Source organism: Camellia sinensis, chromosome 2 (assembly GCF_055761805.1).
Source record: "Camellia sinensis isolate YWXY chromosome 2, ASM5576180v1, whole genome shotgun sequence".
Classification (NCBI taxonomy): domain Eukaryota; kingdom Viridiplantae; phylum Streptophyta; class Magnoliopsida; order Ericales; family Theaceae; genus Camellia; species Camellia sinensis.
Window position 1 is genome coordinate 16,520,904 of NC_138962.1, and position 144,179 is coordinate 16,665,082.

General features: G+C 36.2%; 8 protein-coding genes, 1 long non-coding RNA gene and 4 pseudogenes across 16 annotated transcripts in view; 5 read left to right on the forward strand and 8 right to left on the reverse strand.

The window, feature by feature from the left end:
- LOC114290369 (uncharacterized) overlaps positions 1 to 4,663 on the forward strand; it is a 12,916-nt gene extending 8,253 nt beyond the window's left edge. For both annotated transcript variants that reach the window (XM_082913831.1, XM_082913830.1), the window contains 2 exons: positions 3,245 to 3,549; positions 4,179 to 4,663. In XM_082913831.1, the coding sequence (XP_082769957.1) occupies positions 3,245 to 3,549; positions 4,179 to 4,605 (732 nt within the window). In that variant the 3' untranslated portion in view covers positions 4,606 to 4,663. The remainder of the gene's footprint in view (positions 1 to 3,244; positions 3,550 to 4,178) is intronic.
- Positions 4,664 to 17,182: 12,519 nt separating this feature from the next.
- LOC145810565 (uncharacterized) lies at positions 17,183 to 20,662 on the reverse strand. Its single transcript, XM_082907538.1, has 4 exons — positions 20,657 to 20,662; positions 20,163 to 20,268; positions 20,017 to 20,052; positions 17,183 to 17,806 (listed from the first exon to the last, which is right to left on the reverse strand). Exons 1-4 carry the CDS (start codon positions 20,660 to 20,662, stop codon positions 17,259 to 17,261), a joined length of 696 nt encoding a protein of 231 aa, XP_082763664.1. The 3' UTR covers positions 17,183 to 17,258.
- Positions 20,663 to 20,815: 153 nt separating this feature from the next.
- Positions 20,816 to 23,869, reverse strand: LOC114290371 (uncharacterized). 2 transcript variants are annotated; one of them, XR_014360627.1, is made up of 5 exons: positions 23,422 to 23,869; positions 23,163 to 23,247; positions 22,926 to 23,033; positions 22,074 to 22,144; positions 20,816 to 21,258 (listed from the first exon to the last, which is right to left on the reverse strand). It is a non-coding gene; the product is annotated as an uncharacterized LOC114290371 (long non-coding RNA). The 2 variants fall into 2 exon arrangements; XR_003638982.2 differs by having other exon boundaries at positions 21,123 to 21,258; positions 23,668 to 23,869.
- A 13,873-nt stretch (positions 23,870 to 37,742) lies between these two features.
- LOC145819494 (uncharacterized) lies at positions 37,743 to 39,030 on the forward strand. The gene is made up of 2 exons (XM_082913485.1): positions 37,743 to 38,675; positions 38,783 to 39,030. The coding sequence occupies exons 1-2, from the start codon at positions 37,877 to 37,879 to the stop codon at positions 38,809 to 38,811; spliced, it is 828 nt and encodes a 275-aa protein (XP_082769611.1). The 5' UTR covers positions 37,743 to 37,876; the 3' UTR covers positions 38,812 to 39,030.
- A 13,077-nt stretch (positions 39,031 to 52,107) lies between these two features.
- Positions 52,108 to 53,555, reverse strand: LOC145810581 (protein FAR1-RELATED SEQUENCE 5-like). Its single transcript, XM_082907539.1, has 3 exons — positions 53,195 to 53,555; positions 52,689 to 53,033; positions 52,108 to 52,454 (listed from the first exon to the last, which is right to left on the reverse strand). Exons 1-3 carry the CDS (start codon positions 53,553 to 53,555, stop codon positions 52,108 to 52,110), a joined length of 1,053 nt encoding a protein of 350 aa, XP_082763665.1.
- Positions 53,556 to 55,063: 1,508 nt separating this feature from the next.
- LOC114290372 (serine/threonine-protein kinase ATR) lies at positions 55,064 to 76,337 on the forward strand. Of its 4 annotated transcripts, none has more exons than XM_082913832.1 (18): positions 55,064 to 55,274; positions 55,351 to 55,495; positions 60,258 to 60,370; positions 61,016 to 61,350; positions 61,531 to 61,655; positions 62,149 to 62,293; positions 62,405 to 62,959; positions 63,037 to 63,112; positions 63,655 to 63,970; positions 64,701 to 65,954; positions 66,356 to 69,755; positions 69,870 to 70,439; positions 71,089 to 71,712; positions 72,046 to 72,240; positions 73,070 to 73,281; positions 73,620 to 73,810; positions 74,255 to 74,445; positions 74,731 to 76,337. In XM_082913832.1, exons 1-15 carry the CDS (start codon positions 55,118 to 55,120, stop codon positions 73,235 to 73,237), a joined length of 8,178 nt encoding a protein of 2,725 aa, XP_082769958.1. In that variant the 5' UTR covers positions 55,064 to 55,117; the 3' UTR covers positions 73,238 to 73,281; positions 73,620 to 73,810; positions 74,255 to 74,445; positions 74,731 to 76,337. The 4 variants fall into 4 exon arrangements, with proteins under 4 accessions (XP_082769958.1, XP_028090055.2, XP_028090053.2 ...); XM_028234254.2 differs by having other exon boundaries at positions 74,669 to 76,323; XM_028234252.2 differs by lacking the exon at positions 74,731 to 76,337 and having other exon boundaries at positions 74,255 to 74,659.
- On the forward strand, positions 56,833 to 58,035 carry LOC145819881 (tubulin alpha chain pseudogene; annotated as a pseudogene). Its single transcript, XR_014360628.1, has one exon. The product of XR_014360628.1 is annotated as a tubulin alpha chain pseudogene (transcript).
- LOC114270564 (pentatricopeptide repeat-containing protein At2g17033-like) lies at positions 74,734 to 76,272 on the reverse strand. The gene is made up of 2 exons (XM_028212087.2): positions 75,964 to 76,272; positions 74,734 to 75,886 (listed from the first exon to the last, which is right to left on the reverse strand). Exons 1-2 carry the CDS (start codon positions 76,270 to 76,272, stop codon positions 74,825 to 74,827), a joined length of 1,371 nt encoding a protein of 456 aa, XP_028067888.2. The 3' UTR covers positions 74,734 to 74,824.
- A 5,701-nt stretch (positions 76,338 to 82,038) lies between the features above and the next one.
- On the forward strand, positions 82,039 to 97,146 carry LOC145819882 (uncharacterized). Its single transcript, XM_082913833.1, has 5 exons — positions 82,039 to 82,407; positions 93,504 to 93,755; positions 94,167 to 94,307; positions 94,607 to 95,350; positions 96,232 to 97,146. Exons 1-5 carry the CDS (start codon positions 82,297 to 82,299, stop codon positions 96,544 to 96,546), a joined length of 1,563 nt encoding a protein of 520 aa, XP_082769959.1. The 5' UTR covers positions 82,039 to 82,296; the 3' UTR covers positions 96,547 to 97,146.
- Positions 97,147 to 97,493: 347 nt separating this feature from the next.
- Positions 97,494 to 99,007, reverse strand: LOC145819883 (UDP-glycosyltransferase 92A1-like; annotated as a pseudogene).
- A 675-nt stretch (positions 99,008 to 99,682) lies between these two features.
- Positions 99,683 to 104,370, reverse strand: LOC145788661 (uncharacterized). 2 transcript variants are annotated; one of them, XM_082913835.1, is made up of 14 exons: positions 104,109 to 104,370; positions 103,783 to 103,911; positions 103,585 to 103,697; positions 103,255 to 103,380; positions 102,940 to 103,142; positions 102,385 to 102,460; positions 101,635 to 101,721; positions 101,449 to 101,529; positions 101,144 to 101,176; positions 100,974 to 101,027; positions 100,838 to 100,879; positions 100,437 to 100,515; positions 100,270 to 100,340; positions 99,683 to 100,162 (listed from the first exon to the last, which is right to left on the reverse strand). In XM_082913835.1, the coding sequence occupies exons 2-14, from the start codon at positions 103,868 to 103,870 to the stop codon at positions 100,070 to 100,072; spliced, it is 1,146 nt and encodes a 381-aa protein (XP_082769961.1). In that variant the 5' UTR covers positions 103,871 to 103,911; positions 104,109 to 104,370; the 3' UTR covers positions 99,683 to 100,069. The 2 variants fall into 2 exon arrangements, with proteins under 2 accessions (XP_082769961.1, XP_082769960.1); XM_082913834.1 differs by having other exon boundaries at positions 103,783 to 103,894; positions 104,109 to 104,364.
- Positions 104,371 to 113,252: 8,882 nt separating this feature from the next.
- On the reverse strand, positions 113,253 to 113,666 carry LOC145810595 (putative arabinosyltransferase ARAD1 pseudogene; annotated as a pseudogene).
- Positions 113,667 to 117,752: 4,086 nt separating this feature from the next.
- Positions 117,753 to 123,203, reverse strand: LOC114290358 (mannosyl-oligosaccharide glucosidase GCS1-like; annotated as a pseudogene).
- Positions 123,204 to 144,179: the final 20,976 nt, after the last annotated feature.

Below are 144,179 nucleotides of genomic sequence, written 5' to 3' on the forward strand. Positions count from 1 at the left end.
GATTTATGAGAATGAGTAGATTCCAAAAGATTAGGATTCTTTTTCAAAAAAGATTTTTTAAATTGTTTAACAAAAGCAGCCATAATCTTGGAATCTATATCACAATCCTCATCAGAATCCTCTCTAACTTTATGAGTACTACTAAAAGCAATATCTTTTTGTTTCTGTTTGAAATTCCTGTGTGCTTCATAAGTTTGGAGATTTCCAACCAACTGATCCAGCTTGAGGTTGTCAACATCTTGAGCCTCCTCAATAGCCGTAACTTTTGGTTGGAACCGATCGGGCAAGGATCTCAAAATTTTTCCCACAACTTTGGATTATGGAATTTTTTCACCTAAATTGAAGCTGGAATTTACAATGTCACTCAACTTCGCATAAAATTCATCAAAGGTCTCACTATCTTTCATTGAAAGGTTTTCGAAACTAGATGTGAGCCTTTGAAGTTTTGAGCGTTTAACAGAAGGAGTGCTCTCATAAATAGTTTGTAAGATATCCCAAGCCTCTTTTGCGACTTCACAATTACAAATACGACTAAATTCTTCAGGTGTGACAGCGCAAAAGAGAGAATTGATAGCTTTACTATTCCAGCTACTATTTTGGTAATCAGTTGTGTCCCACTGATCAATTGGTTTGGGGATTGTAACTCCATCAACAGTAATTGTTGGTTCAGTCCACCCATTCATGACGGATTGCCAAACTTTTTCATCAATAGATTTTAAAAAAGATCTCATCCGAGCTTTCCAAAAAGGATAATTGGATCCGTCAAGTAGGGGTGGTCGAACCATAGAATTTCCTTCACGAATTGTATCCATTATCACAAATCAAACAAGATCTCGTTCTAAAAGAAAATATTTTTTTTAAAAAAAAAATAGAACGACCTGCTCTGATACCAATTGAAAAATCTAGAAATCCCCTAGATGTTGATTTGTGATTATGTATCAATTTATAGCAGAATATAACAATCCCAATCAAACAATCAAACAATCAAGACAAAGAGACACAACAATTTTAACGTGGAAAAAACCACAATTGGACACCTCCAACTGTGATCAAAAAACCACGGGCAACAGCCACAAGAACAATCCACTAAGAAGATTTAAAGGAATTACACAGGTATACTCTCAATTACCTAGCGAATCCACGCCTAATTGAACCAACCTCTATGTGCCTCTTCCAACCCCATCTTCACCACGGAATTGTCTTTCTGATGAGCCACTCTGGATTCCACCACAGCTTCAGGCTCGAATTCTTCAGAATACACAACTGAAGAACAACACTCTCTTTTGTAGAACAAAACACAACCTTTGATGTACTCTCTTTAGAACATGAGTTGAATACTCAATAAAACATCAAAGAAAACTCACAAAGTATCCCCAGATATAAACCCTAGAAACCAAAAAGAAGATCTGGAGAAGTTATCCTAAAATCTGACCCAACACGCGAATTTATAGAATCTGTCCCGCGATCTCCGCTCGAGCGCCCAACAGCCCGCTCGAGCGGGCTTCAGCAAAATATGCGCGAAATATCACAGAGGTCCGCTCGAGCGCCAGAAAGCCCGCTCGAGCGCAAAATCACACATCTCAGTATTTTTGCAGGCGACCAAAACTGCTGGAACAAGGGATTCTCCGCTCGAGCGCGGGTATGTCCGCTCGAGCGGACAGGCAATTTTGAATGCATTTTTGCATTTTGCTTCGGGGGCGCTGCCCCGGACCCGCCAAGGGGCGCTGCCCCCTGGACCCCCGCGAGCTGACCGGGCAGCTCGATCCCCGTCATAATCAGCGAAGTGGCAATCTTGAAAGCTTTATCAACACAAACTTCTCTGAAAAGCACAATTCGGGTTGGATTCGCATCTAAACACTCATAGCCTCACTGAAATAAAAAGTGCGAATAAAATTACAACTCAAAGGAGTTTTGTCAAACGGGATTGCCAAGAAATAAAACCTAACAGTGGCTGTTTACTCAAATTTATGTATGAGTCAAGATTTGGGCAAGGGTTGGGGATGGGAAGTGGTTGTGGGTTGAGGAATGAACCAGATTAGAATCATTAGTAAGCAAGGTAGATGTATCTGGTATTGTTGTCATGTTTATTGACCCTTCTGCCATAGCACCTCCCCCCCGCCCCCTCTACCTAATTTGTTCATGGTTGGTGTGTGTGAAATGTAGCTTCTGTATGTGAATAAAGTTGTAAGTGGTAATTTTGATAATTTAAGCACATTCGTGTACAAGGAAAATAGAATGACATTTGGGTGTTCTAAAAGATCCATAGAAGTTTCAATGTCAACACATTTGGAAATTTGAAGCTTACGTTACATGTGGCATCGTTATTAGCGTCATTTGCAAAATGGACATCAAGGATTCGAAGCAAAAGGATTTGTGGGGAACAAATTCTCTCGTTAGACCACCATCTTAATAGTAAGAGCTCCCATATTTGAGTTTTTGGTTGGATGGATGCTTTATTTTGTTGATCTTTAGAAATGTAAAATGGTCTATTCTTGATTTTGAAACTTACAAAAATTATGATTTGTGACCTTAACCTTCACTTAATTAGGTAAAAATAGGCAACCATGGTTTACATTCAGTTAACCATTGAAATCCTTTGCCTTGTCTTATTCATCATACTCATATATGGGGTGAATGGTCTCATACAGTTTCTGGTATACGACCTTTGATGGTTTTAATTTGGGTATATTTTGGTTGGCATGATATGGTATGGTGAGAAAAATTGATGTATAAAGAGAGAGTTTCCATGACCAAGGTTGACCCGAAAATGGTTTTCTTAAATGGTAACTGCAACACTTCCCATCCCATCCCAGTGGCACGTTGCTTGCAAAATAAATGATGCTTCAACATGTAAATTGTGTGTTATGATAATTTGGTATATTTATCAATTTAATTTGTTATCATTCGAACCCAAGTGAACTTTTTCTTCTTATAGCCATACCTAGATCACTTGTAAACAAGTAGAGGAAACTAGTTCTACAATTTACAGAAGAAAACGATAGGAGTGCCAATCATATGTTGTTTACTTGTCATTGTCTTTTTTTGGCTGTAAAATGGAATATTTATATATCTTATTCATAATTGGTCTGGTCAAATATGTATATTTTGGATTTGCATTTTATGCTTGAAGTAGAGCACATAAGAGTATTTCACTTAAAACAAATGTCTTCTTTCTGCCTTTTATATGTTATAGTGCTAAAAAGTTGTTATTCATAATTGGAAATTTTGAGTATAAAGGCTTCAGTTATTGTCCAGAGAATCTGCAATTTCAAATCCTCGCTTGCCCTCGTTATGTTTTATAAAATCTACGGCTTGTAAAGTATCTTGCAGCCCAGTGGAAGTTGAAGATGGTATAAATGACGAGGCTTGTGAGCTAGTCAATGGAGTTGAGATTTCGATAGGGGAGGGACATGACAGTATCCTTGCTTATCATTTCACTGTAGTGAAGAACAACAATGTAACCGGCATCTTGCTCTTGTCCGATATCTTAGGATTTGAGGATTCATCCACTAGAGATTTTGCATATTGTGTTGCCTGCAACGGTTACAAGTATGTTTCCTGATTTTTAGACATCATGTGTGAAAATACATTTGTACTACACTACAACTACCAAAGACACTTGTATTAGATGATGTTTGATACACTGGAAATAGGGCATACATGCATCTAGTCAGAAGTGGCCTCAGTGCTAGGCAAATAAGATTTTTCATTTGTGATCACACTAACAACTAAAAAAGTAGGGAGAGCTATCTTAATCTCGAATTTTTTTTTTTATAAATATTATACTACTGTTCAATTTGTTTTGGGAATTGAAAGTTTTAAACTTGAATGTAATTAGTAATTTTGCATTTCAACATAAAAGAAAAATATATTTCAAATAAAATTTTAAAAATGCTTCATTATAGTTTTTTATGCCTGTGGCACCTAAACAAACTTGTTTTTCATTTCAACATAAAAGAAAAATATATTTCAAATAAATTTTTAAAAAGGCTTCATTTACGGTTTTATGCCTTTGGCACCCAAACAAACTTGAGCATTCTGTATCTAATGCTGCTGGTCTATGCATGGATATCCATGTTGTCTTGTCTTTCCATATCTTTGTCAACATTGTTAACGATTCTTAAAATGATCCTTTATATAATTTTTACCGGTGTTTTTCTTGAAATAAATATTGTTAGTGTACTAGTATCGGACTTGTTTCGTGGGGATCCATGGCCAAAGGACAGACCAAAGACTTTATTTGAAGAATGGTTGGCACAACAAACCCCGGAAAGGATTGCAAAAGACATTTCAACCTCTAAAAAATGGATGATGGATGAGTTTGTAGCTGTAGGAATCTCAAAGAAGCTTGGTATCATCGGATTCTGCTTTGGAGGTGGCCGAGTAATAAATGCGCTCGCCCAGGACGGGGGTGCCTGTTTTGGCATTGGGGTTTCATTCTATGGCACAAGAATTGACCCATCTGTCGTTGCTAATATAGAGGTGCCTGTATTGTTCATTGCGGGTGACAATGATCCGAGTTGTCCGGTCAGTGCCTCAGTATATGATTTTTTGAATGTGAATTTTGATGTAGATGTGGATGTATTGTATTTTAGAAAATATTAATAATTTGTACAGGGAATGAATTAATAGATGTGGATGTAGATGCGGATGTATTGTATTTTGATGTAGATGTGAATTTTATTTTTACAGATGGTTTTTGGCGTGGAAAAGTGGATATTCTTTATTTTTGTGCAGAGGACATTGTTTTTTTTAGAGGCATTTACATACAAGTCCCATTTTGTGAACTTATAATCCATTAAGTCCTAAATAAAATTATTTGCTCCTTCAAGTCCCATTAATTTTTAATAGCCCAATTTATCCTTCCAAGACCTCCTCATAGCTGCCAAACATCATTGCTGTCTTCATTCTCTCTCTCTTTACGGTTGCAATTTGAAGTTCTACGCAACTTCAGATGGGTAATAATTGAAAATTACAAATTGGAAAATGAACAACAAGAAAGAAGATAAAGATTTGAAAACCCATTATTTAACAATGAACTCAAACGAGCATCGTTGAAGGAAATATGCTATCTGTATCATAGAATCAACGCAGAGACAGGAAAAAGCAAGTGTTGATCAGATGTTCTTATTATTACCAGATTGAAGTGTACAAGAAACATTTGACACCAAGACTATATATTAGCCATCAAGTGACCCAAAAGAAAACATGAGTGTTAAGCCACATAATCACATTATTAAGCCAGAAACAAAAATTGCAGGATCATTAAAGTTCAAAAATTGAACCAAGAACAGGTCAAGAAGTACGCAGATCACACCAGGGCTTTGAATCGAACCCCAAATTGCAACCTTCCAAGTCAAAAAGTTCACCAGATCTGAAATTGTAACCCTATGTACTCGACTACATTGTTCTTCTGAATTCTAATTTGAAGTTGAGAACATTCTCAGTTTATAATATTCTCAATTTTAATCATGAAAAAAATTGAGAAATTTCTCAAAATTGATAATTATAAATTTCTTCGTTTTGATAATATTCTTAGTTCATACTAGAAAAAATTGAGAAATTTCTTAGTTTTGATAATTATAAATTGAGAACATTCTCAGTTTTAAAATTGAGAACATTCTCAGTTTTGGGATTAAAGGGCAAAATGTCTTTTTACCTATAAATGGAACTTAATGGTTCAAAAACTTTTTGACAGGACCTAAGCTACCACCAAACATGTAGATAGAACTTTTTGGTAATTAATCCTTTTTTTTATAATCCGTTATTATGTTGTCCTTTGTTTTGTTTTTTTTTTGGATTACTATTGTTCATACAGATAACTATTGGCATGGTACAAATTGCTTTTGGCATATAACATATTACTTTTGGCATGGTATAGATTACCATTTGACATGGTATTGTGGATATTTCTTTTTTTGTGTACGGCAGACATGATTTTTGTATAATCCTCTGTTTTGTATAGAATTATTATTTTAGGTTGGATTATGCTTGATTCGTATGGAATTTCTATTATATTTCGAATTTGACGTTAGAAGTTAAATTTTCTTTGATTGTTATTATTTTCTTTATATACAAGGTACAGGTTGCACAGAATAAATACAGATTGTGGCGAAATAAATATATATATATATATATATATATATATATGTATAAAAATAAAAATAAAAACTAAAGAAAGTTTTTTACGATTAAACATTTAGTAGATAAAAAGAAGTGAAGTTGTTGGCGACTAACCAATTCATAGCCAAAAGGAAATAAAGGCTTTTTCACGATTAAATATTTGGTAGCCAAAAGAAAGAAAATATTTTGGTGTCTAAATAATTTGTAGTAAAAAAAAAAAAAGATGAAAAATAAATTTTATTTGGTGACTAAATATTTGGTAACCCAAAAAATTTGAAGTTTTTGCCTACTAAAAATTTAGTCGTCAAAAAAGCTATCGATATTTTTTATGGCTAAACTGTAGTGACCCTCATTACTCACCTTAGCCTCGGGCATGAGCATTTGTATAATCTTGTTTTGCTAAGTTGCAGTAGTGAATTTTGTTGACTTGTCTTAACTAGAATGAGATTTTGTCTTGGTTTGTGCTTATGTGAAATTTACTTGTTGAGCCTTGTTCTCTTCTGGTGAGTCTAGCCAAGGTCACCTTAAAGCCAGAACCACCTTGAAACCACTTTGGTTGACCTCTACCTTCGTCCTGGCATATTGGCCGAGATGTCACCTTCTAGGCCGAGGTGTATCATCAAGGCCGAGAGGTGTACCATCTAGGTTGAGATGTTATCCTTGAACTCAAGTGATCTTGTTCCGGATTGGTGCGACCTAGACCGAGGTGTGGCACAGCTAGGCCAAGTGTTGTCCGTCCTAGCCGAGACCATAGATGCCTCACCTACCAGAGCCGATGTTTTCACCCGATGTCAGTACCTTGTCAGAGTGCCATGCCGCTTTACTTGTTAAACACCCTTCCGCCATACCTTGTCTGGTCTGTCAGCCACCTTTTCGGGGAGAACTAACCAACCGTTGCCACGTGTCCGAGCTGAATGTTAAATCAGCCAGCAGTGAGTAGAACCTATCATTGTGTATCATATCTTTGCCTTGAGAGAGAGAAGCTCTAGAAGGAGTTTTAGAGTGAAGGAGTGGATCTTGGAGCTTGATTCTTAGAGATCTAACCGTTAGATTCGTGTATTAAGGTTAGATTCTTGACCTACTCTTGTAGTTCTTGTTGATCATCTAGCTGCATTGCATGATCGAACCTGATTTGCAAGCCATGCATTGATTGAAAGTTTGGTTTTAGAAAGAGAAAGTAGTATTCATGTGTTCTTGAATAAAAACCTTGTTTGATCCGAAGGTTTGCATTAAGATTCATGCTTTTGTGTTTGTTTTCATAGGACCTTCAGGTATGGGTACCCAGGTCCATGTTTTTTTAAATTCATAGCATGAAGTCCTAGATTTCGTAGTGACAAGTTAAGATTGAGCATTCATGTGTTTCATGTTCTTCATGTTTTTCAGCTGAGGGAAACCCAGATTTTCCCGACTTCATTTCCTTGAGCGTGGCCACCGGGACCACACCTCGGCAAGAAGGTGTGGGACCTCGGCAATAGCCTGGTTGGTACCCAGCATGTTTTTCCCGAGAGGAGAAACAGTGTTTGGTCTTGGTTCGACTTAGTTTTGAAGGAATGCCGAGAACATTTGCATCCATGTAAAGCTTGTTTGAAAGTGCATTCAATAGACCTTGCCATGTGTTTGTAGGACTTGGACTCTCGCTTGACCCCGACGTTGAAGAACTAGGTGAGTGGTATTTTTAATAAAGTTATGTTATAACGTTTTGATAAAGCTTGCCTGGTTTGATAAAAGTATTTGTTAAGCATGAATGATATCCCTATTTTATGTACCAAGTATAAACTCTGTTTTGGAATGGTTGTATCAAGTAAGCTTTGTTTTGATGGCAATTCTTGAAAGTCCGTACGTGCTAGTGGACTATAAGCATTTGTAGCACAATTCTTGAAAGTTCGTACGTGCTAGGGGACTATAAGCATTTGTAGCACAATTCTTAAAAGTCCGTACGTGCTAGGGGACTATAAGCACTTGTAGCACAATCCTTGTGAATGTCACCCATGAAACTTGAAAGACTTTGATTGATGAGGTTCGACAGATTTGTTAGATGAATTCGATTTATCCCACATTTGTCATAAGCTATGATTATATATTGTTTTGTTAAAGATCTCGGATGTCATACATGCAAACCATTTATTTCTTGTACCATTCACTTAGTATCCAAGCTCACCCTCTCTATATATATGTAGGTGATGAGCAGGAAGGCGGTGGCGCCTAGGTGTGACTCGCAAGCTTGTTTTGGGTTTTGTTTTTGTCGGCCTAACTTGTATTCATGTCGGCAGCCTTGAAAATTATGCTTCTCGGCTTATAATGCTTGTAATTTACACATGTCGGCTGGAGAAGCCTTTTGATCAAGATGTAAAATGTATTTTGTACTTCATTTCTATTTGTATTCAAATTGTAAAGCTATGTAAAGATGTATGCCATTCCACTTGACTTATGCACCGCTCTTATGGATCACTTGTATTTTAGATTATTGCTTGCGCACTTGTGAGCCCTATATATTTATACTCTGATTGTGTGTGTGAATTTTGAAAGTTGGCCTTCGGTAAATCTCGGATTACTGGCCATCACAGCACCAAACTACTAGGGGCGGTTTGGGATCGTGACATAAACATTTAGTCATCAAAAAAGCTACAATCTTTTGCCTACAAAAAAATTTTGGTTGCTAGCTAAAGGAGTCAATTAGATGTTTGGCTACAAAATTAATTTGTCGCTGATAATGGAAAAAAGAATTGGCGACTATATATTTTAATCACTAAATAAAACATAGTAGTGATAAAATTTATCTACGACTAAAAATTTAGTTGATAAAAGTTCAAAATAAATTTATAAAAAAAATTATGGCGACTAAATTATTAGTCGACGAATGGTATTCTTTGGCTACTAAAATAATTTTAGTCGCCAATACTTTTCCCGACAATTAGTCAACGACCAATTGGGTAACTAAATAATTTAATTGGGAATTACATTCGTCGACTAAAAATGATTTTTAACGATTAAAAATTTAGTTTTCAAATGTGTAATTTCTTATGGTGTGTAACTAGTTTGAAGATAATTCATAGTGTCAAGATAATTCTAAATGATAATTTTTATACCCATGCTTCATAGTGTGAAGATAATTCTTAATGATAATTTTTATATTTTTTTGCAAAGTATATATTATTTAAAATTTATTATCATAATTTTGCGGTGTTGGTGTAAGAGGCGGTACCGTTTGTCTAATCCATTTGAATCCAATTATAATTGAGTTTGAGTTTGTAGGATAAAAGTCGTTTAAATTATGACAAAATTCTCACATAAAATTACATAATTATTTAATGCTAATTGAATTTGTAAATATTTATACACAAGCATCAACATACATCATTATAACCTCACAATTGCTACAATCATCACTAATATTGTTGCAACCATCATCACCGTCACTGTCATTGTCAGCACCACCACCACCACCATTATGAAGCCACCATTGTTATTACCACCACCTTTATTATCCTTGTCATCGTTATCATAAAACATACCATCATTTCAAGTAGTGAAATTTCATTATCTTTAATTAGTGAAATTTAACCTTAATACTTAGGTGAAATTATTAAAAAAGTGAAATTTCTACTAAAGAAATAAAAATTACAAAATTAAAGGCAAAGATGAACTAGCGAGTAAATGGAAAACTTATGAGTTAAAGAGAGATGTCATCATTGGATTCGTTGGAAAACAAGTGATTGTCACTATCATTTAAATTAGCTAACGATAATTTAATTTTCTTAATTAATTTGTTGTCTAATTAATCGTATAATGTGTGTAATTACCAAAATTTTATGTTAATTTGAAATTTCCTCTCAAAATTTAGGACCCTCCTAGTTTTGCCCCCAATCCCTCCTACGTTTCTCATGTCTCTTTCTCGTTCTCTCTCTCACACGACTACTTCTCATTCTTCCTCCCTCATGGACGATTTGTTGCTCCCATTCCACCGTTGTACCGCCCAAAATCCAAAGTCGACACTGCCGATTCACGAACTTAGAGTATTTCATTGTGACCAGGTAAGTTGATTTCTGTTTCTTTCTCTAAATCTTATTCTTTGCCCTAATTTCTCACAAATCGACTCCCTCTCTTAGCAATCTCTACCTCACACACCTTCACCGCCCTATAATCACTACGGCACCATGCCACCGTTGGCACCGTCTCTCTGAATACAGCGAAACCCCCTCCGTCGCCACAATGCCTACATTCGCACGACCCATCGCTACCACCAGCCAATCCTACCGGTAAGCCCGCTTTCCATTGCTTTTGTTGTACCTTTTCATCATTTCTTGCTTCCTGCCATCATGCCCTAATATCTTCCTCTCTCTCTCTTAGCCACCATATTTCGTTCTAGGCATATGTTAATTTCCAGATTTGATAATTCGAAGAGTATTTTGTGTTGGTACTTCATATTTATGTTTCTTTGATCAATTGCAAATATATGTTTCTGTGTTCGCCTTGCTCACTTTCTCCCTCCTCTCTTTTCTACTTACCGAGCTCCCTTTGGACTTATCGATCCACTACAAAAAAATACACTTTTAGCGACCACTTTGTCTCTCTCTCTCTCGCTTATCACTCTGTCTCTCTCTCTATCTCTGTCTCTTTTCTTTATCTGTCTCTCACTCATCTCTCTCTCTCACCACACATCTCCTCTACCACCTTCACCACCACTGCAAATGTCATTCCACTACCACCATTACTACCACTGTTACCACTTGACCTCTACGACTACCATTACTACCACCATCACCACCACTCCATTACCACCGCCACCACTACTGCCACTACTACTACTATTACCTCTCCTCCACCACCGCTACTCCATCTCATCTACCGCTACCACAACTTCACCACTAATCTCCGTCATTACCTCTTATCCACCACATCTCCTCTACCACCTTCATGGGTTGCAATTTTTTTTTTCCATTGACCACAAAAAAATTAACTTTATTTTAACAGAAAATATTTTTCATTAAAATATTACCTTTACTTCTGCCAAATAAAAAAAATAATTTTTTTTCAGTAAAATAAAAATAAAACAAATAAATTTTCAACCTTAGTAACCTAAAAAAAAAATTAAAATTAAAAAAAAAATTAACAAAAAAAAAAATTCTTTCTTTTTCCCGCCCCCCCCGGTTTCTGACGATCTCAAATCCTCAATCCCTAACCTAACACTCCCTCTCACTCTCCTCTCTCTTTTATCTCTTCCGTCTCCTACGCCGTCACTTCTGGTGCCGCCACCGGCGACCACCACTGCCACCGCCACACCTCCTCCCTCACCGCCCTCTCTCTCTTCTCCTATTCTCTTCACTGGTCGTCTACTTCATCTTCTCCACTCTCGTCGTCGGATCTAAAACCCTAACCCTACCTTCGATCTTCTCCAATCCCTCCACAAGCCATATGTTCAAATCCAGACCCTACACTCCCCTCAACTGTTTCAAAACCTTTGTCTACAAAGGACTATCGTCGAACTCGTCAGAACGGCGATCTCGAACGGGCTGATTGCGATGAGAAAGACCAGGCGGCGAGGCACATTAACGTGTCAGAAACAAAATTAGAAGTTGGACAGTTCATCTTTGGCCTAATTTTTCTCTCCATTTCTGCTCAAATGTAAGTATGATATAGTCGTCCTCAATGTGGGTTTCTTGGGTTACTGGTACTAGTCTTAACTGTGCACTTTATGTGTTTGTTTAATTGACTGAATAGTGTGTTTGTTGGAATTACAAAATAAATTTGTCATGTAGTGGTTTAAATGTATTATAATATATATTTAGCAAGAAATGCCTGCTTAAAATTAATTATCCAATGCATTGCATGAGTTCAACACTAGTTTTTAAGACTCTGCAAATTGTTTTGTTGATAAAATCTTTTGGTGTGTTCCATATAGATTTGTGATCAAATTAGGGGAAAACGAACATCTTTACACGTTTGTTTTGCATTTCTTAGTCGACCACCATGTGCAGCCGCACAATAATATTTGAGCATAGTCGAAGATACTATAACCTCTCCATATGCAGCAGCATAGTAATTTTCAGCATAGTACAATGAATTTGAGAAGCATATACTACAGGCCACATTATCTGCGGACCTACCTTCGTAAAAAAAACCTTGTTTATTTTAATTGTTGTTAAAATTATTATAATTTTATTTGGTAAGGTGATTGTTTTGTTGGAAAGAACATGCCTATGAGTTCTGCTCACATGGAACCCAACTTGCCTTTTTCTCCAGTTTTTGAGACCTACGGGATTTCATACTAATTATGTCAGACAAAGAATGCTCCAAGCTTTTGCAATATGAATACGAAAAGAAAAAAAAAAAAGTCATTTGCATGGAACTTAAAAACTTTAGGAAAGTAATAAATAATAATCATAGAAAACACGAACATAGAAAAAAAAAACTTGGGTTTTGGTTAAAGGCAAGAAAGGCTTTTGGAACATGTTATCGAATTTAACTTGAATTGAATTGGATGCACATGGCTGATATTAGATAATGATATGCCTAACATTTCCACCCCAGTAATTACAAGGCCCCCTTTTCGCTCCTCCTCTCTATTCCTTTTGTAATTTTCATTATCTATATAATTTTGAGTTCAAAATGGAATAGTTTTTTAACATCATTTGGTCATAATCGTTCCCATCTGCTAGCCATTCAGATATTAATTTCAATTTCTTCATTCGTGTATGAACAATTTCTTCAAGTACTTGTAGTTGTGAATATGCATGACACATAAACCTCAAACAATTTAAAGTTATGTGATTTACATTCACCCACAAATTCACAGTTTTCTGACTACTGTTACTTTTAATGAAATTCCCCACAATTACTTCTACATCTATGGACCATTAGTAACAACTTTTCCCTAGGGATCGTTTGATGCTACCATCTTATCTATATCCATAAAACTAAATCATCTTAGTTACCCTGGTGTCCTTTGATTTAAGTTTTTTTCCATCTAATTTAACTTGCACAATTTTTGGGAAGATTGCAAATAAGGAGTATTGACATTTTTGCTAGTTTATATTATACAAAAGTGAGGTTTTAACAATAAAGGTTGAGCTCTAAAGCGTTAACTAAATTTCTTAATTTTTTGGGCTAATTGAATTGGGGAATAAATGTTTGTAGACCTGGATAGCCTTCTACCACAGATAGAGAGAAAGAAATGACTAATTTTTCATGAAAAAAAGAGGAAACATGTGGATATTATTATTAAAGTAGTTATGGAAGATGTTAGAGCCAGAATGAGTTCATATAGAATGTAAAGAATGGTATTTGAAAACTGGCAAACTTGTATTCTTTTGAATGCAATATATTTATGACCCATATATACTGAAACATTAATTAGCTACTTATGTGTACTAATGATGCAGCCAAATTCTTGACGAGGAGAATGATTTTTCTACTATCTTGATTTGGGAGCCATGGGATTGTGAATTCTTGAAAGATTTCCTAATTCATTGGTTGCTGAATTGCTGAATTAAGCTAATTTGAGTGTACGTCCTGTTTACTTGATGTTATCATATCAGGCTTGGTTTTGAAAAACTCCTGAGCTTCTGGGGATGTCTGTAACATTTTATTTTCTTTTTTTTGTCAATTTTAAATTTGCATAATAATAGTAGTAATGTGTATTAAATATAAAACATAAAATATGTGCACCATTTATCATTTTTTGAAATCATGTGTTTTTTTGTTCAGCAACATTGAAGAGGTTATTACAAAATTCGCTCAACTAACACCACAAGAAAGGACAAAAAGGTCAGTACAGATATGCTTTAAATCTATGGGGATGAAGAGTTGTTTTTCTTTTCTTTTCTTTTTTTTTTTTTGGTTAAATTTGAATTGCATTTGTCACAATGTCACTGAATAATTTTTATTTGAATGACCAGGAAGTTGGAGAGCCTTGAAGTAAGATTAATACTGCCCGTTCTCTAGTACACCAATTCATTCTTTCTTTCTCTGCTTTCATTAAATATGAAACGATAAACATATCATATTCATTCAAGCCTTTTGGTGTTCTATTTGAGAATATAGGCACTAAAGAAAACCTTTAAGAAGTTGGACCATGATGTAAATATATAAGACTTTTTGGGTTCAAGGTTTGTGTTTATTTTGATGAATCTTTTAAATCTTAAAGGATTAACCCTCGTGAAAGAACTAAGGTTTTTTTTTTTTTCTTCCTCCTTTCACGGGACTCAATGAATTGAGGTTAACCCTTTGTCACTGTTGTCACCGTAATGTTTTGAATTTGAGTTCTTATGCATTGGTAGAATCCCAGTGAACTTCTTTTTTGACATATTTTATTGAAATTGTTATGGATAGGAATTATCCAACCAATTGAGGATGATGCGAGCTCAACTTACAGAAGCAAACAATAGACTGAGGTGCAACTTTGAAGCTCATATTTGTTAAAGAATTACCTTCCCTCCCCCTCCCTCCTTTTCTTTTTGGTCTTGTGAATCATAAAATTGGCATGATATAGTTATGCCCCGAAAAGCCTAATCAATTAAATTTTGCAATATAATTTTGTCTACATTGTTTTGTTCTAGGTTAAGATAAACTTAATACAATGTTTATAGATGTGGAGGCTTTGAACAATCGCCATTCTGTCTTTTACTTTTTTGTAGTCGGTAAATTAGTTCAAGTCAGTGATTTCCCCATTGTGGTATAACAGTTGCGGCTTTGTTTTGTTTTATTTTAGTCACATTTCATATAGTCCGTTTCACGGTTTGTACATGTGCATAATTGTTTCTCACATTTTGTATCTGTGTGCCTTTACACTCTTACCAAAAAATTTATATAAATTGATTTATGTGTGTGACGTTTGTGTTTATATTTTTTGTAATCACTGGATATTTCATGGATTGCTTACTACTCCAAATTATTTCATGGATTGCGTTTATATTTCTTAAAATATATGATTTGGCAGAAATTTAAAGATTGACTAAGAAAGAATAAACAACTTTAGAGTTGTTCATAATTGCTTTATGTTTTGTCTACAAAATCTACTTAGATTTAATGTTTAGTGGTGTTTTTTGTTTACATGTATTTCTTTAGTGTTCAAAAACTTGAAAACAAGTCACGATTCTATGGTAGAGACAACAATTTCTAGGGTTATTAAGAATTGATGAGATAGGAGAGTGTAATGAGGGAAGAGTGCAAAAAGAATGCTACTGATCTCTATTAATGAACTCATGATGAGTAGTTTTAGTTACTGAATGCTAAAGAATTGCAAGTACATAAGTTTATCAATTAATGTTTCATTATCTTTCCACCTACACTCTATGGGCAAACAAACAGACCTTGAATTTTAAATTTGTTTCAGTTTTTTTATTGAAGGACTTGGGCATTTTTGCAGTATTGTGCAACCAAAATTCAAATTATTGTCATGGTTTATCAAAAGAGATTACTTGAAATTGTACAACAGTGTGAAACAAAAGCTGAAATATCTATTGACTAGCAAATTTGTTGTAGTGAGGGGTGAGGGGAGGGGAGAAGGGGGAGGGGAAGGATTGTTTGGGTGACTTTTTTTGTCTCTTCATATGATTGTTTGTCCACAAATAGAACAGAGGCCAGAAATCAAGTACAAGAAATAAACTACTTCCTTACGTTCTATTCATATTAAGAATTTCAGACATTTATGGAAGAAAATGATTCTTTATTTCCCTTTCGCTTTTGAAATTTTTGCCTGAAGTCTATGTGATTGTGAGTTAGACAGTTTGACAATTCGACAACAAAAATAAGAGCAGTCCAAAAACAAAGCTGGAAACTGACAGCAAGCATATTTTGTTATTTGATTAAAAAGAGGTCAATTAATGGTGTTTGATTACAATTCTAGATTCTAGATTATTTGATTTTCTCAACTTTTTTAACCCAAAAAAAATTGAGATTACTTAACTTACAATTGAATTTTTTTTCAACTTAAGAATGTGCTTGATTCTTTTAAACATGAGCAGAATAAATTTGAAATTTCAATTTAGAAGCTAAATAGTATAATGATAGTAAAAAGAAATGAGAAAAAGAGACATTACCTTTTTTTTTTTTCTTTTTCTTTTTCTCGTTATGTTTTCTTCTACTCATTCTTCAATCATTGTTTCACTTAGATCTCTACTGTTTTTTTTTTCTTTTTTTTTGTCTTCATAAATGTAGGTTTGAAGTGATGTGGTAAGAGTTGCGGGCTTAGATAGTTGAGAACTATCGTATTGTGTGGCTCACAGGTAGAATTTTGTTCCTCTTCTCTTTCCTTCAATTATTTTTCTTCTTCATCGTCGCTTCTTTTTATCACCTTTACATTTACAGTTTTTTGTGCAAAATAGATCACTTCTTATTTTTAATCTCTATAGCAAAGGTTAGCAGCCAAGTGTGAAATCTAGCTTGTTTTATACGACTTTTATAAGGTCTGTTATGATTTATGGTACATAGTGTTGCGTGGTTAACATAGTAAAAAAATGCATATGCATCTAAATGCATCAAGTCGGTAACAGTAAATGCTGCAATTGATTGCTCATTGACTCAAGTCATGGAAAAAGTGTTACTTTTTCTTTTTGCAAATCCACATCATTCTATAGATCCAATTGGCACATAATGATGAGTGTGTTTGAACTTAACTCCCAGGCACATACTAAATCATTACCTACTAAATATGCCGGGTGTTTAGTCTGCTGTACTTATTCAGGATTGAAAACTAAGTAGCAGATTGAAGGTGAATAGATAGATTCAAACAGAAGTAAATTATATTGAAAACAAGACATGAGAGATCAATTAACTAACAATTGATATACCTTTGGAACAATACTCTTTTGCTTTGTCACTATCTGAACCTGCTGAACCGTGCCTCCAGCACCGGTGTTTGGTCTCTGACTCGTAACATTCTCTTTACCATTTCCAAGTCTATTATATTTGTTGACTCCCACTTTGTCATTTGCTTTTGTAGCACTAGTCATAGAATCTTGTGCATTGACTCTATGTAGCCTCGTGGCTTTAGAATGCACAACTTTGTTAACGTGAAAATTTTATGCATAATTCAGCTAACTAACCATGATTCTAGACTAAATATGCCAAGTGTTTAGTCTGTTGAACTTATTCAGGATTGAAAACTAAGTAGCAGATTGAAGGTGAATAGATGGATTTCAAACAGAAGTAAATATGCCAAGTTTGGTGTCATTAATCAAAATGTTGTAGCTTCTCACCTTTGATTTTGTAGTTTCTAGGTGGGCTGACTTTGCGGCAGCAATGATTATACTTCCACATCCAGATTTAAAAGTCAAATCCCGAGTCTTAGCAGTAGATTCCTTGGACATATTTGACTTTCTTACTTTGTTGCAATTTGCTTGAGGCGCTCTCATGGCATTTTGATTATTATCAGGTGTTACATCTTTGTTCAGTGATGCACGAAGTGTCGTGTTCTTAACATTATAACCAGGGTGTGAAGAGGAGCCCACACCGGATTTTCCCGAGAAAGATTTACGCCCTTCAAATTTTCTCCCACCAACTACTTCAACCCTCAATGCTTGTCTTGTAACACAACTTTTTCTAAGAGTAACCACCTTTAGAGATGACAAAAGCCCACTCGTGCGACTAACTGTTTGACTAGATACATTCAACAACTTCTGATGTTGTTGCTCACCACTTTCAGATGTAACTGTGCTTGCTGATTTGCTCTCAACTTCCTTAATTACTGCAGGACTCGAATTGAAGTTATTTGTAACACATTCGACATTGGACATTAATAACAGTGAATGAAATGAAAATTATAGGCAGATAGATCACTATATCTAGCTAAGCATATAGCGACAACGACCATGAAAAGCTTCATACACAGAATCACACAAAAAAAGTCAAAATAAATTTTATATATATACATACAATTTATCGTAGATGTATATGTACGTAAAAATGAAGAAAAGTCTTTTAAGTGATGTCATTTAAACCATAGTGATGTCACGGCCACATCCGTACGGTGGATTGGGGGCTGATTTGCATTTTCGCCCCCTTAACGCCATTTTTCGGTTAAGTTTAATGCGTTTTTGGCTCTAACTCCCAAATTGCGTGTGCTAATTACATTCCGTCTATTGTTACATGTTCTATTTGTGACAGGGAAGGTGGCCGTGACATCTGTATGGTGGTTCGGGGGCTGTTTTGCATTTTTGCCCTATTAACGCTATTTTTCAATTAAATTTAAGGCGTTTTCGGCTCTAACTCCCAACCTACACATGCTAATTACATTCTGTCTGTTGTCACAGGTCCTATTCATCACAGGGAATGTGGCCGTGACATCGGTACTGTGGTTCGGGGGCTGTTTCGCATTTTCGCCCCCTTATCGCCCTTTTTTAGTTAAGTTTAATGCGTTTTCGGTTGTAACTCCCAAATTACGTGTGCTAATGACATTCCGTCTATTGTGACAGGTCCTATTTGTCACGACGAAGGTGGCCGTGACATTCGTACGGTGGTTCGGGGGCTATTTCCCATTTTTGCCCCCTTATCGTCCTTTTTCGGGTAAGTTTAAGGTACGCTAATTAAGGTGTTTTGCCACAGGTCTTGTGTGTTTTTTTTTTTTTAGTTTAAGGATGCTAACTACCCATCTCTTCACCAACCTCATCATTGACCTAAGACTATCACACTCGCATAAATTTACTTAATTCTACATCTAGAATCTGACTTGAGACTGGTTTGCCCCTGGAAAGTCCTTTTTCTACTAAGTTTAGGGCGTATTCGGCTCTAATTGCCAACTTACGGGTCCGAATTACATTCCCTCAGTTGTCACAAGTCCTATTTTTCATGGGGAAGCTATCCGTGAGAGCCACACGGTAGTTCGGGGGCTGTTTTGAATTTTCGCCCCCGGAAAGCCCTTTTTCGACTAAGTTTAGGGCGTATTCGACTCTAACTCCCAACCTACAGGTCCGAATTACATTCCGTCAGTTGTCACAAGTCCTATTTGTCATGAGGAAACTGTCCGTGAGAACCACACGGTGGTTCGGGGGTTGTTTTGAATTTTTTCTCCCAATAGCCCTATTTCCACTAAGTTTAGGCCGTATTAGGCTATAACTATGGTAAAGCCATAAACATTCCTAGTGGGCTGATTGAGTGCCAAATGAGAAGTTAATGCATGTGAAATCTGATTCAGAATTTTTGAAAGAAAATTTTCATTCTCCAAGTTAAGGGAGCTCCTAGTTGGTAGTGAAAGCTATAGAGGAATAGCACCACATAAACATAAACAGACAGCTAAATGATTTCTTATCAGAAAGTTGGCTAACATAAAGTAAAAAGTGATTTTAGTTCGAATAAGAATCTTAAAGGAATTATAAAAATAACCAAAACTGACCCAAAAATGCTAAAGAAAGTTGTCAAAGTAAATAGATAAGTTTGAGTAAAAATGAACAAATGCACGTGCACACAGATTCTTTGACCTTATATTTATCTAAGGTTCATATGTTTCTTAAAATTTACAACAATTTTTTGCATATGATGGTTCAACTAGTTAACCCACCAGTCAAAACAATGACTAATGGGACTTGTTCCTTAATGGTTAATGTCAGGCCAAGTTTAAAAATTATTATTATTATTATTAATTTTTTTTAATGTCAGCAATACTCCATATTTTCAGATTTATTATTATTATTAATTTTGTTTAAAAAGGTCTAAAATCATATGAAATTATAGTAAATAATGATGAAGCTATTCTTCTTTGATTAATGTTGTATGTCAAAAGTGATCCTTAATAGAAACCTGTTGGAAATTCCACTAGAAATTTGTAAATAAAGTACACTGCAACAGAGCCAAACAATGACGCAATAAGAAAAAATAACCAATTTATAATCCACACAAAAAGAAAAAATAACCAAGTGATAATCCACCCAAAAGAGCCAAACCATGAGGCAACAGAATTACCTGAAATTGATTGACGATTTGATCCAGTTTGAATTCCTGATAACAAAATCGTGATACTTTACATCACAAAAGATATAGAAACAAAGAACGATGGATACAGGGAAAAGAAATTCAAAACACATAGTTTCAAAGATATGATAGCCAACCTGCTCCCGAAGAGCCTCTCAGATAAGACACAAGATTTTTTCTTGATGATTCAACTGCCGTTAGTTGTTCAATACAGTCTCTCAATATACTATGCTGCCCTTTAAGCTACTCCACAATGCCAAAGCCATTGAGTTTTCCTGCTCAAATGAACATAATAATAATAATAAAAAAAAATAGTTGAGAGAGAGAGATGCTACAGGATATAGCAACCAATGTATCATAAGTGAGATGCTAAACAAGAGAGAGAGAGAGAGATAAGAATAATACTGAACTGGCCCAAAAACCCTAGCCTCCTGCCACATTGCTACATTTTTCAACATAGCTTCAAGCAACAAATTAATAGTATTGTAAACTCAAGAATTCAATCTATACCAAATGACCAAAACCATGTTCCCATTCCCCAAGTATATCGTTTAGGCACCAAACAAGTGAGGACATTTAATAAGGTTCTATAGCTGCAGTTTTTATACCACTATTCTTTATATATTCTTACCTCCATTCCAACCGTCGCTATAGTTGTTAGATTCACACAGATTTATCACTTCCCTCAACTCTCACCCTTGACTTACATCACATTGAAACTCTCTTAGCCTCTCTAGTGACATCCTTGGTGTTGTCACCTTACCTTCACTCTCTAAAATGCTTAAAATACTTTCAATGTATATAGCCATATAATTTACTATAATCGTTTCTTATTTACATCCATCATTAAGATTCAATTTACATATCAGGATTTTAAATTTTGGTTATGGTTACTCGTGAATATATCAACTGATACTATTATTTAAATTCATGCAATTACATACACTACTCTTTTTTCTGTACACCACAATGTATATAATTGGGGGCTCAAACATCTATATTTTACTGGATTTTGATTCTTGAATCAAGATCACTGGTGAGGAAACCAGAGAGATGAACGCTTTGAGGGCCCGCAACTGAGAATGTTACTTCATCATTACTATTTAACTCCAAATTCAACTTGCATGAGCACTTGTTCCCTACCATTAGTGAACACAAGAACACTGCACACTTATCTTTTGGAGCACCTTTAAGTATGCTTCTCCTTGTAGATGAACCAAGGCCTAGTGTTGCCTGTTTGATCACATCAATCAAAACCAAATTTCAATAGATTGGTTTATTATTGTGAAAATTAGTGTTAAATTGTTTAGTGTAACTTTTACTTATAGTTTATCAAATATTAAATAATTTAAATAAGTTAAAAAAATTGATTATCTGAAAATTAGTGAAGGGATACTTTGACTTATATTTTTTTATTATAAACTGTTAACTTATAATAAACTACACCAAATAGACCCAATTAAACAGAGAAACCTTCTCGTTAGGTAAAGTTTTAGTTTTCTGTTTATGTTTTCATTTTGTTTGTAAATTATAAACAAAAAACTTAATTAGTATACTGTTTTTGCTTTTAAAAAAAATGAAACTGATGCTCAAATTTTCAAAAAATTTTGAAAGAAAAAAAAGTGTTCTACTTGTTTTCAAAATTAGTTTTCACTCTTTTCTCCCTCCATCCTTCCCTTACCACCACCTCTCTGAGTCAAAACGTACACAAAAGAGGCCAATTGAGCTAACTCACTTCTTGATCAAAAAAAAAAAAAAAAAGATAACTCAATTGATTATCTATTTTATTAACTATAACATCTAAGTTTTAAACTATTGGTTTTTTTTTTAGATAGTAAAACATTGATTTTTTTTTTTATAGGCCTTGTTTTTATATCAAAATTGGGTGTCTTTTACAAAACAAGAGATAAAATTGTAACATATATATACATAAATTTTTTTAAAATTAAATAAAACCTTGAGAAATTTGGGATCTAAAACCAGAGTTTTGTTGACTATATATGGTTGAATCCAGGAAAGAGGCGTTAGTTTGAGAAAGGAAACTAAACCTGAGATATGTGAAGCTTTACTCCCGGATCAAGTTGGCAAGTGTATGGTGAGCCAGGTTTGACTTCAATCCCTGTAAAATAAAACAAAATAAAATAAGAAAATGATATTAAAGATCATTTTCTAAACCCACTTTCTAGATGTGTAAGTAAGATAATTAGTTAATAATTAAAGAAGACATGAGAGACAGAGAGATTTGTCTTAAATATTCTAATAGACTGCCACATCATTAAGTTTGAAAAGTAAGTCTAATTTTTTTGACCTGAGTAACATTACCCAATAAAATAATATTGACTTGTAAATGAAAAAAATATATATCAAAAAGGTTTCAAGAGCTGTGTAGAATTAGTTGAAGTGCATAAATGTATGGTGCAGGCGTTAGGTTTGTTGGATCAATAAGACTACAATTATTAATGTTATGTTTGGATTATGATTTTTGATAAAAGTTTGGAATGAAAAGGCAAGCAAAATGGAGTAAAACATCAACTTATGTTTCAGTTGCAGTCAGGACAACCATCTACCCTGCATCTTTATCCAAGTATCAGCCAATTCTAATGTATATTTCCCAAATATGTACCATTATAAGCAGGGTGCACTTCATAAATAATCAGGTACAGTAATTCAAGTAAAAGCAGTGCCTCAAAACAATCATCTCAAGTACATGGCAACACCTCTATATATTGCATCACTAATCTATACACCATATTGCACAAATCCAAAAACTTAGCTTGTGAAAACATTAAATATCTTATCCAGTGATTCTCCCCAATAAAATAAACAAATAATACTAATAGTAACAGAAACAAGACTATGTAATAACTACAAATTTTAAACAGATGAAATTAAAAACTCACAATCAAAGTGTGGAAGTCATCCAACCTTTTTTGGATTAGCTATGGACAAATTTTGTTGCAACATTGAATACTGGATATCCACAACTGCCTTTGATGGTTTTCCTTGAACTGAAACAAACCAGAAAAGTTAAAATTAGTATATGGAGACAAGTATCTTCAATAGAAAACAAGAATGAATTCAGCAAAAACAACTGTTGAAGTCCAGAAAATACATCAGTGTACAGCTAAACAACTTACTAAAATATTATAGGCAAAATTATCAAGCAAATGAGGGAAGCCATGGTCACCAACAGTGAGCATCCCATTTCATGAATCCAATGACCTATAAAATGCAACAAAAAAAATGAAATGAATTAAATTTCATAAATACATAACTAGGCATCCAAAGACCTTTAATGTTTCAATCCAAACCCTAGAAGTAGATTCAGATCATAAAATAAGAAGAAACAAAGAGAGAGGAGATCCGAGAGAGAAAGGAAGAGAACGAAAAGATTACCAGATAAAGAAATTGAGGGAGTTTGTACCGTTGGAGGTCTCTTATTCAAACGACCATGGCAATTTATAGAGCGAGAAACAGAGCGAAATCGAGAGAGGAATATCGAGAGCAAAATCGAGACAGATTTAGGAAGTAAGAGTAAAAGGAGATAGGGCAAGTTTTATACCATTTGAGGATACAGCAAGCTCGAGAGCGAGAGCGAGAACGAGAGAGAGCACGAGACTGAGAGAAAGAGCGAGATATAACCTGGTATTGCGGCAGTAGCGGTGGTGATTTGCAACGGTGGCGATTTGTGACAGTGGCGGTGGCAATGTGCGACGTCGAATGCTTCCCGGTGGTAAGCGCTTGTGGTGAGGTGAGGTTAGATTTGGTGGTGACTGAGATTGTGTGTGTAAGAGGGGGAGAGAGAGAAAGAGAGAGAGTTTTGTATTCCTAAACTGAGGAGAATACTGGGAGGGCGCCAATAGGTTTTTATTTTAACACTAAAATTTTGGCACCTTTGGCGACTAATTTCAAATTTTGTCGGCAAAAATGTAAGTAATAACGACTAAATTATTTAGTAGCCAAATCAACTCAAACGGCAACTAAAATGTTAGTCGCCAAAACTCAATATACAGCGACTAAAATTCTTTTTGTCGCTGAAAATAAACTTTTACCGACCAAAATTTTAGTCGCCAAAGGTGAAAAAATAATTTTTTATTTTCTATTCGGCGACTAAATATTTTAGCCAAAACTCAACATACGGTGACTAAAATTCTTTTTGTCGCTGAAAATAAACTTTTGGTGACCAAAATTTTAGTCGCCAAAGGTAAAAAATAATTTTTTATTTTTTATTCAGCGACTAAATTGTTTAAGTAGCCAAACTCAATATACAGCGACTAAAATTCTTTTTTGTCGCCAATTCTGGCAATTTTTAGCGACTAAATTTTTTTTTAGTTGCCAATAACCAATATACCCCTGCTAAAAAAAATTAGTAGCTAAATATTGTATTTTTACCAACTAAAAAAATTTTTAGTTCGCCAATTCTATAACTTTTGGCGACTAAATTTTTTTTAGTTGCTAATTTCGCCAAAGATGCATTTTGTTGTAGTGGAAGTTGGCCCCTACCTGAGTGAACTAGGGCAATTCTATGTCAGGTTTGGAGGAGTAATGAGCATAATCTGCAACCTAGAAACCTCTTCCTCCTCCCAAGCAAGAAGTTGTCTTCTGGAATTGAAGTTGTAGTCCCCAGAAGTGCCCCTATTTTGCACAAACATCCTTAATGATCCCCTTTATCTATAGACAACCTGAAAAGTCTAGGAAATTCATCCACTCAAAAGAAAGATTTTGGAGGTAGAATAGAAAGCTGCACAGTTTTTCTCAGAGAATGAACTGTTGGTTGAGAGAAATACATAGCTTGAAAACAAGGTTAATGAACTTGAACAATTACTGAACTCAGCTCATACTGAAAAGGAAGCCACTTCTATGCAACTGATGTATCACATGAATACTATTACTGAATTAACTGATCAACACTCGAAAGCATCTGAACTTAATTTAGAAGCTGAAGCACGGGTTTTAGAGAATGAAAGAAAGTTACATGAAACCATTTAGAAATTTAGTCAAAGAGATCTAGAAGTGAAGGACTTAGCCGCAAAGCTAAATGAACTTCAAGGAAAGATAAAAATGTATGAAGAACAAGCTCATGAAACAATTGGTGTCACAGAAAATCAAAAAGTTGAGCTTGATAGACCCTCTTTAAATTGAAGGGTCTGAAAGGCATCATTGAAGAGCTGCAAAACATGCCGCGCCAATTTGAAAAAGAGAGGGTACAGCTAGCAGAGGTGAATTCAAAGCTTACTTAGGATCTGGCTACGCATGAGTCCAAACTAAATGATCTAAACCATTTGTCCAACCAAAATTGAACCCTGCAGCCATCCCTATTTTGAATTCTTATATTGGATACAAAGAAATCATTCAGTGCAGAATTGGAGTTTGGCAAAGACAAAACATCTCCCCAAACAAGTGACATGTTTCCTGAAGCCACCAATGATGGTAGCCATCCACCTCCCTCAGTACCATATTTGCGTCTAATAATCTGTTTCCACAGTGTTCTGTCCTCCACCCCAAAACTCCACCACCATTTCATTGATGATAAACCATAATTGCTCTAAACTTTGGAGAAATGTTGCTCCTCCAAAAGTGAAGTGTTTTTGTTGGGTGGCATTAAAAGAGAGAATTGCACGAAGAGATCTATTAGCTCAAAGGAGGATCCTTCCAATGGGGGCTGATTTGTGTTGTTTATTTTTTTTTGGCGAATGTAAGGTTGAGACAGATTCTCACATTTTGCTGCATTGCCATTGATCATGGTTGGTGTGGTTGGCCATTCTCAATTGGTGTGGTCTAGGTTGACACCAAAAAGGGAGCCAAATCATTTGCTAGCATAGCACAAGGTGAGAAACCAACAAACATGGACGACCAACAAACCTCACATCAAACAACTAAATATACGCACCAACAAACCTAAAAAACACTACAACATTCAATTCAATGGACTGACATCAAACAACTAAATCTACACACCATTTGCAAATGAGATCATTGTATCCAAAATGACCCCGCATAAAAGCTTGAACAGCAGTAGCATCAAGCAAAGCAATAGCAGAGAAACATAAAAAACCTCAAGCAATCGTATGCACAATGCGTTTGAAGCAACCTGGCCAAGAGTGCTGATCCCACAAGCATATCCAGATTCCAAACAGAAACAGTGATGGTGTATTCAGAAAATCATACAGCACCCCTTCCTCCTAAACACAATCTTACCTGATTTAAATTTGAAATGAAGTTGATTATGGAATAGTACATCTCTTGTGAATTACTTTTTGCCCAAAAAACAATCATTGTTTTGACAAGTTGACATAACTCCTCCATATCAAAATGAGATGTATTAAACATACAGTCATTCCTTTGCTTCCATATGGACCAAAGTACTGTGAGTAGGATGGCTCTCTAAATTTTCTTATTAAATTTCTTCCATCTATACCCTGCCCACCATTGTAGAACTCCCTCCATTGAGTTTGGCATTGCCGATTGAACTCCCCACCACTTTAACATTGCAGACCATAAACATCGTACAGGTTTACAACTCAAGAATAAGTGACTCACATCATCAGCCTAACCATTACATAAGACACAAGTAGTTTTAGCATTAATATTTAGAACCCCAATTTTTTGAAGAAATACCTTAGTTTTTACTCTCCCTTTCCAAGCAAACTAGCTTAGAAATTGAACTTTTGGATGACTAATGTTGTTCCAGAGCAGCTTAGGAGGTAACATGATTGGGCGTTGAGAATATTCACACCATTTACAAATTGAGTCAACATTGAATTCCCCTGAGGGTTCTGCTTTCCATCTTAATTTATCTTCAACACCTTCTCTAAGACGTGTTGCATCATTCAAAATAGTAATAAGCCTTGTTAATTCCTATTGTTTTGGGTTCAGGCTAGTAAACTTGTCTTGAACCCTAGACCCCAACCACTTTAATCACCCCTTATGTCCATAATCATTGTAAGAGACTCCATTTTATCTTAAGACCGCAAGAACAATCTAGGGAACACATCTGTAAGCCTTTGATTTCCAATCCAAATATCCAACTAAAAGAGGCATCTCTTGTCATTTCCAGGTACTATTGCTGTATTTGTCACAAAAAAAATTATGAAGATTTGGGTTGATCTCAGCAATTGGCACAACATTGAGCCAAATTATGAAGAATTTAGACTTCCCACCCAAAAATCATAAAAGCTTTGATTAATCATGTCCTTTGGTCCATTGAAACGCAACCGTCATCATCGTCTTAGACCACTATAATAGCATTGAAATAATGACGTCACCTATGAATCAGTTTGACACATTTATGACTTTAGCACATACCAGTATTAGCCCTTGCCTATTATCTCATAGACGGTCACTACCTTTTTACCGTCACTCATTTTTAAAAATAATAAATTGTATTTTCATTCGTAGATATATATTGTTTCTCACTATACCCACCCTAATCACTACATTATTTGTCTTTTCTTACTTTGGTCCAATTTCTAACTTCTGAGGGAAACTTTGGAATTTTTAAAATTAACTTTCCTACCTTGATCACTTGGAGACCTTTGTTTTCGAACTTTAAAATAGATGGGTCGTGGTAGGCGGTAAATGGAAGTGTTCTGTAATGGAGGGTTGCATGTGGAGGTGGTCTGTAGCGGAGGATTTGGTACAAATTTAGGTGAACTTGACCCATGGGGCAATTTCCGTCACAGAAGTATAACATTTGTTACAATTTGGACCAAAGTGAAAAGAATCTAATCAGTGTGTTTGGTTTCAATTTTTTGAATTCAATATTTTGAAAATTGAGTTTTTTGTTTTTAGTGAATATTTTAAAAATTTTAAGCAATTTTTATACTTTTTTAGATGCACCTTACTTAGATGTATCTAAATAGTAAAACATTTGTGAAAAAATATTTTAAAAATTAATAAATATGCAAAAATATGAGAAATGTACCAACTTTTCAAAAAAAAAAAATTGGAATTTAGTGTGTTTTGTAAAGCTTTTTTTTCACAAATATTATACTTTTGAAGTGTATTTATGTTAGGTGTGCCTAAAAATTTTTACAAAAAAAATGCTTAATGTCATTGAAAACATTAAAATACAAAAAATTAAAAAGTAGAATTTTCTGAAAACTGTTTTTCGAAAACCAGAACCAAACAAGCTGAATAGTGTCGAGAACAAAGTGAGAAACTGTGAATGTGTAATTAAGCATTTTAAAAAATACAAATCATGCCCTAATCTGTGAAGAAATTATTTATGTAAGTAATATCATAATAAATTATAATTATTATTTGAAAATAGGCTAACATAATTTAATATGAAGATTTAATTATTTTATTACAGGTAAAAGAGGAAATATCATTTTCCCATCAAAGAATCACTCAAAAATTAATTTAACCTATGTTATTTTAATAATATTAATTTTTACACGTAAATTATTTGATTTTGGATTAATTTTGGATTCGTTATCAGATCGATCTAATTTTTTTTTGTGAATAAAATACACAAAGCGCATGACAAAATAAAGGATTTTGTATTGAAATGGGATCCATGATGGCCCCCAAAAGGCCCAAACAACACGGTCTGGTCCATATTGTGGATTGGAGGCAATCCATCTCCACTACAATAATCATATACTTTGTTTCCAAAAAAAAAAATAAAATTAAAACTTCCTAAAAACTCAACCAATGCTTATTTGGGAACCCAAAAACTCCCACCCAAATAGAACCCTTGGAGTTTTGAAATAACACCCTGTCCCTCACGTTTGCTGCTGCTGCCACCACCATTACTAGCCAACACCTTCATGCTGTAGAGACGTATGGTATGTTTTCTTTGATTGTTGAAATTGTGTAAGTTTATTTTAGTGCCCTGCTTTAAAATTTTTTGGTGTGTTTGGATTTTTATGTGTTCATTCAGTTTTTTGGATTTTTATATGTGTTGTTCATGTGTTTAAAACCTAATATGATGTACTTAGTTGCTTTTGATGAGTTATATATGATGAAAATACTCATGTTTTTGTTCATATTGTATATACAATACCTATTCGAATAAGAAAACTTTGAACTTGAAAATCTTTTACTATCCCTTTATTGGTCTTCTGAATAATAGGTAGGTTATAGTTTTTAATTTCTCCCTCATTGAGAAGTGAAGGGAAGCACTATTTGCATGAGTTTGTAATTTCTCTCTCAATAATGTGATGTGATTTCTTCAAACTTTTTGTTTAGTTTCCTTCAACTACCACATATGTATCTGCAAACTATTTCATTTTTTATTTTTACTATCAAAGCTAAATCATGTACTGATTTTTTTTATATAATATTTTTAGTAAAATAAATGGTAAATTATATTTGTAGTCTCTATGTTCTGCTCCTTGTGTACTTTTGGTCCAAACACTTTCATGTGACTCAATTTTGACCCTTAACTATAGATTTTGTATCAGTTTAGTCCAATTGATAACACTGTTAATGTTTTTAATAGAAAACTATTACTCAATTGGTTGTGGAAGTTGAGCAATAAAACTAGAACAACGGTTGCCAAGAGGCCAACCGCAACAAGAGGAGAAAAAAGAATGAACCTATGTGAAATCACCTTGTTGTAAGACCATTTAAAACTCACCGTGTTATACCCAATTAGGTACATTTATCTTGATATTGCTCACAAGTCCAGTTGTGTGCATTATGTGTTCACGGTTACGTAATTTACTTAGTTAGAAAAAAACAAAGAGGAAGCAGTACATGCATTTGAATTGAAAACAAATTGACAAGCTAAAGAAACCTGGTGTTAAGATTCCTATTTTAAAACTAGTTTTTGGTTAAATGCTCCTTCATTGAATGTTAGTGTGACTTTGGAATAACTCTTTTGATTGCCTGATGCATTGCCCTATCACCATCTGTTACAACAGAGATGGGTCTTTGTCCATCCATGGCCTCCATTAACGTTTCCAACACCCACGTGTATGTCTCCATTGTCTCATCAGGCAACAAAGCACATCCAAATATGATTGTCATAAAATGGTTACTCATGCCATCTAGAATCACAAATGGCTTCTTATACTGATTTGTACGATAAGTTGTATCAAATACCAATACATCACCAAATACAGCATAGTCCATCCGAGACCTACCATCTGCCTAGAAAATCTTGTCCAACCGGTTATCATTATCGATGTTGTACTTGAAAAAAAATAATGGATCTACATCTAGTTTAGCTGATAAGTATCCGAAGGCACCCTCTGCATCCCCTTTTGCAAGTTGTACTTTGCGCTCAGCTTGGAATTGGTTGTGCAAATCTCTGTGAATGAAGCCCCTAATTGATGGACCATAAAATCCATGATTTGACTCGTTCCCATACCCACATTGCGCATGGCCTTTGCTTGAGCTTGGTCTGCACTTGTTACAAACCTATGTGACCAAAGAAAAGGGATGCAATGTGGTACTGCCAAGGGATGGTTGTGTTCCCCTACAAAGTGGGTCACAACGTATTTTTTAATTGTCTTGTCATAACGCACATGAAATGTGGCACTTCAAAAAAGTCCAGTTTCTTCCCTGGGAGTTCTTACCCATTCCACACGCTGTAAGTATTTCTTTTCCCTTACACCTTTCCTTGAACAAACCATTTCCCACTCTCTACAAATTTCTTGTCTCCACAAATTTGTTTCCTACTTTTTCATATGCTAAAACCGATGACCTTAGCGTATGCATTGTAGAAAGAATAAGCATCTTCCTCTGAATTGAATTTCATTTGCAAAACATCAACCTTAGTAAGCATTCGTAAACTATCATAGGTTTGGGAAGCTAACCCTTCTTCTTTCCCATCGACAACATCATCCTTGCCATCCAAAGCAACTTGATTGCCAATTTCACTATTGACCTCTTTCTGCCTACTACTTTCAGGTACATCCATCATATCTACGTAACAAATCACATAGACAACAGATGTGCACGTAGACAGCAGATGTGTAGATTTGGCATCAGTTAAATGCAAATAATAAAAAAGTGCACTCGTAAATATCATAATATAAATTAAAATCAAACAAATCAACAAAAAAGCATACCTGCCAGTGCCCTGCTATCAATTCAAAGCAAATAAATTTAAAAACACACCAGCAAGTACCCTACTATAAATTAAAATATAAAAAAGCACACTCGCTAGTGCTCTGCTTTCAATTATCAATTCTTAAAAGAAAACGAACAAATAAGCACACCCGCTAGTGCTTTGCTGTCAATTAAACGCAAATAATAAGAAAACACACCTGCAAGTACTCTACTATTAATTAAAATGAAACAAACAAATAAAAAAGCACACCCATCAGTGTCCTGCTATAAATTAAAATCAAACAAATAAATAAACACACCCGCTAGTGCTTTGCTATCAATTCAAAGCAAATAAAATCAAAAACACACTTGCAAGTACCCTACTATAAATTAAAATATAAAAAAACACACCCGCTAGTGCTCTACTTTCCATTATCAATTATTAAAACAAAATGAACAAATAAGCACATCCGCCAGTGCTTTGCTGTCAATTATTAATTGTTAAAAGAAAATAGAAAAAAAAAAAAAACTTGTCGGTGCTCTGCTTTCAATTATCAATTGTTAAAAGAAAATAGAGAAAAGCATACCCGCCAGTGCTCTGCTATAAATTATCAATTCTTAAAAGAAAATGAACAAATAAGCACACCCACTAGTGTTTTGATATCAATTGAACGCAAATAATAAAAAAAACATACCTACAAGTACTCTACTATCAATTAAAATGAAACAAATTAACAAAAAAACACACCCGCCAGTGCCTTACTATAAATTAATATCAAACAAATAAATAAGCACACCCGCCAGTGCCCTACTATCAAATATTAATTATCAAAATCAAATGAGTGAATAAGCACACCCGACAGTGCCCTGTTATTAATTGAAAGAAAATAAATAAATAAAGCACACTCGCAAGTATCCTATTATCAATTAAAATAAACAAATAAATAAAAAGCACACCTGCCAATGCAACTGCTGGGGAGGGAGGGTGTAACGCCCTCAAAATAATAACATTAAACCCAACAAATAAGACATGCATTTACATATAAACTAACCACATTCTTTTATTCATTAGAGTTCCATTACATAAGTATTACATGTTAACATCAAAACAAAATGCCCTACGGGCTTACAGCTTTCCAAGTTAACACTTGGTTACAACAAAAGAGTTCTAACTCATACACCTTAAGCCCTTGGCTTGTATTTACATGTAATACATCAAAAGTAACACGACAACATTATGTCCGCCTCAAGCCTCCCAAGCTATGTCCTTGGAGGTGGCATGCTTCCTGCACCTGAAAATGATATTCCCATATAGGGTGAGCCACAGCCCAGTAGAAATACACTAAACCAACTATGAACAATGACTAAAATATTAGCAATTGATAGATGGCCAACACTGATACAATCACATAAATCACATATTTATGTCATACGACTTATGAATCCAAGTTTCCTTTCATTTTCCCTTTTTCAACGGATAAACATATAAGTACTACCCACATTCTCAACAGATATGTATAACAACAATATCCACATTCTCAGATAAGCAAATAAGCTATATCCACATTCTACAACAGATATGTATAACAACAATATCCACAGATAAGCATAAAAGCTATATCCCCACATCACAAAGATAAGCATATAAGCTCTATCTTCACTTCTTTAGACAAGCATATGAGCTGTATCTACGGAGTTCATCCCCTATCTTCTCCCAATACTATCCGGTTTAGAGGTACATCCCCTATCTTCCCCTAAACCGCGGAGTACATCCCCCATCTCCTCCTCTACACATAACGTATATAAACTCATTGGTTCTATATACAATCACCCAATACATACAGTTAATGTATTCTATCAACCGTCAAGTTCCATGACACATTTCATTGATTAGTTTCAGTTTGCCTAATCATCATGCATTGTCTACAACAATCACGACTATCCTCCACCGATAGCCCAAAGCAGTTATTTCTAAACAGAAAATAAATGCACAAATGGATATTCAATCAACATTTCATTTCCTCATTCTTCTCAATTAATTATCCCAATTAATTAAACAATGTAATTAGGTTAATTCCCATAATTAACATTTCAACCCTTAGGTCCCATTTTCATCGATGATTTAACATTCATTCCATTTCTCTATGCCAAACATGCATCTAGGTTTATTATGAATAAAACCCCAACTTTTGTAAAATTGCACAAAAGCCCCAAACTTTTACCAAATTACCAAACCAAGCCCAACATCTCAAAATACCAAAATTTAAAGACAAAATCCATAGAGAGGAGTAGGATATCCCTACCTCGAAGTTTAAGCCAAAAAGGAGATGAAGACTCGAAGACCAACGTGCTCCAAATCCAAACTTTTTCAGATTAAATCAAAGCTCTCAACGCCCTCTATCTTTTTAACAAAGGCTCTAGGCTAGATTCACACTCTAAGGAGATCAAATCTTAGAGAGGGTGTAAGTTTAGAGAGAGAGAGTCTCGGATTTAGGGTTTGATCAAAAAAAGAAGTGAAAAACTGAAGTTCAAAATCGCTACTGTCCGCTGATATAAAACACGCTCGCTCGAGCGAAGCCTTGGTCGCTCGAGCGACCAGACACAGAAACTCTCGCTCGAGCCAAGAAAGGCAGCTCTCAGGTCCAGAACCAGACGCAACACTCGCTCGAGCGAAGCCACCCTGGCTCGACCCACCAGACACAACTCAACTCTCGCTCGAGCGACCAACTCCTCGCTCGAGCGAAGGGCCAAAAATCTGGGCAACAACACTAGGCTCCCAAACACAACCAACCTGAAACAAACCTGCCCAACACATCCCATAACTCAATATACAAAGTAAAAAGGATGCAAACAAGATAATAAACAACTACCAACATCCACGGACACATGTCTGGATCACTGTACAACAAGGGTAAACCCGGGATCGCTATAGAGGGAGGAGGTATAGCTTCACTTCTACACTAAGATGTATAAATTGAGAACCTGTGACAAACAACAACAGAACATCAAAACAGAGTTAGCAAAGAAGACAATACTTAAGGAGATTTATGATTATGGGGCGAAAAGAAAGAATCTATGTATGAAAAATATTATTTTGCACATCTTTTCACAGTAACAAACTGCATAACCAATAACAGAGATGAAACTGTACTACCTTTGTTCAAAGTATCAATAACTATTACATAAATAGTTAAACAAATGTACCAACACCAACCGATTGACCTCTTAAAAGATAAAAAAATAAAAGATCTAGAAAGAAAGAAAGAAAAAAAAAAGAGATTATTTGATTGGATAGACTATTGGATTATTTGACAGATCATAACTTCATTAATTTCGTAGTAGTTTAGCTTTTAATTAGATGGACTATTGGATTATTTTTTTGATAACTCGGTATCCGGCCTATTCATCTATTTGACTATTGGATTTGGATTATTGTTATTCGGTAAACTTATCTTCATAGAACCATTATGCTGTGTTTGGATCATGGATTTGAGTAGAGTAAAAGAAAAAAGAAAAATGTAGGTGAAATGTGAATTAAATATGATTGCATTCCACCACTTATTCCCTTTCCCTTTCCAAATCCTTAACTAAATCCATGATCCAAACATAACATTAAGGAAATATGTTGTTTTCAGCGTCATAAAAGCAAAGCACATTTCTTTCTTTCTTTTTTTCTTCTTTGTCTTATTTAATAGTACAAGTTGAAGTTTAGATTGTATAACCATATCTGCGAAAAATTTGTATTTTAATAGCTATTTATGTCAAAAATTGTATTTCTTTCTTTCAAGTTTGTGCCAGTGCATTATTTTCCAAACAAATTTGAAAGAAAATAAAATTGTGGGTGTATTTTCCAGATTATTTGAGCCAACATCAGTCTATATATCATAGTCACATGAAGTTATACATCATACAGTAAGTAACTATAAATGGCAGCAACTATGGCTTTGGTTATAATTTTTGCTTAACATAAATGATATGTATGTAGAAAAGTGCCTACAATTTGAATGTCTGATATAAATTTAACTTCATGTGATGTGGACCACACCTTATATCAATTTGATCCAACCATTTAACATTGTAGACATTTTTCCGAGTATTTTTCCTGATTATGTAGAATTGTTGTTTACTTAAAAATCAGAACTTAGTTTAATTCCTAGTACTTTTCTCGGTCAAAGAGGAAGATGAGTTGCTTTTAACTAGGCCGACTATTTGATTCTTGTTATTGGGTTTTCTGGTCTTGATAAAGCCTTCTTGAAAAGCTGATTTTTTCATTTGAACATCATAAAAATCATACTCTAATAAAATTCAAGATCATTCATGATGACAATAATGGCAGCTAATAAAATTGTTAAATTCTAATATTTTGCAAAATAGGTTCTGAAACAGATCCTAGTCAAGGATCCAACAGCTTATAAGGAAAACTAATTTTCCAGGTAAAACATTTAAATTGCCTTCTTATGCATTTGTTATTAAAAAGCATATGTTATACAAACATCATTACTTTAAATTCCAGTATCAAAAGATTACTGCAAACAATATAATTTCATAAATGTAGGAAGCCCTTAATAAAAGTAGTGTATACAAAGAATTGGAACACTTTTGTAAATGAAGAATGGACAAGAGCCATCCTGGACATGACTTCAAGTGTGTGCTAGATAAGCAACCGATCAAAATAAAGTGTATGCTTGAGAGGCAGGTAAATATATCACTAGGGGGAATATTTAGAATTAGTCCAGTTCCAAAATTTGACAATTATTTTTTCTAAAAATGTAAATTAATTAAATGCAAATTTAATTATCGCCAAAAACTCTCAATACTTTGAATCATCAAGTATTTCAACCACGTGTTGATCCTTCCACGTTATCTCACATCAAGTACGCTCTACGCATGAAGGCTTACAAAAATACAACTTCAAGCTCTTATTTTAGAGATTATTTTGAAATTTTGATTGAGATCAAGTTATTCAAGCCCTCAATAAATTCTCTTTTCCCTCAAGCTTCTCAGTTTGAACACTTAAAGAAATCCATCAATTGGTTTGATTTTATTTTGTTATCTGTTTAATTTTATTTTCTCCAGTAATGTGATTTGACATGTATCACTATTCTATAAATCCTTTATCTCTTACTCTTACTCTTACTCTTGGACAACATTAAGCCATTGGATTTTTTAATATTATACATTGGTTATGCTGGGCACTATTGGTATAATAAAGAATGAATTCTTTTCCCCTAAACTTATACAAAAAATCATTGGTTTCGCCATTCATTATGTATTACATTGAGTTGAATGTTAATAAGAACCTACTCAATCTGATGGAATTCCAAACAAATATAAAATTAATATGTGCATAGTGTTAGATAATGTCTCAATGGGACCACATAATTAAATGTGGTGTTATCATTTATAAGAAGCCTACAATTTAAGTGATTCAATTTAGTTAATAGGCTTAAGGGTATATGTGTTATGAACCTAATGTGTAGATACTAGTTGTATAATTTCTATTTCTATGAGGGGCAGAAATAGAAATTAAAACATATTGGTTAAAGTTAGTTTTCATTACCTTTCAGTTTTAAAACCAATAATAATAATGGTTAATTTATTAGTTTTTATTACCTTTAATAATGGTTAATTTATTGGTTTTTATTACCTTTCAGTTATGAAACTAATAATGGTTAATTTATTGGTTTTTATTACCTTTCAGTTATGAAACTAATAATGGTTAATTTATTGGTTTTTATTACCTTTCAGTTATGAAACCAATAATGGTTAATTTATTGGTTTTCATTACCTTTCAGTTATGAAAACCAATTACAACCTTTAAAAGGTTATGGTCCCTATTCCTTCCCAAGAGTGAAAAAACAAGAATACTATTTTGTTTTCTAAATCCTCTCAAGGAGAAACATAAGGCACATAAGGGAAAGGATTAGAAGGCTCTAACAAAGTCAATATTAAGGTTTTATTGACAATCAGACGCTTCCGTTTAACCGTTCATCAATGGATTCAGGTATGTCATTTTGTCTTGATCTCTTGATAATACACATGGTAAATGATCCAAAGTGTAAGGTTTATGTTCTGAAATTTTATGTTTACAAGTGGTATCAGAGCCAACATATCATGTGTCTTATCAGAATTGATATGCTTTATTCATTCTATTTAGTTTCCTGGAATCAGATTCTGAATTTTCTTATGGATGTAAATTCTTTTTTTTCCTGTTTTGTTCTGTGAAAATGGCAATCTATTTTCTGGCATTGTAAAATGATTCGGTGGGCAGTTTTTTTTGGACCCGTCAATTCTATTTATATATGTATATATATAATTGGAATTGCTTCAGATTATATAACATATACGGGGTCACAAATTTAGAAATCTTTAAATTTAATGTAATTTCATACAACGTCTACAGAAATTTAATTTTCTAACATTCTCAATATAAGTCAATTCAAACAAGATGTCACAAAAGTGATCTCTCTTGTCTAGATTGTTTTATATGGAATGTTTTGAAGTTCATGTCTGTGTATCTCATGCGGGTATTTATCGGTCCAAAGACATGATTAAAACTTGGCAGAATTACACACACATTTTGTGGTGATAAACATGTGCCAATTGTCAAGAAAACCTAATGTGAATAATAAATCTATCAAAAGATAGATTTGTTATTTGACATAACTTATTGTCAATGTTTGATCATTACAACAAGAATACCACTTACAGTTAATATCACTACCCAAAGGTTTGGTATTAATGTTGTGCTAGGTATCTTGAGATGTTGTTATTTTTTTATTTAGAGATTATCTGTTTGGTAACTTAATGTGAGCATTCCTTTTATTTTCTTGTCTATTCAGCTTTAATGTCGACTACTTCAATCTCTGCCAACATGAACAATGTTCCAATGTTAAATGGAACAAACTTTAAGGACTGGAAAGAGAACATATTGATTGTTCTCGGCTGCATGGACATAGACTTGGCATTAAGAATGCCAAAACCGAATGCTCTCACTGCACAAAGTACTCCTGAGGAAACTGTGTACTTTGAAAAGTGGGATCGTTCTAACAGGCTAAGTCTTATGATCATGAAGCGTGGGATTCCAGAAGTTTTTCGGGGTGCAATAACAGAGGATGTTACCGTTGCCGGTGAATTTCTTTCAGAAATTCAAAAGCGTTTTGCTAAAAACGATAAGGCTGAAACAAGCACGCTTTTAGCAAGCTTGATTTCAATAAAGTATAAAGGCAAGGGTAATGTTCGCGAGTACATCATGGAAATGTCTCATCTGGCTTCAAAACTTAAGGCACTAAAGCTCGACTTATCTGATGATTTGCTCGTGCATTTAGTTCTCATCTCTCTTCCTGCACAATTTAACCAATTTAAGGTCAGTTATAACTGCCAGAAGGAGAAATGGACTCTCAATGAGCTCATTTCATTTTGTGTGCAAGAGGAAGAGAGATTGAAGCAAGAAAGGACTGAAAGTGCTCATCTGGCAAGCACCTCCAAGCATATGGGCAAAAGAACGCATAAGGGAAAGGAAGTTGCTATTCCTCAGGGTCCGGAACCAAAGAAACAGAAAGTGCAGGATGGTTGTTTCTTTTGTGGCAAGCCCGGACACAGAAAGAAGGATTGTGCCAAATACGTCGCCTGGCGTGTAAAGAAAGGTACATTTCATGTTTTGGTCTGTTCTTAAATAAATTTAGCTTCCGTACCAAGAAACACTTGGTGGGTAGATTCTGGTGCTACTACTCACATATGTGTTTCTATGCAGGGTTGCCTGAACTACCGAAAGCCAACTGATGCTGAAAGATACATCTTTGTGGGTGATGGCAAGTCGATAGAAGTGCAGGCAATAGCGCACTTTAGATTATTACTGAAAACTGGTTATTATTTGGATTTATTAGACACTTTTGTTGTACCGTCCTTTAGACGGAATTTAATTTCTGTTTCTGTATTGGACAAATTGGGATATTATTGTTCTTTTGGAAATATGAAGTTTAGTATGTCTATTAATTCCAATGTTGTTGGTACTGGTTTACTTAATGTGTTTGATAATCTATATTTGCTTGAAACTATTGCATCTTATAATGCAACCTTGCACGTGGAATCACGAGGTACAAAGCGTAAATTAACTAAGGAAAATTCAGCCTCATTATGGCACAAACGCCTAGGTCACATCTCTAAATCTAGAGTTGAGCGCCTTGTGTCTAATGGAATTTTGGACTCTCTTGATTTTTCAGATTTTGATGTCTGTGTTGAGTGTATCAAGGGAAAACAGACCAAAATAAAGAAATATGGTGCCCATAGGACTACAGATGTCTTAGAACTAATTCATACGGACATTTGTGGCCCATTCCCTATGGCGTCTTGGAATGGTCAACATTATTTTATCACATTCATAGACGACTATTCCAGATATGGGTATCTATTTCTTATCCATGAGAAATCACAGTCTTTGGACGTATTCAAAAAATTTAAGGCCGAAGTTGAGTTACAACTCAACAAACGGATTAAAAGTGTCAGGTCTGACCGTGGTGGTGAATACTATGGTAGATATGATGGATCAGGTGAACAACGTCCAGGACCGTTTGCAAAATACCTGGAGGAATGTGGAATCGTCCCACAATACACCATGCCAGGATCACCTAGCATGAATGGTGTATCTGAGAGACGAAACCGGACTCTTAAGGATATGGTAAGAAGTATGATCAGTCATTCTACTTTACCAGAGTCCCTCTGGGGTGAGGCTCTAAAGACAGCAACTTATATCTTAAATCGGGTGCCAACTAAAGCAGCTGCAAAAACACCTTATGAGCTTTGGGTTGGGCGAAAGCCTAGTCTAAAACATTTGCATGTGTGGGGGTGTCCTGCTGAGGCGAGGCCTTATAAACCTCATGAACGAAAATTGGACTCTAAAACCATTAGCAGCTACTTTATTGGCTATGCCGAACGATCACGGGGTTACAAGTTTTATGATCCCACAAATAGGTCAATATTTGAGACGGGAATTGTAACATTTTTTGAGGATGTTGAGTTTGGGGGGAGAAATCCAGTTAGAGATATTGTCTTTGAGGAGGAAGCAGGAGTAATCCCACTTCCTACTACTACTTTTGACCAATCACAGGCTACAACCTCAACCTCAAGAATCTGTGCCATTAAGGCGATCCACCAGAGAAAAGAGATTTGCATTTTCAGATGATTATATTGTATATCTCCAGGAACATGAGGTAGAAAATGGAATGTCGAAAGATGATCCAATCAACTTTCGTCAAGCCATGGAAAGTTCCAACTCTCATAAGTGGATAGAAGCCATGAATGAAGAATATAAGTCTATGCAAGACAATAAAGTTTGGGAACTTGTCTCATTACCAGTTGGTGCGAAGCCCGTAGGTTGTAAATGGATATTTAAAACCAAAAGGGATTCAAATGGTAATGTGGAGAGGTATAAGGCACGTCTTGTAGCCAAAGGCTTTACTCAAAAAGAAGGAATTGACTTTAAAGAAACTTTCTCTCCAGTTTCTTTGAAAGATTCTTTTAGGACAATTATGGCGCTTGTTGCATATTTTGATCTTGAGTTGCATCAGATGGATATCAAAACAGCTTTTCTTAATGGTGACATTAAAGAAACAATTTATATGGTGCAGCCAGAAAACTTTGTGTCAGGAGACCCAAAGAATATGGTTTGCAAATTGACTAAATCCATCTATGGACTCAAACAAGCTTCTCGTCAGTGGTACTTCAAATTTCATCAAGTTCTCACTTCGTATGGTTTTGAAACTAACGTTGTTGATGAATGTGTGTATCACAAGTTCAGTGGGATAAACACATATTTTTGGTTTTATATGTTGACGACATATTGCTTGCCACAAACGATATAAACTTATTGCATGACACCAAGAGATTTCTATCTAAGAATTTTGAAATGAAAGATCTTGGTGATGCTTCCGTTGTATTAGGAATCGAAATACTCCGAGATCGTTCTCGGGGTATTCTGGGATTATCACAAAGGAGCTATATCGAAAAAATACTCATTAGATTTGGCATGCAAAATTGTAAATCAGGTGAAACCCCAGTTGCTAAGGGAGACAAGTTTAGTCTCAGCCAATGCCCGAAGAACAGTCTTGAAATTCAAGAAATGCAGAAGATTCCTTATGCCTCGGCTGTAGGGAGTCTAATGTATGCTCAAGTATGTACGCGTCCGGATATTGCGTTTATAGTTGGCATGTTAGGCAGATATTTAAGTAATCCTGGCATGGATCATTGGAAAGCAGTCAAGCGTGTTATGCGATATTTACAGAGAACAAAGGAATATATGCTCACATATAGGAGATCGGATAAGTTAGAGGTCATTGGATATTCCGACTCCGATTTTGCTGGATGCCAAGACAGTAGGAAATCCATATCAGGCTATATTTATCTGTTAGCTGGCGGAGCAATTTCTTGGAGGTCTGCAAAGCAGACGCTCATAGCTTCATCCACCATGGCTGCAGAATTTGTAGCATGTTATGAGGCATCAAACCAAGGGATATGGCTGCGGAATTTTGTCACTGGGTTGCGTATTTTGGAAGGCACTGAAAGACCACTTAAGATATATTGTGACAATAAGTCTGCAGTTTTATATTCCAATAACAACAGGAGCTCGACAAAATCAAAGCATATTGATATCAAGTTCCTAGTTGTAAAAGAAAGAGTGCAGAGTGGACAGATTTCCATAGAGCACATTGGGACAAACTCCATGATAGCGGATCCACTTACGAAGGGACTACCACCCAAGGTCTTTCATGAGCACACTGCTCAGATGGGTGTTGTTCTATTTGAGAACATTCTGGTTTAATGGGAGTTTGTATTTATATTACTGCTTTATGTCAGTCTTGAGTTTTATCTATGTAATTAGATTAATTTCTGCAGAAATGAAGTATTCAGTTTATTACGCTCTGTTACGTATTGTGAAGTATTGATCTCAATAAAGTTAAGTAGGACCAGTTGGAAATAGGCATGTATGGATCACATCACATGTAATTTCCATGCTACGCATCCATGATTGATCTATGTCATTTAGCTGTATTAGTATACGTGACCATTAGTGGGTCGAGTTACGATTGATGTAACGAAGACCGCTTTGATCCTATATTAATATAGTTAATGGACAAGGTTGTTTGGATACCCTCAAGTTATGATAACAAATTTCTGAGCTCACTAAAGTTAAGCACATTTTTCAGGATACATATGTGGTCCAGTGGGAGATTGTTAGATAATGTCTCAATGGGACCACATAATTAAATGTGGTGTTATCATTTATAAGAAGCCTACAATTTAAGTGATTCAATTTAGTTAATAGGCTTAAGGGTATATGTGTTATGGACCTAATGTGTAGATACTAGTTGTATAATTTCTATTTCTATGAGGGGCAGAAATAGAAATTAAAACATATTGGTTAAAGTTGGTTTTCATTACCTTTCAGTTTTAAAACCAATAATAATAATGGTTAATTTATTAGTTTTTATTACCTTTTAGTTATGAAACTAATAATGGTTAATTTATTGGTTTTTATTACCTTTCAGTTATGAAACTAATAATGGTTAATTTATTGGTTTTTATTACCTTTCAGTTATGAAACCAATAATGGTTAATTTATTGGTTTTCATTACCTTTCAGTTATGAAAACCAATTACAACCTTTAAAAGGTTATGGTCCCTATTCCTTCCCAAGAGTGAAAAAACAAGAATACTGTTTTGTTTTCTAAATCCTCTCAAGGAGAAACATAAGGCACATAAGGGAAAGGATTAGAAGGCTCTAACAAAGTCAATATTAAGGTTTTATTGACAATCAGACGCTTCCGTTTAACCGTTCATCAATGGATTCAGGTATGTCATTTTGTCTTGATCTCTTGATAATACGCATGGTAAATGATCCAAAGTGTAAGGTTTATGTTCTGAAATTTTATGTTTACACATAGATAATGCACCAACTGTCACGACCCGCTCTCCGTACCCAAGGGTTAAGCATCGTGATGGCCAGTAACTGATGTTACCTCCGGCCAATTCATAAACAAATCAATAAATGCGAGCAGAAGTAATATTTAAATAAGGGTACCAAAATAATCATTGGAGCTTCTATTTTTATTACAAAACGTATTGACCAAAAAGGCCGATATTTACATAGAAAAATATTATAAAAGTGTTGTGTGTGTCTATTCCGCAACCCCGCGTCTAAGACTTTCCAAAGCTATTTCTGAATTGTATTGGTTCCTGAAAATTGGTAAACAACTATAAGCACATGGCAGAGTGAGAAATATTATACCAAGAGTATAAGGGACACAAAATAACCATGGATCGTTAGTTAGGCCAAAACATTTACATAAACAAATCATTTAAGTAGCAGAAACTGAAATACAGATATTATATAAATATATAACCATAACTAGGGTACAGAACAGAACAGAGGTCACAAAAGTGACAGTCAGAACAGAGGTACGGATTCAAGAGGTGGCTCATACGGATTCTAGAGGTGGCTCCCACAATAGTGTAGCACTTAGTTCCGCACAGCACTTTGGTCCGCACAAAACAGAGGTACGGATTCAAGAGGTGGCTCGTACGGATTCTAGAGGTGGCTCCCACTATAGTGTAGCACTTAGTTCCGCACAGCACTTTGGTCCGCACAAAACAGAGGTCAATGGATCCATGACGGACAGAGGACCACAAAGTGGTCAAACAGAGGCCAATGGTTATTGAAGCCCTCTAAGGCATGGGACTCCCGTGGTGGTACTTACAAAACATAATCGTATATAAGGTTATAGTCAAATATTCTTTAAAATATAAACAAACATATCTATGGGTTTCCTTTTACGCAAATAGGGTTCAGAAATAAAACCACGTAACTGAAATGTTTATAGTTTATAATAATTTATAAAACATAACTTGTATAAAATAGATTTTGGTAAGTCAAAACATACATAAAATACATTTTGGTAACTCAAGATATAATATAACTCACCTTAACTTTAATACCTTACTCTTTCTTTCCACTATCACAGACCCTTTCAACTTCTACTATTTTTCCTTCCTCTCTTTTCTTTCTTTCCTTTCCTTCTCTCTTTCTTTCTTCCTTCTTTTCTTTCCTTTCTTCTTTCTTTTTCTTTCTTCACGCAAGTTGATCAACTCCTCCCTATTTAAGGGAGGAGGATGCCACAGGCGCTCAACACGTGGCAGGAGTCGCTTTCGCTCAGATTTAATTCATAATTATATAGATTCATTCTTATCCTTAATAGATATTTAAGATAATTACCTTTTGACCTAATATTTTGATATAATTATATAAATAATTTAATTTCTAATTAAATTACACTCTATCGTATACCAACATAAAATTAATTATTTATTTTACTACCACACCCATTATTATTATTATTTATATTATCTATATTATTATTATTTATATTTTGACCCCTAAACTTTTAATAATTATATTATTTTACAAAATTACACATAATAATATATAATAAATTATATGTTTTCCGAACTGAGATTAAATAATATTAGTATAAATTCTATAGAATAATTAAAAATTTGAGTTGTTACAATCTTCCCTCATTTTAAAATTTCGTCCTCAAAATTCGTCATATGTAAGTAATCCGCTGCGCACTCTGATAAATACATATTAGATGATTAATCTGATAGAAAAATAGTACCTCAGAAGAAAAAAAAAAACAAAAACTTTACCAAAAATAACTCACTGTCTAGTTGTCAAAAATTGATTTGGGCCAAAATGAGAAATAATGGACGACTTAAAAAACTTTTTACTCGTTTTGTTTACGAAAAAAATAAAAATAAATAAATAAATAAATGAGAACACAATGACAGAAATATATGCAAGAAATAAAAAATTTGAGATGAACTTTTCATTGATGGGAAATAGTTTCAAAATTAGTATCTTTATAAGTTGAATCCACTTTTTAAAAAAACATCGAAATAAATTTTTTTTTGAATACTGAACTGAAAATTATATATATTTAATTATATTGTAATTTTGATAGGTGATTGAACCAGACATCCTTCTGTTCTTGTCCTTTTTTTACTATAACAAATATAAATTATATCTATTATCCTTCACAAATTAGGCACACTAAAAAAAAATTATTATTATATATATATAATCATATAAAATTATAATATAATTAAATCGACGAACAAAATATAATAATTCGGTACTAATTACCCGTTATCCCAGTTCTTAAATGTGTGCGTGTCCTATGCTCGAATGATGATTTTTTTTTTCTTCCTAGAAAAAAACCATTGCTCTGATACCACTTGTCACGACCCGCTCCCCGTACCCAAGGGTTAAGCATCGTGATGGCCAGTAACTGATGTTACATTCGGCCAATTCATAAACAAATCAATAAATGCGAGCGGAAGTAATATTTAAATAAGGGTACCAAAATAATCATTGGAGCTTCTATTTTTATTACAAAATGTATTGACCAAAAAGGCCGATATTTACATAGAAAAATATTATAAAAGTATTGTGTGTGTCTATTCCGCAACCCCGCGTCTAAGACTTTCCAAAGCTATTTCTGAATTGTATTGGTTCCTGAAAATTGGTAAACAACTATAAGCACATGGCAAAGTGAGAAATATTATACCAAGAGTATAAGGGACACAAAATAACCATGGATCGTTAGTTAGGCCAAAGCATTTACATAAACAAATCATTTAAGTAGCAGAAACTGAAATACAGATATTATATAAATATATAACCATAACCACGCTACAGAACAGAACAGAACAGAGGTCACAAAAGTGACAGTCAGAACAGAGGTACGGATTCAAGAGGTGGCTCATACGGATTCTAGAGGTGGCTCTCACAATAGTGTAGCACTTAGTTCCGCACAACACTTTGGTCCGTACAAAACAGAGGTACGGATTCAAGAGGTGGCTCGTACGGATTCTAGAGGTGGCTCCCACTATAGTGTAGCACTTAGTTCTGCACAACACTTTGGTCCACACAAAACAGAGGTCAATGGATCCATGACAGACAGAGGACCACAAAGTGGTCAAATAGAGGCCAATGGTTATTTACGTTTCCCAAGGCATGGGACTCCCGTGGTGGTACTTACAAAACATAATTGTATATAAGGTTATAGTCAAATATTCTTTAAAATATAAACAAACATATGCATGGGTTTTCTTTTAGGCAAATAGGGTTCGGAAATAAAACCACGTAACTGAAATGTTTATAGTTTATAACAATTTATAAAACATAACTTGTATAAAATAGATTTTGGTAAGTCAAAACATACATAAAATACATTTTGGTAACTCAAGATATAATATAACTCACCTTAACTTTAATACCTTACTCTTTCTTTCCACTATCACAGACCCTTTCAACTTCTACTATTTTTCTTTCCTCTCTTTTCTTTCTTTCCTTTCCTTTCCTTTCCTTCTCTCTTTCTTTCTTCCTTCTTTTCTTTCCTTTCTTCTTTCTTTTTCTTTCTTCATGCAGGTTGATCAACTCCTCCCTATTTAAGGGAGGAGGACGCCACAGGCGCTCAACACGTGACAGGAGTCGCTTTCGCTCAGATTTAATTCATAATTATATAAATTCATTCTTATCCTTAATAGATATTTAAGATAATTACCTTTTGACCCAATATTTTGATATAATTATATAAATAATTTAATTTCTAATTAAATTACACTCTATCGTATACCAACATAAAATCAATTATTTATTTTACTACCACACCCATTATTATTATTATTTATATTATCTATATTATTATTATTTATATTTTGACCCCTAAACTTTTAATAATTATATTATTTTACAAAATTACACATAATAATATATAATAAATTATATGTTTTCTGAACTGAGATTAAATAATATTAGTTTAATTCTATAGAATAATTAAAAATTTGAGTTGTTACACCAACAACATCCAATCATGAGAAGAATTGTATATCAATCAATAAAAATCCTCAAATGTATAGGTAAAATATGCAACTACTGATCCAAAAGGGGAATATTACATTCAATGATAACCCAAGTATAACATAAGAAGAAACGAAGAATTAGAAACATAAACAAATTTCAATAAATAAATAATTGCAGTCTCGTATCAGTTATATGAGTACAAAATTCAATTACCCACAAATCAGATTTCACAAACTCAGCCAAAATTTCAAGATATATCTATATATATGGAGTCAAAACAACTACCAAATCAAACAAACATTACAAACAAAAGCTATTCATATCATATTTTCCTAAATTTAGAATCCAACAACTCCAAGTGAGTTCACAAACGTGAAAGGGGCATTTTGAAGAATGGGAAACAAGAATCGATACAGGAAATAGGGGTTAACAAAAGGGGATTTCGAATAAGGGAATCAAAACAACTACCAAAGCAAACAAACATAAAAAACCTAATCCTAATATTTTCCTAATTTTATAAACCAACCTAGTGAGTTAACAAACGTGAAAGGGGCAGTTTCAAAGAAGGGGATTGCGGTCTAGGGTTTCATAGAATGGAGATGGAGAAGGGGGAGAGAAAAAAGTTACAGAGAGAGAGAGAGAGAGAGAGACATACCATGAGGCGAAGTCGAGGGCAGGTCGTGTTTGCGGGATGGTCTTCGAGGGCGAAGAAGAGTGTTGGAGTGGTGTCTCAAAAACAGAGGGGGCTTTGGGAAAACAACATGAAGAGCTCAGCTGGAAAGAGAACAATCGGTGAAGAAATTTGTAAAAATTGTAACCGGTTGAAGAGGTACTCAAGATTTCTAATCAAATTATTCAGTGGTTGAGATTTATTTGTAAAAATCTAATGGCTTAAAATAAATGTGTATATGATGTGTACATCTCACACATCTTAACAGTTTCCTTAACTAATAGACAGGAGTTAGCATAACCTTTAAAAATAAATAAACCCACTGTTAGGGTATAAGGAGAAGGAAATCTCAATTTATAGGGGTCCAAAATAAAATAAGGAGAATTGTCCGAGTTGGATCCAAGTGGAGAACAAGCGGTGGTGACTCATCAATTGCAGTCAAGTAAGTGAGTGAGTGGAGTCCAGATCCTCTGTCGTAGTTTCCTGCGGTGGTTCAAAACGACGTCGTTTTGAACCTCTTTTTTTTTTTTTCTTTTTTTTCTTTCTTTTCTCTCACTTCTTATATTTTGCTCGTCAGCCTCTTTTTGTTGTCTAGTGTTTGAACCCTAGTGAGACGAATAGAGACGCGACTACAGTGAGGAGAGGAGAGCAGTGGTGAGGCAAGGGGAAGCGGCAATAGACGGACATAAAGGCTGAGGCAACGGTGATGAGGTCCATTTGTTGATTTTCATTTTTTTCCCTTCATCCCTTCGCCTTCATTCTCATTTTTTTTACTTCTATATATATAGAAGTATGATTTGTTGTTTAAAAAAATAGATGCTTTTGATTTATTGAGTTTGATGGATTTGTTGTTGATTTGTTGCCATAATTCTAGGGTTTGTTGTGGAAATAGATTTGTGTTTAATCTGTTCAATTTTTTCCCAATTTTTTTTTGTGTTTAATATGTTGATTTGGTGCTTCATCTTTTTTAGTTTGAATAATGACATTAATCTGGGTAAGCTAAAATATGAGTGAGCTAAGAATGCAGCATGTCTCCAAATGAAATTGAAATTTCATAGCTTTAAAAGTTAAGATTTCCTGACCAAAAAATATAGAGTTCTAATATAAGGGGAAGTGGAAACAAAAGGCATTAAGAATGAACATGAGGCATTAAGAATGAACATGAACATGAGGCATTAAGAATGTTAAGAATGAGGCATTAAGAATGAACATGAGCATGAGCATGAATGCTCACTTAGCAGCTGTAAGAGTGGTATGAACATTCAAACTTAAGGCATTAAGAATGAAAATGAACATGAGGCATTAAGAATGTTAAGTTGTTGATTAGGAACATAAAGAATGTTAAGAATGAGGCATTAAGAACATGTTCATGAATGAGACATTAAGAATGAGGGATTAAGAATGAACATGAACATGAGGCATTAAGAATGTTAAGAACATGAGGCATTCAAACTTAACTTACCTCTGTTGATTAATGTTTTATTTTACATCTTTGTTTGAATGTTGTCTTAAGTTGTAATGGACTGATTGTGTCATAAAATGCTCTTACTAGGATCATGTCAATGGGTTCAAACATTGATGTTGGGTATTTGCAAAATAGAAGATGCAATTGTGGAAAAAAAGCTGCAGTGTTCATATCAGAATCAAAGAAAAATCCAGGAAGGCTGTATTTCAAGTGTGCAGATAGGATGTGCGAGTACTTTGCGTGGGGAGCGGCTTCGACTGGGAATGCATCAAATATCCAAAGGAACCGTAAAGCTAGTCATTTGAAGAATGAAGATGAGAAAGGCTATGGTTATGATTTTGACAAAATCAATGAAATTATAAATAGATTGAAACGAGTTGAGGCAAACCAAGAAGCTATGAAACTGATTATGTTGACAACCATAGTGTTGGTTGGTGTTACCATGCTAATAGCACTACTGAAATGAATGTAACCTTTTAGTTATTTATTTTTATTTTTATTTTTTTGGTGGTTGTATTTGGGTTTTGAATTTAGTAAACCTTAAATTATGAGTTTTGATATGTAAAGCTTAATGAGATTACCTATGCTTGACGAATGTGATGCGCTTCTTTTTTGTTTCTGTCAATGAAGTTGCTTTCTGATTCAATCTTTTCATTCATTCTTTTATATTGTTATTGTTGGTCATACTTGTTCTTATCAAGATAGGCCTTTGCTTTCTAGACCTGTGAAATGAATTTATGCCCCTGTTGTTTGCAATACAAATGGGATTTGGTAGTTCATTTGTACAAAACAAATAACAAATAGAATAATCTGTCCAGAAACAAGTAATCTGTCTAGAAATAATCTGTCCAAAAATAAATCAGTCCAAAAATCTATCCAAAACAAAAATAATCTGCCCAGAAACAAGTAATCTGTCCATAAATAATCTGTCCAGAAATAAATCAATCCAAAAATCTATCCAAAACAAAAATAATATGTCCAAAACAAAAATAATATGTCTAAAACAAGTAATCTGTCCAGAAACAAGTAATCTATCCAGAAATAATCTATCCAAAAATAAATTTGTCCAAAAATCTGTACAAAACAAAATAAATCTGTCCAACACAAAATAAATCAGTTCAAATCAGTCCAAAACAAAAGAAATCTGTCCAAATCTTTCCAAAACAAAATAAACCAAACCAAATCTATCCAACACAAAATAAATCAGTCATAATCTCTGCAACTTAAAAAATAAATCTGTCAAAAACAAAATAAACCAAACCAAATCTGTCCAATACAAAATACATCTATCCAAAACAAATGAAGATAAAATAAACTTCTCAGAGATATCCATCTACATGACTGTCAGCAGGACTATGTGACGCTTGCCAGACTTGGACTGCAAAGTGTTGAACACTTGTACCTCGAAGCAACTCTTGAAAAGATCTATGAGTGGGATACACAGAATGCATTAACTGAGGCATGTAATTTCCCTGCAATAGACCAAACCATCTATTAAACTTTGATTACAATGTATACTACCCTTTTAATGTAAACTATGTAACCAATGATAACTCACATCATATGTACCATACATAAGAGGAGGACCACTTGTACTACCCATAAGAACTTGAGGTCGAGATTGAGATTGAGAAATGTAGACACCATGACGATGATCCTAAATACAACCAATATAAAGTATATAAACAAAAATTTTGAAAAACAAAAGAAAAATTATTCAACATTAATATTACCTGATTATAATTACTATCCATGACGAAACGAGGTTGTGATTGAGAAATATAGACACCAACACCATGATCCTAAATAAGTATGTAAACAAAAATTTTGAAAAAAAAAGAAACAATATTTAACATTTTCTTAAAAGCTTGCACACAAATAAATATTACCTGATTAGAATTACTACCCATGATGAAACGAGATTGTGATTGACCTTGGGAAGTATAAACAGCAGCACCCGATTGCATTGCCAGTCAAACCAATTAAAGGAATTCATAACTCACATCATACTAGTGAACGGACTCAATAAAAGGAATTCATAAAACTAACCATAAAAAGACCACATTACTATTACATATTACTTGAATAGAATTACTACCCATGACGAAACGAGGTTGTGATTCACCTTGGGAAGTATAAACAGTAGTACCCGACTACATTGCCAAGCAAACCAATTAAAGATAACAAAAATTAAATGCCATATGGATAGTTCATTATTTCACAATAGTGAACGGATTGAATGAAAGGAATTCATAAAACTAATCATATAAAGACCACATTGCTATTAAATATTACCTGAATAGAATTATTACCCATGCCGAAAGGAGGCTGAGATTCACATTGGGGAGTATAATCAGCAGCACCCTACATACAACAAAAAACCATAGTGGAAGTGGGTCATTAATAAAAAAATCATTGTTTTAGTTTATTGATCTAGTGTATTTTAATCATATGCAATTTTTCATGTCCAAACCTGAATAGATTGCATTTTTTTCTTCTTTGTAATAGATTTTTCCATCCCGCCTTTGATCCTCATTCTTTTCTTACTAGTTGATTCTTTTTTCTTGAGTCCCTTAGCTTGGATTGGACAATCTACTTCATCACTCTGCGAGCATGTGTTGCTTGACGAATTTCTCAATCAGTTACCTCCACTAGACCACATATGTAGACACTTAATTTGTCTTCAACCATTACACTCAATTCTTTACCTTTTGAAACTAACAACTGATAAGTTTCTTCACTTTTAGCGGCTCTGCTCGCCATTGCTCTAAACATGGTCATTAATGACCGATATCGGTCACTTTGATGTAGTTTCACATCAGCCTTCACATCATACCCATATATATCTTTCACACTTTCAGCTCTTGCTTTTTTAGTCCATCGTTTGAGTATATATTATGGAGGAAGTTTCGTTGCATTGAATATATCTCTAAGCATCTTCACACAATGTCGACATAGTATGCCTTTCGCTTCAAACTTCCTGCAACTACAACTCAAAGAACCACCTCTCTCTATTGTCACATTCTTATCTTTTTTTTCCATCTACTACTGTTCTTATTGTGAATATGGTACTCTCACCATCATGAATAGTGCCTATAATGGATGTTTCAATGGACTGCACGTACTCATTTTGAAATTCCTCAAAAATTGTTTTCGTGTAAATCTCTGCCACTTGCTCTAACATCAAAGTTGGAATTGAAACCTTCGGCAATTTTTGGGACAAATTATACTCGGCTTCCAATTCCTTATACCGCTTCTCATAAAGCACCCTCTCAAAATGCATGAAGAACTCCATCAAGTTATGGTCACAATTCAGATAATCCATCAAAAATGCATTGAAGGATTTACTAAGTTGAGTAGTACTCATTCCAACTACCCAAGAATTCATAATATATGGCAATCCCCATTTCTCTTTCATGCAAAAAGTCTACTCCAACCAATGATTGTCGCGTGCATCATACTTATCAAACATTTGGTCCCACCGTATTCAGAATTCTTCTTTATTATCAATGTCATGCATAAATTTTGAAAACATAGCCTTGGCCCCTACATCATCGAAAATAGAACTTACATGCTTGACAATATTTTGCATCAAATGCTATGTACAAAGTCGGTGGTTTGTATCGGGTATGACAATTGGAATGGCCTTAGCCATTGCAGCATCTTGATCTGTGAAAATAGTTTTCGGAGCTTTGTTTGACATTGCCTCCAGAAAAATTTGAAACAACCATGTAAAAGATTCAACAGTCTCATCATACATCAACGCTGCACTGAATATAACTGTTTCTCGATGATGATTAAATTCAACAAATGATCCAAAATGTTTATGCTCGTTATTTAATTTGTAAGTAGTGTCGAATGTCACTACATCACCAAACTGAGCATAGTCCATGATCATTTGAGTGTCGGCCCAAAATATATTACTTATTTGCTCTTCACAATCTAATTGAACTGCATAAAAAAAGGATAGATTTTTCACAGTTTTCTTACGAAAGTAATGCAACACACTACCCGCTTCTCCATATTCCAAATCTTTTGTCTCTTCGATATTGAGTAATTTATTTGTTCCAATTTCGTGAAACCAAGTGATGCTCTTCCACAAAATTCCTTACCGAATAGCTCATAAGCAGACCTAAGACGAATTCCAGATTCTAAAGTCAATTCTACTTCAATTGCTTGGGTGGTAGATATTTGTCTTTGGGATGGCAACATATAAATGCTATCTTGAGGCACAAGATCATGATTATGATGTTCAACAAAATCACAAGCAATATATTTTCCTGAAATTCTATCTAACTTGATACTAAATCGGGCACCATAACCACATCGTACCTCTTGTCTCGGATTTTTGACAAGTGGATCTCGTTTGTCAATACCTTGACTTTCCTCTTTGTAACATACAAATGTCTGTGATGTTATCTCCTTCGTATGTTTGTTCTTGTTTGCATAGGCTTTCCTAATACTAAAGCCCATCTTTCCCCCATACGTATTGTAAAAGTCATATGCGGCTTATTCAGAGTCAAATGACATTCCCACTTTCGGCTTCCAACCACAATCATCAACAATATTATTTTCTTCCATTTCCAACAATTTAGTATCATTAACAATCAATTTCTCTGTTCTTGCTATTTTTTACACATCTTTCTCATATATATAAACCACATTTATACTTAATTGCAGGCTCTGGAGGTTAATTGCACAAATCTGAATCATATATATATATATATATATAATGGAAGAAAATTATATGAATCCACAAATAAATGTATGAATCAGAAAATAATATTTACAAGTAAATGTGATTAGCTATCTAACAACAAATATGAATCCACTAGAACAGATCAATGTGATTAACTATCAAACCCAAGAATCAAATATATCCAACCCAAGAGTCAAATATAGTTCATATATGAATCCCCAAAAAAATGAATCTGTTATATATAGAACAACAAATTTATATAGAATCAAATATATCAAACCCAACAATCAAATATAATTTATATATAAATCCCAAAATATTTGAATTATATATATATGGAACATCAAATTTACCTACTTTACTTACTGAACCCATTTCAGTGAGTGAACCCATTTCATATGAAAAAAATCTGAATCATGGGCTAAAATCTGAATAAAAAAAAATCTGAATTATGATTTCAGTGAAATCAATTAATAAAACATATATGATTTTTTTCATATAAATTAAGTGAAATGGGTTAAATAAATCAACATATATGGGTTAAAAAATCATATATGGTTCCAATCTATTTACATGTTTTTGACAAATCAATAACAACCCATTTATGAATCCCCAACAGATTAAGTGACTGAACCAAACCAAAATCAATAACAAATCTATACTTATATATGTATATAACAACAAGATGATGAAATAGGCCTCGCCGTCGCCGCAATGTCGCCTTCCCGCCATCGCATCGCCGCTGGACTCACTGTTGCTTGCGATCCTTTGCGTTGCTCGTTCGTCATTGCGTTGCTTTTCCATCTCTGCCATTTCTTTCGTCTCTCAGTTCCTCTCTCAGTTTGCGTTCGTTCTCTTTCAATTCCTTAGTCGCCTCTTACAATGCATCTCTCTCTCTGCTAGGGTTCACCGACTCAGATCGATGGTGCAAAGCAAATAAAATGATACAGAAAAGAGAAAATGAGAAAAATGAAGAAAATGAAAATTTTGAATTAAAAAAAAAATCACTAAATAAAATGATGTCGTTTTCTCCAAAACGACGTCAAACAACGTCGTTTTGGGGACCGCCGCAAAAACCATGGCAGAAGTTAGCATAACCTTTAAAAATAAATAAATAAATAAATAAATAAATTTTGTTCCCATTGTTAGGGTACAAGGAGGAGGAAATCTCAATTTATAGGGGTCCAAAATAAAATAAGGGAGAATTGTCCGAGTTGGATCCGAGTGGAGAACAAAGCGGCGGTGACTCATCAACTGCAGTCAAGTAAAAGTGAGTGAGTGAAGTAAAATTCGAAAAAGGAGGGAAGTGATAGAGAGAGAGAGAGAGAGAGAGGCCATGGCAAACCTCTCAAGCCTAGTTCACGAGCTTCGCGAACGCATAGCAGCTTCATCATCAACACCTCCCAACATCGGAGACGATGACGCTCTCGAGATCAGATTTCGCGCTGTTCTTCCCAATCTTCTTCACGCCTATGTGGTCCCCTCTTCTTCAGGTCTCTCTCTCTCTCTCTCTAAAACCCCTCTGTTCAATAAATTCTCGGATTCATCGTTGCTTTTCTTGGTGTGTAGCCAATGAGAGAGAGGTCATCGCGGTATTGAAGCTATTGACTCACACAGCAAAGAATTTCCCCGGAGTTTTCTTCCATGGCAGGGCTGCCGCAGTCCTACCTCTTATTGGTCACATACTGCCATTCTTCGCCGAGCCCGCATTTCGGTGAGTGTGGTTAACCAGTATTCTCTTTAGTGTGCTGTCATGAAATTGTGTAATTTTCTAGTGTATTGTCTGCAAGTTTGATGCTTCTTTGGTTATTAATGAAAGAATGTTTGTCTTTTATGTTTCTTTATGGAGTTTTATGTTATTTGACTTTTGTGTAATGTTTGGTGTTGTAAGGGCATCTCCAATGCTTGGCTCAAATTTTGGTAAAAGTCACTTAAAACATCCTCCATTGCTTGACCCAAATTTATAACAAATTGAGTTTTTCTCAAATTTTTACCCAAATCAAGGGAGACTCAAATCTTTACTCAAAAATTTCTACGCTATTTTGTGTGTTTTAAATTAATCAATCTTCCATTAGTGAAGCTTTTACTCAAATTTATGCTTAAATCTAAGTTTGTCCATTGGGAGTGTTTCATATAAAAGAAACTCAGGCCATGTTTGTTTGGGTGGACATGAGCTTGGGATTGGACTAATAGTCCAACAAAATTATTAATCCGATGTTTGGTTAAACAATTGAAGTAGGGACTAATTATTTTAAACTTGACTATTAGTTAAGAAAGGATACATAATCCAACGGATTCGTAGTCTTAGGACTATTAGTTATGGGAATGCTAATCCAGTCCGCCCAAACAAACATGGCCTCAATGTTTTATTCAAATTTGAGTAAGGACTGCAGATGGCCTAAGGTATCCACTTTTAAGTTATGGATTTTGTATATTTTGTAGAGTGACAGCACATTATGCCCCAACTAAGAAAAGAAATTCTTACAGTATATTTATACATAAACTACATAAACACTCCCCAAGTTGCTTCCAACCTTATATGTTTCCTATGTGCCCTTGCCATCCCACGCTCGTCTCTGCACCCAGTTCGTGCAATTAAGGTTTCAACCTCCTCAATAAGAAAAAAGAATGAACAGATGATGCATTACACCCAAGATAGTTTTGATATCTTCCGAGCAGCATTTATTACATTTTTGGCACTGTGGTTGGGTGTGTTGGCCTCTGTACATATTCTCAACAATATTTTAATTGTGTATGGCTGGATGTTAATTTATGGTTACAAAATGCTATGTGAATAGCAACTATCAAATGTGTTAAAACCTATCACCTACTTCACCCACTTAAACCTACTCCACTAAACCTAACCCACTACACCACTACCACCTCCACTTCACCTACTCCTTACCTACTACACACTCACCCTCTTCTATATATAGGAATCATGAATCATTGTAATAGAAATCAAATCAAACAATCAATAATACAATCATTTCTCTTTATACATTAAATTTCTACATGGTATCAGAGCTGGTTTAGAACGTAGTATTTTTTGCTTCACCGGCGGGCGGCAACTTCGCCTTGGCCGCCTGCCGGACCTCAACCTAGTCCGCTAAAATTCTCTACACTTACCTTCACTCGTCTGCAACAATGATGGTTCAAAACACACACACACAGAGCACCCACCATGCACTGAATGGGGGTCCTTTCCTTTGTTGTTTGTTACTCATGATGATCAACATCATCTAGGAATGCTAGTTACAAGTCTAGCACCCACCCTGTCAAGCCTGTTCACCATTGCTGATGCCTTCAACACCTTTTTCAGTGAAACTGGTGCGGGAAAGCATGTCCCTCGTGCTGTCTTTGTAGACCTTGAACCCACTGTCATAGATGAAGTGAGGACTGGAACCTACCGTCAGCTATTCCACCCTGAGCAACTCATCAGTGGCAAGGAAGATGCTGCCAACAACTTTGCCCGTGGTCACTATACAATTGGGAAGGAGATTGTTGATCTCTGCCTGGACCGTATTCGTAAACTTGCTGACAACTGCACTGGCCTCCAAGGCTTCCTAGTTTTCAATGCTGTTGGAGGGGGCACTGGATCTGGTCTTGGTTCCCTTCTTTTGGAGCGCCTCTCAGTTGATTATGGCAAGAAATCAAAGCTTGGTTTCACTGTCTATCCCTCTCCTCAAGTCTCCACATCTGTTGTTGAGCCCTACAACAGTGTCCTCTCAACCCATTCCCTCCTGGAGCATACTGATGTCGCTGTGCTTCTTGACAATGAAGCTATTTACGAAATCTGCAGGCGCTCTCTTGACATTGAGCGGCCCGCCTACACCAACCTGAACCGCCTTGTTTCCCAGGAGGGTACTCGGTTGGTTTTGGACTAACTCAGTGAGGACTGCTGCGAGATCCGCCTTGAAGATCCACTCCTCCAACCTGCGATGGTTTCCTTATCGACTTGGTTCCGATACATAGCCCACAAACTCGAGTACTCTGTCTGTCTCTCTGGTCCCTTTCTCTCCACTCATTTATTTTATTATTATTTTGTATCAACCCAATTCATTTTCTTATTATTATTAGAGACATGACTTGAACCCTCCTCGGGCCACCCACTTCACTTTTCTTATTATTATTATATACACTTTTCCCTTCTAACATATTCTCCACCCAAAACCATCCTCACCTTTTCCACCGCCCAACTTTTCCTTGCACCTCAACTTTTTATCTTTTCTTTATATATATATATAAAAAAAAAAAAAATTCATTCCATCTACTTTTTCTGCTCAGTCTTGTACCTTCAAGCCATTCAGATTTGCACAATACACTCATTTTATTTCTATCGGGACTCCGCCCTGATCACAATTTTACACCAAAAAAAATAAAAAAATAAAAAAAAAATAAAAATAAAAATAAAAAAACCACAAAACAACCACATCCACAGGCGGGATTTTTCTTCTCTACTCTGCCGCCGGTCTCTTCTTTTTGCCTCCGTCCTGAGCGGCCCTTGCCGGTGCTGCCTCCGTATTTCCCACGCCACCGAGCACATTCACTCCCTCCTGCTCTTCCACTACAGCATATGGCGGACCTCCAAATCGGAACATCACGGTGGCCTTCCGCTTCAGCTCCTTGTTTTCCGCTTTCAGCACACTTATCTCTGCTCGCGCATCCTTATACATGCGTTGGAGCAGAGCCAGTTGGGCGTTTAACTGCTGCACCTCATTTGTCCTACTCTGCAACCGGTGCGACAAGTTTGTGACCGCAGTCATGGTTTCCACACATGACTTCAATGTATACTGATTGGCCTCAATATCCATTTGCACTGTCATTTTTTGCTCCACCGACCGCATCGGAAAGTTCAACGGAGCAAAACCAGAGGTGTTTGGTTGAGGTTCACGGGCCACCGCACCAGTTATCTCTCCTGTTGACTCGTTGAGGTCGGGAAAGAGAGTGAGCAGACCACGGGAAGAAGAGGCCATGTTCTGGGTAGCTGAACGGGAGGAAGAGGCCATGTTTTTTGGGTTGCTGAGTGTTTCCGAGAAGGGTTGGATACAGAGTATTTACAGATTGTTTCAGAATGACAAGTTCAGAGGTTTCAGTCTGGTTTGGTTTCCACCGCCTCCGCATTGGTTTATATTGACACTGACGACGCGGCCGACACGCCGCTTTGTCGCTCACGTGCCTCGCCGCGTCTCCGGCTCACCTTTTGATGGCTCGACGCTTTCTGTCGGGCACGACTTTTGATGAAGTGGGCGCGCCTTTTGAGGGCGCAACTTTTGATGGCACGCCTTTTTATGGATTGGGCACGCCTTTTGATGGCACGCCTTTTTATGGATTGGGCACGCCTTTTGATGGCAGGCTTTTTGATAGATTTGGCACGCCTTTTGAGGGTGCGACTTTTTAGGGGTCCGACAAGACTCTGTAAACTGTCCCGACATTGATTCCGGTTAGTTTCTACAAGGGTCCGACAAGACTCTGTAAACTGTCCCGACATTGATTCCGGTTAGCTCCTTTATAGGTCCGACAAGACTCTGTAAACTGTCCCGACATTGATTCCGGTTAGTTTCTACAAGGGTCCGACAAGACTCTGTAAACTGTCCCGACATTGATTCCGGTTAGTTTCTACAAGGGTCCGACAAGACTCTGTAAACTGTCCCGACATTGATTACGGTTAGTTTCTACAAGGGTCCAGCAAGACTCTGTAAACTGTCACAACAACTGTCACAACATTGTCTGCTACAACGGTCCGACATGACCCCATAAACTGTCTTCTACATCGGTCTGACACCGCCATCCAGTGTCCTCTACACAGTTATGACACCACCATACAGTGTCCTCTACAACGTTATGACACCACCATCCAGTGGCTTCACCAATGGTCTGACACGACCATACAGTGTCTCCTATCCTCTTTTATTTTTATGTATTTTCTTGTTTTGTTACTCTCTCCAAACTCAAGTTGGCTAGTTCCTATCCCCCTTGAGTTTGCGGGGGGCTGTTAAAACCTATCACCTACTTCACCCACTTAAACCTACTCCACTAAACCTAACCCACTACACCACTACCACCTCACCTACTCCACTAAACCTAACCCACTACACCACTACCACCTCCACTTCGCCTACTCCTTACCTACTACACACTCACCCTCTTCTATATATAGGAATCATGAATCATTGTAATAGAAATCAAATCAAACAATCAATAATACAATCATTTCTCTTTATACATTAAATTTTTACAAAATGACTATTAGTTGTAAATCTTTAGCCTGTGTTTAAATAAAAAAAAAGATATGTGGTTTGAATTTTTTATCACTAAACAAACAATGTTTGTGCAAAAAATGCACATTACCACTTCTTGATACTATTCTTGCTTGTTTTTCATATTTCTTTCTTCATTTTCTGTTGAGTACATGTTTCAGCATCTTTTTATTTTTTTATCACTGGTTGTTGGAAAATTAACATAATATGTTTCAGCTCTCGGCATGGAGTGATTTTTGAAACAGTTGGATCCCTTTTATCCTTGCTCCGTACAGGAGATCGAGATGCATACCGTCAGTTTTTTATAGACACCATGCTGATGGTTGAAGGTATGAAATGCACCCTGCAAACATCACAATATATAAAATAAAGGTGATTGCATCATTTAAAGAACTGAGTGATGCTCTATATTATTTTTCTCTCTTTGTTGCCCACAGTGGTACTCTTGTTTGATGATTTCCTCAAACTTACGAAGAATGTTCATGGAAAGAATAGCAACGTTTTTTGTTTTCTGTCCCTTTCTCTAGTTAGTGATGGATGAGGGAATTGGATAAAAAAGTGTGACCCAATGCACGAAGCTCCCATTCAAGTGGGGTTGCATTACTTTATATTTATTAAGTTTGATTGTTTTATTATGTTTTAAAAATTGTAGTTTTACTTTTTGCAACTTTTAATAAGAATTTCGGTGGATGCCTATAAATAGGCCTTTTATGTAATGGTTTCACATACTATGATATTGAGATAAGAGATTTTAGGGTTTCTTTTGTTTTCTTGCGCTTGACCTTTATTTTCTTTTCTTTTCTTTTGGTTACTCCATGGCACATAATTCTTGACACGCTATAATGCTCCATAATTCAATGATTCATGGTCTAGACCATTGCGATCAATTCTTCAATTATGTTTTTGCACTACTAATATATCTCATAGCCATGATCAGGACCATCCTATAAAGTAACTTGCTCGTCTTTGTACAGATCTTCTTTATATAGCATCTCTCTGTGCCAACGAGTCAAGCATTACAGTATCACGCAAAGTGTCTTTGAAGTGCTTCTGTGAGTCGTTTAATGGTATTTCCAGTGATCCTGCTCTTCTCAGTGATCTTCCTCCTTGCAGCAAAGCTGCTGATGGTCTTGGTGTTTTGATTAACCTCACTGGCAAACAAAGGTGGCAGCCTTTTGCCACTTGGGTCATTAGGCTTATTTCTAAATGCCTAACTGAGGGAACTCTATATGTTGAAGGACTTATCAATGTGTCATTTGTTTCGGCTGCATGTACTTTGTTATGCTATGGGGAAGCTGATCTGCATATGGTGGGTAGCATATTGATTACAAGTTGGCATTTTTCAGTGTAGTTTTTTAGTTATATATTTAGCTTATCAGCTCAACCAAACTTGAATGCTTGATAAATGTATATATACTTTTCCATCTTTGACTTTGCGAGTTGTGAGCTTATTGTGGTATGGTTATCTAACAAATCAAATTTTGTGAAGGCATGTTTTGACTTTGCACGCATCATTGGAACAGTTGTGGATTATGAAATTGTTCCCAGCGAGAAATTAATTCAGCTGATATCAACTATATTAAGTGAAGATGTGGAGGGGCTTCCAGTGTTCAGGTACATCTTCAGATGCTTGGAAATTACTACTGTTTCCTCATAACTATCCCTGTATGAAGCTTGAATGGTCTAGTTTTAGGTCAGTCAGTAGTTTGTAGTAGAATATCACTAGAAAATTAGTTTTACCATGACAAATTCTTTCGTACTTTACACTGGAAACTTTTGATTCTTTTTCTTTTTTTATCTCATTGTCCCTTACTGTTTAGTTATAACTAGTATTTCTAAACACTTGAGATAACTCCCCTTCGTTACTTCCCTTTTAAAAACAACAATTGGTAGGGCTTTGAATTGTCAGTGGGTCCTACTGAGAAAACCCATTAAACTGCAATTTTTCTGCAGCTTTTGTTGTACTCTGTTACAGGTCTACATGGTGTAATAAAAATTTCTTGGTGGTCTAATTATTGTCCTTTCACTGGTAAACAATTACCGTCAGACTATTTTGCTCAAGTATTTTCATTAAAACACTACTACTAATGCTAATCTCAATTTGCAGAAACACTGTCTATGATTCTTCCATGGGCAGTTGCCTTCATGTACTGCACTCTAGTTGTAGTGATGATGATGTCAGGTTGACTGCTGCAAATTTAGTCACTATTTTTCCAGAGTCAATGCGAAGAACAAGAAGTCCAGAGCTTAAGGTTTAATCTGGTCCCCATTATTCTTTTTTGTAGACAGTCATGATTATTCTAGCTAGACGTAAAATTGATAACTTAATTCCTTAGGGAAGGTAATTACTTTTTATTTTTCAGGCTGCTTTATGCAATGCATACATTCGAATTGTTAAAAGTTGCCCCCCTCACATTTGGAGGCCAGAATCTCTCATCTGCTTGCTTTGTTCCTCAAATGCCTGTTTTGCATTGATTGATTGCTTACGAATAGTTCTATCTACGATCAGTCTTGATATTGTTGAAGAAGCATCAACTGATGATGGTAATATGCATTTATCAACCCCAAATCACAGTGGATATGAGAGCTTAAGAGTTGGAGGGAAAAGACCTGTTCAGGACTTCAACACATCCAAGCCAAAGCGTCAGAAGCTAAATCAAGAAGTTATTACTTCAGATGCTAATTCTCAGGATGCAAACAAGATTGCTAGTGAATTTAATTGTAATATGCACAATTTACTTCTTTCATTTGTTGAATGTCTAAATCCTCCAGGTGGAAAAGCAAATTCATTAAGCCCGGAAGTTGCCTTAACAGCTCTTAGCACTCTTAGCATCGTTTTCTGTATATACCCACGGACAGAACTTTCAAGTTGCATTTTTGGGAAGATGCGTGAGTGGATCCCTTGGATATATGAGCAGGTTCGGTTATTATTTGTATATTGCTCATTAACTTACCCTGTACTTGCACTCATATAACTGAGAATTATATCTTGCAGGCCAAACAGTTTAGTTCACTTCCACTTGATTTAATCATCTTTTTGGAAGCGGTTCACAGTATCTTGCTTGTGGAAAGTAAGCATGTACATCTTGTTTTTAACTTTTCATCAAAATATTCACCATCTTCTCATTTGCTATGAGGGTAGCATAAATCAAAGAAATTGTTGTTGAAAACTCATGCTAGGAATATTTGTTCATGATCAATTCAATTTTTCTGGACGAAGGAAGGTACTTATTGGGAATCACCAAGATGCTGCTTCTTGTAAATAGGTTATTGTAGAAGCCCTATTTATAAGCCCTATTTATGCAGAAAAGTTATATATTTTCATATTGTATCTTTATTTATCTATTTTTAGATTTTCTTGTTTTTGGTATTACTTTGTAACTTAGTGAACATAAAATTTACATTTAATGTCCTGTGTCATTTTACTTTTGCAATTATAAGATTAAGAAGCACAAGAATTTAATATTTCCTGAGCTGGAATGAACTTGCTGCAGAGAATAGTTTCATTCCGGTTTTATTACTATTTAGCTTGTTCTCTGGAAGTGTGCTAGTTTAATCTACTAAATTCTGCTATTTAACATATTATGACTTTTGTCAACCATATTTTTTTTAGGTTCCCTTCCTGAGGAGAATAGGCTTTTAAGAAATATGGGTGATGGTGCAGATCATTGGCTATTACTGCTAAAGCTTCCATGGACTCGTACTCTTGTTATTGCAGAACCTAATCCTCCATGGAAGACAAAATGTCTCTCTGTCCAAGTTCTGTCCAAGATGGGATGCATATTGAAAAGTGAAAGTGATTTCGAAGTTCTGGATTTGGGTCTTCAAGATGAAGCGGAAGAAGTTAGAACTGAATCTGTCATTTCAATGCCAGTAATTGTTTTGTGGTCTGGTTTTGCTATTCTGACACATTTGTTCAAAAGGCTGCAGTAAGTAACCAATATATTTCTTCTGTGTGTGGGGCACTAGTATTTTTTAGTGTGCTTTGGGATTGGACCTAGTTAAAGAGGAAAAAAAAAAAGCTTTGAGTGTATCATGTGAAGTTTTTGTTCAAACATTTGCATTCATCACATTATACGCATGGAGCTCCTATGATTGATGAATGGTCTTTTATTTTTCTTGTTCTCTCTCTCTCCTCTCTCTCTCTTTTTTTTCTTTTTTTTTTTTTTTTTTTTGGGTTGGAACATTTGATAACCTTTCCTTGCACAACTATTGTGTGTTCAACTTAATGTTTCTCTTACTTATTTATTTTTCCGATAAAGGATGCCAAGTGTTAGTGACATATACTTGAAAGTGATGCAAGTAAAACCATGAAGAGATAGGGAAACAAAAGGTCCTAGAATCAATACAAGATTGGGTAGTGTGGTAAGAAGAACTATAGAGAGGAGTTTTCTTTTGTGTTATTTGCTAGGGGAATTATTTGTTTTGAGTTGCGTTGGGTTTTGGGATAGGGGTATCCATCCAACTTCAATTGTGCTATGGTTCGTATCATTAATGCATGTTGGCATCGTAGAATGTGATAGGTGTCTGAGTAACAAATGCAATATCCAGAGTTGTTCCTAGATTTATTGCTCTGCTCACTGTGTAGTTGTACAGGTTAGATTTAATTGTGGCCATTAAACCTAATTCTTCTATTGGTTTCCTTTTTCTAATTTGCAGATTCTTGGAGGAAGAGAAGAATGAACAAGTCAAGAAAATCATTCCTCTTTCTCTTGGTTATTTGGCATGCATTTATGGATCTTGTAATGGTGTTGATAGTCTTTGTGAAAGTGATTGCAAATTATTCCTGGCGAAGGAGAATGTTAAACACAATTCAGCAGTAGATCATCTACTGCGTGGATTCTGGTGTTCAATGTGTGACAGAAGAGTTGTACACAATCATGAGTTATATTCGAGGGTTGTGCATCTACCTGACATTCAAAGCATAGAATTTGGTTTCGATGCTGATTTTGTCAATCTACAATCTCTCTTCTTCAAGCTTCTTTATGATGAGTCGTCGGAAGAGGTTCAAGTTGCTTGTGTAGGAATAATTCAGCGAATCATTGCACATGGAACCAAGGATATTCTGCTTAAAACAAGATCTGAATGGATTAAATGTGTTGAATACCTACTCCTCCACAGAAAAAGGGCTTTGAGAGAAGCATTCAGCAGACAGATTGGATTCTTTATTCAGCAGCCCATCTTAAATTGTTTGCTTTTAGATGAGGAGGAATCAAACAAAACAAAAGAACAGAAATTCTTGGACAAGATAAAACATGCTTTGGCAGCAGCTGATGATCCGCAGATATTTGAGACTCTTCTGGAATCCACAGCAGAGATTATGATTTCAGTTGATATTGACAGTCAACTTTTCTTATTCTCGCTTATTTTATTGGTTGATCAGCTTGATAATCCACATTTGACAGTGAGGTTGACAGCATCAAAGCTAATACGTCGATCTTGCTTCTTCCATCTTAAAGGAGGATTTGAGCTAATCCTATCAAAAGTTATTAGTGTTCGGAATGAATTATATGATTATCTGTCTGTGATGCTTTCAAGTCGTCCAAAAATGGCCGGAGAGTTTGCAGAGGCCGTTCTCAGTATTGAAACTGAAGAACTTGTCAAGAAAATGGTTCCTGTTGTCCTTCCAAAGCTCGTGGTCACTCAGCAAGATAATGATCAAGCTGTTGTTATCTTATACGAGTTAGCCAAGTGCTTAAACACGGATATGGTGCAACTGATTGTTACTTGGCTACCAAAAGTGCTTGCTTTTGCTCTTCATCGAGCTGACAGTGGAGAGTTGCTCTCTGTTTTGCAGTTTTACCATGTGCAGACCGGGTCTGACAACCAAGAAATATTTGCAGCCGCATTACCTGCACTTCTGGATGAACTTGTGTGCTTTATAGATGGTGATTTGGATGAGACAAACAAAAGGTACAAAATTCTTTGCCAATTTGAAGATTTTAAGGAAATGATGTAGACATTGTTGGTTGATCAGTCTAAAATTAAGCATGTTTTCAGTGTTCTCCTAACTTTGGCTTTGCTTTACTTGTAATGCGCTCTTAACTACTGTGTAATTACATATAAGTCGAGCTGCAATTCTTTCTCTTATTTACTTTTATCTAGGGTTTGGATGTTGACTAAGTTCAGCTGTTGCTTTTATGTCTTGTTAGTCCTTATGTCAATACTTTTCAAACCTGAATTGGTTGGACAGGATTTCTGATATTGGGGTTTCTTTAGCGTAGAATTTATGCTTCATTTCATGTTACTTGCTGCTGTTATATCTGTAAAATGGAACATCAGTCAGTCAGTGCTATTACATTTTGTGTTTACAGGTTAGCTAGGGTGCCTCAGATGATAAGTGAAGTTGCAAGAATTCTGACTGGTACTGAAGATCTTCCTGGATTTTTGAAGAATCATTTTGTTGGTCTTCTCAACAGTATGGATAGAAAAATGCTTCATTCAGAGGATCTGTCACTGCAGAAACAAGCCATGAAACGTATAGAGATGCTGATTAATATGATGGGTTCACACCTTAGCACTTATGTACCTAAACTTATGGTTCTTCTCATGTATGCTATAGATAAGGAGTCACTGCAGGCTGAGGGTCTCTGTGTCTTGCATTTTTTTATAAAGCAGTTGGCAAAAGTGTCGCCTTCTAGTACTAAACATGTAATATCTCAAGTTTTTGCTGCTCTTATTCCTTTGTTGGAGCGAGATAAAGAACATTCTTCTTCAAATTTCAGTAAAATTGTGGAAATATTGGAAGAACTTGTTTTTGAGAACAGGGGTATTCTAAAGCAGCATATCTGTGAGTTTCCTCCTTTGCCCAGTATTCCTGCTCTAGCAGAAGTGAACAAGGTGATATGTGAAGCACGTGGGCCGATGACTTTGAAAGACCAACTGCGAGATATTGTTGATGGGTTAAATCATGAGAATTTGAATGTTAGGTATATGGTGGCTTGTGAGCTGAGCAAACTGCTGAATGTGAGAAGGGAGGATGTCACTTCTTTTGTCACTGGGGAAGTAGGTTCAGATATGGATGCCTTGAGTTCTTTGATTACTTCCTTGCTTATAGGCTGTGCAGAAGAATCAAGGACTTTGGTTGGACAGCGGCTGAAGTTGGTATGTGCTGATTGCCTTGGAGCACTTGGTGCAGTTGATCCTGCCAAAGTAAAGGGTTTTTCAAGCCAGCGCTTTAAAATTGCTTGTTCTGATGATGATTTAATCTTTGAGTTGATCCACAAGCATCTGGCCAGGGCTTTTAGAGCTTCACCTGACACCATTATCCAAGACTCAGCTGCATTGGCTATACAGGAGCTGCTGAAGATTGCAGGTTGTGAGGCTTCACTTGATGAAAATGTTACAGCTTCTGCGTCACAGACACTAAAATGTAAACCTCCTTTTGGTGTCCCTCCATCTGGTATCAAGAGCACAGCTGATTCCTGTGGAATGAATGGGAGGGGTCAGAGATTGTGGGACCGTTTCTCTAATTATGTCAAAGAGATAATTGCCCCTTGTTTAACCTCACGATTTCAGCTTCCAAATGTGGCTGATTCTGCATCTGCCGGTCCTATTTACAGGCCTTCGATGTCATTTAGAAGATGGATATTTTTCTGGATAAAAAAATTGACTGTGCATGCAACTGGTTCTCGTGCAAGTATTTTCAACTCTTGCCGAGGTATAGTGCGTCATGATATGCAAACAGCAATATATCTGCTACCTTATTTGGTCCTTGATGCTGTCTGCCATGGTACTGAGGAGGCACGCTGTGGCATAACAGAAGAGATCCTATCTGTTCTTGATGCTGCAGTATCCGAGAACAATGTGGCTGCAATTCATGGAATCAGTTCCAGACAAAGTGAAGTTTGCATTCAGGCTGTGTTCACTCTTCTTGATAATCTTGGCCAATGGGTGGATGATGTTGAACAAGAAATTGCTCTTTCTCAGTCTCTTCAGTCATCAAATTCTAAGCAACAAGCGTCCAAGTTAAAAGAGAAGAGCACTAATTCTTCAACGGATTCAGACCAATTCCTTATGCAGTGTAAATATGTTTCAGAGCTTTTGGCTGCAATTCCTAAGGTAACCCTTGCTAGGGCTTCCTTCAGGTGTCAGGCTTATGCTAGGTCCTTCTTGTACTTTGAGTCTCACGTTCGGGAAAAGTCAGGATCTTTCAACCCTGCTGCTGAGAGAAGTGGCATCTTTGAGGATGAAGATGTCTCATTTCTGATGGAAATATACAGCAGCTTGGATGAGCCTGATGGTTTATCTGGTTTGGCATGTTTACGTAAATCTAAAAGCTTACAAGACCAACTCTTAATAAACAAGAAAGCAGGAAACTGGGCAGAAGTTTTGACTTCTTGTGAACAAGCTCTGCAGATGGAACCCACTTCAGTTCAGAGGCATTCAGATGTCCTTAACTGTTTGCTAAACATGTGCCATTTGCAGGCGATGGTTACTCATGTCGATGGATTAATTTCTAGGGTTTCTCAGTACAAGAAAACATGGTGTATGCAAGGTGTTCAGGCTGCATGGAGGCTTGGCAGGTGGGAGCTGATGGATGAGTACCTTAATGGGGCTGATGAAGAAGGTTTACTATGTAGCAGTTCGGAGAGTAATGCCTCCTTTGACATGGATGTTGCAAAGATTCTCCAAGCAATGATGAAAAAAGATCAATTCTCAGTTGCTGAAAGAATTGCACTCTCAAAACAAGCTCTGATTGCTCCTTTGGCTGCTGCAGGCATGGATTCCTATATCCGGGCTTACCCGTTTGTTGTAAAGCTTCACATGCTAAGGGAACTAGAAGACTTCCACACTCTCCTTGTTGGTGAGTCTTTCTTGGAGAAGTCATTCCATCCAGGTGAATCTGGATTCTCAAAAGTAGTGGAAAACTGGGAAAATCGGCTCAGATTTACACAACCATCTCTCTGGACGAGGGAGCCACTCTTGGCTTTTCGGAGACTGGTTTTTGGTGCCAGTGGTCTTGGTGCTCAAGTTGGGAACTGCTGGCTGCAATATGCAAAACTCTGTCGATCAGCTGGTCATTATGAGACAGCTAATCGAGCAATTTTAGAAGCAAAGGCTTCAGGTGCACCTAATGTTCACATGGAAAAGGCTAAGCTTCTGTGGAGCACTAGGAGATCTGATGGTGCCATTGCAGAACTGCAACAAAATCTCCTGAACATGCCAGTGGAGGTTATTGGCTCTGCTGCAATGTCATCCATCACGAGCCTTTCATTGGTTCCACTGAACCAACCACCTTTACCTTCTGATACTCAAGATCTGAATGAGAATCTGGATATTGCCAAAACCCTCCTCCTGTACTCAAGGTGGATCCATTATACTGGCCAGAAGCAGAAGGAAGATGTTATCGGTCTTTATTCTAGGGTGAGGGAACTTCAGCCCAAGTGGGAGAAAGGATACTTTTATATGGCTAAGTATTGTGATGAACTGCTTGTTGATGCCAGAAAACGGCAGGAGGAGAATTTTGACCTTGGTCCAAGGATGATTCCATCTGTTTCCATGACCGTTGTTTCTATGAATTTAAATTCTGAAAAGCGTTGGTGGTCTTACATTCCTGATGTATTGTTATTCTATGCAAAGGGTCTTCACAGGGGCCACAAGAATCTCTTTCAAGCCCTTCCAAGGTTGTTAACCCTTTGGTTTGACTTTGGGAGCATTTATCAAAGAAGTGGTTCATCATCCAATAAAGATATGAAAAATGTTCATCTGAAGGTAGTGATTTTATTGTACTTATCTTCATATTTTTCAACCAAAATTGTAATTACTATCTCCGACATCATCTTTTAAAAAATATATGTTTATACTGTTCTATTCTTTCCTTTGCAGGTAGTAAGCATCATGCGAGGGTGTTTAAAGGATCTGCCTACACATCAGTGGTTAACAGTTCTTCCTCAATTAGTTTCTAGAATTTGCCACCAAAATGAAGAAATTGTCCGGCTGGTCAAACACATCATCACTTCCGTTCTCCGGCAATACCCACAGCAAGCCCTTTGGATTATGGCAGCAGTTTCAAAATCCACAGTACCTTCAAGGAGGGAGGCTGCTGCGGAGATAATACAATCTGCACGAAAAGGGTCAAGTCAGGGAAACGGTGGCAACAATTTGTTTGTTCAATTTGCAACCCTGATTGACCATCTAATCAGGTTGTGCTTCCATGCGGGCCAGTCAAAGGCAAGGACGATCAATATCTTAACTGAATTCAGTGCATTGAAGAGGATGATGCCGCTCGGTATCATAATGCCCATCCAACAGTCCCTCACAGTTAATCTACCCACATATGATACAAATCTGACTGACTCGCTTAGATCTGATATCTTCTCTGCCTCAGAGCTTCCTACAATATCAGGTATCGCAGATGAAGCGGAGATCCTTTCATCTCTTCAGCGACCCAAGAAGGTAAGCTTCTTGCATGATCTGTGGTTCAAATCAGATTGCTTGAATATGTTTTTTACTGAATTTTGTTAATGCACTCCCATCTGATTCACAGGTTTGGCATTTTGTTGTTCAATTACTTCACATTTGTAATGTGCCACATAATAGCGTATGAGGGCCCATGGCCATCTTTATGTCCAAAAAAGCATTTTACTATATATCTTTGCCTTTTACTATAATTTTGGACGGGTATTTCCTACTGTATATCTACTGAATGAACTTTATGATCATGAATTAGAGAGGAAAGGAACCAAATGTCTCCTGACACACCTAAAAGAAAGTGAAATAGCTCCATTGTCAGCTTGGCCATTTATGCTATCATCTGATCTCAGGTAGATAAAAAAAGGGTGAACCAATGCATGAGGCTTCTGCTAAAGCAGGCTTTGCATACATCTTGCACTCCCCAGACCCTGCTTTTTCAGGAGTCTTGTGCCTTGGGTTGTCTTCTTTTATCAGTCTAATCAAATAGTTGTAACACATGGGACCTTTTGTAAACTTTATGGTTATGATATCATACCCCGTATATAAGCCTGATAGTCTGTCCTGATGGTCACTGAACATGGTACCGCATGTCATCGTTGTAACAAGGGTTCTATTGTTTTGCTGTTTACAGGTTTTTCTTTTGGGCAGTGATGGTATTGAACGTCCATTCCTTTGCAAACCCAAAGATGACCTCAGAAAAGATGCGCGCATGATGGAATTTAATGCTATGATAAACCGTTTATTATCCAAGTGCCCAGAAAGTCGCAGGAGGAAGCTTTACATTCGTACCTTTGCAGTGATTCCACTAACAGAGGACTGTGGTATGGTAGAATGGGTGCCACACACTCGTGGGCTCCGACACATACTTCAAGACATTTATATAAGTAGTGGGAAATTTGACAGGCAGAAGACAAATCCTCAAATTAAGCGAATTTATGATCAATGCCAAGGGAAAATGCCAGAAGATGAGATGCTGAAGAACAAAATTCTGCCAATGTTTCCTCCAGCTTTCCACAAATGGTTTTTGAACACATTCTCTGAACCAGCTGCCTGGTTCAGGGCTCGAGTTGCTTATGCACACACGACTGCTGTTTGGTCGATGGTTGGGCACATTGTGGGCCTTGGAGATCGACATGGTGAAAATATTCTTTTTGAGTCTACCACAGGTGACTGTGTTCACGTTGATTTCAGTTGCTTATTTGACAAAGGTTTGCAGTTGGAGAAACCTGAGCTGGTGCCTTTCAGGCTAACCCAGGTAAGAAAAGCGCCATTGATGTATAATGACCTGACTCACTGAGGTTTATGACCAAATTTTCTGCTGTATTCAAGAGTCTCAAATTGTGCAAATTGCTTATCATGTGTAACTGGATTTTTGTTCTACTAAATTTTGTACTTGCATATTGCAAATAAGTTCTCTCATTCTGGATAACACAAAACATAGAGTTTTTAAATGCAATGTTATTCCCTCAATCGAGTGCATTCTTAACACTTCACAATGTTATTCACAATATTTTCTATTAGATTTTCAAATTCTTAACTATCCCTGGTGGCTAAATTCTTGAATTGTCTTTTCTGATTGGATCTGCAGAACATGATTGATGGATTGGGTATTACTGGATATGAGGGTGTTTTCCTGAGGGTTTGTGAGATCACACTTTCAGTACTCAGGGCCCACAGGGAGACTCTAATGAGTGTTCTTGAAACTTTCATCCATGATCCTCTTGTGGAATGGACTAAATCTCACAAGTCCAGTGGGGTTGAAGTTCAGAACCCCCATGCACAGGTTAGAATCTTCATTATTCTCCTTTTCCCACTGTTTTTAGCATGTTAGCTTTATGATTGACTACAAAATTGTTTCTATTTTGAAGTTTAGCTCATCAACTTACAAGTAGACTCAAATCCGCTTTTGCAGACAGCCAAGTTGAAATTAGTCGTTGGCTTTTTAGGCCTGAAAAATCTGTTCCAAAGTAAAACTAGTTTCTAGTTGTGAGTCAACTATGAATTGACCATGTTCTAGCATTATAAGAACCCATTAACTGCCAAGACTACTTAATGTGTACAATGTTTGCTCTGGCTGGAAAATTGATTTAAACTTTAGGGGAAACTCGCTAGTGTGTGGATCAACTAGTAAAAGGGAACTGTACTCAATCTGAGTACTGTTATGTACCCCATTCCACAGGCTTGTATTAATAATATCTTACTTTTAGATATTTATGTAGACTTCATGCTTAAGTTTATATTATGCTAGTTCCATTTCACCCAAACCAAACCAAACCAAACCAAGTTTTGTGTCCCAATCAAATAGGTTTGCTAAATGAATTTTTTTACCATTATGCTCTATAGAAGGCCGTATGCTAGTTCCATTGTACTAAAAAAGAAAAATGTTATGCAGTTATTATACTTATGTTTAAGTTTGATTATTTCCATTAAACCAAAAAAAGGGACTGGAATTGTGGATTAAGTGACTCTAGCGGCTAGGTGTAATCACTCTAACTTAGTTTAACTGTAACATACTTGATTCTTGACTTTTTAAGTTTGGTATAAAAGATCATTTTGTGGGCAAAATCTTTTAAAGAGTTAACCCCTTAAGTATGCTGTGTTTGAAATTGCAGCGAGCTATCTGTAATATTGAAGCACGGCTGCAAGGAGTTGTTGTTGGTGTTGGAGCAGCACCATCTTTGCCTCTTGCTGTAGAAGGACAGGCACGCCGCTTGATTGCAGAAGCAGTTTCACACAAAAACCTTGGAAAGATGTATATATGGTGGATGCCTTGGTTTTAGGACCTGCAAGCTAAAACGTTTTCATTGTTATGCATCAATGCTAGGTATGCCATTTTGTTGAAATAGTTCCTTGGTTTTAAGAGGTGCAAGCATGATCCCCACCATTTTGTACGAGTTAATACACTTGACAGAATGGGGAGAACTCTTGCTGTTTGATAAGAAAACAGATGTATATAAACATCATCAGATGGAAGACTTTGTGATTGTCCTTATGCATGTTTTGGCTTCTTGTAGTTGCCATTATCACTTACTTTTGAGCATTACAATTCCCTATGTGACTTTGGACTTGTATTGGTGTCTCTATGTCTATCTATCAGCTCGTAACCGGGATCTTTTTTTTTTTTTCTTTCTATTTCTTCTTTCAATTAATTTGAAATGACAGTGGAAGGGATCAGGTCCGTTAATACTGCCTCATGTAGAACAGCCACAAGATCACACAGAGAAAGTGACACTAAGCTTATCAACAGTTTCTACTTTCTATCTTTTTTCTGAACATGGGTATGCAGCTGAATTCTGTCATTGGTGAGACACAATTACTGTTTCTCTTTGCAAGACACCACTTGCCAGTGGCAGGTTAGTATTCTTTCATTTGATTTAGTATTATGCACCGTAGGGATGAACTAAAATCTGTGCTATTAAATGAAAAATCTGCCTTTGCCTTGATTTTGTGTCTCGGATTGTACCTGTGACTTCTTAGCAAAAATCGATTTCTCAATAATTTGCCATTGTCTGAACAAATTGTAAATGTGGAGTTGATTTTTCTTTCTAGGAGAATTAGCCAAGTTCATTTCTATGATGTTCAAGTGATCTGTCTTGATGAACCTTTTTTCACAACTTAAGAAATTCATTTCTTTGTGTTTAAGTGATCTCATGTATGCTATAACTGGCATCCATGGAATCATAGAGTTGTTTGTAATGCTAGGACACACTCGGTGGCAATCTAAATTTTGCCTTCAATTTGGAGATGACTTGAAAAGATGTAGATTTAATGGATTGTTCTGTTGCTTGCCATTGCAGTTTAATTTCATTACAAGAGTACTACTTGGGCATCTTTTTTGCAAGAGTTGTGTGAAGGCCAATGAGGACAGGAATGGTCGAAGGCTCACAGGAGATGCAGACTAGAAAGAGCTGAAACTTGAGTATTATGCTTCAGCAAGTCCGCAGCACCACAAGAAGTAACGTCATAGAGAGAGTTTACTTATACAGAGGTAAATTAGAGCCATGATGGGATTGGGATGGTAAATTTTGTTCCCTAACCCTGCCCCTGCCCCCCTGCTGGTTTTTTGCATGTGGAATATTTTACTTTGTATATTCATGTAAAACATCGTTTGTTTAGGTCAACTCTGGTGGCAATTTGCAATATACAGCTCCCATGGTTCTTTTTATTTTAATTTTAATTTATTTATTTTTTTGTGGTAATGTCGATTTCAGGTTTGGTTCCATTTTTTGCGAATAGTGATAAGTTGACATTTGAATTCTACGTGATACTGCAGATATGTACTCCATGCCCAAAACTTGATTTTAATTCATCAGCAAATAATACGGAGAACATTTGAAATTTCTCAAGAGCTATCACTTTTGATATGATCAACCTAACCAGTCTTTCAACACTCTCCCTTTGGCAACAAAACATCCCACATTGTTCCGGTCAATTCTCATTGGACATTTCATCCGAACCATCATCTGTTTAACCAGACCTTTCACCGGCGACTCTCCCCTAACTGTGCTATGCTTTCCTGACCCACAAACCACTGTAACCTCTGCCGGAACCACCTGATTCTGATCCCGGAACCTTGACCGCAGCTCCTCTGTCCACTGTAACATAATCAAATAGGCAGATCCCAAGTGCATTCCATGCAAATCTAACTTCCCCTCCAATGAATTCCATTCCATTGCCTTCTCAAAAACTGATGATCCAATCAACTCCTGAACCAGCAAACCTTCATCGACGAGCAAATTCTCCATCAGCTCTTGGATTGAAATGGGAACAGTTTTGAGTTCTTGAAGCATTGTCATGATTGTTGGGCAAGAATTCAACACCGAGTTATATGTTCGAATTGAAAACGAAACACCTGAAGATTTCATTCTTTGGAGCCACAAAACCATCTCCGGGAGCTCACTGTGAGCTCCAAAAGATGAGAGAACCATATTTGAACAAACTGTATCTAATTTGAAACCTTCAATCTCCATTTGAACCACACATCTCTTCATATCATCGAACAAGCCTAATCTTCCAGACGCGTATATCACAGATCTGAACTCGAATGCAGATGATTTCACTCCTAAACCTCTCATCTCTTTCATCAAATTCTCAGCTTCAGGAGGTAGATCCATAGCGCACAAGCCACTGACCATCGATTCAAATGCGCGACGTTTCACATAAACAGAGGATGAAGCACACGCCAACTCCTTCAGACGTGCGTAGGAATCGAAAAAACCTGGTTTCGATTTGTGTTTGGAGTGAGAATCAATCAAATTGCAGTAGAAAAGAGCCAGGTCGCGTTCTCGAAACCCTAATTTGGAAACGGTCTCGGAAATCAAGGACTGTGCTTTGTCTTCTTGTCCCTGTTTATCAAGCAAAGCGACGAGGTCTGCTACTATCTTTGGGTTCCAATTGAACCATGAAGCTTCGCTGATCCTCGAATACAACTACAACAGCAATGTCAAGAGAGTAACTGTAAGTATTTTAGAGAGAGAGAGAGAGAGAGAGAGAGAGAGAGACTTACGGGGAGAGCGAGAGAGGAGAGGTGGGGGTGAGGAGTGTGGGGGGAGAGGAGATGGGAGAGGGCATTGAGAGCTATGGATTTGGAAGAGGAGAGTACGAATTTACGGATTAAGCGATTGGAGTGTGATGGATCGTCGGTGGTGGTGGCGAGGGAGGAGAGAAAGCGGTGGCCTTGCTTGGTTAGAGCGCAATGGGTGGTGGAAATTGGTGGGGGTTGGTGGTGGCGGCGGCGACAGTAGTGGTGGTGGTGGTGGTGGTGGTGGTTAGATGGCAGTTGCAGTGACACCTTCACGCAGCCAACCATTGCCATCGGTTTTTGGTAGCTAAAAGATGATGCCAAGGCAATCCACTTTAATCATTTGATCCATTTTTAGCAGAGTGATTAAGCATTTTTAGACGAGTAAATTAAGTGATAAGAGTTTTTTTTCTTATATTTATGATTAAAATGTCAAATTTTATGTACTTCTCTGCATATTAATATTTTTGTTTTATATTTGAACTTCTTTTAGATTGTTACAATGAATTTTGATTTTTTCATATCTTGATATTGATTTGCTACAAGTTGAAAATTATTTCAAATTTTCGAAATGCTTAATTTGTCACACGTTGAAAAATTGTTTTAAACTTTTATAACAATTTATTTGTCACATGTTAAAGATTGATTTAAACTTTTATAACAATTGATTTGTTGCATATTAAAAATCATTCCAAACTTTTATGACACGTTGAAAATCATTCCAAACTTACTCGTTGAAAATTATTCCAAATTTTTATAACAATTGATTTGTTGCACATTAAAAACCATTCTATACTTTTACAATAATTGCTCTGCTGTGCATTGAAAACTATTTCAAACTTTCATAACAACATTTGTTGCATGTTGAAAACGGTCACAACCTTTGATGTTAAAAGTATTTGAAATGTTTATTACTAACTAAAAAAATAAGAGTCTGACTAATAGTCTCAACAATTGCTAATAAGAATTACATAGTATCAAAATATTTATAATTACAACATACGTTTCTTATATTTTCAAATACTTTTACATATTTTTATTCATTCTATACATAGTGTTTCACATATTTTCAAATACTTTTACATATTTTTATTCATTCTATACATAGTTTGATACATTTCGTACACATTTATCAAAACTTAAGAATAGTTGATAGTTTATTTTTAATATTTCTCATTTGAAATACCAAAACCAGCTCACTTCGTTTATCATAGACACTTTCCGTTACTTTCTTCATATGTCCAGATTCTCAAAGAATTTGGCAAGGATCATCCTTGGGTTTTCTTGCTTAACATATTGATTAATATTAGTAATTAACTTTCTAATCTTGTTGCTCTTGTTCTTGATTCTTTATAAGATAGTTTAAATATTGGATCAGATGATTAAGATCTTGTTGAAGGACAATTCATTTAACCTATGTTCTCTTATTTATTTATTGGGGGTGCCTCAGGGAAATTGATTAGCTACATAGTTAAGATTTTATTCTTAGAATAATTAAAAAATGGAGATGTAAATGGTTGAAGAAATTTTACATAATGATAATTTCTCGAGCACACAAGAATGGCACATGAATGTGTGTTGCACACGTGCAAACAACATGCATGTGTCTACATGTGCCCACGTGCAAGCAATAACCTAATGAACTAATGGGAAAATGTTTTGCATTCTTGTGCAGGTAATTTTAGATGATATCATAAAATCTTAAAGGTTGGTAATTTTATTTTTTCAATGGTTGTTCAATTCTTTTGTCCTTGTACATATATTTAGCGGAGGAAAAAAAATGATATTTAGATTTTCTTGTAACAATGTTGCCTTCTCTCTATGATACGCTTGAAACTATAGAAAGAAGAGAACAAAGATTGAAGATGTGTATAATAATGATGAGTCAAGTTTTCTATCACGGAGTGTGCATGAGAGGTTCTAGAAAATGTTACAGATGAATTCCCTAGTTTGATTAAGTATATGCTTCCCTCAAATGTCACTCATGGATTTTGGTTGATAATCCCAAAAATTTTGTTTAGTGTTCTAGATAGAGTTTGATGTAATTTTGGACTGCCAAACAATATTTTGGGCTAACTTCTCTTGCGGCAAATTCTACCTAAAAATTTATGCAATTTGCATTTGTCAATGCATGATACCACAATCATTTTGGTAGATGAATGTGGGAAAGAGTACAAAGCAAATTTTTTAATGGAAATGAATGGATTGTGCATTGGAGGGAGGCGTTTCTCCATAGATCATGGACTACGTAAAGGAGATATTTTGGTCTTCCATCTAATCAAGCCTTGCACGTTAAAGGTAATTGTTTTAAGTTTCCTTGATATTTTTATGATGCTTGTGTTTAAGAATTATCCATTTCATTTTAAAAAAAAAACTTGATATTTTTGGATTATCTTGTAACAATGCTGCCTTGTACTTGAAGCTATAGAAAGAAGAGAACAGGGATTGAAGACGTGTATGATAATGATGAAGTCAAGTTTTCTATCACGAAGCGTGGAAAAGAAGTTCTAGAAAATGTTGCAGATGAATTCCCTAGTTTTATTAAGTATATGCTTCCCTCAAATGTTACGCATGGATTTTGGCTGATTTAGATAGAATTTGATGTAATTTTGGAGTGCCAGACAATAGTTTGGACTAACTTCTCTTGCGGCAAATTCTTCCTAGAAATTTCTGCAATTTGCATTTACTAATGCATGATACAACAATCGTTTTGGTAAATAAATGCGGAAAAGAATACCAAGCAAATTTTTTAATGGAAAGCAATGGATTGAACACTGGATGGAGGTGTTTCTCCATAGATCATAGACTACGTAAAGGAGATATTTTGGTCTTCCATCTGATCAAGGATTATCTTGTAACAATGTTGCCTTATCTCTATGATATAACTGAAGCTATAGAAAGAAGAGAACAAGGATTGAAGACGTGTATGATAATGATGAAGTCAAGTTTTTTTTGTCATGAAGCGTGCAAAAACTGTTTTAGAAAATTTTACAGATGAATTCCCTAACTTTATTAAGCAAATGCTTCCCTCAAATATCACTAATGGATTTTGGCTAATAAGCCCAATTTTTTTATTATTATTTTATTTTAGCGTTTTAGATAGAATTTGATGTAATTTTGGACTGCCAGACAATAATTTGGGCTAATTCCTTTGCGTCAAATTCTTACAAATTTTTGCAATTTGCATTTGCCAATGCAAGATAACATAGAAGTGGGTTGACTTTTTGGCTTTTTGGTTTTTTTGACTATTTTAGCCTGGGGCTAAAAAACCTGGTTTGAGAAGGGCTTTTGACTTTTTTGACTTTTTTGTGAGAGAAAGAATGTAATGATTATGGGTTGGATGTGATGTTTTGTTTTATTGGGTTAAAAAGCCTATTTTATTTTTTGTGGCTAAATAAGTCAAAAAAGCCTGGCTTTTGGCTTCCCAAACGAAGCCATAGTCATTTTGGTGGATGAATGTGGGAAAGAATACAAAGCAAATTTTTTAAGGGAAATGAATGAACTGAGCGTTGGATGGAGGGGTTTCTCCATAGATCATGGACCACGAAAAGGAGATGTTTTGGTCTTCCATCTGATCAAGCCTATAATTGTTTTAACTTTTCTTGATGTTCTTATGATGCTTGTGTTCAAGAATTATCCATTTCATTTAAAAAAAACTTGATATTTGGATCACCTTGTAACAATGTTGCCTTGTCTCTATGATATACTTGAAACTATAGAAAGAAGAGAACAAGGATTGAAGACATGTATGATAATGATGAAGTTAAGTTTTCTGTCACGAAGAGTGCAGAAGACAGCTCTAGAAAATTTAGCAGATGAATTCCCTTGCTTTATTAAGTATATGCTTCCCTCAAATGTCACTCATGGATTTTGGCTGATAAACCCAAAAATTTTGTTTAGTTTTTCAGATAGAGTTTGATGTACTTTTGGAGTGCCAGAGAATAATTTGGGCTAACTTCTCTTGCAACAAATTCTTCTTAGAAATTTGTACAATTTGCATTTGCCAGTCATTTTGGTGGACGAATGTGGGAAAGAGTACAAGGCCAATTTTTTTAATGGAAAGGAATGGACCGAGTGCTGGATGGAGGCGTTTCTCCATAGATCATGGACTACATAAAGGAGATATTTTGGTCTTATCAAGCCTTGAACTATAAAGGTAATTGTTTTAATTTTTCTTGATGTTTTTATGATGTTTGTGTTCAAGAATTGTCCATTTCATTTTAAAAAACTTGATATTTGGATTATCTTATAACAATGCTGCCTTATCTCTATGATATACTTGAAAATATACAAAGAAGAGAATAAGGATTGAAGATGTGTATGACAATGATGAAGTCAAGTTTTCTGTCACGAAGCGTGTAGAAGACGTTCTAAAAAATTTTGCAAATAAATTCCCTAACTTTATTAGTATATGCTTCTCTCAAATGTCACTCATGGATTTTGGCTGATAAGCCCAAAAATTTTGTTTAGTGTTTTAGATAGAGTTTGATGTAATTTTGGAGTGCCAAACAATAATTTGGGCTAACTTCTCTTCCCGCGAATTCTTTAAGTATGCGCTTCCCTCAAATGTCACTCATGGATTGTGGTTGATAAGACTAAAAAATTTGTTTAGTGTTTTAGATAGAGTTTAACGTAATTTTAGAGTGCCAAACAATAATCTGGGCTAACTTCTCTTCTGACAAATCTTTCTAGAAATTTTTGCAATTTGCATTTGTCAATGCATGATACCACAATCATTTTGGTGGATGGATGTGGGAAAGAGTACAAAGCAAAATTTTTAATGGAAAGGAATGGATTGAGCACTGGATGGAGGTGTTTCTACATAGATCATAACTACGTAAAGGAGATATTTTGGTCTTCCATCTGATCAAGCCTTGCATGTTAATGGTAATTGTTTTAACTTTTCTTGATGTTTTTATGATACTTGTATTCAAGAATTATCCATTTAAATTTCTTAATTATGAATTGAATGAGGAGGAAGAGGCGTTCAATCTTTAAAAAGCTGCCTAGAAAGTTTATAAATGAAGATGTTGGTGAAACAACCATGACAGTTGTAATTGGCTTCCTCTAGCATTAGTTAAAATACTAGCTTGTTGGCTAAAAAGACTCATTTTTTTAAAAACAGCTTTAAGTCATTTGACATATATCTGTTTCCCACTAGAAGACAACTTAAGTCCCACAGAAATAAATAAATAAATAAAAAGAAAAAAAATATGCAAACAAACTAATTTTTTTAGTATTAGCCTTTTTGTTAGTTTATTTTTAGCTAATAAATTAGTTTTTTAGCTAACTCCAAAAAGATGCATAAGACATGTGTAAGTTCATGATTATAAATTATTTGTTTGTTTTAAGGTTGATCAGATTGTAATTAGTTGGTTTCGTTGTATGTTTCTTTTGGTACCAAACCCCAAAGAGAAGAAACGTGTCTAGTTTTTATGTTATCATCAAGTTCACAAATTTTGATTCACTCGACATAAAAAATTAAAAATTACTAGACTTTCTAATAATAATGATAGCATGATAAGGTGTGTCACTCTTTGTATAGGCAGATTATTATCCTTAACAAAGATTCGAACAATTATTTATGTTGAAGGACAAATATGATTGAGATTAGAACGTTGCTACAATTATTAAGAATAATCATTTTATTTTTGTTTTTATAAATCTAAAATAACTAGATTTGTAATTAAGTTCGCTAAATAATAATAATAATAATAAATAAAATGGTAAATTATAAACATATCTTTTAAGATTTGATTAAAATATGAATTGTCTCTTATAGTTTTGAAAATTACATTACACCCCTTAAGATTTCTAATTTCATAACAAATCATCCATTTTATTAATAAATCATTAAGTTAATTAATAATTTTTAATGATGTTAAAAATTTAATTAATAATTTAAGTAATTTTATTATTATATAAGAGAACAATTATAAATTTTATTTTTTTAATTAATTTTGTTAAATAAAAAAATTTAATAAAAAAATATTTATAATTTTTTAAATTATAATAAATAACTTATATTTTAAACAAACTGCAGTATTTATAATTTAACCTAAATAAAAAACTTTCCTTTCTAAGAGAGAGACGAAATAAAGGCAGTCGCACACACGGGGCCAGTGGCCCAAAAAGGAAGAAGTATCTGAAGAGTCGATCGAGAGAGATAGAGAGAGGTGATTTATAGCCAAAACCAGACGGCTTTGTCTTTTATACCCTCCTCTCCTCCCTTTCCTTCCTTTCTTTCTCAACAATCTCTCTCTCTCTCTCTCTCTCTCTCTCTCTCTCTCTCTCAAAAGGGTTGTATAGTCTGGAAAGATGAGAAAGAAGCCGAGAAGCAGCCTTGACTCTGCGATTGTGGATGTTTGCCAACGAGAGCTCGGCCATCTCTCTTCCAGAAACTTTGCTCTCCGCCTCGCCGCCTCCCAGGTCCTCCTTCTTTCTTTTCCATCCATTTATCCACTTTGAGCTTTCTACTCATTCATTCTGATCCGATTGCTGTCTCAATTTTACTTATATATATGTTTAATTTTTAATTTTTATTAAAAATCTTGTATATGTTGATTTCACATAATTAGAATCACTGTAGCGGCCAATGTAACATTTATTATTACTGTTGCAATGTGATGGTCTCGATGGATCTTTTTCGTGCACTGACTTTTATGTACTGATGATGGCGTGTTAAAGTCCATGCATGAGCAATAACCTAATGTAATACTAGTGGTGCTTATGATGTGGGGATGCCATGATTCGTCTTTGTTTCAAATTGAGATGCTTTAGCAGTTCAATTTGTTCTTGAATTTTTTAAATGCATATCCAATTAGCAAGCAAAGCCTATTGATAGTTGAGATTGTTGATACTGCTAATTCATTCTCACAATCAGTGGCGGAGGAGCCAAAATTTTAACTCATAAGGGGCACTACTGTAACAAAATCTTAACAAAATTCACAATCCAATTTAACTTAATTTTTATTTGATGGCAAAACTAAAAATTAGTGTGATGCAAAAGCTATATTTGAATATAAGCTCAAGTTAACCAATTAGATTATAAAGATGCACACAAAAATAGATGTAGAGAGTGATGGAGAAAGAAATAAAAGAAAGGGTGAATAAATAATATATGGGGGCTGCTATATATCATTTCTTTTTTTTCACCGTTTTGAATCATCGAATCACATGGCAATATATTATTAGTTGTTATTAATTATGTAATAATAATTTATAAAAAAACGAACTAATTATGTGTCAGGATCCAAACCTGTCCCTATAGGTTTAGTGTCATGACCAGCCAGCAATCATAGATTACCTACGGCCTCCATACAAATGAATCTCTTAATATAAAGTACGGAGCTTAGCGGAAGTTAAAATGACATAGAAACTATCCATTGAGCTGTGCGTATATGTAGAGAACTAATATAATAAGCAAAGGTTTGTTCCAAAAGTACATCCATCGCAATCATACAAAACTCATGTCTTACAAAAATACAACCCCAACTATATATACAAATATAAAAATCACTTAAACACACAAAAAGGGATTCGACTAGCATGGCACCATCCGAGCTTGGTTACTTCACTTGGAAGCTCCTCAAAAGGTTGACCTGTGGGTAGACTCGAGGCTTTCCTAATTCTGATGTTCAGCTTGCCACCCACATATATATAAATAAATAGTGAGCTAGAGCCCAATGAGTAATAACAGAATAAAGAGGTTATATGAATGAAACTCAATAATATTGTCAAACCAAATTTCATTTCATCATCAAAATCTTTCAATATCGATTTATGTGGTACATCCATTATATGACAACATTCTAGTGATAACGGACCATATGTCAATCAATCCAAAAGTCATTGTACTGTTACCCCCAAGCAAGGGCCTAGCCATGATATTGTTACCTCTAGGCAAGGGCCTAGCCATAGTACTGTTACCCCAAGGCAAGGGCCTAGCCATGGTATTGTTACCCCAGGCAAGGGCCTACATTCAGTGGATGCTACAAAACCATTTCAAAACAGAACTTCATTCATTATAAGAAAACAACATTTTCAATAGGGCATGCTATCAATTATCAAATCATTTCAATATTTCATTCAATCAATCACACATCCATTTCGATAGCAATAACATTTTCGAAAGTAAAGATAATCTGGACTTATCTTTATAAAGTTATTACTCACAGTGGTTTGTGTTGTCACTAAGCCTCGAACGTCCGCCTAACAAAACACATAACAAAACACAATTAAAACTCCATTTCATTTTAATTCAATTCTCTTTATGTATTTCTAACTGATTCTATGATTATGAGTCCAAATAGTGCCTAAGAACACTAGGAGTGGCATGAGGATGCAAATATTCACTTAAAAGAGTTAGTCAAAATTTGCTAAAAACAGGGTCTTCGCTCGAGCGTAACTTCCTTCGCTCAACGGGGGTTCAAAAACAAAGGTGGTCGCTCGAGCGCAACTTCTGTCGCTCGAGCGGTTTGCAAACTTGGCAAAAATACTGGTTGTATGAAATTCTCACTCGACGGTCGCTAGAGCGGAAGACTAAGTAAAAAAGGTCCTCGCTCGAGCTCCACTTTGGTCGCTCGAGCTATCTGCAAAATTTTATAAAACTTTTGGGAGCTCGATTTTCATGCTCGTTCCTCACTCGAGCGGACAAGCCGAATTCTGAAATTTCTAGAACTGTGTTTGAGCTTCAAGGTTGATATTCAAAGCCTCAAAACTTGTGTCTTTGGTACAAAAACTTGGAAAATCGTTATATAACATGAAAATGCTTCCAATTTGAAACCGTTTATTCAAAATCATGCTCCAATTGTCCAAATTTGAGCTTATACAAGCAAGCTAAAACCATGCATGTAATGAATTGAGTCTTCTTCATGTTAAAACATCACTAAGTGATATGAAATGCATGAATCTATGGATGATCTTCAAGCTCATGCCTCCTAAGATTCATGCATGTATGAATTTCAAGAAATCTTAACTCAAACATGAAGGATTAAGCATGGATATGCATAATTCAACTCAATTTCATCATATTCATGGTAATTCATGCTCAACCTACTCAAATTCAAGCAAATGATCCTATAATTCCTTGCTCTTAGTTTCTACATGACTCAAGTTCATGAATTTAGGATGAATCTCATACCTAATGTGTGAATTCAAGTGTTGGTCTAGCAATCCTCTTCAATTCTCCTTTTTCTCTCTCTAAAATGTTGTGTCTCTTCTTCCTTCTCTCAAAATCTCAGCCACGAGTGTATATCTATGAGTTCAAGGCCTAATTAGAGCCTTATATAGGACATAATTAAGTTAGCCTAATCAAGTGTGATTAAGGTTAATTAGCTAGGCTTAATTCTAACTAATTCAATCAGTTTTTTCTAATTATTTTGATCCAAATCAATTTTCAATTGAGGTTGCCATAAGGTTCTAAATATTCTAATTAATCTATTACGCTAGTCAATTTCAGTTTCTGAAGCCGTCTAGGCTCTCAATTTCTGTCTCTAAGTTATCAATTGAACAAATATTTCATGTAACAACAGATAGATACAAAATTAAGCACGTAATTACACAACTAAGCACACAATCATGCAATTAAACTTATTAGAATAATATAATATAATATAATAGTCCGGAGGTCGGGGTCGTCACAGTCTCTCCCCCTTAGAAAGTTTGGTCTTCCAAACTTAAGTTACCTTCAGATGAAAATAAATGCAGATATCGTTGTCGCATCTCTTCCTCTTTCTCCCAAGTGGCCTCCTTCCCATAGTGTTCTTTCCACTCGACTTTTACCATAGGGATAGTTTTGCTTCTTAATTGTTTCACTTGCTGATCAACGATTTGCACGGGCCATTCATCATATTCTCGTCTAGAGCAATCCGGTGGTGATCAATCACGTGGAACGGGTCTCTAAGATACCCACGAAGCATGGATATATGGAAGACATTATGCACTTGTTCCATTCGCGGTGGCAAAGCAATATGATAAGCTACAGGACCCAACCGTTCAAGGATCTGAAACGGTCCAATATAGCGAGGAGTCAATTTTTCCTTTTTGCCAAATCTCACCTGCCCCTTCATCGGTGTTACTTTAATAAGCACATGATCCCCTATTTCATACTCTAAGTCTCTTCTTCGTTGATCCGCATAGTTTTTCTGTGGACTTTGTGCAATTTTGAGCCTTTGCTGAATGATTTTGATCTTCTCAATCGTCTCTTGCACAAGTTCAACCCCATAAATAGCCCTATCACCAACCTCTGTCCAACAAACTGGGGATCTACATTTTCTGCCATATAGTGCCTCATATGGTGCCATACTGATGCTAGTATGGAAACTATTATTATAAGCAAACTTAGCCAATGGTAAATAAGTTTCCCAGCTGCCTTGAAAATCCAAAACACACATACGAAGCATGTCTTCTAAGGTCTGAATGGTCCTCTCAGTTTGCCCATCGGTTTATGGATGAAATGCTATACTGAATCTCAATTCTGTTCCCATTGCCTCCTGCAGACTATGCCAAAATCTAGAAACAAATTTAGGATCCCTATCCGATACAATAGACACTGGAACCCCATGCAGTCGAATAATTTCGTCAATGTAGATAGTAGCAAGTCTATATGCAGTAAAAGAAGTCTTTACGGCAAGAAAATGAGCAGATTTAGTCAGTCTATCAACTACAACCCAAATAGAATCCTTACCTCTAGGCGTTCGAGGCAGACCAACAACAAAATCCATGGTGATATGTTTCCATTTCCATTTCGGAATAGGAAAAGACTGAAGCAAACCTGCTGGTTTTTGATGCTCCGTTTTTACTTGTTGGCTTTGTAAGCATTTAGAGTTGAAGTCGGCAATCTCTCCTTTCATGTTGGGCCACCAATATACTAACTTCAAATCTTAGTACATTTTAGTATTTCCTGGGTGCATAGCAAACATTGACTTGTGGGCTTCTGCATCATTTGGAACACACAATCTCCCTTGAAATTTTAACATGGAATCTTCAATTACAAACCCTGGTTTAGGTTTGGTGTCAAGTTCATCACAAATCTTCAAGAACTCATCATTCATTTGCTTTTGTTTAATTTCCTCGATAATGGCAGGTTGGGCAGACATCGCGGTTATCAAGCTATCTTGTTCATAAGGAACCACTTCAATTTCAAGTTTTTCAAACTCCAGTAGCAGTTCTCTCTGATCTATGAGTAAACAGGCAAAATTCCCCACATTCTTTCTACTAAGTGCATCTGCTACAGTATTGGCTTTACCTAGATGATAGTGAATTTGCAAGTCATAATCTTTGATTAGTTCAAGCCATCGTCTTTGACGCATGTTCAACTCTTTCTGTGTGAAGAAGTATTTCAAGCTCTTATGATCTGTGTACACTTCACATTTGGTCCCATACAAATAGTGACGCCATATCTTTTATGCAAACACAGCTGCAACAAGTTCCAAGTCATGTATAGGGTAGTTCTTCTCGTGTGGTCTCAACTGTCGAGAGGCATATGCAATCACCTTGCCATTCTGCATTAAAACACAACCCAAGCCCTTATAAGATGCATCACGAAAGATCATAAAACCTTTGGTACTTGAGGGAATAGTGAGAATTGGAGCTGTAGTCAGTCTTGTCTTCAACTCTTGAAAGGCTGTTTCTCTCCAATCTGTCCACTCAAATGGTTCCTCTTTCCGAGTCGACTGAGTCAATGGCATAGCAATTTTTTAAAAGTCTCTAACAAATCTTCGATAATAACCTGCCAATCCCATAAAACTACGAACTTTTGATACATTAGTCGGGGTAGGCCAATTAATGATTGCTTCAATTTTATGAGGGTCCACAGATATACTATCCTTATTAATAATATGCCCCCAAAATGCAATTTCATCAAGCCAAAATTCACACTTTTTGAATTTCCCATACAACGGTTTTTCTGTAAGTGTTTGAAGAGTCATTCTCAGAATTGTTCATGCTCATGCTTACTTTTGGAATAAATCAAGATGTCATCAATGAATACAACAACAAAATCATCTCGAAAAGGTTTGAAAATTCTGGTCATTAAATCCATAAATGTTGTGGGCGCATTCATAACTCCAAAAGGCATGATTCAAAACTCATAATGTCCATACCTGGTCCGGAAGGTGGTCTTTTCAATATCTTCGGCCTTAACCTTCAGTTGATGATATCCCGACCTCAAGTTAATTTTCAAAAATATCTGTGCCCCCTGCAACTGATCAAATAGGTCGTCAATACGCGACAGGGGATATTTATTTTTCACTGTTACCTGGTTGAGCTCTCGATAATCAATGCATAGTCGAAGAGTACCGTCTTTCTTCTTCACAAAAAGTACCGGTGCGCCCTATGGTGATGTACTTGGTCTGATAAACCCTTTATCAAGCAATTCTTGCAACTGAGTTTTCAATTATTTCATTTTAATGGTAAGACATGCGGTAAGGACTTTTAGAAATTGGTTGAGTTCCCGGTATTACATCAATTGTAAATTCAATCTCTCTATCATCAAGTTGGCCGGGTAATTCATCCGGAAACACAACAGGAAAATCTCTCACCACTGGTATATTTTCTAGAGTAATGCCTATAGTTGGTTCAGTTATCGCACTAAACAAATACCCTTGACAACCCTTATTTATTAGTTTTCGGGTTTTTATGGCAGATATGAGGTATGGTGGAGAAACTACCCCTTTTCCCTCAAAATAAAATTCACCTTGTCTGGGAGGTCGGAATATTACTCGTTTCAAAGCACAATCAATAGTTGCATAGTATTTAGCTAGCCAATCCATATCCAAAACAACATCGAAATGTCTCATGTCTAAAGGTATTAAGTCAGCATACAAAACAGCATTCCCAAGAAATAATTCACATGCAACAAATACAGTTGAACATAGTATGGATCCCCCCGTAGGTGATGCAACACATAATATATAGTTCAATGTTTCCATAGGTCTATTCAAAGTTTCAGCGAAAACTATAGAAACAAACGAATGTATAGACCCTGAATCAATTAAAGTGTAAGCAGGTTTACCACAAATAGAGATTGTACCTGACACTGCGACCTCAGTATTTTGAGTATCCCCCGGAATCAATGCAAAAACTCTTTCTTGCCTTTGTTCATTCCTTGTGATAGATGGTGTTGCAGCTGGTTTTGTTGTGAGAACTGACCCAATCGAGCTTGTGGCACCTCGGTTGCCACCCTGACGTGATTGTGTACAATCCTTGGCGATGTGCCCAAACTTTCCACAGTGATAACAAGCCCCTGTTGCACGGTAGCAAACACCCCAATGTTTCCTTCCACATGTGGTACAAGTTGGCGTTGAATCACCACCTTGGCTTGAACCACTATTGCTAGAACTCCTAGATTTGAACTTCTTATTTGTTGACGTAGTCCTTTTATTAAAATTTTGTTTTCTGCCCTTCTATTCGAAGTTCTGTTTACGGTTGGCCACATTTCTCTCCGCTATCAGCGCCCTATCAAGTACATCCACGTACGTCGGCAATTTAAGCACATTGATTTTATCCAAAATTGGGTCACGCAAACCTCCCCCAAACTGTCTAGCTTTCTTATAGTCCGTATCTACCATGTGGGGTGCGAAGCGAGCTAACTCTGTAAATTAAGCTTCATACTCAGCAACTGATTTGTTTCCTTGCTGGAGTTCCATAAACTCAGATACTTTTCTGTTCCGCACACATTGTGGAAAGTATTTCTCGTAATAAATTTCCAGAAAACGAGCCCAGGTAACATCCTTATTATCATTTTGAATAAACATCCACCAACGCCTTGCATCATCTTCCAATGTGAATGCAGCTAGTTATACCTTCTAAGCTTCGGTACATGGGAACACTTCAAACAATTTCTTAATCTCTAAAACCCAAGCCTCGGCCTTCAATGGTTCAATTCTGCCATGAAACATTGGTGGCTTCATCTTTTTAAATTCTCTTGTCAAAGCAATAGTACAAGTATTCAGCTGACACCCTAGAGCTGGGGGTGGCACAGGTATTGGAGGTGGGGGTGATGGTTGTTGTTGTTGTTTGTTGCCACTGCTTTTGTTGCCTTATGGCTTCAGCCATATCTTGCATCATTCGTTCCATTCTGTCCATTCTTGAGGAGGTTGCCTCCTCTAGTTCATCACCCCTTGTCGTCACCATTTTCTATATAAAACTTGTTTTACGACAAACACAACAAATAAAGTATATCTACATATACAAATTCAAAACATGTGATTATACAATTTGTCCCACTCTAGTATTTAAATACATATGAATGCAATCTTGAAGTCTCTTCTAGACTCTCTATAGCTCAATGGACAAGTGAGTGTGATATAACTCGTGCTCTGATACTACTCTGTCAGGACCCAAACCCGCCCCTATAGGTTTAGCGTCATGACCGGCCATCAATCATAGATCACCTACAGCCTCCATACAAATGAATCTCTTAATATAAAGTACGGGGCTTAGCGGAAGTTAAAATGACATAGAAACTATACATTGGGCTGTGCGTGTATGTAGGGAACTAATATAATAAGCAAAGTTTTGTTCCAAAAGTGCATCCATCGCAATCGTACAAAATTCATGTCTTACAAAAATACAACCTTAACTATATATACAAATATAAAAATCACTTAAACACACAAAAAGGGGTTCGACTAGCATGGCTCCACTCGAGCTTGGTTACTTCACTTGGAAGCTCCTCAAAAGGTTGACCTGTGAGTAGACTCGAGGCTTTCCTAACTCTAATGTTCAGCTTGCCCACCCACATATATATAAATAAATAGTGAGCTAGAGCCCAATGAGTAATAACAGAATAAAGATGTTATATGAATGAAGCTCAATAATATTGTCAAACCAAATTTCATTTCATCATCAAAATCTTTCAATATCGATTTATGTGGTACATCCATTATATGACAATATTCCAGTGACAACGGACCATATGTCAATCAATCCAAAAGCCATGGTATTGTTACCCCCAGGTAAGGGCCTAGCCATGATATTGTTACCTCCAGGTAAGGGCCTAGCCATAGTACTGTTACCCCAAGGCAAGGGCCTAGCCATGGTATTGTTACCCCAGGCAAGGGCCTACATTCAGTGGATGCTACAAAACCATTTCAAAACAGAACTTCATTCATTATAAGAAAACAACATTTTCAATAGGAGATGCTATCAATTATCAAATCATTTCAATATTTCATTCAATCAATCACATATCCATTTCGATAACAATAACATTTTCGAAAGTAAAGATAATCTGGACTTATCTTTATAAAGTTATTACTCACAGTGGTTTGTGTTGTCACTAAGCCTCGAACGTCCGCCTAACAAAACACATAACAAAGCACAATTGAAACTCCATTTCATTTTAATTCAATTCTCTTTATGTATTTCTAACTCATTCTATGATTATATGAGTCCAAATGGTGCCTAAGAACACTAGGAGTGGCATGAGGATGCAAATATGCACTTAAAAGAGTTAGTCAAAATTTGCTGAAAACAGGGTCTCCGCTCGAGCGTAACTTCCTTCGCTCGAGTGGGGGTTCAAAAACAAAGGTGGTCACTCAAGCGCAACTTTTGTCGCTCGAGCGGTCTGCAAACTTGGCAAAAGTACTGGTTGCATGAAATTCCCACTCGACGATCACTCGAACAAAAGACTTGAGTAAAAAGGGTCCTCGCTCAAGCGCTACTTTGGTTGCTTGAGCGATTTGCAAAATTTTATAAAACTTTTGGGAGCTCGATTTTCATGCTCGTTCCTCGCTCGAGCAGACAAGCCGAATTATGAAAATTTTGAAACTGTGTTTGAGCTTCAAGGTTGATATTCAAAGCTTTAAAACTTGTGTTTTTGGTACAAAAACTTGGAAAATCGTTATATAACATGAAAATGCTTCCAATTTGAAACCATTTATTCAAAATCATGCTCCAATTATCCAAATTTGAGCTTATACAAGCAAGTTAAAACCATGCATGTAATGAATTGAGCCTTCTTCATGTTAAAACATCACTAAGTGATATGAAATGCATGAATCTATGGATGATCTTCAAGCTCATGCCTCCTAAGCTTCATGCATGTATGAATTTCAAGAAGGATTAAGCATAGACATGCATAATTCAACTCAATTTCATCATATTCATGGTAATTCATGCTCAACCTACTCAAATTCAAGCAAATGGTCCTATAATTCCTTGCTCTTAGTTTCTACATGACTCGAGTTCATGAATTTAGGATGAATCTCATACCTAATGTGTGAATTCAAGTGTTGGTCTAGCAATCCTCTTCAAATCTCCTTTTTCTCTCTCTAAAATGTTGAGTCTCTTCTTCCTTCTCTCAAAATCTCAGCCAAGAGTGTATATCTATGAGTTCAAGGCCTAATTAGAGCCTTATATAGGACATAATTAATTTAGCCTAATCAAGTGTGATTAAGGTTAATTAGCTAGGCTTAATTCTAACTAATTCAATCAGTTTATTTTAATTATTTTGATCCAAATCAATTTTCAATTGAGGTTGCCATAAGGTTCTAAATATTCTAATTAATCTATTACGCTAGTCAATTTCTATTTCTGAAGCCGTCTAGGCTCTCAATTTCTGTCTCTAAGTTATCAATTGAACAGGTATTTCATGTAACAACAGATAGATACAAAATTAAGCATGTAATTACACAACTAAGCACACAATCATGTAATTAAACTTATTAGAATTATATAATATAATAGTCCGGAGGTCGGGGTTGTCACGTTATGAGTATTCATATAAGAGGTGATAGAAAATTAGTGACATATAACATTTTTCTAATATAAAATTTATAAGAAATTTTTAACATAATTAAACATTTAAAGTGACAACGTAAACATATATATATATAGTTTTTAAAAAAGGTAAAAAAGTAGTGATTTAAAAACTTCCCAACATTAATTGAAAGGTTTAAATTGAAATAATTTTTTTTTACAAGAGGCAAAAGCATAATCTCAAAAATGTTGAGGGGGGGCACGTGAACCCCCTGGGCCTCATGTGCCTCCGCTCTACTCACAATGTTTGAAAGTCAGACACTTAGGCCTCATTTGTCAATAAGTTAAAATTGCCAAAAAGTCACTACAAGTTGTCAAAACACTCGCTCTAGAGCAATTTTTATGTTATGACACCATTTTTTTTTTCCTGCCAAAACTCTTCTTTCCCTAGATTATAGCTCATTAATTTTATTTTTTTCCTCCTAAGGTGGTGAATAGGAAAAAAATTTTAGATTGCTTGGATCGCTAAATTCACATTTATGTTGAAACAAAGGAGAATCATACCCCTGAAGACATCATTGCTCAATTGTCTATTTAGGGAGCTGGAAGGATTTTTATGTTTTGGTCCTTTCCTATTTAAATCTCTTAAAAAAAGACAATGTTCTTTGGTCTAATATTGGTTGGTTTGTAGTAATTGGTGAACATGGACTGCGTTTTTTTTTTGGGGGGGGGGAGTGGGGTTTGTATTATATATATTTTTTCAACAGTATAAGGATCTTGATGCTCTACAAGGCTTTATTATTATTATTATTTTGTTACAGGATCTTGTGCTCCGACTTGATATCTTCAGAAAGCTGGAAAAACACAGAGGTTGTGTTAACACAGTTAGCTTCAGTGCAGATGGTGACATTCTTGTGTCGGGCTCTGATGACATGAGAGTCATATTATGGGATTGGCAAACTGGGCGTGTTAAGCTCTCATTTCATTCTGGTCATAATGACAATGTTTTCCAAGCAAAGTTCATGCCTTACACAGAGAGCCAAAGCCTTGTTACCTGTGCTGCTGATGGGCAGGTAATTCATTTTCCTAAAATTGCTAATTTTTGGACAGCACCAAAAACAACTCACAGTTGGCTTCTACCTGGTAATAGAATCTACATGGAAGATTTCCAAGGTGTAAAAGCATGTAGTGATGTGAATCACCAAGTGCATAGGTTGTTCAAATATCCTAAAAATGACAAAAAAGCAGAGGGGGTTCTTCACCCTCACAAGCATACACTTGGAGATGTTATGTTTTGAAGTGGATCATAGTCATTATGAATGCATATTTGGTCACAAAACTACTGTATTGGCTCAATTATCCTTCCTGTTCAAGGAAACTTCACTTTGATTTATAGTGCTTTAAGAATTTATGATAGGGGCTGTATTTCGTGAACTAAATAAATAATAAGCATTTATTTAAAAAAATGCATTGCTTGATTATAGGTAAGACATGCTCAGATTCAACGTGGACAAGTGGAGACTACATTGCTGGGGAAACATCATGGTCGAGCTCATAAGTTAGCTGTTGAACTTGGAAGCCCTCATATTTTTTATACCTGCGGCGAGGATGGACTAGTTCAGCGGGTAAGCCAATGATGCATCTCACTAAATTTTCATTTTACTTTCTAGTCTTTGTTTTTTTTTTTGTTTCAATTAGAAAATCTAGGTACTTCTGCACAAACTTAACAAATTTTCATTGCAGAAGAACAAGTTAGATGAACTGTGTAGGTGGGATCTCATTTTATGAGTATCCTATTTAGAAATTTCTTAAAAAATGGATCATTTTTATGCCTATTGTTTTAATTGAATTTTCATTTTTTGATTTCCCTGCTTGTGCAAATTTTATACTCAAAACGGTTTAATGCTGTTGTTTATTCTGACAGTTTGATCTGAGAACTGAAGCTGCTACACAACTTTTTACTTGCCAGTCACTACCTGACCGCAGTTACATGCCATTTCTAAATGCAATTGCAATAGATCCAAGGACTCCTAATCTGTTTGCAGTTGCAGGGTCTGATGCGTACACTCGACTTTATGATATTCGCAAATATGAGCTGAATGGGTCATCTGATTTTGGTCAGCCTACAGACTACTTTTGCCCTCAACATTTGATTACTGATGAGAATGTGGGAATCACGGGCTTGGCATTTTCTGATCAGAGTGAGCTTCTTGTCTCTTACAATGACGAGCATATTTATCTTTTTACAAGAGATATGGGATTGGGGACTGATCCAGCTCCAGCCTCTCCAGTGCCAATGGGCAGTGATACGGGTGTAATACGACCGGATCATCAGTCAGCAGCATCTCCTTCAGATACGGATGCTGATGTTAAAGTTGGTCCCCAAGTCTACAAGGGCCATAGGAACCTTAAGACAGTGAAGGGCGTCAACTTCTTTGGGCCCAAATGTGAGTATGTTGTGAGTGGATCAGACTGTGGCCGGATTTTCATCTGGAAGAAGAAGGGTGGGGAGCTTATTCGTGTTATGGAAGCGGATAAGCAAGTTGTAAACTGCGTTGAGTCTCATCCTCATACTGCTGTTCTTGCTAGCAGTGGGATCGAGAATGACATAAAAATATGGACTCCGAAAGCCCCTGATAGAGCTACTCTGCCTACTAACATTGTGAAGGTATGTTTCGTTATATTAAAGCAGATATTGGAAACATTTTAATAATTTTGGGTATTGTCTCAATTTCTTGCCTGAGGTCGATGTGTATCATGTCATGGTCGTGTATGGGTGAAATTGCGGATCTAAAGTTGGAAAGGACAGTATATGTATACCATCTTGTCCAGGTGTGCTGAGAGTCTCTACAATGTGGTCTGTACTTTTTGGGGTATTGGGCTAAGCGTCTGTCTTGTGCCTGGTTCCCTTGAATTTGATCATGGCCACCAACTTGGTGGTGGTTGCTTTAATGTTCTAATTTACGATCTTCTGTCAGAAGTTTGTTTTTGCCTTTTATAAATTTTTAGGTACTTGTACTGCATGTTGAGTTGTTCTCAAATCTTAGTCCTCATAAAAATGGTCGTGTGTCTCAAGTACTATCTAGGTGACTGAAAAAACCATCTTCCTTATTATTTATTATGAGAACTAAGATTTTGGCCTACTAACTTTGAAGTTATGGGTTCAAGTTTGAGGACAGCCACTTCGTGCATTTATGCCATAGGTTAGGTATGTATCCAATCTAACCTCTCCCAAACATTCATTAATGGGTAGTAATTGGGTGTTTTATTTATTTATTAAACATGATAATGTCGATGGTACACAATCACAATTCACAAGTAAGATTTCAGTTTTCGTTATTTGTTCTTTGCGAGAAGGATTATCTCCCTGTTATTGGAGTGTTTATTTTGAATTTATGTTCGTAGACCTTGGCGACCTTCCCCTGGGTGCTATCTTGCCTAGAATTGCAGTTTTGTTTATGGGTATACATAGAGCATGATATCCTTGCTACAAGCTACTTAGGCTGCAGAGGAAGTTCTAATTTTCTGTGCTGTTTCTTTTTGATTAAGGTTATGACGCCTTTCTTTCCATTTGGTTATGTTGATGATGATGATGATGATGATGATGATGATGGCTATTACTATGATGACGACGATTGTGATGATAATGATGTTAGTGGCGATAGTGGTGGTGGTGGTGATGATGATGATGATGATTCCAATGATGATGATGATGATGATTCCAGTGATGATGATTCTAGTGATGATGATGATGATGGTGGTGGTTGTAATGATTCTTCTGATGGCCTCAATTGTGATGATTCCAATGATGAAAACAATGATGATGAAGGTTATGATGATGGTGATGATTTCAACGATGGATGATAATGATGATACTTGTGATTTTGCAGTTTCCGTTTCCAGCTGAGACCTAATTCAAGGGGCTGGATGGATGTACACACCTCAGGAAATGATTTTGCAATTGTTTTCACTTCAAAGGCAGAGGACAAGTCCAGAGCACAACAGAGAACTCTTTTCCAGGACCAGAATTGCTCGAGCTTTTCATGATATTTAGGCCTCGTTTGGCAAGAGGCTATTTTAGTCAATTAGCCTGTTCCCAAACGAGGCCTTAATGTTAGGATGATGGCAGTGATATCTCCAGTGCTAAAGACACTGTTTCCATTGATTGATGTTGCATCAACCTCTTGTTTTATAAGGTACTTAAGTAACTTGTACATAATATAGCAAAAAAGTAAAAAAAAAAAAAAAAACTCTTTGTAGTTGATTTTGGTTTTTTTTTTTTTTGTTTTTATCTTTTTCGTTCTGGTACCTGCTTATAATTTATTAAGGATTGTTTTGAGAAGTTGGTTAAAAGTTGACTTTTTGGTTTTTTTGATTTTTTTTTTTTGGAAAAAATGTATAAAAAAGTAAAGAGGTGATGTGACTCAAAATAGGTTAAAAGGCAAAAAGTGGCTTTTTACTAAATCTTTCGTTCTTTCATGGCTTTTCTCTTGTCAATTGTCTTGGTGTGTGTTTTATCTGTGGCTTCATGCTGTTGGACGTTTCTGTTGAATTTTTAATATCCAAAGAGATGTTAGACCATATTGGAACCATTTGTTGGGATGTCTCATAATTCTAGGTTGAGATGTTAATTATTTTATTTTTTGGACTGAAATACAAATATATCTAGCTTACTTTTGCTGCATGTTTTCCGAGGTGGTAAAACTTAACAGTTATTATATATATTAGAAGTGTGGGCACGTGTGTGCGTGCGTGTGTCTTGGGGGGGGGGGGGGGGCGGCGGTTTCTTAAGTTTGAGGCTTGGGATTTAAGAAATTATTTATAATCTCAACTTTTGCATACAAAAAAACCGTGACATAGCTACAAAAAAACTGTGTACTTTATATAATATAGATATAGATATGATATTGTTATTCTGTAGTTTTTCCTTCAATCATTGAGTGGGTGGACTATGCTATCGACTTCCATGGAGGGAACAGAGATTTTGGTTGTGGAGATCACCATGCTGACAAACTCATCCAAGGCCTTGATAGATGATCCCTTAAACCCTTCGCCTCCATCTGTAATCGCATCTTTCATCTTCTTTCTAATTTCACTGGCTTTTCTTCTCATCTCCTCGCCCTTTTCAGTTTCGTCCATCACAGTGTTGATCACCTGTGTAGTATGCTCATGTTTTACAACAATACACACACCTACTTCCTCTTCCAACATTTGGGAGTTAAACAGCTGCTCTCCGGCCAGTGGCCACCCAATAATTGCCCTGGCTCAAGCTCTCGATTATGGAGTTCCAACCACAGTGACTGAGGAAAGCTCCTGTGGATTTGTGAGATAGGATCTCCTGCTGTGGAAGCCATTTGTGTAACAACATCCCTTGATTCTCTGCCCTGATTCGTTCTTCAAATCCATCTGGTAACCAATCAGCATTAAACTCTTCTGTCACACTGAACTCTAGAGGTGGCCTTGCAACCCAGATGAATGGCTTGCCGCTTGCCTCTAAGCCCATTGCTAGTTGGTTCATTTGTGGAAGTGAGATTGTGTTTTGTGATCCAAACGAGCCGTAGAGAACTGAAGCTGGCGGATGGAGACCTAGCCATTGAGAGTAGCTAAAACCATTGAAAGCAATTTTCTCAGCCAGTGTTCCTCTTTGTTTGCACTTGGAATTTATTAATGGTCCAGTTGTCCATACTGGCTTTCCACCAATTTTTCTGCTGAAATATTTCACTCCATTTTGGCCTATCCTCTCCATGGTATTCAATAAGATCACGTCAGAGCATAAGCAAAAGGAGAACTGTTGCAACCAAAATGAAAAGATAATATCAGCACCATCGACAAATTTCAGGTCAACAGAGACTCGTGCTTGCTTAATCTTTCCTGCTTCAGGGAAGTCAGCCAGTGAGAATTCCTCATCATCAGTCTGCCACAGAGACGGGTTCATGGAAATGGAAAAATAAATCCCCATGCTGTAACCATTCCCAGCTATGATGAAAGATTCCAAGGTCACGAGCAACTTGAACTGTCCATCCCAAGAACATATCAGAGATGATACACACCGGTGCATGACCATCATGTTCTGTAATCTCCATGATGAGGCTCTTGAAGGGTGATTGAAGAGTTTCCGAGGCCTTAAAGAGGCCAATGAGATCAGTATATAACAATGCATCGGTGTTTTCTGAGTCGGGTGGATGATCATAGTCAGTGCCACAGAAGGAAATTTCAGCAAGGCGTATGTCCATTTCTGGAGGGAGCAAGGATTTGAGTTTTTGGATGTTTAAAGGGGTATTGACAATGGTGATGGTGTAACCCTTCCTTTGCACGAGTTGTCTTGCAAGTGCCAAGAAAGGGATGAGATGGCCTTGAGCCATGAATGGGAACATTACAATGTTTCTTTGATTCCCATCTTTAGCCATATTTGAGGGATTGTAGAAATGGGTGTTTTGGTATTGCTTTCATGTATACATGTGCTTATTTATAATGCACACAAAGGTGAAACTTAACAAGAAAGCAGGTAATAAAACATGGATGTTATCGGCCTGTATGCAGATCCCAACTGTTTGTCATTTGGCAAGGCGTCACAGTTAAATGTCCTGTGATTCTAGACCGTGGGATGTTGTATGCAGTTAGTTGGTTGAATGGATAGTGACACCTATGTAAAAACACTTGAGCATAATTCTAGATCGCAGGATGTTGTATGTAGTTGGTTGAACGGGATAGTGACACTCACGTAAAAACACTTGATCAGAAGGCTGCAGTCTAGATTTGTTCTTTTTCTGACATAATATGCAAGGAGTTTTTCTTGAAAGAGTTGTACTATTTTTTGTCATTTTATGATCCAAACTATTCCAAATCAAACAATCCAAACAGGCTTAGTTTGATTCACCTAATGCTATATCTGTTGGAAACATGCTATGTTTTGAAGTACTTATCTGTAATATGCACAAATTCAATATTGAGTGAATAACCAAACCAAGCTAACAAGATTTTAACAAGAATACAAATACTCTGATGATAATGAGATTTATATAATAAAATGCTAAATTTGTAGTGCTTCATATAACATATACACGATTGCATGATTATAGTTGCAGATGGATGTTTAGTTTTCTTGGATTAATGATTGAACCTTCAACTGCTAGGTTGAATTGAATCTATCAATATTGAACTGTCATCGAGCTTCACTTGAAAGAAGAAGTGAATCGTAAGATGTCCTGAATGGAACTGTGTAATATACAATCGTGCAAAACGACTGTCCTTGACTCTTGTTCTTTGGTTTCGTGTAGGTATTTGAGTGGGATGCCAAAATATGTGATTCAGGGTTAGATTGTTCTGAAACTAGTATAAAGGTTAAGTTATAGAGATGTTCTTCCGTTCGACAGACCATTTATCCTTGCTACTGGGCCTCCGTGCAGGCACTGTCACTGATTTTGTTACTTAAAATGGGGGGAACTGCCTTTATCATTACACTCACAATAAGGGCTATCATCTGCACAGCAATAGATGACAGTTTATAGTTTTCCGTGAGCAAAGAAAAACTTAAACACAACAGTGATACACGTAGATTGACGTGTTTCTGAAGTAAATGTTTCTTACCATTACAAGTCCAATGCACATAATACTGAAACCAGGGAAAGGAAATGGTGCTCCCTCGGAGAGGAACAAAGCTGGATGGAAAAATGACACATTAGTATGTTGTAAATTATACATTTTTCTTATTTATATATGAAGCAAAGAACATTATAAATCAATTTTCAAGGTACCTGTTAGAGGACTAAATATTAAGGGTGATATTATGTTGGCAAAAGAACTTATGCTTGAAATGCATCCGTGAGCCATTCCCTAAGATGAGTTTTAATCGGTCAAATAAACCAGGGAAAAGATACGTAAAAGACTATCATGGTAAGTAAAAAAACAAGATTTGGGAGATGAACAGATAACAATCAATGTACAAAAGTGATACCCATCTTTTTTATGGTCCAAAAACTAAGAAGAAAAAAAAGGATTCAAGATTTTCTAGGATGGAAATCGGATTAATTGGTTTAGTTTTAAATTCTTAAAGAGTCTGCATAAAGCACAACAGAGTCATGTTTGGCTACTTCAAAAGTGCTAAGGGAAATAACCCATTAATTTTAAGTCCAAAACCCCTCATAGAAAAAACTACCTGTTCATTAGGACCAACTTGCTTTGATACAATGCCTCGTAACTGCAGAAGTGAGAAATTTGTCAAGTAATAATGGAAAACAGCCTAAATTGAGCAGGCTATAGATTATTATTTAATTATGAAAGTGAGAACTCACACAAGGGGTTGTGAATACAGAAAAAATAGAGAGCACGCCAAGCACGTAAGGAACCTGCAGGTCAATGAATGTCCACGATAACAACTGATTTCTTAAAGCAACAAAACAAGAATAGAATTGCAATAAATCAAAGCATTGCAAGGGATTCAAGTGTAGTTGAAAAGGCTTACCCAAACTGACCATGCTATGCTATTCAATAGCATCTGCACAGTACCAAACAATAATGACCATCATAGTTGCACAACACAAACTGTTGGAAAAAAAATGCTTCATGTGCTTTAGTGTTTTCTGGTTTCTGTCGCAGTTTATGTTATTGTTTTTGTTTCTGGTTTTATATATTCAGATAGTGTTGCTAGTTTTTTGTTTCAATGCTGCTTCTATCAAATTCTGTTTCTGTTTTTACAAACACAGTAGCACATAAAAGACTGTTTTTCTAACATAAACATTATGTTATGGAGTGATAGGAGGTACATACACTTAAAGCTCCGACGAAGAGGCCTATGGAAAGCAACTTCTCCTCTCCTAGAAAAGGCGACAGCATAGGCATGAAAAGCAGCTGCAAGGTTCTTAAATATTCATGAATAAAGATTTGCCAGACAGTGGAAATTATGTGCAAGATAATAAAGCAAAATATAGCAGTACAAAGTCATCAAAAACGTACCTGTGATATGGTTCCTGCAATGCCACCAATTAGCATTAGTTCCGCAAACTGGTCTTTGTTGAATTGAAACCGAGCCTTGAAGAAATACTGCATTGGGGTGAAACTCTGGATTTTATCAGCAGATTTTGGCTAACAAGTGATATAGTCATATAAAGCATCATTTTTCTATGTTGATCTTGATGAGGGACTGCTCTTTTTCTTCTTCTTTTTTTAAATAACAAATTCTGTTGGGTTTTTTCCCGTTTTACGTAATTTTAACTCAACATAAGATGGTTTCATCATATACAAAAGAGAGCAACAGAGTCAATAGTAAAAAGATGCGATATGGTGACAGTAGAGGAAAGTGTAAAGAGAAGGGGCAGACCTATATTGACATGGGCTAGTGTAGTAAATAAATATATGAATCTCCTTAATTTAATTAACCAAATGGCCTTTGATAGAGTTAAGTGGAGAATAAATAGTCATGTAACCGACCCCATTTGATGGAACTTAAGGCTTGGTTTGGTTTGGTTTATGTAATTCGGTCATTGGTTCTTAAAAGACCGGTAGTTTCTTGACATGAGGCTCTTTTTTGCTCCTTGCAATTCTAGCAATCACTATATTCTCTCTTCAGTGTCCTCTAATTTTGTTATCTGTTTCAATATCTGAATTAAAGATTTGTTGCAGATTTATTCATCTTCTTCTTGTTTTAGATAGTTGTACTTTAGCATCTCATTGATAAAGGAATTGTACTCTGAACTTGAGATATACCATTGCAGAAGCTTGAAGTCCACCCTCAGCAAGACTATGGAAGAATGCAACAAATGCTGCTTGTGAAAATGTCACACTGAAGCATGAAGATAAAACCATGTCAATGCATCTTCAAAAGTAAGAAAATAATTGTTAAACCATTTTTTTTTTACTCATCAAACCACCCAAAAGTTAGGTGCGAAATTGAAAATGTGAGCCAGTATATGTATTATATATATGAGTAATGATTGAGACCCCACTCCTACAAGACCCCTACAAATCTACAAATTTGAGCCACTCATGATGTGGACCCACACATACATGGAGAGTCAGGATCACTTTGGGGGTGTGAGGGTCATCTCCAAAGGGGGTCCCAAACATTTTCCTATATATATACGCATTATCAGATGAAAAGTGTTCTACTCTGTCATCTAATGAAAGAACAATTTGAAAAATTTTAAAGAAACTTTTTTGTATACAAATGGAGGCTTGAAATCCCAAAAATTTTCTTGAGTATATAAGAATTAAAGTCTAGGTAAAAAATGAGAACTAAACCCAATATTGTGTCTTACTTACCTACTCTTAAGCAAGCATATGATATCTTTTAAAGATGGAATCTTCTTGAAGACCTGCACCTCACTAGATGATTCACCCTCAATTTGAGCAGAGTTCTCTTCAGTATTCAAGATTGGCTGCTCCAAATCATCACTGTTCCGTGGTGTATCCTGGAGGAAAATTCTCATGTACACTGCTGCTATCATTGATACAACTGCAGCAATCTGAATCCAAAAAAAAAAAAAAAATGAAAAAGAAAGTGCATTAAGATTTAGATATGAAGAGCACGACATGTTGGGATTGGGAGAGCGGAAAAAAATAAAAATAAATAAAAACCTGAAATGTATGATCAGTGGAGAGGAAGCGAGAGGTTAAGGTGCCACAGACGAAGGCAACGTAGCCCACACCCGATAAAATACCAAACGCTGATGTCCGAGGCGGCCCAGAAGAAATGTTGTCTGCCTGATAATAAAAAGCAACAAGAGGTGTGGTTCAGTTTCAGGGTTCAGACATTCCCATTTGAGCTGTGTGTTGTTTTTCAAGGAGTTTAGGCCAGAAAACTTGTCATAACGGTATTAACTGTCAAGAAACTACAAAAGGAGAGATTGAGAGAGAGAGAGAGAGAGAGAGAGTTGACATGAATGAATGAAGGAATTATATTTATACCACAAAGGCAAGAGCAAGGCACTGAATGCTGCCTTCACAAACCATAGCAGTGAGAGTCTTCAACACGTAGTATGCGTAGAAGAAGTCTGTTGTCCTTCTGTATGCCAATATCACTACAAAACACTTGCTAATAATTGAATCATACCTACATTAATGTCTACTAAATAAATTACCAATAAGGAGGTGGAGAAGACCTACCTAGTGGAATAATGGAAAGAGTCATGGGGAGTGTGAGCAAAGCTTTCCTTCCATAGATATCCGACAGATTCCCAATCAGTGGCATCATCACCAGTGTTCCTACTCCTATGAGCTGTATCAATCATGATTCTTAAAATCACAAAATTCAAACTAATATTACTTGAATTGATGATCGATCATGTTGTTCTTGATTTATGTCTAATTTCTCAGGGAGAATTATAATCTAGACTAAATTATAAACTAAACTATGTAGAATAGTACGGTGATTAAATATTAAGTATAATAGTAATACTATGTGACGTGATCATCATAAAGTGCCGACATACCGCCTGTTGGAAACCTGAGAGGAAAATGGCAAGAGAGCATTCATCTTGACCGGGGCAAAGTGCCGACATGGTGACATCAGTGATGGCCGGCATTACCAGTATTCCTGCAAAGTGTGAGAGGAACACTGTCACAAACAGATGTCTCAAACTTTTCATCTTCTCCATCTCTCCCTTTCCTCTATCTTTCTCTCAATATATTGTGTGTTTGTGTGTGTGTGTGTGTGTGTCTCTCTCTCTCTCTCTGTATGTGTGTGTGTGAGGCAAGGAAGCACTCATTAAAAGGAACGTAATATTTAATCAGAAGCTTCATTAGGAGAACTTTTGTTAAATATCTTCTTGGTTTTCATCTGCTTTCCCTTTCAATTCAACCCAAAAAAAGAAAAAAGAGAGAGAGATGGTCTAATCTAAATGAGATTCGAGGTCTCTTTCCACAGCGGTGATTTTAACCGACCATTGACGAACAAAAATATATAAAGCAAAAAAAATAAAAATAAAAATAAAAAAGAAAGGAAAAAAGAGAAAAAGAGAAAGTAATGGAAGTACAGTGAGGAGGAGGAAACGTGACTTGGAAGTAGTTGCAAAACTTAATTTAGTTAAATGGATTGAACAAAGGGCCTATTGGATCAAATCTATTAATAAATTACAGATCTAGTAGTGCTTTTTTCCGCAATATACAGAGAATTTAAAGTCATGTAAATACTTGAGTGGACCCATTTTGTGGTGTTGTTGTGCCTTTGGTTTCAATTCAAGTCTACCATGATGACACTTTGTTTATGGCAAAGACTTGGGAGGAGCATCTCATTCTCAACTCAAGGGATGTTTTCAGGAGATGGTTAAATGTTAATTTTTTTTACTTTTTTTAATTTTTTGACCTTTTTTTTTTTTTTTTTTTTTGTAAGAGATGAAATGGAGAAATTCTATTTCCACACACCTAATTAACTTTAAGGCACATTTTTTCTCAATCCACACCTATTAATTTAATTATCAATTAATTTTTCAAATCCGCACACTTAAAGTCACAATTACACCCTTCACTTAAAATCATTGTACACACCCCACTAACAAACCAATACTCCTTAGGGCAGCCATATTTCAAGATTAGCAAAGCCGAAAGGGATGTTACCAAATATCCTGCCCCTGGATGTATGTGCAGTGATTCAAATTTACATTCCTCATGATTCGACAACTCCAATCTTCCCATTTATTGCAGTCATCATCAGAATGAGTACACCGAGATGGAGTGTGATGAAAACTAAAAGTGTCTATTGGTCAGAATATGGTCTTGAAGTGCAACATTGCCGGAGGTGGCAAAGAGGTCAGCTTTGGAGATGATGTCCAATATACTTTTCCACTTTTTTATGTACAAATACACTATGAATAAATTTTTTTAGGGTTATAATACCACAATTGATGATATAGCTGCATTTTTTGATTCCTAAGAGAAAAAAGAGAGGGTTGCCTGGGGAGAGGCGATAGGAATTTTTCAGATTTAAAAAAAAAATAAAAAAATAAAAAATATATATATGTTCATTCTTTGTAATGTATCTATGTATGACTGATCAATAAATGTGTTAGGTTTTATTCTTGGCAACTCCGTTTGACAAAACTCCTTTCAGTTGTATTTATTTTCGCACTTTTTATTTCAATGAGGCTATGAGTGTTTAGATGCGAATCCAACCCGAATTGTGCCTTTCAGAGAAGTTTGTGATGCTAATGCTTTCAGGATTGCCACTTCGTTGATTATGACGGGGATCGAGCTGCCCGGTCAGCTCGCGGGGGTCGAGGGGGCAGCACCCCTTGGCGGGTCCGGGGCAGCGCCACGGCGGGGTCGAGGGGCAGCGCCCCCGAAGCAAAATGCAAAAATGCATTCAAAATTGCCTGTCCGCTCGAGCGGACATACCCACGCTCGAGCGGAGAATTCCTGGTTCTAGCAGTTTTGGTCGCCTGTAAAAGTACTGAGATGTGTAATTTTGCGCTCGAGCGGGTTCTCTAGCGCTCGAGCGGACCTCTGTTATATCACGCGCATATTTTGCTGAAGCCGCTCGAGCGGGCTGTAGGGCGCTCGAGCGGGCTGTAGGGCGCTCGAGCGGAGATCGCGGGACAGATTCTATAAATTCGCATGTTGGGTCAGATTTTAGGATTACTACTCCAGATCTTCTTTTTGGGTTCTAGGGTTTATATCTGGGGATACTTTGTCAGTTTTTCTTTGATGTTTTATTGAGTATTCAACTCATGGTTTAAAGAGAGTACATCAAAGGTTGTGTTTTGTTCTACAAAAGAGAGAGTTGTTCTTCAGTGGATTCTGAAGAATTCGAGCCTGAAGCTTTGGTGGATTCCGGGGTGGCTCATCGTAAAGACAATTCCGAGGTGAAGACGGGTTGGAAGAGGCACATAGAGGTTGGTTCAATTAGGCGTGGATTCGCTAGGTAATTGAGAGTATACCTGTGTAATTCCTTTAAATCTTCTTAGTGGATTGTTTTGTGGCTGTTGCTCGTGGTTTTTTTATCACAGTTGGAGGTGTCAAATTGTGGTTTTTTTCCACGTAAAATCGTTGTGTCTCTTTGTCTTGATTGTTTGATTGGGATTGTTATATTCTGCTTAAAATTGATACATAATCACAAATCAACATCTAGGGGATTTCTAGATTTTTCAAAATGTATATATAGATGTATTTCCACTGAGATTGTATTATATTAGGCTCTTTAATGGTTTTTGGTAAGGCATGAATTGTCTGTTATGTTCTGTGATCTATTTTAAGCAGTGAGTGAGTGTTGGAGTTCACAAGCAATGGTTGGAGTATTATTTCTAGGTTGTAATGTCAAAGATATTTTGAGAGTATTGTTTTGCAAGCAATAGAAGAGTATAGAGTGTATAACAAGCAAAGTGACAATAATAGAAAAGCTAGGTCTTTTTTTTTTTTTTTTAAACTCAAAAGATATATATTGAGATCTTTTTGTTCTTAAAAAATGTGTGCAGAGAATTTTTGTATATAATATTATGGCTGTTAGTAGATGTCTATTAAAAAAAAAAAAAAAAAAAACCTAACCATTGATTTTTGTGAAATCGATATATTTAAATAAAATATTTGTACACACTATTCATACAAATTTTTAATTGAGGATGTTTCTTACATGTATGGTTCCATTTTTATGTGAAAATTTTTATATATATGTAGAATTTTTTTTTTTTTTTGTACATGTAACATTGCTTAAGATAGAAATTTAAAAAAATTATTATGAAAAAAGTGACGAATGATTCAAATTTAATATTTACATTATGAGATTCAAATCTAAAAGGAAAAGGAAAAGAAAAATTCTACATAAAAACAAAAAAGGAAAAGAATGAATAAAAACAATAATTTTTAAAAGGAAAAGAAAAAAAAAAAATGACTAAGGAAAAAAAAAATAATGTTAAAAGGAAAAGAATGAATAAAAAAGGAAAAGAATAATAATAAAAAAATAATGTAGGGGAGGGGAGGGGATCAAGTCTGCGACGTTGCTGCCGCCAATCACGATCAAGTCCGCGACGTATGAGTCTTCCTTCCATCTCAGCTTCCCGCCGTCTAGTATAGTTAAGCAGCAATGCTAGGTATCATGAAAAATCTTTCATGAAAATAATCATGAAAGCTTTGTGACCCTTAGATTACACTTAGAATAAAACACCACACACTAATCAAGGTAATCCAAGGATCATAAATCTTTCATGATCATTTTCATGATCCTTAACTTTTCTCATAGTTGAGCCATATGGAGGGAATTTTGAACTGACTGAATTTTTTTTATTTTATGAGTTTTATTTCCATCTCAGCTTTCCGCATATATATACAGGGGAGGGGAGGGGAGGCAGCAATTGAAAGCTTTGATAACAGAGGGGAGGGGGAGGGAGCTTTGATAACAGATGGGATGGGAGGGGAGGGGAGGGGGAGGGAGCTTTCATAATAGAGGGGAGGGGAGTTGGTCGTCCATCTTAGCTTCCCGCATATATATATATATAGGCTCAAATTGTTTTTGAAACAACAGGAGGAGAGGAGAAGGGAGGGGAGTGATGGGAGAGGAGTGAAGTGACGGGAGTGACGTGACGTGAGTGACGTGAGGGGAGTGACGGGAGTGACGTGACGTGAGTGATGTGAGGGGAGTGACGGGAGTGGAGTGACGGGAGGGGAGTGACAGGGGTGACGGGAGGGGAGTGACGTGAGGGGAGTGACGTGAGTGACGGGAGTGACGTGAGGGGAGGGGAGGGGAGGGGAGTGACGGGAGTGACGTGAGGGGAGTGACAGGAGTGACGGGAGGGGAGGGGGTTGGGGGGGCTGGGGAGGGGGGGCGGGGCGGGGCAGGGAGGAAAACCAATGTTTGTACAGTTATGTTATGTTCAAGTATGTAATCATGCTTTTATTTTGCTTCTGTTTCTTAATCACTAGTAGATTTTGAGCAATGCTTTTGAAGTTTAAATCATTTTTGACTTTTGAATGTGATGATTTTGGTTGTACTGTGACAATTACAACATGATTATATATTGGGCAATTATCCAGTAGGAAAAGATGATACTGCACAACTGTCTGCACTGCAAATTTTGGTTGAAAATCCCACCCCTCAAATAGAAAGGCCTACAAATATGGTAATGGTTTCTACAATTCATAATTCTGTGCAATGGGTAGTAGAATCCAACTACTGTTTTTTTTTTTTTTCTTTTTCTTTTGTTCAAATGCCATATCATGCATCCTAGAATCTTGACCTGTCAAACATTTGTTTTTTGGGCAGTCATATTATGGCCATTTAGTAGTTTACATGTAGATATCTCAATGATTACGATCCTTGAATGTTCTGCATCATTTTTACATGTCCTTCAAGAAGACTTCACACATCCTTCATCTTTTACTCAGAGTAGTACACAATACTCTGGATTGCTTCATACCTCGCCAGTCCTCTTGAGAGTCTTCGGTGCACCTCATGTGTTTTGCCATCTCTTCACTGAATCATTACCGTAATACCTAAAATGGAAATGAAAAGGCAAATAAAAAGTGGCCTTTACGTATGCTTCTATAGCAGCACTTAACTGTATACATAAGTACATATGTAGACAAGTACATTTTTCAGCTATCAAATTTGAATAATCTTACACTAGCACTAGATGATGTTCTAGTTCCTTCATGCTTTGACATTCAAAATACTACACCACATTATTCATGTTCTCTAGATCGATTTGATATCCTGAACTAATTTTAAAGCAGGGCACTGATGCTTCCGTGAACTGGAGCTTTAGTAACACTGCAAGCAAACCATCTGCGGTGACTCTTCCACTGATGTGTGCATCAGAGTACCAGAATTATCCTCAGTCCTTCAGGCTATCAGCATCAAGTCCATATGATAACTTCTTGAAAGCAGCTGGATGTTGATTAGATAAACCTATGGAAATTCGCAACCCTTCACGAGTCATACACAGAATATAGATGTGTATATATATATGATTTCTTGAATTGGCAATTCCATTGCCTTCCACAGAGAATTTTATGGCACAAACATGACCTGTTTGCAGGTCAGCTGCTTGGCATTCGGGTGAATAACGTCAGTGTTGTGATCAGGATCAGATTTGATTTGATTGAGTTAGTTACTTCTCCAAAACAGATTCTTTAATTCATTTAATGTTCTTAATTTGTGCAAAGAGACTACATTAAGGAGGCGTCTTCCAGAGATTTGCATAAAGTTTGAAGTTTGGCGAAGGAACTGAGTTATTCTTTCTTAGTTGAACCCATTTGATGTATAAAAAGGTCAATTGTGATCAATGGTTTTAATTTTTTCTTCCCATCATTATGATGGTGTATGTAAATATTTCAGTGGTAACATATACAAATATTGTTGGGATTCATTTGTGAACATACCTTGTTGATTCTTCAGTAAATTAGGGCACATTTTAGCGGTTTGGTTTTCAGGCTGTAATTACTATTATTATTCAGCAGTTTACTTTTCGCCCTGCAAAAATATTTTTTTAATAGAGAGAGAGAGAGAGAGAGAGAGAGAGAGATAGAGTGCAGTAAGGCAAAGAAGAGCTGTTTTTCTTGTGCTTTTGATGATGAAAACGAATCACAATGCATATAAAATACGCATGACAAAACATGAATTCCAGTCAGTCAAATCACAGCCAAGAGACACACAACTAGTGAAAAATGACGAAAACCACTCTTAGCATGAAGCAATCCAGAGTATTGTAACCTACTCTGAGTAAAAGATGAAGGATGTGTGAAGTCTTCTTGAAGGACATGTACAAATGATGCAGAACATTCTTACGATCCATTTGAATCTCAAAGGATCTTTGAATCTCAAAGGATTCCCACAAGTTCAAGAACATCAGCGAGTTTGGCTCCACCTAAATTGGTTTTCGTCAATTTAGGTACACCTAAATTGATGAAAACCACTCCTTTGGGTGGAAAGCACGTAGAATTTGTAAGCGTTGATATGTGCAAGGTGAAAATTTCTTAAATTCATTTAATCTTAATTATAAAGAAATTACACTGTTTGGTGGATTAATTCAATTCCAAGTAATTTGGACTATTAGGAGGAGAAAGGAGGTCCATATAAGGCATCGATTCCATTAATTCAATCAACAAATTCTGAAGCTGATGTTCTACTTGCATACGAGATGAACGATGAGGTAGGAAATTTTAATGCATTTGCTTGCATTGCGTTTGGCAGCATGAAATTCAAGCATTGGATTTGGATAGCAAATTCATGGAAGAAATGAACTATAATATCTTCTAAGTTTCTTGAATCCTCTTGTTCTCGACTAATCTTCCTCCATGTTGTTTGTTCTTATCAAAATTTGACTGGTTTACCATACCGAAGCTTCTAAATAGAGATCATGGATATCCACTTTGTGTGGTTGTCCCTGGTGTTATAGGTGCCCGCTCTGTAAAATGGTTAGATTCAATCAACATAATCGGAGAAGAATGTCAGGTTGGTTCTGAAAAATGTAAAAATTAGAGTTCTCCTATAATTATGACCTTTCACTTGTAAATTAAATTATATCTTACACTAATGTGTAACAACAATAAACAGGGTTTTTTCATGCAAAGGGACTACAAGATGTTTCCTCCTTCGGTTAACTGGGAAAATATTGACTGGTCCACTCGAAAGCCTCAAATGGATAGCGTTCACAAACGGAACCATTATGAGCATAATAGATGCACTGTGTTTGGAAATGGGTTGGAATTGAGAAAGGATTTGAAATTGATAGATTTCAAGTACTTTGGGTATTTTAAATCCTTTGTTGAATAAAAAAGATAGACTAACTCAAAATTGATAAAACTTCCCCGTGCTCCTCTACCCATGGTAAAATTCGACTCAAAAACTTTAAATATGCACGTTAAGAGTCAAGGTTGAGGTGTGAGATTAGGGAGAATTTGAATTAATTATTTCAAATCCATTGGAAGGTTGCCTGCAAGCCTTAGTAGATTTGAAATAATTAGTTCCTTGCTGAACTTTTGTAACATCCTTGACTAATTTGCAGAGTGCAATTTGTTCACTGGAGGATGATAATACAGTGCAGCACGGAAAGGTTTGTAACATATTTCAAACACGGTTTCCATAGGGCACAAATATTATTTATGATTGAAAATTTTCACTTTGATCACCCAATTGCCAATTCCACAATATGATACTCACCTTGTCTTCATCATCGTCATGATGCAGGCAAAGTTCATGGCTATGCAGTGTCTGGAGGTGGACGCGGCATTGAAAGACTTGATGTATCATTCGATGGTGGCAAGGCATGGGTGGAAGCATCCAGACACCAAAAGAGTGGAATTCCATATAATGCTATTGCTGATGATGATAAATACTGTGACAAATGGGCATGGGTGCTGTTTGAAGCTGAAGGTGATGTCCTCCACAATACAGAGATTGCTGCCAAAGCTGTAAGTAATTGCTAGCTATATTTTTTCACACAACCCACATATAAGATATAGTATCCACCACAGATGTGTCAAAGCCAAACCTTGCAAATGCTAGAACCATCTGACAGTTAATACAACTGAACTTGACGGTCCTATGTGAAGTGATTTCTTGTTTGTGTTTACAATGTTTCGCAATAGTTCGTTGATGCATGATTTATCTTTCCTTACAATGATGGGGCAGGTTGACACAGCCGCAAATGTCCAGCCTGAAAATGTGGCAGTCATATGGAACCTGAGAGGGATACTCAACCCTTCATGGCATCGGATCCAAATTCATGTCAAAGACAAATAGATAATACAAAATTACTAGCAATTCTTCTACATGTGCACTTATAATGTTTTATCACTAGAGGCTCGTACTGTATTTTTTTATTTATTTTCCATATAATTCTTTTATTAATGAATGTGCCAATGTTTAATTGTCGAGGGAATAATGTCTCTACATAAGACAGTGAAGCGAACTAAGATGTTGAACTAAATGAAAAAATTCACTCTTGTAGTTGTATCTCAAACCTTAGCTTCAAATACTCTTCATTTACCTTTTTCCTGAAATTCTAGCAAGTGGAGGTTATTTCAAACACCACAACATAACTCTTTCAGTTTGTAGTTTGTGTAAAGTTTCTTGTTTTGTATGATACTTGCTTTTCTTTTAATACAACTGCATTGTAACTTTTCTTGAAAAAAAAATGAAAAAAAAAACTCTTTCATAAAATGATAAAAAAATTAAAAAACACACACGCGCACACACACACACACGTTTCCTTGAGAATGTTGGATTTTAATCCACAGGGGCACTATGGGAAGGGTGTCTCAATCCTTTAGTGTACATCACTACTCAAATTGCTATGGTAAATAGAAACAAAGCATGCTTAGGTAGTTAAGAGTTGAGGTGGCAACTTGGGAGCTTTGAAAGTTGCAAACTAAAGCCTATATGGTGAGATAAGAACATGAACACATTACACATTTGATTCAAAGATATAATAATGTATTGAAGTGCTCTATCATTTGCTATACATATTTTAACTCGAGCTCTGCATTTTATATGCATGAAGTATTGGTGCATGCATATCTGTAATTCAAAAAGCCTTGCCTATATTTATTTTTCTACCTATTTTTAAAAACATTAAAAAAATCTTACAATACACGGTTCAAAAAAATGAAAAAATGATACACCTATGTCAGCAAAAGCAGCCTCCAAACTATCTCCTTCGGTGCCACCAGTCTGGCACTTTCAATCTCTGGCTCCTATGTACAGCAAGTTTGGCCGCGGGAACCTTGTGCTTTACCTGTCTCCATAGCATATTCACAGCATCTTCCTTTTTCGGGGGATACTGAAATTCAAAGTGATGGGAGACATTTTTGAGCCGCCTCCACATGTCAAGCCATCTCTCTTTAGGAAATTCACGGAGCTTTGTAACCATGTAACCGGGAACCAATGCCTCATTGACAGAGAAAAAAATAGAGAACTCTTTGTAGTTGATTTCATCCTTGAAGGGGAGTTCAATTTTGTCACTCACAATAACAGGAACACAGTGGCTCACGATAGCATCAAACAGGCAGCAAGAGGGAGGCGTGTCTCCTGCAGGATTTAGACAGAACTTCGATGAACGCATCCCTTGCGAGAACTGGTGTAACAAAAGAGAGAGAAATGAGGAGATGCTAAATATACATAGTTCAGAGAACATAAACAAACATAGTAAGTGGCTAACATAGCAACTTAAAAACAAGATACATCTCCCCATTCAAAGACAATGCAATTGCCCTACCAGTTGGAATCATTTAGGACTCGGTCTTAAGGCTGAGTTTGTTTAGCATGAAAGTGGTGGAAATTAAGGGGAAGAGGAAAAAGATGCAACTTTTCTGAGTCTGTTATGAAAGTGATGGAAACTATAATAAAGTTAATTTTCTTGCACAACTCATATTATCATTGTAATTAAGTTTTAAATTTCTTGTTAAAAAAAAACACATGATAACACAAGAAAATTTAAATTTGTCCATACAAAGAGTTGCCTATGGTTAAAAATTCAAATTTCTTACAAAATTTTCATCCCAATCAAATTTCTCTATCTTTCCACCATTTTTCTTTCTAACCAAGCAGTGCCCAAAGTATTATCCTTTGAACACAATAGTGTAAAGGGACAAAAATCAATCACTGGGTTAGATTGGTGTGTGTGTTTTTGTTTGTAGTTTTGTGACAAGACAGTGAAAAATAGCATAGCATCTTAGATCATTCATATAACACTATCACAATTTTTACTTTATCAAAATTGTTTTTATATAATTATTTGTATTTTTAACTTTCAAAATTGCTTTCATCAGTTTTGTATAAACAAGCTCCTCGTGCCTGGTTCGCCAAGTTTAGCTCCACCATTCATGATTTTGGATTCTCCTCCAGTGCCTATGATTCTACCCTTTTTATTCGTAAGACAGAGCGTGGTACCATTCTTCTTCTTCTCTATGTGGATGATATGATCATCACTGGTGATGACACAGTGGGTATCTCTAGTCTCAAGCAATTTCTTAGTCGCCAGTTTGAGATGAAGGATTTGGGTCTTCTCAGCTATTTTCTCGGCTTGGAAATCTCTCATGATCCATTTGGTTACTTTCTCTCCCAAGCCAAGTATACTTCTGATCTCTTGGCTCGTGCTGGTCTTACCGATTTCAAGACTGCCTTTACTCCTGTTGATCTTCAGGCTCGTCTCACACCTCTTGATGGTCACCTGTTGTTTAATGCTACTTTATATCGTCAACTAGTTGGCAGTCTTGTCTATCTCATGGTTACTCGTCCAGACATTGCTTATGCTATTCATATTGTTAGTCAGTTCATGGCTGCTCCTTGCTCTCCGCACTATGATGCTCTAGTTCACATTTTACAATATCTCAAAGACACTATGTTTCATGGTCTTCACTACTCCGCTCACTCTTTCCTACAGTTACATGCATTTTCTGATGCTGGTTGGGCAGGGGACCCTACTGATCGTCGTTTTACTACAGGATTCTGTTTCTTCTTTAAAGTTGAATAATGATATAGATGATGTAAGGATGTGATATTCATACTGATATGTGTTTTTATCATGATGTAGTTTTAGTTTTGGGGATGCTTATCTATTTAATGCATTCAGCATTAAGTGGATGCTCCTTTGGCTATTGTATTGTTGTTACCGCTTTGCTGTACTTCAATTGTTTTACATTATAGTGTTTTGGTTAATACAGCTTCAAGATGAAGTTATACTCTCTGATGCTGAGAGATTGCGAATGACTCAAACCAATGTGAAACTGGTATACTCTCTTTTTCTGTGTGCGCACCATCAGTTTGCCTGCATTTTGGGTGCATATCATGGATTTATAATATTCAATTTCATACATGTGATTGCAGCTTCAAAGGCACTTTCAAGCTGATACTCTTCCCTGGACAAAAAGAATGAGACAGAAAGAGCAAGGTCTTCAAAGGCGCCTCTTAAGGGTAGGACCTCTTTTGGCTTTATTATTTATTTTACTTTGAGAACGGAGATGAATGTTTGAAAATTCATTGTACAAGTAGTAAGGTCGTGTCTGCATGGCCGGGTCAATTGTCGTTGTCTTCTATACTCCAAGTGGTTAAGCAACATGGTTATGAATCATTTGGGCAGTCTGCTTGAACGATTTTGTCTAATTTGCGTAATCTCTCTCTCTCTCTCTCTCTCTCTCTCTCTCTCTCTCCGGTACATTGGAGACCATAACTTTTTGGAGGGGGCAATCTTGCCAGTGGCGAGACTTCAACCCTAAAGCTCCTAGCAAGGTGCAAGGGTTCAAGTCTCTACCTATGCTTGATTTCTACCAGATTCGCCAGGCGGCGCATACCTTTGTCTGCTTTGCGTTCTTGATCATTCATGTGAAAAATCAATGCATGTGGCACAGTGTACTTGTTTTTCTTATATCTTTGTTTGTATGTGGGGGTGTCAAAAGGTCATGAGAATAGTAGAGGCATTGGAGGGTAAAGGTTGCAGAGTGCCTTTAATGAAAGGTGAAGCTGAATTGGCTGAGAAGTTGGTTGCAATAACTAGGCAGGTTGGTGTTTCTCGTCTTTCTTGTTTCATACATCCTATTCTTGTTGGCCTGTGCAAAAGCATCATACTGATTAGCACATACCTATACAGTTGAAAGGATCTGGAGCAGAGCTTTCTAGGAGGGTCCAAAATCTGCTTACTATGGCTCATGTTCAGGCAAATGGAGGTGGTGGTGGTGGTGGTTCCATTTATCTTCTGGGATCAACCAAAATACATGATCAGAGTCTTGCTGATATGCCGGAGGTGAGTGCCAATATTTGAAATACTATTCTTGAGGTTGGAAGAGGTAGATATGGCCATTATGAGTTTTTCGTTCTTCCTTCTGCAATGTCAGTTAATAAGTGTGGATATGTCCAGAATGAAACGCATGGTTGTAATCTGTGTTCATTAAATGTGTGATGCTCTGATAAATGATAGTATTTTCTGATGCAGGTTTTACAACAGCAGACAGAAGCCATTGCGAGGCTAGTTAATGTGTTGAAGCGGGATATCAGGGACATAGAGATCATAATGGCTGAGGACAAGGAGATAACAGAAAATGGGAGTTAAAGACTGATATCTTGAATGATGGAAACAGTTTTTGTAATTTTCTAATGATGATTTTGGCGTTAAGACACCTTGCATTTGACTTGCTAGTGACGTGTTTTAAAAAAAGTGTTACACAAATTGCAATTGATTAAAGATCATTAGTTTGCATTTTAATTGTTGAGGGAGGGGTCATGTATAATCCTGCTGGACATGGCTAAATTCATTACAAATGATGCATCTGTTAGAAAGATTGGACTAATCTTGATTGCATCTGATTTTCATCTGAGACCATCCATAATCGATCCTCAAAATCCAAGCGTGAGGTTCAGCTCTCCAAACTTCCTGTTAATACTAGGGCCTTGTTTTGGTGAAAATTGTTTTTGGAGATCATTCTTTTCGCATTTGTAGTTGTTTGGAATGACAAAATGAGAAATTAAGCTTATTTGAGTAAAAAATATTTAACTTTTTGAATGGTGAAAAATGTTTTTTAGACAAATTTTAAGCCACACTATTACCATCCCATGATCACCATCACCACCTATTTGACCACCCCACCACCTTGCCGCTGCCCCTACCATTGCCATAAATGCATTATTTCCACCACCCCACCATCTTGTGACCACCTCACCATCATCACTAACACCATCACTAATGTATTAGTTTCAAGATTGTAACTAAACACAAGAAAACATTTTTTACGAAAAAATTTAAAAACGTTTTCCCCTGAAACAGTAGAACCTAACAGGAAATGGTTAAATCCAAAAAGAAAATTGTTTGAGAAGCAAAAATAAATGCCATAAATATTGGCTTGATTTTGGGGTCATTCTTAAACAACAATTTTTAACGGGGTCCATTCTAGTCAGCATATCAGTTGGTTTCATCCATGAGCAATGTAAAACTAGCCTGAGAGAGGAGGATATTACAAACTCTCAATAACATCATCCACATATCACAACCAATAACTTCAAACCTTACCTTTCAAATTAACTTGCGACAATAAGTATAGTGCACATCTTGAATTGGAGAGATTATACAGAACTAACAGGTTGATTTGTTTGTGGTCTTCTTTTTCCTCTAATGACTTTATAATTTTCTTAGAAAATTACAAAATTGAGTCCCAAGTTCCTAACATTCACTATAAGCTTCTGCCACGATCAGCAACACGAGCGATGTCCAGCCAGTAAATACACGTGCACCTTTCCCCTTACCTTTCTTTTGATCAAACTGTTCCCAGAAATACCCTATCTGCTGGTAATTCTTCACAACGTTTTTGCCATAACAAAAATGAACAATACTCATCAGAATTGACTGAAGAGTCTAGATTAGAGGCATTAATTAAGAACTAAAAATGTCATACCACTTACCTAATCAAATTGCTCCTCAAGTCATTATAGATGATCTTGGCTTTGTCTCTATACGGTCCATTTTCTGCACATGTCAATGCCACGTGTTCAGATTTTATTGAAAATCAGAGTTTTTTTATTTTTATTTTTAATTTACAATAGATAAATCTATGTTTGTATTTGTGTACCTTTAGAGTAATGGTGAAACGAGGAAAGAATCATGTAGTTGATGTTCATCCAAAGTGGGCCTCTCCAATAGGGTGCATCAAGCTCCATGTTGTATTTCATGTACATTGAGCTTTGGCATACAAGAGGGGTTTCACAAATTAATTTCTTTAGTAGTTCTAGAATAAACATGATATCATGCAAATAACAGCATACACTAGAAGTTGAGCACACGAGTGAATGTGTGTGCAGAAATAGAAGACAGTTGTCACCGTCTTATGAAAAAAGAAATTTAAATGTAGATGGAGGAGAAAAAAAATTGAAATAAGAAACTTGGTAGTTACATAGGTCGAATTTGGGCATGAGAAAATATGTGACATAGGCGCTCACACCAAGTTGATCGTGTGTTTTATATAATAGAATAGATGTATGGATAAAGGAGCTCATAAATGATGCACTACTTGAGAAACTTTCATCACCTTGTTTTGGAAAGAGAGCGGAGTCCATAATCAGTCCATAAAATGCTCCGATTTGAAATGAGACTCAGCTGTTGTTCTAGGATTGTTGAGTCCTGTATTTGGATCATGGATTTGGTCAGTGATTTGCTGAGGGAAAAGGAATGGAAATGTGAAATAACATCAGCTTGTATTCCATTCACATTTCTCTTCTCATTTCCTTTCCCTACACAAATCTCCACCTAAATCCAAGATCCAAACACAGCCCAAAGGAAGGAAAGGGGATTTTTTTTGTTGAATCAGAGCTTCATACTACGACAATGTAGAGGTAAGAAACACTGAATAGAAGCACAAATAGATTGAGAAAACATTGCTTCGTGATGAGATCCTTCATGCAACTAACAGGTGGAATAATCTTCGCCACAAATGGGAAAAGGCAGACATAGCCAATATGAGGAACAAACCTCAATCTTGGCTGTTCTAAAACTTCCCGGATGAGCTCTCGACTTGCATAATGGTTGTTTCCCATTACTTCTCACCAAATCAAACGAACCTGGAGGGATTAATCATTTTTTTAGACTATGGCAATGTAGACAATTCTTAGCATTTTATATTCTAGTTCAGTTGCATATAATAATTTCGTGAATTGTAGTCATTGTGTATAAGTTGAATACGAGTTCTACATACACAAAAACCGATCAGTTGTGTCCGGTTATGTGATCCTAGACTTTTTCAGTTGAATATAGGATAGTGGTAAGCATACCTTTTCCGTGTGATTTCCAAAATCCAAGTAAGTTCCATGTGCATCATCAAAGTGCATCTGCAAAAACATTAAGCACCTTATTTAACTTCTTCAAACATCAGTTCATATTGAATTGGAAATAATTTTTTGATAGAATACAAATGTATTGCAGCAAAGAAGATTTCCAAATAATTATAAACTTTTCTTTTGCTTTCTACCTAATTATAGAACTACCAAAAAAAAAAAAAAGGCATCACCAATTGCAAAAGATTATAGAAACTCTAGAAGAACAAGAAATAATGCTAGATAACATAATGAACTTTGCACAAACTTGATTTAGGATTTCAAAATTCGAGAGCAGCGTAACTGTTGAGTCATATTCCTTTCTTGCATTATTTCCATTTAGAGGTTTAATATGGCAAGACATGAACCCCGAGATGCAGATGTCTATTCCTATTGTCATATCTTCCCAAGTTCATGTTCCTTCGGAAGAAGCTTTGAGATTGAATGCATGCAATCTGCTGCAAGAAACATCCAACATCTAAGATCCAAATGACGTTCATCTTCAGTTGGGTGCAACGCACGTGGATAATCATCCAACCCAGAGGTCAGTGTCTGGACATTCCAGTGACAATGTTAATATGGTAACACAACCATTGGTGTGTTTGATGAATAGATCTGTTTTAAACATTGGTAATGTTACTAAAAGGGGAACAATTGGATAAATAGATGGAATAAACTATGATTGGAGATCCAGAATCACGAGCATTCATGTACTTCATCTAGTTACACAGCTAGTGGTTTCAAAGGTTCTTCAATGAGTTGATTATGATACTCTTGTTTCCACTTGGATTAAAAGAAACAATCTTTGTAAGGTTTTTAAGTTAGAGGATGAGTGAAAAAGAACAGAATGTTGGAAGAAGAACAAAAATGGCTTAGGTAGATATACGGTGAACCCATAAGTTTGATAGGTTAGAGCAGGTGCACTGATTAAGGGATTCCTACAACATATTGATTAGGACCAATTTTGATCTGATTCAGCTCAACCTTATGGATTGGCTTTAGTTGACTTGTATACATCATGTGCAGAGGTTACGCCCCTTTAGGTGTTTTTTTTTAAATTTTTTTTTTAATAATATTTACTTCTCAAAAAAAAGAAAAAAGAGAAAGAAATAGAGATCCTACTAGTGTACAGGACTACACAACTCCCAATATTTGAACCAAAAAATACTGCTTGAGAACTCATATTCCATATCATGCCCAATATTGATCCTACTAGTAAAAGGAAATAACGAGCATATTTAATTGGAAAAGATTACAAAAACCACATTTTTTCACAGCCTTTATCACTGCCCCCCTCACAATGACAGGGCAGGGGAAAAGTTGGTGTCCTTAGCAGGGCTATATTTAATTATTCAGGAAATTTCATTAAATCATGCGAAGTAGAACCTTAGGATTTAATTCGTGCATGGTTGCGTTGTCTCTTCCATGCCAAAAATAGCTGCTCATATCCTTGCCTATTAATCAAAGCACTGACTTAGAAAAGAAAATACTCACAGAAGTAAGAAACATATTAGCATATATCTTATCTTTCTCAGAAACAATGATCTAAGTTGAAACATATTTTGCAGGAATTGTGAATGTCCTTTTTTTGTTTTTGTTTTTTTTGATCAGCAACAAAGAACAAAATTCTATTAATAATAGAAAAAAAGAAAAATATTCAAAATGAAAGAAAAAAATAAATTGTGAATGCGTTCTCTATATAGTCAGACTCAACAGAGTCACAAGGATCTTACTTTGCTTGGCTACATGAATTACCATTCGTCCTTTTGCTCACTTCTCTGCTATTCATGGTTTAAAATGTCTGACTAAAGGGGTAGCAGGGTCCATCAGACACATTGTTGATAGATCAATATGATGTGGAAAGTTTATCCTATCATCAAGAAGTCTAGAGGAGACGGGCAACATCCATTGGAATGCCCAATCTAGGATTGGTGGTAGAGTTTTCCAGTGATATCTCTAAATGGAAAAAATTAACAATGCTAGGGATATTCAACTAACAATCTTATTACTAACACAACTCATAATCTTTAATGGATCTACCATCACTTGGCGTGGGACCTGCATAAACTTGCAAGTGTGTTGGTAAAACTGTTAGTATCCCTAACATTTCTCAAAAATTAATCACCCAATGAGAGAGAAATAAAAATAAAACTCCAGATTTACCTGATTGCGTAGTATTAAACCATTGAAACCATGCTTCAAGGTGAACAAATTCCCGGTCTAAGACAGAAGAAATCTAATCCCTCTCGGTGGCTGTAAACTTGTTTCTTTTCATGCCACAAACTAAATCTAAAAAAAGTGAAGTTTTGAGCTTTGATTAAAAAATGTCTACATCATGATATATATATATATATATATATTTTTTGTGATGAATAAGGAATTTTTTTATTAGAAAAAAGCACCAAGGTAATGCTAAAGAACATCATGATATCATATTATTCTGTAGCAAATATATGAACATACCAAGAATACACACAGATAGACTATAGCTCAACTTAAATGAGAAAGAATGAAATATTACAAAACTTCAATACTCAAAATAATGCATAATTACAATTGGGTTAGATGTCGCTGACCAGGTACAGAGAAGATGTCAGCAGAGTTAATTATTGGTTTTATGTGGATGTATGTTAAAGGGATCATCTTCAACATGATTACAATGAAAATAACCCTTTTACTTGAGAGAAAATTTTTCAAGCTCACAAGTCATAAGATCCCTCCCCCCTTCTTTATTTATTTATGTTACAAAGTATTGCTGCAACACATACAGTGAATAATTGAAACACTCTCTTAAGTTGTGACCAAATGATGAAACATAGTTTCTGATATATAACATGTTTTCCTGCCCCTCACAATCAAGTTGTCACTAGTACCCTACAACTTCATATTTGAATCATTTGCTGTAATTTGTACCTTAATGCAAATAAATGATCCATAGCTCTGCAGCTAATTAAGGCAATACTACTTAGAAACTGGATACGAAATTAGTAAATGATCAAACAAAATTCAGTCCTTATAGTGAGAAAAATAGAGCCATGTGGACCATAGCTCCAACAAATAAATGGTTGGTGAAGAAAACAAACATGAACTTCAAAGCTAAAGTTTTAGTATGTAATGCTCCAGTGATGAACAATCATCTAAATGATAAATTGGATAAGTGCTACGTGAATATACACACTTGTACTAACTCAAGTGTCACCATCAACTCACAAGGGTAAGATTTTCCTTAACAAGAAAATAATGGGTTGAATCCCTAAAATGCCATGATGAAAAAGAAAATTCTCACACAAAGAAATAGCAAAATTCAATTGAGAGATACAAACTAACCCCGCAAAACTAGAAATAGAGTTGGTGGATTTCCATTTGTTGGATGCAGAATAATATATTCCTCAGGGACCTTACTGCAAAAAAGATAAAAAAAGAAATATGTTAATTGTCAATGAAAATTTTTGAAATCCCAAACTTATTACATCACTTGCTCGAGTGCCTCAAATCACCTTCGAGCTTCATCATCCAAAATCTGTTCACGTGGAATCCATCCATCAACATTCATCAAATCTAACCAATGTCCAATGATATCCAAGGAAATATGTATATCGCAATGCCTAATCAATGTTAAGGAAAAATATTTATATAAAAGCAAGCAAGCAACGATGGTTAGACTGATAATTTCCCAAAAGTTGAACATGGCTTTACTTAGAAGGCCATTTTAGGTTTTGAAGGCCAGGAGCTCCTTTCCTTTTAACTTGCAGTTTAACCGTAAAAGTCCAAAAAATTTATACCAATATAGAAATTTCATGCTATACATAGCATCAAATTGGGTCACTTACAAAATTATTCGCTATTATTTCATTAACCCATATGCTTATTTATTCCCTCCAGAAAATTAATTATCCCAATTCTCTCCATCTATGCCCTTTCATTAAGTCATGTCCACTTCTTTATTGTTAGTAAGACTGATTTTCTTTGTTATCTTTACAGGGCTCACGATTTTAGTGTTGAAAATTTTGATGAATGAACAGTTATGCTCTGTGACCAAGTAGGGCTTGCATTTTCCCTTATATATTTTACCATGTGTGTTCTTTTTAATTATCTAAATCTAATTGTTTATTGTTGTTTAGCGTGAGAAGGAGTACCATGTTGGTTGCTTGCGTGACAGTGTGTAACGCCCTCAAAAATAAACCCATCATAGCATACATTCACGATAAATAAAAGAGTTTTCATATTACAATCATCAGAGTATTCTTACAAAATGTATTACATGTTGACAATAAAAGTAAACGCCCTATAGGCTTACAACTTTCCAAGTCAACACTTGGTTACAAAAAGGAGAGTACTAACTCTACACAAATAAGCCCTTGGCTTGATATACATGTAATACAACAAAAACAACAAAAAAAGAGTCTACAGGCTCAAGCCACCCAAGCTACGTCCTTGGAGGCGGCATAACACCTGTACCTGAAAATGATGTCCCATATAGGGTGAGCCAACACCCAGTAAAGATATGCTAAACATAATATGAGCAATAACTAAAATATTAGCACTTGATAAATGTTTAACTCATATAAACCAACATACAATACAATCCAATTCCATAATCCTTAACTTAACAAAACCCAACTTATAAACATGGCTCAGAACCTGGCCAAACAACTTAAGTGAGACTACATCTCATGCCAACAATACTTCAAACTGCCATTTTACGGAAATTGTGTCCGCGGGATTCGGCACCCATGTGTTTTTATTCTCTTATGGCCATTTTATGGATATTTCATCCGCGGGACTCAGCACCCATGTATAGATATTTTTGGATTTCCATTTTACGGAAATTGCATCCGCGGGATTCGGCACCCATGTATAATTATATTCGAATTACCATTTTACGGATATTGCGTCCGCGGGATTCGGCACCCATGTATTTTTATTTTCAAATGGCCATTTTACGAAAATTTCATCCACGGGATTCGACACCCATGTATTCAAATACACAACTTGATTAGTTTCATTTCACCTAATCATCATGCAATGTCTACAACAATCAAGACTATCCTCCACCGATAGCCCAAAGCAGTTATTTCTAAATAGATAATAAATGCCTCAACAAATATATAATTGACATTTTCAAAAGTGAGTGATTAATAAATCTAACTCCACCATTCTATCCCATAATGAGCCAATGTCATTATTCCCAACTCAATTTCATAATTCCATAACAAATGTCATTAATTACACTAATGACCCAAATATGGCATTTTTCCCTTTAAGCTCAATATTGACCCAAAGGTCCAAATATTATCAACAACACCAATAATCTCATTTCTAGACCCAAATACACATGTATAGGCTCAAAATACAAAACCCCTCTTTCTACATTTTGAAACCCTAACACCCAAAATCACCCAACATCAACATTATATCAAAATGACTAAAAATTTATGTCAAAGACCATAAGAATGAGTAGTTATCCCTACCTCAAATTTGGAACTCAAAGGAAGAAGATGAAGAAAACTCGAAGTGCTCCAAATCAAGAAATTTTCGGATCAAAGTGAAGCCCACGCCAAGCACAACACTTTTTACAAAGGGACAAAGGTGGAAGATCACTCTAACTAGATCAATACCTAGAGAGAAGTTGGGTTTTAGAGAGAGGTGCTCTCCAATGGAGGTTTTGAAAAAGTAAGAGAGAGAAAGGAAATCAAAAAGTGATCCAAAAAGGTGAAACTCGGACTGATATACAAGTTGCCCCGCTCGAGCGTGGGAATCCCCGCTCGAGCATCAGACACAGACTCACGCTCGAGCGTCAAAACTCCCGCTCGAGCAGCGGATGCACACTCACAGAAGTTTTGCAGGCGATGGTCCCCGCTCGAGCGTCAAACTCCCGCGCTCGAGCGGAGGAACAAAAACAAAGGGTCACGCTCGAGCGTCAAAACTCCTGCTCGAGCTTACTAAGACCTGCGGAGAAAATACTGGGAGATGGAAATTTATGCTCGAGCGTCAAAACGCCCGCTCGAGCGAAGAAGCAACAACAGAGGGCTCGCTCGAGCGTCAAAATCCCCGCTCGAACGTGAAGGCCAAATTCTGGGCATCAACTTTTGGTTTCAAAGCACAACCAACCTGTTTCAAACCTGCCCAACACAACCCAAGACTCAAATACGAAGAGTAAAGGATGGAAATGAGAATGAGACAACAACACATCCACGAAACCGAGTCCAAAATACAATAAATAAAGAGAGGAAAAACCAGGATCGTTATACAGTGGCCTCTGTGATTTAAAAGTAAGTTTCAGAATCTTTGTAATGCTTTCAACATGTATTTATTCAGTGACTTAGTATAGTTTCTCACATTTGGTGCAGGAACTACCCAGGGATAAGTGGTTTTGTTGTGATGACTGCAATAGGATCCATGTGGCACTACAAAATTTAGTTTTAGTTGGTGCGGAGATGATTCCAGCTTCAGTGTCATATGCAATACATAGAAAACATGTCGAGAAAGGATTTACAGATGGAGTTTCAAATGATGTTCAATGGCGGATTTTAAGTGGGAGAAGTCGCTATCTAGAACATTTGCCAGTACTGTCTAGGGCTGCTGCAATTTTTCGAGTAAGTTTTTGCTGATACCATGTAGAATAGCAAAATGTGATTTTTAAAATTTGTAAAAGCCTGTCTAATTTTGTTCTTATCTATTCTAGTGCTACTTCTCGGTTACTTCTCTTTAGCAACATAATGTAATGTGATGTGCTAGAAGAAACAGATCTGGAGGCCAGGACCTCTTCGGGGCATTTGGTTAATATTGATTCTCTATGCTATATCTTAAATGTATCTTTGTCCAAAAATGGTTTTGATTTTGACTTCTTTTTTCTTTTGCTGTATAGTCCTTCTGACAACAGTTGTATAAAGATACTTCTTTTTGTTATGTTATACTTTCTTTTATTACTTAATTTTATTGGGGGGTTAAACCTATTTGTATGTCTCATCTTTGGCAGGAATGTTTTGATCCTATTGTTGCAACTTCTGGTCGTGATCTTATACATGTTATGGTCTGTGGGTAAGTTATCATTGTACATTGTGCTTAAGTAGCTCTTCATCTGAAGGGTGTATCTACCAAAACTTATGCCATACGGAAGAAATTTAAGTGCTTTGTGAGGAAAATTTCATCATTTCCCTCTATTAATGAATTGGTGTGAAATGAAGTTATTTTGTAGGTTGTCAACAAATACTTGTGACTACATTAATCAAGTATACATTATTAAAAAGAATGCATTTTGGAGGAGGAAAATATGAATTTTGCTTACAAACAAACCTCTATTTTATGTCCTAGAATTGTTCAACTCACATTATGTGCTTTTCAAAGATTGACCATAAGGTTCAATTAGGAGAAAAGGATTGGTTTGGTTTTATTTAATGAAATTTGAGAACAGAAAAATGAGGAGAAAAAGGGCGCTATGTAAGTAGATTGTTTGCTTCACTAGTTAAATTTCCCTGACTTCTTATTGATCTTTATGTTTTTGGTTAATCTACCAAACCTGTTTAAAATGCCCTTTGTTGTACTTAATGCAGGAGAAATATATCTGGGCAAGAATTTGGTGGAATGTACTGTGTCATTTTAATTGTAAAGTAAGCTGCTTCACATTAAAGTTGTTTTTGCATGTTTTATTAATTTACTTTACATTTTCATTTTCATTTTCATTTTTGTTAATGGTTGTTATTAGTTTTATGTTCTTATTATTTTTTAATCATTGGATTCCAAAATGTCGTGCACAGGTCAGTTGTATCGGCTAGTCTTCTGAGGATTTTTGGACGTGAGGCTGCTGAGCTTCCTCTAGTGGCTACAAGTAGAGAGAATCAAGGAAAAGTAAGTTTTTCTTTTGTTTATTAATTTTCTTTATTTATTGATTTTTTCCCTTTCTGTGCAGCCGGAGTTATTCCTTCCTTTTTTGTTTGTGTTGATGATTTTTTTTTATCTGTAGGGATATTTCCAAGCATTGTTTTCATGTATCGAGAGCCTATTGTATTCCCTGAATGTTGAAAACCTGGTACTCCCTGTTGCTGAGGAAGCTGAATCAATCTGGACGAAAAAATTAGGTTTCAGAAAGATGAGTGATGAAAGGGTAATGCTCTTCTACAACTTAATTAATGGCTCAAATTTTTTTCTCCCTTGTTTTTACCTTAAACTTATAGAATCTCCAGTCTACATGGAAAATGCAATGGGAATGCATTCTATGCGACACTCGGTATTTGGCAACGCATATTAGTTACTTTTGTCAGTGCATTGACCAGAGATGTGTAGCCAGAACTTTTCATTGCCATTTTATAATTAGGTAAGGGAAGAACATAGATTTTGTGGTTTTAGATGATATGGGTTAGTTATCAAAGTGATCAATAGATCACATTTTGTTAATTACCAGACCTTGTCTTTCCCGATCGGGCACTGCTTGAGGTTCTTTCTTTATAGTGTCAACCTAAAAATACATTTGCTTCAATTTTGAGTTAAAGCGTAACTCTACAGTTTTGTATGCCTCGGAAGGAGGTACATAACATGTATGCAGTGGCGGAGCCACAGTGGGTCTAGGGAGGTCACGTGCCTCCCCTGGGTTTTGGAATAATTTTTTTTTGCAAACATAAAAAAATTATAAAATATTATTTAGAGTGAAATATCAGTGACATTTTTAAAATTATGAGAATAATAATGGTTATTTTTTATTGAAAATAAAGATATTATGATAAGTCATATTATTAGCAATGAAAATTTCAATACAATGGCGATGTCTATCATTATTGACATACAATTATAATTAATCTCAATGAAGATATGGAATTTATTGAATTGTTAGTTACATTTGACATTTGGGGTTCATCCTCTATATGTTTTTTTTACTATTGATTGGTAATATCATATGTCAATGATGACGTAGTATTACTATTATATTGAATTTTTACTAAACTTTTTATAAAAAATTACTTTATTATATAATTTATTTTAAAACTTATATCCATGATTTTTTTTATATTGTCCATGATATACTAGTTAAAAATAATATATATATATATATATTTTATTTATTTATTTATATTTCTTGAAGTCAATCATAAAAATTTATGTGAAATATTTTTGTAAAAATTTTCAATGTTATAATTAAAAAGTGCCCCATTTGATTTAATTTCTTGGCTTCACCACTGCATGTATGCCATGAGATAGGATTGAAACAACTACATATTTATTCAAGTGAAGATGTTACTATAAATTCTTTCTTTTTTCTTTTAAGAAGGAAAAAAAAATTTATATTTCCACTCTGAAAAAGGGTGTTGGCAAAATGGGTACTTTCATGGTTTATTGGGCATCGACTTTGGTACTATTTGTGTCCTATGTTTATGTTCACAGCCAGTGCTTCAGTACTAACTGATACAAACATGTCTGAGCAGTTATTGAAGTATACGAGAAATCTTCAGCTGATGATTTTTAAGGGGACATCAATGTTAGAAAAAAAGGTGCAGCAGATAGCGGATTAGCGACGCGCGGTTAAAGGTGTAGGAATTAGGGATTATTTTGTTCATTCTTGGTTGTTTATGTAATATTGCTGCTATTTTCTTTGGTTAGCATGCCAGTGATCTAATTGAGAATTGTTTTTGTTTTCATGTATGAATAGGGGGGGAGGTGTGTCACAAAGCAGCCATGCATACTGACCTCTTAATATGCATGCATGATGTTGTTTCTTTCTTTTCTTAATTCTTTTATCTCTGCATTTTGTCTTCGTGTATGCGAACAGTTTGAGATGAAAAAAAATACTCTTTTAGAGTGTGCATTGCAGGAAGATATTTTTGTTAGGGCAAATTTCAAAGAAGTGGAGAGTAGAAAAAAATAATTTCAAAGTGATGAAGGTACAAGATAGACTTGCACAATCTAATACATAAAAATCACTTGTACTTCCATTACTCCGAAATTATTTTTCTACTCCATTTTTTTAATTTTATACTCTTTTTTTGTTACAGTACGTACCTGGACATAGAACAATGAAACTCTTTAGGCTGTGTTTGAATTTTGGATTTATGGAAGTAATTGCTCAGTTCTCTCTCCCCTCCACCCCTCCACAAACTGTAGTTTGCTAATATGTTTTGCTTAGTTTGGCTGTTCTAGGTTTAGTTTGGTAGACAAACAAACCTGTCATCTAGATCTGTTTTTAGGGTAGGGTTGTCAATGTCAAGGGAATGGCTATAGAGCAAAGATGCATCGAATATTAAAACTCTAGCGGCAGGCCATTGGCTGTCACATGGAAAAATTGTGTGTGGAGCTGAGCAAGGCAATGCCATTCCGAAAATTGTAAGGACTAGTGATTCATTACTTCTTGTGTATGACAGTGAGACCTAGTAGTATGAATTCAAAATTGTTTTTGTTCAATGAATTGGAGTCAGATATATGCCACAGTAACAGTGAATTGAAATTTGCCTATCATATGGCCTTTGTTGAGAAGAGATTTTGTTATGGCTTTGTTTGGATTGAAAACAAAATTTTCATAGTTTGGTCTAAGCTTTGTATGTTGAGTACAATGCAGAACCTTTCAGCAGCTAGAACTTGCTAAAAATATGTGGTATCTGGTGATAATCAGCCCAATAATATTATTAATTGAAAATTAGAAATGTCATGTACATAAGGGGGAGGAAAAATTAATTGTATGATAATTCTGTTTTATTGTGTTGGTTTGGGATATAAAATCATGTTATTAGACTATGTATCTAGTCAATTCTTAATTCCATTTTCGGATATAAAAATGGGTCTTTAAAAAAATTTATCTTGATGCATTATTTTTTTATCCTTTCATTTTCAGTTGAAATACCAACTAGCTCATGGGTGGAACTGAATCAATAAATTTTGAATCCATAATTGATTTTATTATGTTGTTTGTTTGATATCCTATATTCTTTGTATATTGGACAAATATATAAACATAAGGAGTATACCAAAAAAAAAAAGAAACAAAAAATCACTTATATAGAATATGATTTTGGAGATTTATATCAATTCATTTTAAACTATAAGACCTAGCTTATTATTTTAAAGATGTCATGCAAATTTGAATCAGTGATTTTAAACCAAAAGACCTAACTTATTATTTTAAAAATGTCATTGTCATATATTGATGCATTTCATCTATGTCAACGACATTTTTAAAATAATAAATCAGTTTAATATTGGTCTCCTTTTTTCTTTCTTTTTTTTCTTTTTTGAAATGAACAAATTCAAATCTATGACATTATTTTGTACAAATTTTTATTTGCATATCAAAATTTTTCTTTTATTTTTATTTTTATGAAACCAATTCTTGGCCATACTCTCTCATGCTTGTCCATCCTTTCGGTATTTTAATGGTTCTTCAGAAGTTCATATTTCATATTGCTACTTCTTTTAACTTGACAAAATTAAAAGACTTGTATTGATCATAAAACACTAAATAATTTGGGGTCAATTAGTCACACAAATCTTGTGTGCTCATAATAAGGTTAAATTTTTTTTATAACTATACACTACAAAAAAACACACTTTTGGCAACCACTTTTGCCAACTAAAAATATTTTGGTTGCCAAAAGTTGTGGAATTGGCGACCAAAAATTATATTAGTGGTAAAAGTACAATATTTAGCTACTAAATTTTTTTAGTCAGGGTATATTGATTATTGGCAACTAAAAAAAATTTAGTCGCTAAAAATACCACAATTGGCAACTAAAAAAAATATAGTCGCTAAATTTGCCACAATTGGCGACTAAAAAAATATTTTAGTCGTTGCATAGTTAGTTTTAGCTACTAAAATTGCTTAGTCTCTGAATAAAAACAAAAATTAACTTTTTATTTTTGGCAACCAAAAGCATGGTCGCCAAATATTTATTTTTAGTGACTAAAAAATATTTGTCGCTGTATAGTTAGTTTTAGCTACTAAAATTATTTAGTCGCCGAATAAAAAATAAAAAATTACTTTTTTATCTTTGGTCGCCACAAAATTATTTTTTAGACGTTGTATAGTTAGTTTTGGCTACTAAAATTATTTAGTCACCGAATGAAAAATAAAAAATTACTTTTTATGTTTGGTGACCAAAAGTTTGGTCGCCAAAAATTTATTTTCAACGATTAAAAAATATTTTAGTCGCAGAATAAAAAATAAAAAAATTAATTTTTATCTTTGGCAACCAAAAGTTTGGTTGACAAAAAATTATTTTCAGCGACTAAAAAAAATTTTAGTTGCCAAAAAACTAAAATTTTTGGAGGGAGACATTTCAAATTTTGGAGGGATTTATAAAACTAATTGGTGACCAAAATGTTTAGTCGCAAAAGTGTAAAATGACCAATAATCATATATATATATATACATATATATTTTGTTTCCAAACCAAACCCTAAACAAACCAGCGCCTCTCTCTCTCTCTCTTCAGCGTCTCTCTCCCTCTCCCTCTCCCTCTCCCTCTCCCTTTTCTTATTTTCTAATTCTCTCCTCTCCCTCTCTATCGCTAGGAATGGCAATGAGGGTTAATGGGATGGACATTAATTCCCCATCCCCATTCCCCTATAATAATTTTTCCCTATTCCCCATTCCCCATGGGTACTAACCTCTCTATCTATAGTGATCCCGGTATTCCCTGTTGTTGTTTAACTGTAATCCGGACTCGGTTCCGTAGATTCGTTGTGGTCTTATCCTCTTTTCTGTCCCTTACTCTTTATCTTAGAGTTTTGGGTTGTGTTGGCCTTGTTGGGAGTAAGTCGGTTGTGTTCTAGAACCTAGAATCTTTGCCCAATTTTTGACCTCTCCGCTCGAGCGGGGGTTTCGGCGCTCGAGCGGGAAAATCACCCTCCCAGTATTTCCTCTGTAGTGTTGGACGCTTGAGCGTGAGGTTTGACGCTCGAGCGGGAGTTTGTGTGAGACGCTCGAGTGGGGAGTTGGACGCTCGAGCAGGGGCCTGTTCTGCAAAACTTCTGGATGGTTGTATCCGCCGCTTGAGCGGGGTTTTTGGCGCTCGAGCGGGAGTCTGTGAGTGAGGCTCGAGCGGGAGTTTACACGCTCGAGCGGGGCGACTTGTATAACACACCGAGATTCAGCTTTTTGAATCACTTTTTGATTTCCTTTCTCTCTCTTAATTTTTCAAAACCTCCATTGGAGAGCACCTCACTCTAAAACCTAACTACTCTCTTAGGATTGATCTAGCTAGAGTGTTTTCCTCACCTTGGGCCTTTGTAAGAAGTGTGTTGATCGTCGAGGGCTTCGTTGTGATCCAAGAAATTTGGGATTTGGAGCACTTTGATTTCGGGTCATCTTCCCTATTTGAGTTCTCCATTTGAGGTAGGGATTCTCCTTATTCTTTTTCAATACTTCCTCTATAGATAGACATGTGGTAATTTTGTATTGCATAAAAATCATATCCGTGTTGGGTTTGTTTGAAATCATGAGGAGGGACCTAGGGTTGGATGTTGGAAAATGGTTATGTTGTCATTGATGGTTGTTTTGGGCTAATTGGAGTGTAAATTAACATGTTGTAGTTGATAGAGGAAAAAGCCCTAAATCATATATTGATTGATAAATTAAAATGGAGGATAGTGAATCTATATTGTAAACCTCTAGTGTTGATATGGGTTGGGTGAAGGTGTTAATGCCTAAGGGATTAACTTTGGCTTTGGAATGGTTTGAAATGAATGCAGTGGACTAATGTGAGTTATGACTTTATTATCAATGGAAGTGGTTTTGTAAAACAAAGGAATGAATTTGGTTTTGTAACAACAAAAGGGACGGAGTTGATTTTGTGAAAACAAAAGGAATATGGAACTTGTTTTGTGAAATGGGAAAGGTATTTTGAAATACGTATGAAAATTGGATTGTTGTTTCATGAGTGTTGAACACACACATGTGTGGAATTGTATCTTGAACTACCATGTTAATGTTGTTGTCGGGTTTGTGGTCTCATAGTAATTGAGTTTTTAATAGATGTACTAAATATTTGCATCTAGAGGTTTGTCCTTGGTCATCGGTGGAGGATGACATGGTTGTGTTGAATTGTCGTGTATGCATTACACCATTGTTGATTGAACATCTTATGTGATGAAATATTGAGATGCATTATATATGTATACTTGTTAGGGAGGAGAGAGGGGTTGTACTCCAGTGTGTGTGAGAAGATAGGGGATGGACTCCACACACCTATGTGTTCATATACCTTAACACATTGTTTGTATCTAGATGGTTTATGTATATATGTTGTACATGTTGGTTATGCCCTGTTGCATTTCGATTATTGGTGTTATAACCTGCGCTGATAATCAGAGGTACCGTTACTTTCCAGCTAGCGCCTGGAGAACTGAATGCGCTGAGAATCTAAGGTACCACACCCTTCCAGCTAGCGCCTGGTAAACTGGCATGTTGTTGTGAGAAGTGTATCTTTGGCTTACTATGCACATAGCTAGTAGAGCAAAGTTTTGTTGTTGATGTTTCCGTGTTTTGAAAAATATCATGGATTGTGTTGATTATGGTTTTGGAGGGCCGAGTTGCCTCATTGGTTTATCTTACGCATGTCGGTGAGTTGTTATCTCTATTTATAACAGTGCATATATAGAGTTGATTGTATCGGGAAGAAGCCAAAATGTCATCTTTGTCTTTTGGAAAGTGTGAAGGAAATATATTTTCTTTAAAAGAAATTATGAATTTTGAGAAGGGTTATCTGTGTATGTTTGGAGAACGAAAGAGAGTAATGGGCTTAGTGAATTTATTTCCTAAGGTATTGTTAATGTTATGAAAGATTGAGAACAGGGATTAATGAAAAGAAAGGGAAAGATGAATCGCCTATGGCGTTAATTGAAATGGTTGTTTTCAAGAAAAGTTCTTACCTATGTATATTTTGTATAAACTGTCACATTACTATTCTAGTATGAGATTGAGCATTCATGATCATAGCTATCTGTATGTTGTTATTGTTGAGGGCCATGTTGAGATCCCTACTGGACTATATGTTCATCCCACGTTGTTGAATCTTTTTTAGGTATTAAGCAGGTTGAGCTGCAAGATTGGATATACTTATTTACTGGCCACGGGGCCTCAGTTATGTTGGTGGAATGCCATTGTTGTAAAAAGGGTTACACCCTTCTTCTTGTACCTTAAGTGATGTAAGCCCAAGGGCAATTTGTTAAGTATGTTCATGTAATATTTACTTTGCATACGAATGAGAGTATTGTTAATCACTTCTACGGATTGAACGTATGAGTTATTTCCGCATGTTATCCTTGAAATTGAATTAAGTTAATAAATTTGGTAATGACTTCGAGTAATAAAAAGTGGGGCGTGACACTATCTCCTAATAGGTTTGTATTTTCCCCAACCCAACATGACCTTCTTTTTTTCTCTTTTTTTTCTTCCAATGTTCACAACCAAAGCTAAATATTTATTCAATCTTATTTTATTTTATTTGGCTCAACAACAAAATCAAATACACATTAATTAAACAAAAAGTTTGTTTTAAATAATCAAATATATAATTTTGAGACAATCAAATAAGCTCACAAGAATATGAGATAAAATTATTTTCATATATTTATATAACAAAATCAATCTGGGTTAAAGGCATTCAAATAAAAATAATGTTGTCGTAATTTGGAGATGAACCAGCCCATCTTCTCTTCTCTCTCCAGTCTCCAATAACCATGTATGTATAGGTATGTTCCTCTTTGTGTCCTCATTGAGTTGCTTTTCTTTTTTCTATTTGGCTGTATTGGGGGGATAATGGGCACCCAGATCATGTGCTAGACAATTAGACAGCTACTAGAGTATTTCTAACGCTTACTCAAAAAAAATTTAATATTAAATTTGAATAAAAAATTAACGAAATGTTTCATATGATACTATGTGTTCCAATGCTAATTTTTTAATTTTTATCAAACAACTGGTTGACCAGGAGGTCGTCCGACTTATGTAAATTTTCATCAAACAATCAGTTGATCGGGATGACAATCGGCCGGTCATCTGGTGTACGGTGAAGCCTTTACAAAAGTAACGGCTATCTATAAAAAAATGATGAACGATGAAGCCTCCCTCAATTTGATGAAATTTTTTATTTTCCTTTCATTTGGTATGCCATAGTTGGAGCAACAAAAGTGTGCGTAGTTTAACAAATTTAAATTTGATGGAAAATCTAAGAAAAAGTTTGAGACGCTCTTATCGGAGTAGAAAAAAAAAATATATATATATATATATATATGTGTGTGTGTGTGTGTGTGCATTTATACTTAGGGCTTGTGAAGGAAATGGTTTTTTAGCAATTTTGTTAAATTATGAGGTGAAAAAAATAAATTGTTTGAGAATAATTTTTTGAATTTTTACAAAAAAAAAAGAAATTAATCTTTAACTTTTTTATATGATTTTTTTTTAAAAAAAAATTAATTATTTGTTATTTTATTTTGTTTTATCAGTTTCCCAAACAACCTCTTAAGCTCACTGCTGAAATAATCACTTTTAGTCACTAATTCTTTTTGCGACGTTTATGCCAAACGCCGACGACGCGGCCATCGCCATAGCTTTATGGCGTTTGAAAAACGTCGTTATATTAGTATAGGCGATGTTTTTAAAAACGCCGCTAAATATGGTAAATGACAATAGAATGATGTCACCCAAGTATTTAGCGACGTTTTAAAAACACCGTGATAGATTTTCCAATTTTAAAATATGACTGTTGGCACTATAGTGGCGTTTGTAAAAACTCTGCTATGGCTTTTTTTTTTTGAAATTGTTCTCTCTTGTTTTCATCTTGTTTTCTCTTAGTCAAAAGACTGAAGCAAAATAAATAGTGTCACTTGCCTTTGGTCTCTTCTAAAGTAAATTTGTCAAAAAAATTATTTTATGAACCAAACATATGGATCTACTCATGGATGGCCAACTTTTGGTAATTCCTGTCAATAGTAAATTAAATAATGGATGAAATTTATTTTTAGAATCTATTGTAAATTAAATAATGGATGAAATTTATTTTTAGAATCTACTGCATGCAATTTGCTAATCAAGCATGCCTAGTTGCAATCATCTTATTTTGGTCCTCCACCATCAATCATGATTTTACGCTACCATCCGAGGCAAACAAAAAAAAAAAGGATTACTTAGACCAACAAAAAAATATATCTGGGTCTTTCCAGGCCTCATACAACCTCCCTCATCTGCATATGTACAGCTACCACCAAGAAATTTTGGCAACTCACTGAACAATCACAATTATAACCAAGAGTTACAAATGGTTAGACTTTTGCACAAGGAAAAAACAGCTTATTTAAATCCTGAAAATTCTAATTATTTACCTATCATCAATTTTCTCAAGCAATTTACTTTGGAATTTGATGCTAAGAACCTGAGAAAAAAATGAAAAATAATTGATCCAACATATGATTCTGTTATGATGTGTACACTTTCAATAGATAAAAGTCAGAACCAGCATTTATAATAAACATACGACCAAGCGTCTGCAGAATTGTAGTTCCAAAAGTGATCCATCTTTCAGGGGGATATATACAATTCAAAATTCAAATGAACAATAATGTAAAGATGACAGGTGTGTATCTTGGTGAGACGATTCTAAGCACAACAAATTTCTGAATCATACCTCAGGATAGTTGTCATTATCAATCTTCTGCAGCAGCATAACGACTTCTCGTGCAGGTTTAGTCAGGTGCTTAAAACCCTGAACAACAAAGAGTATGAAAGAGCAAGAATAGAATGTGATATATTCCTATGAAACCAAGCTCTGCAGTATTTGCTTTATAATGATATCTAGATGAGTAAGTAAAATAAATAAAAGTATACCACGCCATGAACATCTAAAATTGTTGTACTTGAATCAATGTGTCTTTTTGCAGTAATATAGCAGGCAGGAAACTTGATAGGAGATGCCGTTATTCTGCAGTATTTGCTTTATTTTCCATATACACTCATTGAACTCATTACCTGCTTCTACAGGAGATGCCGTTATTCTGCATCAAAGTTTGGTGAAGGCCATAGTGTAAGATTTTAGGATCTATATACTAGAAATCAAAACAATATGAATATAAGTAACTACTAAAATATAAACTCAGATACATACCATTTGATTCCGTTATTGTCTTGAGTTTTGCTTCCTTGAAAGAATATGGCATTCACAATTGGAAAACCTTAGCACCAGCTCTTCCCCTCCTTCTCCTAATCTTTTTGTTGTCTTTTTCAATGGGGCTGACAACCCTTTGATCTACATATATATAGATATATGTAAACCCTAATAAGGATAGGAGAGGGGACTGGGCCTAAATAAAACAATTACTGGGCCTTCCCATTAAGGAACCCAAATAACTTAAAACAGGCCTTGCACCTCCATATCACATATCCACATATAAAATAATATATACACTAAGATGACCATGGCCCAAACTTTATGGATCACAATAATAATTTTGGGCTCATACCAGTCAATCTATCTGAATCACGTTCAACCCGTTTTTCACAAACCAAACAAAATATAGTCAATGACAGCCTAATTAAGAATAAATTCTTACATTCTCCCACTTAGGCAACATTGACTACTACTTTAAGAAAATATTTTATTTAAGAAAAATGACTCTCGGGTTAAACAACTTTAGTGGCCACATAAACATGATTCAGAATAAAAACATCTCAGTACAGAATCCCGTTCAATGAGAAATATTAATATCGAACTGTAGCGGTAATTATGCTATTGAACAACATAACACCTTCCACAATTACAAACACTAATATCTCACCAACATGGATTCCTATATGTGATAAAGTGTAGTGTGGAATTTCAGCATAATTGATCCAAAAATTATATAACATGCTAATCCCACATTCAGTCCTCTGTATGGTCTTGACAAGACCCTGCAAGGAATTTTATTCCATTTTACACTTCCAAAAGAAGCCTTTATTCCTCTAAATCGAGGTCTTTCATGCTTTAAACCAAGCATCATACTTTATGGATCCATATGTACTTCTGAACCAAAGTTATAGCGATCCCGGATTTACCCTTGTTGTATAGTGATCCGGACATGTGTCCGTGGATGTTGGTAGTTGTTTATTATCTTGTTTACATCCTTTCCTACTTTGTATTTGAGTTATAGGATGTGTTGGGCGGGTTTGTTACAGGTTGGTTGAGTTTACAAACCAAAACTAGTTGCGCAGATTTTGGCCTGTACGCTCGAGCGGGGGTTTGGGCGCTCGAGCGGGGAATACATCCATCCAGTATCTTGTTGTGCAGTGTTGTGAGCTCGAGCGTAGGGTTGGGAGCTCGAGCGGAGGCCTGGTTCTGCAAAAGTGCTGGGCAAGTGCATTTTGCGCTCGAGCGGGAGGTTGGCCGCTCGAGCGGAAGTCTGTGAGTGGCCGCTCGAGCGGGGTGTTTTACGCTCGAGCGGAGACCTGGGTTAAAGTCCCGAATTTGTGACTCTTTAAATCACTTTTTCACTTTCTCTTCTCTCTCTTACTTTTCCAAAATCACCATTGTTGAGCCTCTCACTCTAGACTCTACCTTCTCTCTAGGTTTTGATCTAGTAGGAGTGATTTACTCACCTTTGGCCTTTACAAAAAAGTTGTTGATCGTCGAGGGCTTCATTTTAATCTGAAAATCTCGGGTTTTGGAGCACGTTGGGTTTTGTCGTCTTCTCCTTTGGGACTCCGAATTTGAGGTAGGGATAACCTACTCCTCTCTATGGGTTTTGTCTTTAAATTTTGGTATTTTGAGATGTTGGGCTTGGTTTGGTAAATTTGTGAAAGTTTGGGGCTTTTGTGTAATTTTACAAAAGTTGGGGTTTTATTCATAATAAACCTAGATGCATGTTTGGCATAGAAAAAAATGGAATGATTGTTGAATCATTGATGAAAATGGGACCTAAGGGTTGAAATAGTAATTATGGAAAATGGCCTAATTACATTGTTTAATTAATTGGGATAATTAATTGGTGAGAAATGAGGAAATGAAATGTTGATTGAATATCCATTTGTGCATTTATTTTCTGTTTTAGAAATAACTGCTTTGGGCTATCGGTGGAGGATAGTCGAGATTGTTGTAGACAATGCATGATGATTAGGTAAACAGAAACTAATCAATGGAATGTGTCATGGAACTTGACGGTTGATAAAATACATTAATTGTGTGTATTGTGTGATTGTATATAGAACCAATGTGTTTATATACGTTATGTGTAGAGGAGGAGATAGGGGATGTACTCCGCGGTTTAGGGGAAGATAGGGGATGTACCTCTAAACCGGATAGGTATTGGGAGGAGATAGGGGATGAACTCCGTAGACAGAGCTCATATGCTTGTCTAGAGAAGTGAAGATAGAGCTCATATGCTTATCTTTGTGAAGTGTGGATACAGCTTGTATGCTTATCTGTTGTAGAGTGTGGATACAGCTTGTATGCTTATCTGTGGATATTGTTGATATACATATCTGTTGAGAATGTGGATGTAGCTTTTATGCTTATCTGAATGTGAGATATAGTTTTTATACATATCTGTGGAAATGATGATAGAGCTAGCATGCTTATCTGTTGAAAAAGGGAAAATGAAAAGTAATTGGGACTTGTAAGTCGTTGACATAAATATGTAATTTATGTGATTGTATCAGTGTTGACCAACTATCAATTGCTAATGTTTTAGTCATTGTCCATGGTTGGTTTAGTGTATTTCTACTGGGCTGTGGCTCACCCTATATGGGAATATCATTTTCAGGTACAGGAAGCATGCCACCTCCAAGGACATAGCTGGGAGGCTAGTGGCGGGCATAGTTTTGTCGTTTTACTTTTGATGTATTACATGTAATTTCAAGCCAAGGGCTTAATGTGTAAACGAGTTAGAACTCTTTGTTGTAACCAAGTGTTAACTTGGAAAGCTGTAAGCCCGTAGGGCATTTTGTTATGAGGTTAACATGTAATACTTATGTCTTGGAATTCTAATGAATGAAAGGAATGCGGTTAGTTTAAATGTAAATGCATATCTTATCTGATGGGTTTATTGTTATTATTTTGAGGGCGTTACAACTTGGTATCAGAGCGTACCGGGTTCGAATACTTTGGGTACGTGGGAAGTGATTAGGATCACAATGGGTTTGTCTCGCTTGATAGAGACGTAGATGTAGTACCATATGCTATGTGTTTATTTGATAACATGCTTATGTGACTATGTGGGTATGGGATTTAATTTCTAGGATGTTGAGTGGATCCTTGAGTTTCTGGGAGTCTTGTTGGAAAAGCACTTGATCAATGCTATTTCTAACCGGAACTCTAGTAACGTCTCGGGACTATCATTATCCGGAAATGAAATTCGTAAGTGCTTATGTGTTTATGTGCTTATGTGGAGTGAATTACAGTTGTCCATGCATTAGGACGTGAGTGTTTAGTTTTGGCACACTTATGAATGTGTTAACGTTCTGTGTTGCCTTTATTAGGATGTCAGGACGAGGAAGAGGTGCTAGACGTGGTAGACCTGCGAGGCAGGAAGTACCGTTACAGGGTGAGATTCCGGCAGTGCAGGAGGGGGTTGGGCAGGCCACTGTGGCCGAGCCAGTAGGTCAGCAGGCTATGGGTGCCTTGGCCAGAGAGATAGCAGGAGCCTTGGGTATTCTTAGAGCTGGGAATCAGGCAGCTGAGGCAGGGCCTTCCTTCTTGAAGAGGGAGTTCTTCCGGTGTAATCCGGACGAGTTTATCGGGGATCCTAAAGAGCCGCTTAAGGCAGATGAATGGCTCGAACAGACAACGAAGATGTTTGAGATGCTTGGCATCGAGGACGGAGCACTGAAAGTGACCTTGGCATCCTTCCAACTGAAGGGAGATGCGGGTCAATGGTGGAAGTACGAGAAAGCTCGTGTTGGTGGTACTTGGGAGGCGTTTGTGAATGCTTTTCAGGAGAGGTTTTTATCAGCAGCAGCTAGGGAAAAGCTGAGGGATCAGTTTAGCCGGCTTAATCAGTAGGGCTTGTCAGTGGCCGAGTTTGAGGCTACTTTTACCAGTCTGTCTAGGTTTGCACCTGAACTGGTGGCGTCTGAGGAACGCCGTTGCTATGAGTTTGAGCGGAAGTTGAGGCGGGGTCTCAAGTTGAGAATTGGTGGGTCTTATATTCGAGAGTATAGACACCTAGTGGACGCTGCAGCTCATATGGAGCTTATGATGCAGGAGGAGGATGAGGGTCAGAGAGGCTCCAAGAGGAGCCAGGATAGTCAGAGTGATGGCAGGAGACAGAATGGTTATAACCCTCAGCAGTCGCAGGGTGGTGTTGCTAGATCGACCTTCCCAGTGCCGAGTGCAGGCTCCGGGAGAGGTGGTCAGGGGGATTTCACCTGTTACAAGTGTGGCCAGCTGGGTCACAAGGTTTCTGTTTGCCCGCAGAAGGGTGGGGGTCAGAAAGCTGCTTCATCTTCAGCTAGACCGTAGAGTCAGAGTTTGGGCAGGGGGCAGCTCTTGACTTGTTATCAGTGTGGACAACCTGGGCACATGAAGAGGTTTTGCCCACAGTTGAGTGCCACTTCGGGAGCGTCTGGTTCTAGGCAGACGCAGGGTTTTCAGCCAGCCCAGTCTGTGCAGGCCTCGAGGGCCAATCCGGGAGTTTCGTCATCCCAGTCTGTGCAGCAGTCTTTTGCTCCGAGGGGTGAGCAGGTAGACCAGGGGCCTACAGGGCGCGTGTATGCTGTTACCGCGCAGGATTTAGTACCGGCTCCATCAGTAGTGAGAGGTACTTTTCTGTTTTGCAACTCGGTTGCTAATGTGTTGATAGACACGGGTGCATCTCATTCTTTTGTATCTGCTGCATTTGCATCTGTTTTGGAATTGGAGTTAGCACAGTTAGCATCTCCTATTTGTGTGGTATCGCCTTTGGGCGGTGAGTTGATCCTGAAACAGGGTGTTAGAGGATGTGATATAGAGGTCGCCGACTATAGGCTTCCTTTTCCGTTTGTTGTCATGCCCATGAAGGGTTTTGATGTTATTTTGGGTATGGACTGGTTATCGTCATACCGGGCTGTTATTGATTGCTACCGCCAGAGGGTCACGTTATGTACCTTGAGCGGGGAGTGGTTCCATTTCTTGGGAGACCGGGTTGGTAGTGTTTTGCCACCGGGGTATGATTCGCGAGGGCGAAGTGAGCTTAGTAGTCTACTTGCTAGCTTTGAGAGAGGTGAGCGTGGTGAGACCCAGTTTGTGTTACCGAGGGTGGTTTGTGAGTATTCGGATGTCTTTCCCGAAGATCTTGTTAGTTTGCCACCTCACCGAGAGATAGAGTTCTCTATTGATTTAGTGCCTGGTACGGCGCCGATTTCTATGGTACCTTACCGTTTTGCTCCAGCAGAGTTGGTTGAGTTGAAAGTTCAGCTCCAGGAGTTGCTCGATAAGGGCTTTGTTCGCCCTAGTGTTTCACCGTGGGGAGCGCCGGCCCTCTTTGTTAAAAAGAAAGATGGTGCCTTGAGATTGTGTATAGACTACCGGAAGTTGAATCGGGCTACGGTTAAGAATAAGTATCCTATGCCCCGTATAGATGATTTGTTTGACCAGTTGAAGGGTTCCCGTTGTTTCTCTAAGATAGACTTGAGATCGGGTTACCATCAGTTGAGGGTCAGGGAGGAAGATGTTCCGAAGACGGCATTCCGTACGCGGTATGGCCATTACGAGTTTCTGGTGATGCCATTCGGGCTTACCAATGCACCGGCAGTCTTTATGGACTTGATGAACCGGATTTTCCGGGAGTTCTTAGACCGATTTGTGGTTGTTTTCGTGGACGATATCCTTATCTATTCGTCTTCTGAGGAGGAGCACGAGGCACACTTGAGAGTGGTGCTTGAGTTACTTAGAGCCCATAGGCTGTATGCCAAGTTTGGGAAGTGTGAGTTTTGGCTGAGGGAAGTCAAATTCTTAGGCCACGTGGTATCCGGGGAAGGGGTGTCTGTGGATACATCCAAGGTTGAGGCAGTGCAAGATTGGGCACAGCCTAAGAGTGTGTTTGAGATCCGCAGTTTTCTGGGATTAGCTGGGTATTACCGTCGGTTTGTGAAAGATTTCTCCAGGTTAGCGTCACCGTTGACTAGACTGACTCAGAAAGGAGTCAAGTTTGTGTGGAGTGAGACTTGTGAAAAGTCGTTCCAAGAGTTGAAAATTAGATTGACCACCGCTCCGGTGTTGATTATTCCGGAGAGAGGGTTGGGTTATGCTGTATATTGTGATGCCTCACGAGAGGGTTTGGGTTGTGTGTTGATGCAAGAGGGAAAAGTGGTAGCTTATGGCTCACGTCAGTTGAAAATACACGAGAAGAATTACCCCACACACGACCTAGAGTTAGCAGCAGTGATCTTTGCCTTGAAAATCTGGAGGCACTACCTTTATGGTGAGAGGTTCGAGGTATTCTCGGATCACAAGAGTTTGAAGTATCTGTTTACACAGAGAGACTTGAATCTGAGGCAGAGGAGATGGATGGAGTTCATCGAGGATTATGATTTTGAGTTGCATTATCATCCGGGAAAGGCCAATGTTGTGGCCGATGCCCTTAGTAGGAAATCCATTAGTGATGTAGCTTGTATAGCCATCCGGGAATGGGAGATGTTGGGAGCACTTGGCGAGTTTGATTTGCTACTGGGCGAATCTGTCGAGGCTGCGGCCTTGTTTTCTGTTGTTGCGCAGCCTACACTTGTGATTAGAGTGTTAGAGGCACAGAGAGGTGACCTTGAGGTAGAATCCCTCCGAGAGAAGATTTCCAGTGGGAAGGGTGAGAAGGGTTTGATGGTGTATCCCGACCTGAGTGTGAGATACCGAGACCGTTTGTT

Coding starts and splice junctions, on each gene's coding strand:
- LOC145810565 (XM_082907538.1), bottom strand. Junction 20,053..20,162: donor GAGAGGCTCTTCGGGAGCAG/GTTGGCTATCAT, acceptor TTTTGTTATCAG/GAATTCAAACTGGATCAAAT. Junction 17,807..20,016: donor AAATCGTCAATCAATTTCAG/GTAATTCTGTTG, acceptor CGAGTCCTGCAG/TAATTAAGGAAGTTGAGAGC.
- LOC145819494 (XM_082913485.1), top strand. CDS start 37,877: ATGTCGACTACTTCAATCTCTGCCAACATGAACAATGTTCCAATGTTA. Junction 38,676..38,782: donor CGCCTGGCGTGTAAAGAAAG/GTACATTTCATG, acceptor GTTTCTATGCAG/GGTTGCCTGAACTACCGAAA.
- LOC145810581 (XM_082907539.1), bottom strand. CDS start 53,555: ATGGGCTTTAGTATTAGGAAAGCCTATGCAAACAAGAACAAACATACG. Junction 53,034..53,194: donor GTCTGCTTATGAGCTATTCG/GTAAGGAATTTT, acceptor TTTTTTATGCAG/TTCAATTAGATTGTGAAGAG. Junction 52,455..52,688: donor CGATACAAACCACCGACTTT/GTACATAGCATT, acceptor ATTCTTGGGTAG/TTGGAATGAGTACTACTCAA.
- LOC114290372 (XM_082913832.1), top strand. CDS start 55,118: ATGGCAAACCTCTCAAGCCTAGTTCACGAGCTTCGCGAACGCATAGCA. Junction 65,955..66,355: donor TTGGATGAGACAAACAAAAG/GTACAAAATTCT, acceptor TTGTGTTTACAG/GTTAGCTAGGGTGCCTCAGA. Junction 72,241..73,069: donor TTCAGAACCCCCATGCACAG/GTTAGAATCTTC, acceptor TTGAAATTGCAG/CGAGCTATCTGTAATATTGA.
- LOC114270564 (XM_028212087.2), bottom strand. CDS start 76,272: ATGGCAATGGTTGGCTGCGTGAAGGTGTCACTGCAACTGCCATCTAAC. Junction 75,887..75,963: donor TCTCCTCTCTCGCTCTCCCC/GTAAGTCTCTCT, acceptor TTGCTGTTGTAG/TTGTATTCGAGGATCAGCGA.
- LOC145819882 (XM_082913833.1), top strand. CDS start 82,297: ATGAGAAAGAAGCCGAGAAGCAGCCTTGACTCTGCGATTGTGGATGTT. Junction 94,308..94,606: donor AGGATGGACTAGTTCAGCGG/GTAAGCCAATGA, acceptor TTATTCTGACAG/TTTGATCTGAGAACTGAAGC. Junction 95,351..96,231: donor TGCCTACTAACATTGTGAAG/GTATGTTTCGTT, acceptor TTTTTGATTAAG/GTTATGACGCCTTTCTTTCC.
- LOC145788661 (XM_082913834.1), bottom strand. CDS start 104,273: ATGGAGAAGATGAAAAGTTTGAGACATCTGTTTGTGACAGTGTTCCTC. Junction 100,880..100,973: donor CTGTATTCACAACCCCTTGT/GTGAGTTCTCAC, acceptor TCACTTCTGCAG/TTACGAGGCATTGTATCAAA. Junction 100,163..100,269: donor TGTGCATTGGACTTGTAATG/GTAAGAAACATT, acceptor ATTGCTGTGCAG/ATGATAGCCCTTATTGTGAG.